General features: G+C 39.8%; 11 protein-coding genes and 2 pseudogenes across 14 annotated transcripts; 9 read left to right on the top strand and 4 right to left on the bottom strand.

Moving 5' to 3' along the window:
* Positions 1–237: 237 nt before the first annotated feature.
* On the top strand, positions 238–1,472 carry LOC120290334 (annotated as a pseudogene).
* A 16,907-nt stretch (positions 1,473–18,379) lies between these two features.
* Positions 18,380–19,861, top strand: LOC104415026 (E3 ubiquitin-protein ligase PUB22). The gene is given in 2 exon segments (XM_010026247.3): positions 18,380–19,631; positions 19,634–19,861. Coding segments are annotated over 2 exon segments (1,224 nt in total). The 5' UTR covers positions 18,380–18,514; the 3' UTR covers positions 19,741–19,861.
* A 10,129-nt stretch (positions 19,862–29,990) lies between these two features.
* On the top strand, positions 29,991–33,026 carry LOC104456118 (E3 ubiquitin-protein ligase PUB23). Its single transcript, XM_039300054.1, is given in 6 exon segments — positions 29,991–30,071; positions 30,073–30,120; positions 31,971–32,028; positions 32,031–32,570; positions 32,573–32,962; positions 32,965–33,026. Coding segments are annotated over 6 exon segments (1,179 nt in total).
* A 7,013-nt stretch (positions 33,027–40,039) lies between these two features.
* On the top strand, positions 40,040–41,657 carry LOC104415019 (annotated as a pseudogene).
* A 58-nt stretch (positions 41,658–41,715) lies between these two features.
* Positions 41,716–58,137, bottom strand: LOC104446931 (protein virilizer homolog). The gene is made up of 28 exons (XM_010060729.3): positions 57,797–58,137; positions 57,590–57,678; positions 56,027–56,150; positions 53,574–54,233; positions 53,037–53,405; positions 52,867–52,971; positions 52,530–52,709; positions 51,670–51,808; positions 51,408–51,589; positions 51,224–51,309; positions 51,090–51,138; positions 50,844–50,910; positions 50,271–50,749; positions 50,095–50,194; positions 48,980–49,113; positions 48,078–48,145; positions 47,784–48,000; positions 47,390–47,605; positions 47,093–47,245; positions 46,966–47,019; positions 46,670–46,878; positions 46,521–46,590; positions 46,028–46,347; positions 45,139–45,304; positions 43,674–45,065; positions 42,825–43,574; positions 42,663–42,734; positions 41,716–42,017 (listed from the first exon to the last, which is right to left on the bottom strand). Exons 1-28 carry the CDS (start codon positions 57,869–57,871, stop codon positions 41,997–41,999), a joined length of 6,546 nt encoding a protein of 2,181 aa, XP_010059031.2. The 5' UTR covers positions 57,872–58,137; the 3' UTR covers positions 41,716–41,996.
* Positions 58,138–71,961: 13,824 nt separating this feature from the next.
* LOC104415009 (L-type lectin-domain containing receptor kinase IX.1) lies at positions 71,962–73,911 on the top strand. The gene has a single exon (XM_010026235.2). It carries the CDS (start codon positions 71,962–71,964, stop codon positions 73,909–73,911), a length of 1,950 nt encoding a protein of 649 aa, XP_010024537.2.
* A 2,550-nt stretch (positions 73,912–76,461) lies between these two features.
* LOC104446909 (trafficking protein particle complex subunit 8) lies at positions 76,462–96,546 on the top strand. Of its 4 annotated transcripts, XR_001979848.2 has the most exons (29): positions 76,462–76,919; positions 77,072–77,166; positions 77,668–77,767; positions 79,296–79,400; positions 79,532–79,694; positions 82,164–82,284; positions 82,404–82,466; positions 82,587–82,667; positions 82,785–82,879; positions 82,975–83,125; positions 83,468–83,554; positions 85,355–85,474; positions 85,543–85,671; positions 85,745–85,842; positions 85,947–86,070; positions 87,988–88,095; positions 89,203–89,344; positions 89,440–89,550; positions 89,640–89,700; positions 89,835–89,910; positions 90,883–91,065; positions 91,377–91,487; positions 91,949–92,113; positions 92,211–92,369; positions 92,623–92,856; positions 93,724–93,891; positions 94,965–95,083; positions 95,186–95,782; positions 96,063–96,546. XR_001979848.2 is itself a non-coding variant. In XM_010060710.3 (28 exons), the coding sequence occupies exons 1-28, from the start codon at positions 76,760–76,762 to the stop codon at positions 95,724–95,726; spliced, it is 3,864 nt and encodes a 1,287-aa protein (XP_010059012.2). In that variant the 5' UTR covers positions 76,462–76,759; the 3' UTR covers positions 95,727–96,535. The 4 variants fall into 4 exon arrangements, 3 of the variants coding, with proteins under 3 accessions (XP_010059012.2, XP_010059004.2, XP_039171802.1); XM_010060710.3 differs by having other exon boundaries at positions 94,971–95,083; positions 95,186–96,535; XM_010060702.3 differs by having other exon boundaries at positions 95,186–96,535.
* A 1,305-nt stretch (positions 96,547–97,851) lies between these two features.
* On the top strand, positions 97,852–100,886 carry LOC104446898 (syntaxin-121). The gene is made up of 2 exons (XM_010060693.3): positions 97,852–98,671; positions 100,351–100,886. The coding sequence occupies exons 1-2, from the start codon at positions 98,128–98,130 to the stop codon at positions 100,710–100,712; spliced, it is 906 nt and encodes a 301-aa protein (XP_010058995.2). The 5' UTR covers positions 97,852–98,127; the 3' UTR covers positions 100,713–100,886.
* Positions 100,887–103,652: 2,766 nt separating this feature from the next.
* Positions 103,653–110,984, top strand: LOC104446887 (putative deoxyribonuclease TATDN1). Its single transcript, XM_010060686.3, has 12 exons — positions 103,653–103,743; positions 103,878–103,898; positions 104,039–104,139; positions 104,999–105,056; positions 105,239–105,282; positions 105,375–105,455; positions 105,850–105,920; positions 106,040–106,150; positions 107,316–107,398; positions 108,943–109,159; positions 110,245–110,328; positions 110,653–110,984. Exons 1-12 carry the CDS (start codon positions 103,722–103,724, stop codon positions 110,723–110,725), a joined length of 966 nt encoding a protein of 321 aa, XP_010058988.1. The 5' UTR covers positions 103,653–103,721; the 3' UTR covers positions 110,726–110,984.
* Positions 110,985–111,662: 678 nt separating this feature from the next.
* LOC104414998 (syntaxin-121) lies at positions 111,663–115,151 on the top strand. Its single transcript, XM_010026230.3, has 2 exons — positions 111,663–112,451; positions 114,553–115,151. Exons 1-2 carry the CDS (start codon positions 111,911–111,913, stop codon positions 114,720–114,722), a joined length of 711 nt encoding a protein of 236 aa, XP_010024532.2. The 5' UTR covers positions 111,663–111,910; the 3' UTR covers positions 114,723–115,151.
* Positions 115,152–116,182: 1,031 nt separating this feature from the next.
* Positions 116,183–119,301, bottom strand: LOC104446877 (33 kDa ribonucleoprotein, chloroplastic). The gene is made up of 4 exons (XM_010060678.3): positions 118,696–119,301; positions 118,454–118,555; positions 117,127–117,435; positions 116,183–116,724 (listed from the first exon to the last, which is right to left on the bottom strand). The coding sequence occupies exons 1-4, from the start codon at positions 119,155–119,157 to the stop codon at positions 116,602–116,604; spliced, it is 996 nt and encodes a 331-aa protein (XP_010058980.1). The 5' UTR covers positions 119,158–119,301; the 3' UTR covers positions 116,183–116,601.
* Positions 119,302–121,970: 2,669 nt separating this feature from the next.
* LOC104446863 (nuclear transcription factor Y subunit A-10) lies at positions 121,971–127,225 on the bottom strand. The gene is made up of 6 exons (XM_010060665.3): positions 127,060–127,225; positions 126,081–126,417; positions 124,841–124,941; positions 124,641–124,709; positions 123,386–123,523; positions 121,971–122,859 (listed from the first exon to the last, which is right to left on the bottom strand). Exons 2-6 carry the CDS (start codon positions 126,343–126,345, stop codon positions 122,455–122,457), a joined length of 978 nt encoding a protein of 325 aa, XP_010058967.1. The 5' UTR covers positions 126,346–126,417; positions 127,060–127,225; the 3' UTR covers positions 121,971–122,454.
* A 12,049-nt stretch (positions 127,226–139,274) lies between these two features.
* On the bottom strand, positions 139,275–140,648 carry LOC104414987 (MADS-box protein SVP-like). The gene has a single exon (XM_010026225.2). The coding sequence runs from the start codon at positions 140,646–140,648 to the stop codon at positions 139,275–139,277; it is 1,374 nt and encodes a 457-aa protein (XP_010024527.2).
* Positions 140,649–142,510: the final 1,862 nt, after the last annotated feature.

Here is a 142,510-nt window from a genome sequence, read left to right as displayed (position 1 = left end):
CCTCCCAACTTCATATATAAAACACTCAAAACCCGCCCAAATCATCTTCAAACCCAGCTGAACTCAACCAACTCCATCAAATCGTTCAAACCCTTCTTCTTCTTGGAGGGATTCATAAGCATTTCTCGAGCTCTTCTTCGCCCTTCGCCCTTCGCCCTTCTCAAGTCTCTCTCTCTCTCTCTCTCTCTCTCTCTCTCTCGCGGGATTAAAAGTTCTTCGTCTCTTTCGCGATCTAGTTTCAATACAGATGGAGGAAGTCGAAATTCCCTCGTTCTTCGTATGCCCGATTTCTCTCCAGCTAATGAAGGACCCCATCACGGTGCCGACTGGGATAACGTACGACCGCGAGAGCATCGAGAAGTGGTTTTTCTCCGTCAAGAAAAGCACGTGCCCCGTGACGAAGCAAGCGATTCCAGACTGCGAATTGACGCCTAACCACACGCTCCGGCGGCTCATCCAGTCATGGTGCACCCTCAATGCTGCGCACGGCATTGAAAGGATTCCGACCCCAAGATCTCCGATAAGCAAGTCCCAGATTGCTAAGCTCCTCCGTGAGGCCAAGTCCCCGGAGATGCAAAACAAGTGCCTCAAAAGACTACGGTCGATTGCCACCGAGAACGCCACTAATCGATGCTGCATGGAAGCCGCTGGTGCCGCCGACTTCTTGGCAGCACTAGTGAAAAATGAAACCTCCGCGTCCAATTGTGGCAGTTTAGAGGTCACAAGTAGACCGCTTGATGAGGCTCTGGCCTTACTATATCACCTACAACTCTCGGAAGCCAGCCTTAAGAATCTCATAAGCGACGGCGGAGTGTTTGTGGACTCGTTGACTCGAATCATGCAGAGCGGAACCTGTGACTCTAGAGCATACGCAGTCATGTTGCTAAAGTCGATGTTTGAAGTTGCTGATATTATTCAACTCTCAAGTTTGAGGATGGAATTGTTTGTCGAAGTAGTTCGACTTTTGCGTGATCAAGTCTCGCAGAAGGCAACGAAATCTGCGTTGAAACTGCTTATCCGAGCCTGCCAGATGGGTAGGAACCGAGTCAAAGCCGGGAAGCCAGCGCCGTGCCAGTCTTGATCGATCTTCTTCTGGATTCACGCAACGAATGGCAGAGCGAAATGATCCTTATGCTTTTGGACGTGCTGTGCCAATGCGCAGAGGGAAGAGCCGAATTGTTGGAGCACGGAGCGGGGATCACCATCGTGTCAAAGAAAATACTAAGGGTTTCAGAGACAGCGAGCGAGAGAGTGTCAGGATTCTCTTGTCCATCTCCAAGTTCTCGGCGACACCGAGCATCGTCCAAGAGATGTTGCAAGTAGGCGTTGCTGCGAAGTTGTGTCTAGTCCTCCAAGTTGAGGGCACAAGCAAGACCAAGGAAAAGGCGAAAGAGATTCTCAAATTGCATGCCCGTGCATGGAAGATCTCTCCATGTATTCCTGCTGAGTTCCTTTCTTTTTATCCAGCATGAGAAGAGAATCAGCTTTTCCTTTGTAAAACTTCATTTGTATAGTTCTTTAAATAGTCAATTGTACACATTGTTCATTTTACTGATGAAGAATTCGATACATGAAATTGACATGGATATACTTCTTGATGAATTGGGTGTCGAGTTTTCCAAAAAAGGGAGGGCTGCCTATGTAATAACTTTTGTGAGCCGTTGGTACTTAAATTTCGCCAGTCATGTTCAGGCATTTCTCCCATTTAGCATCAACATTTTTGCATCACAAGAAGAGGGTCGTTGTGCGTAGTCCAAGGAAAGAAACTTGCGAAAATGGGAAACGAATTAGGCGAGTCAAGGAAATGAACGAAAAATAATATCTCCCATTGATGTGGTAGTGATTTACGGCTGTTGGAAATTGTGATCCAATTTCTGACATGGAATTCTCCAGTCCAATCTAGACAACTCTAGTGGACATGAGATACAAACAATGAAAAGATAACCAACAAGTTGCCATCTTTTATGTGTTTTAGAACACTCCATCTTATGTTACTATAAAATAATAGTAACTATTTGTAGAGAAGTCTAGAGACTTCCTCCACCAACTTTGGCAGGAGCAAGTACTCCATGTTTTGGGTGGGAGCTAACCATAAAAACCACATCATGTAGTTCCCTCACCAACACCTCTTTCAACTATTGTAAAATTATTTCCAATTAATGAAACTATTTCCCATATCCCATGTTCTTTATCCTTCAATTATCCTAGTTTATCCCTTCTCCATCCACTACAAATTATATTATACACTTGCACACAACATCACTAATAAAAAACTATAACTAATATCAAAACCATGCTTCCACACGCACACATCCAAAATTTTCTAACAACGGCCATATCGAAGAAGGAAAGAGGAAAAATTGCCTCTTGTTTTGAATAAAAGTTAGGCAGCGAGATGGCAAAAAGGATTTGGTCACAAGACACGACTTTCGGCTGCAAGGAGCAAAGCAGAGAAGGATTCTTTCGTTAGAATGAATCTCCAGGCGACGCCAGCAAGCCAGAGGAGTTCCCATCAGTCCTAGTGGATTTAGGTCGCGCTTGGTCCACTCTCACCTCCGATGAGTACTGGGTCTCGTCGGTTTTTCTCCGCGAATAACTAGGAAAGCAATCTTTAGTTCTCACGTCTCCAGGCCAGTTCCCAGTGAATCATAGCACCACTGACAACTCGACAGTCTTTTTCAGCACAGTCCAACTCGCCCAACGCTTCTCCGAGCATCTCGCTATCCTGGCGAGCTGCAACAACTGGTCTCACCGCCCACATGATTGAGTTCCTTTGCTGCTCTCGGGTCGCACCTCTTCGGCTGCCACAAATTCCTCGGTGAATTCCCGCATACCATTCCACACTGGCGTGTCTTGTCCCTCCACCGTTGCTGCTCAAGCCATGCTGGAGTGTCCTTGAGAAGCTCCGTCGTTCTTCATTGCAATCACTCTTCGTCGCTGCTGTTCCTTCTTGGCCGCGTCTCTTCTCGTTGGTGGTTCACTAAGCCCGATGGCCGTACCATTCGCATTTCGTTGCTCTGGTCTTTATGCCTTAGGTTAACTCTGATCAAGACAAGGATGAGGTTTGCTCAAGTATTGTGGATAGTTAGTTCCAATGTCTGATTTAATTGCATGCTATTAGTTGATAGAACCTTAGGTTATTGTAATCTGATGCAACCAAGACATTTGTCTTTCGGACCTTTAGGCACCGAGGCCGAACCCCCAAAATTGTTTTGTGTGGCTTGCCATGGTTGATTCGCTTTAGCGGGTTATCACATGTAATTATTTCCAATCATATCATGTATCTCGTGAGTATTTTTAGAGTTTAGGGCCCATCCATAACTCCTATTTTAAGGTTTACGTGTTGGAGAAATCTTCTTGAAGTCTTTTGAAGTTGACAAAACGTTTCCATCAGTCTAGTCTGAAGGCTTGCAGACTCTGCTCTTTAAAGTCGAAGACCTCCTGGATAGCCAGACTCAAGACTCAAAGTCTATCCTCATTGACAGTCTCTAATCCGTTGAAGAAAGGTTATCCAATCGGATGTTTCGTTAAGGATTTAACCTTATCAACCGGAGAAGATCTCATGGCTGGAAAAGACATAACGGAGTCCTTTGATTGATCGAAGATTGACTCGATAATTGAAGATCTGGTGATTGCCTAAATATTATTGGAAGGTTCTACTTATGGAAACCGAGATCCGATTGTATGGGCGAACGGATTGATGGGCTATCAACACGTTCCTTTAATAGCTCGAACAATCTTCCTAATTGATTCTGTCCAACGGGTAGATTGGAGGAATTCCTTTTGTAAGTGCCAACGGTATGATGGCATAAAGGAGTATATAAGGAAGACGGTCTTAGTTGTTCAAGGCGTGCGCGATAGAAGAATTCCAAAGTCTGAAGCTCCTTTTTGTTTAGACAATTACTCTGAGTGAATACTTGTATACAAAAGAGAGTCTATATTTGTGAGAAATCTTGAGGAGGTGTGGTAGAACATCTACACTGTAGAATCAAGGCAAAGCTGTGCTGTAACTTCTCTTTTGTTCATAGTGGAATCCAGCCAATAGGCTATCAGTGAAGAAGAGTGGACGTAGGCTTGATATAAGCCGAACCACTATAAACCACGTGTTCAATTTTCTCTTCTCTCAGTCTTACTTTGATTATTGGTTGTCTCAAATCCATCAACTGTCTAGTATTGTGCAATTATCGAAGAAAAATCTTTTATATACCTATTCACCCCCTCTAGGTACTCATACTAGCAATATCAATTGGTATCGAGCACATGTACTCACTTTGTTTGAAGTGTTTTACTTGAGTTAAAGATCCATGGCTAGTATGTTGGCTCCGGGCTGGTAGAAAGGCAAAGCAATACCACACCACCCTACTTTGATGGAAAGGATTACAACATCGGAAGAACAAGATGAAAGCTTTCCTACGATCAAAGGATCCTCTGGAATGGGACGTTGTAGAAAAGGAATTACTCTACCACTACATCGAGTCTCCGAAAGAGGGAAAGAAACTGTTGAGACCAGCGGAATGACTCAGGAAGAGATAATCAAGAGACAAGCACTCGATGCAAAAGCAATTTACTCCTTATATTGTGCTTTGTCACCAACTGAATATAATAGAATATCTTCTTGTGTTACAGCAAAAGAAGTTTGGGATAGGTTGCATATCACCTATGAAGGAACAGATCGAGTGAAGGAAACAAGAATCAACATTCTTCTCGGTCAATACGAAGCCTTCAGAATGAAACCAGGAGAATCTATAACTGACATGTTTAGTCGTTTCTGAGATATTGTGAATGGTCTTGAAAATCAAGGTCAACCAATTTCGATCCCATGAAGGTAAACAAGCTACTGCGTGAACTCTCCAAGGATTGGAATCACATAAAGACTTCGATAAGAGAGACGCAAAGAATTATGCCACTATCTCGTCGACGAGCTGATTGGAACTCTTGATCTTATGAAGTGGAACGGATCAATGAAGATGAAGATCCAAAAGGTAAGAAATCCATTGCATTAAAATCAAATGATGATTTTGATGATACAGGTCTCGAAGATGATATGGACGATGAGGAGCTTGCTCTCATGATAAGAAGATTCGAGAAAACTGAATAGAAAAGGAAGAAGGTTCAACTCAAAGAAACAAAGCTTTCAAAGACAGCAGACCAAGTCATTGATGATGAGGAACCAAACAAAGATGTAGTCTGCTTTGAATGTAAGAAAAAAAAAGGGACACATCGGGACCCAACCTCTTCTAAGGAAGAAGAAAGGAAAATCTGAAAGATATCGAAAAGCTCTCAAAGCTGAAACACAGAGTGATACGAGTGTGAAGTAAGTGATAATGAATATGCCAATCTATGTCGATGGCACAATCGGACTCGGACTGGATCGGACTCGGACGGTGAATTTGAGGTCACCGTCAAGAAAAAGGTAAAGTGGTATCTTGACGGATGCTCAAGACACATGACGGGAGACTCAAATTGTTTTATAAAGCTTGCTCAAGTAAATGGTGGAAAAGTTTCATTTGGAGGAAACAGCAAAGGAAGTATTGTGGGATTTGGAACTATGAAAATTGGAAATCTCACAATAAGTAATGTTTCCTTAGTGGAAGGACTCAATTACAATCTTCTCAACATTAGTCAATTATGTGATACTAGTTTCAAGATCTTCTTTCAAGAAGGAATATGTTACGGAATCGGTAAAGACTCTACTCGATCTTTCATGGGTCGAAGACATGGAAACATCTATCTTCTGGATGTGAAACCAAATGAATCGCAATGTTTTATCTCAATTCAAGACGAAGCAAGCTTATGGCACAAAAAGCTTGGTCATGTCAACATGAAGCAATTAGCCAAAATTTCATCAAAGCAGCTTGTTCGAGGACTACCCAAATTACCTTATCAAAAGACCGATCCATGCACTCCATGTATTGCAGGAAAGCAGGTAAGAAATTCATTTAAGCCAATAAATCATGTCTCTACTAATCATGTTCTACAGTTGCTGCATATGGATCTCTTCGGACCAACCATAACACAGAGTATTGGAGGTAAGAAATATTGCCTAGTAATTGTGGACGATTACTCTCGTTTTACTTGGGTATATTTCCTTGCAAGTAAGTCAAAACCTTCTCGTATTTTGAAAAATTTGCTAAAAAGGTTCAAAATGAAAAATGATGTGTTATCTCAAGTATAAGAACAGATCATGGAGGTGAATTTGAAAATCAAGATTTTACAAAATTTTGTGATGAATCTGGCTTTAAGCATGTGTTCTCCTCTCCATATACTCCTCAGCAAAATGGAGTTGTGGAAAGAAAGAACATATCTCTTCAAGAAATGGCTAGAACTCTCTTAATTGAAAGTAAGATTTCTTCACGATTTTGGGCTGAAGGCTCATTTCAACAGCTTGCTATATTATCAATAGAGTCTTCTTAAGACCTATTCTAGAAAAACCCCTTATGAGTTATTCAAAGATAAGAAGCATATTGTTTCATACTTTCATGTATTCGGTTGCAAATGTTTTATATTGAAAAATGCAAAAGATCGAGTTGGTAAGTTTGAAGAAAGATCGGATGAAGGTATCTTCCTTGGATATTCTACATCAAGCAAAGCCTTCGAGTCTATAACAAGAAGAGCCGGTCGTGGAGGAGTCAATGAATGTCGATTTCAAGACTCAACGCAAGATGAATCAAGTCGAGACTCATCAAGAAGAGTCTGAACTTGCTCAGACCTTCCAAAGCTTACAACTCAAGAAGCATCTCGGACTGGAAAACCAGCATCGGGTTGTTCGTGAAGATCCAAACAAAGAGAGATCATCAACCCAGACAAATCAACAAATAACTGGAAGCATAAGTCCAGTCATCCCAAAGATCTTATTATCGGCGAAATTAATGAAGGAATTCGCACCATATCAAAAAGAGGAGAAGAGTCTAGTGCTGTGGCTCTCGTTTCTGAAATTGAACCAAAGAGCATAGAAGAAGCTTTATCGATGAAAGCTGGATTGAAGCTATGCAAGAAGAGCTCGAGACAGTTCAACATTAATGATGTCAGGAATTGACATCCAAACCAAAAGGTAAAACATTATTTGAGCTAAATGGGTGTTCGAAACAAGATGAATGAGAAAGGAAAAGTCATACGAAACAAAGCAAGACTCGTGGCCAAGGGATATACGCAAGAAGAAGGAATAGACTATGATGAGACTTACGCACCAGTAGCAAGGTTAGAAGCTATTCGACTATTACTTGCATTTGCTTGTTATAAGAATTTCAGGTTATTCCAAATGGACGTCAAAAGCGCCTTCCTAAATGGATTTATCCATGAGGAAGTTTATGTGGAACAACCACTAGGGTTTGAAGACCCAAAGAAGCCAGACTCAGTCTTTAGACTGAAAAAGGCTTTGTATGGTTTAAAGCAAGCACCTCGAGCTTGGTACGGCCATTAAGTAAGTTCTTAATACAAAATGGTTTTGTCAAAGGTAAAGTAGATACGGCTTTATTTATCAAAAAGGAAAACAAAAGTTTCTTACTTGTTCAAATATATGTCGATGATATTATTTTTGGATCCTCTAATGAAAATCTGTGCAAGAAATTTTCTAAGTCTATGCAGGATGAGTTTGAAATAAGTATGATGGGAGAGTTAACATTCTTTCTTGGTCTTCAAGTAAAACAATTGAAGGAATGAACTTTTATTTATCAAGAAAAATATGTTAATGATATTGTCAAAAGGTTTGGACTAGAAAAGTGCAAAAAGATCGACATACCGATGTCAAGTTCTTTGAAGATAGACAAAGATGAAGAAGGGAAGAAAGTTGATCAAAAGGCTGTACGGGAGAATCATTGGTTCACTTCTTTATCTTACTGCTTCTAGACTCCGACATTTTGTTGAGTGTTTGCATCTGTGCTAGGTTTCAATCGGATCCTAGAGAATCCCATCTCGGTGCTGCGAAACGTATCATTAAATACGTTGCTTCATCATCAAGCATCGGTCTTTGGTATCCTAAGAAGGAGACTTTAATCTTTTGGGATATTCGGACGCAGATCGGCCGGTTGCGAGTTGATAGAAAGAGCACTTCGGGAACTTGCCGTTACTTGGAAGCGGGGCAGTGTCTTGGTTTTCAAGGAAACAAAGCACTTTGTGTCTCTTTCAACAACGAAGCGAGTATGTAGCCCTTGGAAGCTGCTTTTCGCAAATTCTATGGATAAAACAACAGCTAAGAGACTTTGAAATTGAAGACTCATGCACAGAGATTAATTGCGACAACACCAGCGCTATCAACCTCACTAAAAATCAAATTCTCCACTCAAGAGCAAAGCATATAGAGATTCGACATCACTTTATTAGAGACCATGTTCAAAATGGAGATGTTTCAATTCAATTTGTTGACTCAAAGAACCAATGGCGGATATATTCACAAAGCCTTTGGAGAAAAATCAATTTAAATCTATCCGTTCTAGACTCAACATTTTGAGGTATGAAGATATCAAAGTCTAAAGACTTTCAGACTTAGACTTACAAGACTTTATCTTTAAGATAGTCTTGGTACGACCGTCAGACTGTAAGTCTTTCTCTCTTGAATCTCATCTTGAAAAGGTATGATCGTCAGACTGTGTTTAAATTGTTGCTATATTTAATTGACGTAATTATTGCATCGTTTCATTTTCAAAAGGAAGTTATTTTGAAATTGCTATTTTGCGGAAAAATACAGTTATTTTGAAAAGGCATTTTTTTTTCCTTTGTGACGTTCGTTTATCTCTCTTTTTAACCGATCGAGCACTGTCGATTCCTCTTCACTTTACTCTAAAAAACCCTAGAAAGCATCGATCCTCCATTCCCGTTTGTCTTCTTCGTTTAATCTTCAAAAAGTTGTCATCTTTCTTGGGAAAGTCAAGCAAGGAATCTTCCAAAAACTAAGAAATATGTCATCTTCAAGAAAGTCTTCGAGAATCGCAAGCGGGGACCACGGCGAATGAGTGAGGGCCTACGCACTTCAATCTTACTGAAGAAGAAGTGTCTCCAGAACAGCAACCGAGCCCACAACATTCTCAGCAGCGTCATTCTCCTCCATCTAGTCCTCGAGGCGTTGATCATCAGCAACAGGAAGAAATCATCGAGGATGCAAACCCTGTAAGAGTTCAAAAGCCCACTTATATTTACCAGCTATATCGTGCCTTAAAAGGAATTCGTACTCCTTTGAACTATATTGATGATTTTCTTAAAGACAAAGGACATGGGAACAAATATATCTTTTAACGAAAAATGGAAAGTTTGGGAATTGCTCGTAAAGGGGTGGGTGAAGAAACCCTTGCAAATATCCCAAGTGATCCTCGTGATTTGGGGGCCGAATCTGTAGATGGGAATGATGATGACAAATTGTACACGTCAATTTCAACCGAAAATGGGTGTTGCGGTTGCAAATCAAGGAAAAATGGGAGATTTGTTCGGATCGAAGGAACAAAGGGATGCGTACTCGAAATTGTCAAGCATGGGGTCATAAACCCTAGGAGTGTGGATTTTGATTTTCTGGATGCTTTGTGAATGTGAACTTGAGGGAAAAGTTCGGTTATCTTCAACTTGAAAAGTTACGCTCGACACTACGGAGGCGTATGCTGAATTAACTGCATACTTCTATTCAAATCTTAGCTTTTTGGATGCGAATAGATTCTCTTTCAGCGTTAAAGACCAGGACTATGTTGCGGATATGAATATGCTTTGGCGGATGTGTTAGGAGTTGAAAGAGGAAGATATCAACCAATCAAAGTTTCCATTGCTCGGGCCACACTGAACCCGGTGAAGGACAGGAAAACAGGATGAAAATATCACCTACTTAAGGATGAGTGCATTCAACATCTTGCTTCACAAGATTGTGATTAATAGCCTCCGACCGAAATCAACTTCCAAGACTCGATGTTTCAAGTTCGGAGGCCAGGCGATGTATGCCATCCTCTTTGGGAAAAGGTTTTCTCTCCCTCATACTTGTTATGTTTCACATGTATAGAGCAATGATGAAGGACAGAGGTCAACTCCTTATCCAAGCCTTGTTACGAAGTTATTCAAACATCTGAATATTCAGCCTCCGCAAATCTTTTGTGTTCGACCATGCGATCATATGGTGGTAGGACTGAAAATGGCGACCAAAATGCGTCTGGAAGGAACCGAGCAAGGAGTTGGAGAAATTCAAGGAGAAAACTCCTACCAAACATCATCAAATCTCTTCTGCGGCTAAAAGAAAGGGAAGGAGCCCATGGTTGCTCCATCCAAGAGAAGAAGAGCTCTCCTCGTTGAGGATGAAGATGATGAGGAAGACATCACCATCTCTGCAATGGCTTTGAAGAATTTAAGTCATCCTTCCCACGAAAGAATCGGAACAAATGACGAAAGAAGCGAGAGGAGAAGGAAGAAGAAGAAAGAGAAGCTGAAAAAGAAGCGAGAGGAGGAAAGACCTGAAGAAGAAAGAAGAGAAGAAGGAGAACTGAGGAACACTCTTCTCCACTGTAGGCATGGAAACGGGGGAGATCGGGAGAAAGGAGTGAAGTCTTCATATCCCGATGCAAGTGAAGGAGTCGATCGTTCACTGCAGACCCGGAGGATGTTTATGCCTCTCAATTTCCGGAGGAAGGTCATGAAGTATCATCGCCAAACCTGCGAAATTATCTTTGATCTACCATCGTCTGCATTTACTCCATCGAGATAGGGTCAAGCAAGTACTCGGACTGATAATACAGAGATTTTCGCGAGAATCATGGATATTCTCTTGGAGATGCGAGGTCAAATTTATGCCTTGGGATGCGAGGTTCAAAGCTTGAAGAATGAAGGTCAAGCTTCTTCCTGTTCATTGAATGATAAGATGCAAGCCCTCTCTGTTCAGAATCAGGCCAATGCCAAGAGTGAGGAGATTGCACAACTGAAGGAAGACTTTAAAAGGCTGGAAGGCATCATTCAGTCTATGGAAAATTTCCAGCTTGTCCGCGTTCCCAAGCAATCTTGACTACATCTCAACCTTTTTAATGCTGACAAAAAGGGGGAGAAATGCAAGATTTGAACAAACTTTCAATTGCTTTCAATTGTTAAACTTTGTGTTGGATTATTTTATTGTTTGAACTCTGTTTGACTTTGTTTTGTGTCTGGATGAGAACTGAACTAGACTTGGACTTGATTGCTTCTATTAACTAGTATTGATATCTTATGGATGGCTTTATCGTATACTAAACTAACCTATTTTCTGTGGTTGCAGATTCTAGTGTTATTCATTTAAGCCATTTATCTCTATAAGATATGCATATGTGTTTGAGAAATGTTTTGCAGGTCAAAGTTATCCAAATCTGCAGGAAAGTTTTGTCACCATCAAAAAGGGGAGATTGTTGGAGAAATCTTCTTAAAGTCTTTTGAAGTTGACAAACGTTTCCATCGATCTAGTCCGAAGGCTTGCGAGACTCTACTCTTTAAAGTTTGAAGACCTCCGGACAGCCCAGGACTCAAGACTCAAGTCTATCATCATTGACAGTCTCTAATCCGTTGAAGAAAGGTTATCCGTAACGGATGTTTCGTTAAGGATTTAACCTTATCAACTGGAGAAGATCTCGTGGCTGGAAAAGACATAACGGAGTCATTTGATTGATCGAAGATTGACTCGATAATTGAAGATCCGGTGATTGCCTAAATATTATTGGAAGGTTCTACTTATGGAAACCGAGATCCTGATTGTATGGGGGAACAGGATTGATGGGCTATCAACACGTTCCTTTAATAACTCGAACAATCTTCCTAATCGATTCCGTCCAACGGGTAGATTGGAGGAATTCCTTTTGTAAGTGCCAACGGGTATGATGGCATAAAGGAGTATATAAGGAAGACGGTCTTAGTTGTTCAAGGCGTGCGCGATAGAAGAATTCCAAAGTCGAAAGCTCCTTTTTGTTTAGACAATTACTACGAGCGAATACTTGTATACAAAAGAGAGTCTATATTTGTGAGAAATCTTGAGAAGGTGTGGTAGAACATCTACACTGTGGAATCAAGGCAAAGCTGTGCTGTAATTTCTCTTTTGTTCATAGTGGAATCCAGCCAATAGGCTGTCAGTGAAGAAGAGTGGACGTACGCTTGATATAAGCCGAACCACTATAAACCGCGTGTTCAATTTTCTCTTCTCTCAGTCTTACTTTGATTATCGTTTGTCTCAAATCCATCAACTGTCTAGTATTGTGCAATTACTGAAGAAAAATCTTTTATATATCTATTCACCCCCCTCTAGGTACTCATACTAGCAATATCATTACGTACTTAGGACAATGCATGTTAATCTAAAATGCATATAGATTAAGAACAATGCAGCCGAATCCCCAAAATTGTTTTGTGTGGCTTGCTATGGTTGATTCGCTTTAGCACGTTATCAGTCGTGATTATTTCCATCATAACATGTATCTCGTGAGTATCTTTAGAGTTTAGGGTGCATCTATAACTCATATTTTAGGGTTTACGTACTTAGGACAATGCATGTTAATCTAAAATGCATATAGATTAAGAATAATGCATAGCTTTTATAACAATATAATAAAAAAAAATCTCATTAGGGTTCAATCTAGATTGCATGAAGACTTAGCTTTAATTAGTCTCATATTTTATAATATACGTCATTTAGAAAATAATATATATAAGGTTAACTATTAATTGCATTACATGCATCATTCGCATTATATATAGTTCAATATATGTGGCTAGTTCATTAGGTCGCATAGAGGATCCTAAGATTTAATCTGCCGTTTTCGTAAACATAAAAAAAAAAAAAAAACAAAACAAAAAGCATTTATTATAACTTGCACAATAGGATTAGTCCATGATTAATTTTATCTCATGTCATAGCATTTACGACACATCATGTCATTATCTTTAATAATTAATTCAATAGCATTTCATATAGTTTATTCATTATAGCATAGCATACATGACATTAGGACTTTATGTTAGATCATCGGCGCATTAGGTGCATTAATGGAGTCATGTCCTTGTTGCATTTAGGGAGTTCATTTCATAAACAAGAAAGCCCAAAAACAATCAATTGACATTGCACCTAGATTACCACTTATAGCTTAGATCATGTATTAGTCACGTTCATCAAAATTTTCATGAATAAAAATGTATTCATCATTGAATGTTTGTTTCCTAAGTCTAAGTTCGCGGAATCCCTTGTCTCGATGGGTGACAAATAGAGATCCATTGCTGGTTGCTCATGTATTCCGGGTTTTTTTTAAATATTTCCAGTAATTTATTTACTGTTTTGATTATTGAATATTACTTAATTATTTGTGCATCCGTACGATCGCCCCTCATATATTAGTGACATAAAATAAAAACCGATTAAGACTTGATGTAAAACATTTTCAAATAAAAAAAAAGTACCATATTATGGTAATCAATCTCCGAATTCATAGAATTTTCACAAAAAGTAAAATGTACGCCCCCATTTTACTATAGTGTTTAATCCACCCATAACTCATATTAATTGTATGTCAAATTGAGTTATAAGTTGAGATCGATAGGACTTGGGAGAGTCAATTCTTAGCATTTTACTTAGTAATCTATAGTAATCCCTGATGGTTCACCTCTGAAATAGTTGTAAATTTCTAGCAATCCATGAACAAATAAAAAATGGAAGATGTTCCACGGCATGATTAATTATTCTTGTCCTCAATCTTAGGTACGTTAATATGAGTGATTTACACATCAAAACCCTATGTACGGTGAGATAGAAGTTTTCCTTGAACGGTTTGTGGCTGCGCCGCCACGGTTGACGGATGCGCAAGCGTCACGCATGGCCCCCGCCATGGGCCATGCACAAACTTTTCCTTTGCCTTCTCTTCTTCTATGGCCGTAGAGTCGAAGACAATAGAAGAAAATAAATACGAAATACAGCAAAGAGACAAAAAAGAAAGGAGCAAAAAGTTAAACAATACCAGCGGCTCTGACGTGTTTTCCATTTTGGATAGTTATTGCACGGTTGTTAGGATTTTGTAGTGTCGTGTTAAACGTATAAATTAAAGAAAATCTCTCGATTTTCAGAATAAAAAATAAGATGAGATTGTAGTAAGTTTGACATCCTTTACGGTGGGCACTGACAGATTTCGAATACCGCCCCTTCCTAAAATCATGTGATTTGACTTCCACGACTCTCTCTGTCACTCCAGTCTCAGTCGCTAACCCCTCTGTCCTACCTCAGCTATGACGTCTTGTCTGAACAACTTTTGATATTTTTCTCTCTTCGCACATGAATGAAGAGAAGAATGAAGGTAATTGTTAGGTCCAGATGGATCGCCTAAAAAGGGGTGAATATATGATATTGCGAAAATTAAAGAATTTAAAACAAACATTGCCCAAATATGACATCTAATGACAGAACAAGTAATGTAATTGACTCATTCGCAGGTAAAATAAAAAGAGTAAGAGATCGAAAATTACATACAAACGATTACGGTGGTCCGGCTTTTGCAATCTAACTTCTATTCTCTCGTGTTGACAGCCGATTAACTGAATTCCACTAAATGAATCTATTAAAATCAAAATCGGAATAATGAGTAGTCAAGCTCATGTGAACAAACCCTCGCACATTCCCAATCTCTAAAAGAGTATACAATATAGCTCACAGAAATGAAAAAATAAGATTGAAGATCATTCAAGACTTAGGAATTATAAACTTCATAATTTCAACTTCTTATTCATTTTCAGCATCTTGACCTTCTTATATAATCCTCATTATCCAAGGTGATCATTAGACATTTCCCTAGAGGATCGCTCAGTTAATCTACCTATTGAACTTAAACTTTGTTAGAAAATCTGATTGTAGGTTGCTAAGATTGAAGTCTCTTGTTGATTTTGCCACCCATACAACAGATGGAGTTTCCATAAGAAGAGTGCTCCAATTGGAAAGAATATTTTGCCTCTTGTAGATTGATTTATCCAAATCTTGCTATATTCCACCTTGAGAGATTTGGATTGATATACTTTCCTTCTTAAATAGATCTTTTAATTCTAGGAAGGAATCCACCAAATTTCCAGCCGTTGCACGAAGATTATTTTCCTGATCAATATCCTAGAGTATCAAATATTAAGGATATGAACTTTTGCATGACTTAGAGTTTGATTTTCTAAATTTAATGAGTAACGTCGGATAATGCTCATCAGAGTTTCTATTTGGAACTTACTATCAGAATCAAAGAATGATTAAAGAAATTTTTGTTAATCATCAACACTAATCAAGGGAGTTTTCCTCAACATAAATTACCAAAATAGTCATAAACCTATCATAATTTTTTCAATCTAGTATTAAATCTTTTGCATTTATACTAATTCAATCCATGCAATAAACTTTGACCTGTCGACCCTAACGTGTATGTTAGCGGTGCTAGTTATCTAGTCAACGCTGATGTGTCAAATTTTTTTATTTTTCCAATTTTTCAAATTTTCTTTTTTTGTTTTATCTTTTCTTCTTCCTTTGGCAACTGGCTAGAGGTTAAGGCGAGCAAGGTCAACCTTGACAGCCACTGGGGTGGCAAGGGTGAGGTCAAGCTCCCTAAATTTGAGAAGGGTGAGCTTGACCTCACATAGCGGCGGCAAGGCTCACTCTTGCCCTTGCCATCACGGCGCTAGACGAGGCTTGTCCTCACCACCCCAGCGGTCGATAAGGTTGACCTTGCCACCCTAATGGTAGGCGAGGTCAACCTTGTTGACCTAGCCTTTGATGGGTAGCCGCACTTGCCGGAGGAAGAAGAAAAAGGAAAATTAAAAAAAAAAATTAAAAAAAAAAATTGAAAAAAATGTATTAAAAAATTAACACTAGCTAACCAAAATTGGACAAATGGATTATATTGACACAAATGTAAAAGATTTAGAATTGAATTAGAAAAAAAAAAAAAAAAAAAAAAGAGGTTTATGATTGAATTGAAAAAGTCACAATATATTAAAGTCTATTTTAGTAATTTTCCCCACTTAAATGGATCGAAAGGGGTGTCTTCTTTATTGCGGAGGGAAGATGGGATGTTCACATTTTTATGAGCACCTTATATTATTCGTTGACGATGATAGTCGTTGTAAATTATATTTTTGTTAACAGTAGCATCTTATAAATGTATATTTAAGTCGGTCATTTTATATTGTACAAGCGGTTTAAAGATTCTTTAATTACAAATTTCCATCATTTGTCGTCTAACTTATAAAGTTCGAGTCCTGTTAAATAGTTGAACATGTGGATGGAACTTTGGCTGAGGACGCGGAAAAAATAAATGATGAACAAATTCATTCAAATTTACGTGTCATTTCCAAGAAATATTAAGTGGTTTCTTAGCTCATTTAAATCTTACTTGTCCGCACAGATGTAAAGTTATTTTTGCTTGATTATAATGTTTATATGCTTTATATATATATATATATAGTCTCTCTTCATCTATAAACATGAGGTTTTTTGTTGAACTTTCTAACGGGATATGAGAGCTAGATATCTAGAATTAAGGACATTTTTTGAAAACTAAAAGATTAACAATGATGGTCAACAGTCATTAAAAAAATAAAATAATGACGGTCAAAATCATGTGACCTAGTTCTCAAATGATCGACAGGTAGATAGCACGTTGGCATTCAAATTGATCAGGATAGTTTATCATTAGTATGGCAGCGTTGCACAGCATGACAAATCAGGAATAATTTTCTACAACTAAAGAGCAAGACAATTCAATTCTTTATTCTATATTCCAACTTGGTTTATCCTGGAACTTTGAGAAGATTGTTTGATCGCACCTGCATACCTTTTCCTGCTACGTACAACCATGAATATTCCAATTAAAGACTGACGATGTATCCAGTTGACTTTGGGAAGAATTACCAAAAAGTCCTAAACCTATTGCAATTGTGCCAATTCAGTCCTAAACTTTTTTTTTTTTTTTTTCCAATTTAGTCCTAAACCTTTTACTTTTGTTCCAATTTAGTCCATCCGGCCAAAATTGGTCGGCCGGTGCTGACGTGGCAGCCGGCCGGCGCCGGCGTGATTTTTTTAATAATATTTTATTTTCAACATTTTTTATTAATTTTTTTTCCTTTTTTTTTTTGCCTCCTCTTTCTTCCTCCTTCCTTGGGCTCTGGCGACCGGCCAAGCTGGCCGGTCGGCGGGTGAGGCGATCCGGCGGGCGAGCCCTGCCGGATCTCGGCAAGGAGGCCTCGCCGGGCAACGCGAGGCGAGCCCCCTCGCCGGATCGCGAGGCTCGCCTCGCCCGGCGGCGCGTCGAGCCCTCGCCGAGATCCGGCTAGGGGGCTTCGCCATCGGCCGGGAAGCGAGCTCACCTCGCGATCGCCGGGCGAGTCGAGCCCTCGCCGGATCCGGCGAGGAGGCCTCGCCGGACGCAACGGCGAGCCCCCTCGCCGAATCCCGGTGAGCGCTCGCCTCGCCCGGCGGCCGTGAGTTGAGCCCTCGCCGGATCCGGCTAGGGGCCTCGTCGTCCCTCGGCGCGAGCTCGCCTCACGATCACGGGCGAGGTGAGCCCTCGCCCCGGACATGACGGCGAGCCCCCTCGCCGGATCTCGGCGAGGCTCGCCTCGCGCGGCAAGCTCGCGCCTAGCGACGGCGGGGTGAGGCAAGCCCTCCACAGACGCGACGGCGAGGAGGGCTCACCGTCACGTCCGGTGAGGAGGGCTCGCCATCGCGTGCGGCAAGGCCTCCTCGCCCCGTCGGATCGCCTTAGTTCGGCGACCGGCCAGGCGGGTCGGTCGCCGGAGCCCAAGGAAGGAGGAGGGAGGAGGGAAAAAAATTTTAATAAAAAATTAATTAAAAAATAAAATATTATTAAAAAAAACTCGTCGGCATCGGCCCGCCACGTCGGCCACCGCTAATTTTGGCCGAATGGGTGAATCTGGAACAAAAGTAAAAGGTTTATGACTAAATTAGCCAAAAAAAAGTTTAGGCTGAATTGGCACAATTACAATAGGTTTAGGACTTTTTAGGTAATTCTCCCGTTGACTTTGCCGGAACTGAAACGTGCAATTTCTAGAGTAGAGTTAAACGGAGGAGGTCGACACCCTCGCGATGTTTTAGAGGGAGAGAGAGAGAGAGAGAGTCAAAAGGTGTCGCCAGAATAACACGTGCTCATTCATTCCTCCTTCGCCAGTCTTAGAGGACTTTTCTTTTTCTTTTTTTAGGTGGTATTGAAGCTTCAGACTATTCTATTCCGAGGAAAAAGCACGTGTTATTTTGGCGACTCCTTTTGACTATCCCTCCCTTCTCCCCCTCGTTCATGGTATGCGTGTCTCGCGTGAGCCAGGTTCGAACTTATCCGTGTTTTGACCTTCTCACTTCTGAAATTTCTCATCCACCCAAGCTCATATATAAAACCCTCAAAACCCGCACGAATCATCTTCAAACCCAGCTGAACTCAGCCAACTCCATCAAATCGTTCAAACCCTGCTTCTTCTTGGAGGGATTCATAAGCATTTCTTGAGCTCTTCCTCGGCCTTTGCCCTTTTCAAGTCTCTCTCTCTCTCTCTCTCTCTCTCTCTCTCAATACAGATGGAGGAAGTCGAAATTCCCTCGTTCTTCGTATGCCCGATTTCTCTCCAGCTCATGAAGGACCCCGTCGCGGTGCCCACCGGTATAACGTACGACCGCGAGAGCATCGAGAAGTGGTTGTTCTCCACCAAGAAAGGCACGTGCCCCGTGACCAAGCAAGCGATTCCAGACTGCGAATTGACGCCCAACCACACGCTCCGGCGGCTCATCCAGTCGTGGTGCACCCTCAATGCTGCGCACGGCATCGAAAGGATTCCGACCCCGAGACCTCCAATAAGCAAGTCCCAGATTGCTAAGCTCCTCCGTGAGGCCAAGTCCCCGGAGATGCGAAACAAGTGTCTCAAAAGACTGCGGTTGATTGCCACCGAGAACGCCACTAATCGATGCTGCATGGAAGCCGCTGGTGCCGCTGACTTCTTGGCGGCACTAGTGAAAAATGAGACCTCCGCGTTCAACTGTGGCAGTTTAGAGGTCACAAGTAGACCGCTTGATGAGGCTCTGGCCGTACTTTTTCACCTACAACTCTCTGAAGCCAGCCTTAAGAATCTCATAAGCGACGGCGGAGTGTTTGTCGACTCGTTGACTCGAATCATGCAGAGCGGAACCTGTGAGTCTAGGGTATACGCAGTCATGTTGCTAAAGTCGATGTTTGAAGTTGCTGATATTATTCATCTCTCAAGTTTGAGGATGGAATTGTTCGTCGAAGTAGTTCGCCTTTTGCGTGATCAAGTCTCGCTGAAGGCAACGAAATCTGCACTGAAATTGCTTATCCGAGCCTGCCTGGTGGGTCGGAACCGTGTCAAAGCTGTGGAAGCCTGCGCTGTGCCGGTCTTGATCGATCTTCTTCTTGATTCATGCGACAGAAGGCAGAGCGAAGTGATCCTTATACTTTTGGACGAGCTGTGCCGATGCGCAGAGGGAAGAGCCGAGTTGTTGGAGCACGAAGTGGGGATCGCCATCGTGTCGAAGAAAATACTAAGGGTTTCGGCAACAGCGAGCGAGAGATGTGTCAGGATTCTCTGGTCCATCTCCAAGTTCTCAGCAACGCCGAGCATCGTGCAAGAGATGTTGCAAGTAGGCGTTGCTGCGAAGTTGTGTCTAGTCCTCAAGTTGAGGGCACGAGCAAGACCGGAGAAAAGGCGAAAGAGATTCTCAAATTGCATGCTCGGGCATGGAAGAACTCTCCGTGTATTCCTGCTGAGTTCCTTTCTTCTTATCTAGCATGAGAAGATAATCAGCTTTTCCTTCGTAAAACTTCATTTAGACAGTTCTTTAGATAGGTCAATCATTTGTACAAAGTGTTCATTTTACTGATGAAAGTAACGATGATATATGAAATCGACATGGATATACTTCTTGATAAATTGGGTGTCGGATTTCCAAACAAGGGAAAGCTGCTTATGTCCAAAAATCGACCATGCGAATGAAAGAACGCAAATCCATTTCAAAAGCAGGAGACTTTCGACTCTTGTATATTTCTAGCGATTTAAGAAAAGACCAAAAAAGAATGCTGTTTCACGACATGGTTAATCATTCTTGTCATCTACTTTTCATACGATTGTATGAGTGATTTACATATCAAAACCGGGAGAATTGCCAAAAAAGTCTTAAAAACTTATTGCAATTATGTCAATTTAATTATAAACTTATTTTATTAGCCAAGTGAATCTTAAACCTTTTACAATTATGTGAATTCAATCTATCCGATTAAATTTGACTAGTCAGTGCTAATGTGGACATCGATTAGTGCTAGTTGTTTGACTGATGCTAACGTTGACAAATTTCTAATAATATTTTATATTTTCGAAAATTTTTATTTATTTTATTTTAATTTTTTCTCCTTCCTCTTTTGGCCTGTTGTCAAACTAAGATGACCTGATGGCCAATGGCAAGATTGCCTTGCCATCACTAGGCAAGGGCGAGCTCACCCATCCACTAGCAAGTCTCGCCAATGGTTTGGCAAACTCGACCTTGCCATTACAAGGAGTGGGCGAGCTCGCCTATCCACAGGTGAGGCTAACCTCACCCGGCGACAATGAGGCTCGCTAGGGGTTAGGTTGGCCTCACCCAGTGATGGAGAGGTGAGCCAAGCCTTGCCATTGGTTGGCAAGGTGACCTCAGTCTTATGACTGGCTAGAGGAAGAAGGGGGGAATGAGGAAAAAAAAAGAAAAAATAATATTATTAAAAAATTATCGCGTCGGCGTCGTATCGGTCTTGTCAACCTCAAATTTGAACGGATAAATTGAATTAACACAATTATAGAAAGAATATAACTTAATTGGTTAAAAAATAAGTTTGGAACTGAAATGGTATAATTGTAACATAGGTTTAGGATTTTTCCGATAATTTTTTCTATAAAGATCCTGTGAACGATGAGATAGAATTTGTCCTTGAACGCTTTGTGGCAGCGGCGTTGCGGTTGATGGATGCGCAAGCGTCACGCATGGCCCCCGCCACGCACAAACTTTTCCTTCGCCTCATCTTTTGTGGCCGTTGAGTAGAAGAACGAAGAAGAAAATAAATACCAAATACAGCTAAAGACAAAAAAAAAAAAAGAAAAAAAGAAAAATTAAACAATAACAGCGGTTTCTTTTGGATGGTTATTAGACTTAGATACGTCGAAATGGATTATTGACCAGTTTCTTCATAATATGCATAAATTGATTAGTTATATTAAGAAAATGGGTTATAAATGGATTTAAACATAATATTTATGTTAAATGAATTATAAACGAATTGACAACTTACTTAAATTCAATACATCTTATCCATTGCCCTTATTTGATTTCACGGCTATTCACTTCACACTCTTGCCTTATTTTGAGTATAAATGATCATAGACTTGGTTAAATATAAAAATATTTTAAATATACATATAAGGTCGGATATGGATTATTAAAAACGGATTCGATGGGATTAGATCGGCCATCTGCTTGACGAGTCTGACCACGCGTTAGAATTTTGTAGCATCGTGTGAACACAAAAATTAAAGAAAAATTTGTCGATTTTCAGAATATTAGCATAAGCCGTGGTTGTAATAAGTTTGACGTCCTTAACGGTGGGCACGGACTCCCTTTCGAATGCTGTCCGTTCCTAAAACCACGTGATTGGACTCCTGCGACTCTCCCTGTCACTCCAGTCTCGGTCACTGACCCTCTGTCCTACCCCAGCTGTAGCGTCTTGCCTGAACAGCTTTTGATCATCTTTTCTCTTCACACACAAATGGATCGAAAGTGGGGTCTCTTCTTTACTGCAGGGAGAACATGGGGACGTTCACATTTCATCGAGCGCGTACTATCATTGACTACGATAATTATCGTTCACTTGGTAAAAGCAGTGGTCATTATAAACTAAAATTTCTTTATACGTACCTTGAACTATTGAGGTCGTTTGAATTCATAATTAAGTCATCATCATAACTGACTGATAATCTGAAGATTGAATCACATGTTATGATTTTTATTTCACCATTCAACTTTATGTTTAAAGTCTAATTAAACGGCCACAACAAGTCGACGGAGTGTTAGCTAAGCACGGAAAAGATTAATAGAAGAGCAATTACATTAAAAGCATCGTACCCTTTGGAGGAATCCTAATAATTCTTAATCTATTTAATATTATTTGTTGCACAAACCTAAAGTTACTTTATATTAAAAACAAAGCGGTCCAGAAAAATAAAAATAAAAATAAAAATGATGCAATCTCTTGACAAGTTTTTGATGAGGATTATCTAACCCAAATTTTCATCATCTATGAAATTCATATTTTTTTAATTAAAATGTATTTTTATTCGGAAAAGTGAAGCAAGACCATTTTCTTATAGTTCCTTAACAAGGAAAAAAAAATTAGGTCTTCTTGCACCATGATTTCACTTCTTAACTTTGTCTACCGAAGTCAATCATAAAGCTAGAGGTTCTTTTATATTTTTCCTTTTTTTTGCGAATACAACAATTAGAACTCTTAAATTAATTGAGATATCTATACCTTATGCTTTTCTTATCTTTTGCCCAAGAAGAAGAAGAAGAAGAAGATTTTTAACCTTAGATGAATATTATAATGAAACTAACAGTTTCATGCAAACCTTATAGATGAAAGATCATGTTGTTGCAAAAAGTGGAAGATTATTTATGAGAAAATAATGTGTTGCCCAACCATGTGAAAGTTAAATCTCATGTTACCCAAGGTAAAATACTATGACAAAAATGAGTGAAGGAATTGTGGGAAGTAAGGCTACCTCAAGTACCTACAGAGTATTCGTATTCTTTTTGAATTTATGAAGTATATATTTAACTTATGATGTAAGTAAAGGATGTATTACATAATTGACATCTAGATATTTTGAATTTTAGGAAATTTTTTGAAGTTAATAGATTAATATGTAAGAGTTTTCCTAATGTGGACTAAATTAATTGATATTATAATTTATTGTTATTTACGGTTACCGTAAAACAGGGTTGATCTAAAGAGATATAGAAGGTTTCTTAATTAGTCTAATATGGACTGGCTAGTGTGGGCCGAGTTGAGCCTGGCCCGTAATGAGGGGGACTGACTGAAAGCTCTATAAATAGTGCTCAAGTCTCTTCTCTAATCCTAATTCTCACATGTATCATTACCTAAGGGGCGTTTACCTAACGCTAAACGTGAGGAGGGCCGCCTCATTGAGCCAGTGAAATGGAGGGCAATAGAAGAGAATGACTTGATGCGTGGATCCCCTTGATATATGTGGGTAATCCTTTTTTTGCTTCCGCTTTATGTTCGATGGATCCCAAAACAGGTGCGTTAATCTTTCTACACAATTATGCATGTTCTTGTTTTGGTTATGGAGATCTTGGGGTTGCGCAATTTGCGTCCAACATAATAATGAAGGTCAAAATCGCACAACCTAATTCTTAGACGATGGATAGGTAGATAACACGTAACGTTCATATTAATCATAATTAGTTTGTCATTAGTGGTGCCCGCACTGCATTGCATGATAAATCAAAACCATTTTCCACTACCAAAGAGCAAGACAATTCAATTCTTCATTCTATATTCCAACTTGGTTTAATAAATTGAGATATAATAACAAATTGTTGTATTCATTACTCCAAAGGATACATGAGAAGTACAAAAATTTCCATAATATAGCAAATCAAAGCTGAGCAAAACCCAAAATACAGATAAAGCCAAATCTAGAAAACAAGGAGTATCAACAAAACACCGCTAGGGAAGCATGTATTCGTTTCATAAGAATGGATTAGTCAATCAAAGTAATCAGCAACCAATCATCATATCTCGCATATCACTAATGATGAGCACTTGCTAGTAATTTCTTCTCCACTAACTATGCCTAGATTTAGTTTCCTCTATATCATCGTCGTTTAGAGACAACCAAAGCAGATTGAAGAAAAACAAATCTAACATCTAGAAGAGCAAATTTTCGAAGTTCAGCTCGACTCCAAAGCTTTTATGATCATCATTGAAACTAAAGGTAGAAAACCCATACACTAGCAGAACACAATATGACAAATCCCCAAAAACATTACCAAACTCTCAGATTTCCATCGGGAAATTCGGAGAGGAAAACTCCTAAATCTAGAGAGAAGTCAAACTGTCGCATCTAGAATTAGTTTGAAAGAAGATATCTTCCAATCTAAATTGATAGAGAAGAAAAACCAAAAAAGAACAAAAAAATTCAAACAAAATCAATAAGAGAGGGGAAACCCCACATGGTTGAAGATTGAAGAAGACGATGGCCAGAGAAGAGAGGGAGAGAAAAAGACTTCATGGCGAATTGTCATATGAAAGTTCGATAAGATCATTTCATAGCACTTTTGTGCCTTTTCTTACGACGTATTAGCCATGAATATTACTACAATCTAAGATTGACAATGTCTCTCCAATTGACATTGTCGGCACCGAAACATATGGTTGAAGATTGAAGAAGATGATGGCGAGAGAAGAGAGGGAGAGAAAAAGACTTCGTGGTGAATTGTCATCTAAAAGTTCGATAAGATCATTTCATAGCACTTTCGTGCCTTTTCTTACGACGTATTAGTCATGAATATTATTACGATTTAAGATTGACGATGTCTCTCCAGTTGACATTGTCGGCACCGAAACGTGCAATTTTTAAAGTGGACCGAAACGGGAGGAGGTCGACTTCCTCTTAATCTTGTGAGAGAGAGAGAGAGTCAAAAGGTGTCGCCAGAATAACACGTGCTATTTCCTCATAACAGTCTGAAGGTTAAGGTTGGAAAGGAAAGAGCACGTGTTATTCTGGCGACTCTCTTTTGACTCTCTCTCTCTCTCTCTCTCTCTCTCTGTCGTTCATGGTGTGTGTGTTTCGCGTGAGCCCTGTTCGAACTTTCTTATGGCAAGCTCGATCTGTAGGTTTCTAAAAAGCCAAGAACTCTTTGGCTTTGTTAATGGTGATGTTACACCACCTACTCGAATGCTGCAGAATCTAGTTGGAAATGTTGAAGCTGAGGTTGTAAATCCAGAATATACTGACTGGATAAAAACTAGGCTTAATAATTGGCTTAGAAACATCTTATGAAGTGTGGCAGACACTCTTGAATCGATTCACACAAAAATCAGCAGCAAGAGAGTTTGAATTGAGGGGGAAACTTCAAGGCTGTCAAAAACATGATCGAGATCTTCTAGTCTATCTTCGAGAATACAAGGGAATATGTGATCAGTTAAATGCTATTGGGAAACCGGTAGATGATATAACCAAGCTATTTGCTACCGGAAGGATTAGAGCTGAGTAGAAAATTTTGAACAACAATATACTTCTCTAAAACCTCAACCGGAGTATGATGAGGTAATTGCACAATTAGAAAGGTTCGAGTCAAGATTGCAGAACTACTCTAGAACACAAGTTAACCCCAATATGGCTTACTTTGGGCAAAGATATCCTCAAGCTCAGTTCAAAGAAACTACCGATAGAGGATATATTCCTCAAAATTTAAGCTTTGCTGCTCAACGAGGTAATTACAGAGGAGGCCACAGTTATGGAAGAGGACGTTCTCTTAATAACAGAGGCCGTGGATTCAGATACCCTGGAGACAACTTAGGTTACAAGTTTAGCAATGTCAGCTATATGCAAGAGAATCAGAGAACCAAACCTTATTACAGTTCTTCTGAATCTGGTTTCACTTCTGGATTTCGTCCCTATGCTGGTCCATCACAGAGATACCAAGAAATAAAATCTTATCCTTCAAATCTAACTTTTCCAAGAATGTGCAAGATGAGAAACCGATTAACAACATAAAATTAGAATGTCAAATCTGCAAGAAACCAGGCCATGATGCTTTGCACTACTGGTATAGATTTGATAATTCGTATCAAGCTGAGGAGATACCAACAGCTTTAGCAGCTATACATCTTGAGGATGCCAAAGGCAGCGAGTGGTATCCAGATACCGGTGCAACTGCACACATTACAGCCAATCCTGGTATGCTTCAAAACTCCTCTGAATACACTGGTGATGGATCACATTTGTCGATTACACATACTGGTAACACATTGTTGCATACTGAAGAAAGTTTATTGCCTCTGAATGATGTTCTAATTGTCCTTGATATAAAGAAAAATCTGTTATCAGTATCCAAATTAACAAACGATTACCCATGCTCATTTGTCTTTGACAAATTTGGTGTATATGTAAAGGACAATTGGACCAACACAACCCTGCTGCTCGGAAGGAAAACTAAAGGACTATATCAAGTGAATTTACAAAAAAACACAAGCCCTTCTAGCTCAAAGACACAGAGCAGTAGAAGAAGATACATGGCATCAAAGACTAGCACACACCAATCTGAATATCTTGAAGTATTTGCAGAATCAAAAACTCATTCAATGTAGCAATAAGATGTTGAGTGTTTGTAGTAGTTGTCAAACTGCTAAGAATGCAGCTTTACCATTTCCATCCTCTGAATCTATAACAACCATGCCCCTACAGAAAATCCACTGTGATATATGGGGGCCATCACCTGTGACTTCATTTCAAAGTTTCAAATACTATGTTCTATTTGTGGATAATTTCTCTCGATACAGCTGGATATATCCATTAAAGTTGAAGTCAGACTTCTGTAAGATCTTTGTTATGTTTCAAAAGCAAGTAGAAAACCAGTTTGAATCAAAGATCAAGGTCTTTCAGTGTGATGGAGGAGGAGAATTTATTAGCCACAGGTTTAAAGCTCATTTGCAAAACTATGGTATAAAACAAAATCTCTCTTGTCCTTATACACCAGCATTTAACGGATATCCGAGAGGAAACATCGGCATATTGTTGAATTAGGTCTTGCCATATTATATCATGGTAGAATTCCATCGAAGTGTCACCGAAGTATTGGGTTGATGCGTTTATTACAGCTAACTATGTCATCAATCTTCTTCCAACACCGAGATTGGACATGCAATCACCACATAGGAAACTATATCACCAAGAGCCAACCTATGATCACCTCAGAGTATTTGGTTGTGCTTGTTATCCATGTTTACGACCCTATGCTCAGCATAAGTTTGATCCAAGATCCCTCACCTGTGTATTCATTGGTTATAGTGATCATCATAAAGGCTACAGATGTCTTGTGCCTTCAACAGGTCAAATATATATCAGTAGAAATGTAAAGTTTGATGAGAAGTTTTTCCCTTTCACTAAGTTGTGCTTGACAAAGTATGCACCTCTTACAACATTATATCGACATGGGCGGAAGAAGTTCGCTTAACGTAATCAGCAAATAGATAAACAATCTCTAATATACTCTATAATGATTCTCATACATATAGCCTCATCTGCAACTCGATAAGAACAATAGTGTCATCAACTCTCAAAGCCCTCCACAGAACTTTATTCCTTTACCGATCAATCAAGACAGACATTTCCACAATGGATACACATGGTGCAGAAACTTCACCAAGATGCAACAAGACACGGATGGTGCTGATTCAAGACAATCCAATAATACGACCAGTGGATCTGAGCAAGTCACCTCTCATGCAACTCAAGGGATTACCTCTGATCATTCAATACAGACACGATCAAAGTCTGGAATTGTCAAACCAAATCCAAGGTATGCATGTCTTGCTGTATATAAGGTCCCTTCTGAACCAAAGACAATTAAATCTGCATTAGCACATGAAGGCTGGCATAAAGCAATGACAGAAGAAATGGAGGCATTATATCAAAATAAAACTTGGGATTTAGTTCCTCGAGCTGATCATATGAATATAATTGGCTGCAAGTGGGTCTTCAAAACAAAACTTGCATATGATGGTAGTCTTGATAGATTGAAAGCTCGCTTAGTTGCTAAGGGATTCCATCAAGAAGAAGGTATAGATTTCACTGAGACTTTTAGTCCAAGAATCAAGCATGCCACAATCGAATTGTTCTGTCTATAGCAAAATGAGACAAGGGCCTATACATCAACTTGATGTTAAAAACGCATTTTTACATGGCACTCTTAATGAAACAGTTTACATGGAACAACCTACTGGATTTCAAGATTCACAGAAACCTTATCATGTGTGTTCACTCAAGAAATCACTCTATGGTCTTCGACAAGCTCCTCGAGCATGGTTTGATAAATTGACTTTCTACTTGAATATGGATTCTTTGCGATTCGGCACGGATCCATCTCTATTCATATATCATCAACAACAAAGATACTTTTTTCGTTTTTATATGTCGATGACATTGTTTTAATCAAGTAGTTCTTTCCAAATACTTTATGTTCTTATTCAGTCTCTTAGCCTCAAATTTCACATGAAAGATCTTGGTCCTTTGCATTATTTCCTTTGGCATCGAAGTCAAACAAAATTCGGATCATTTGTTTCTATGTCAAACAAAATATGCCATGATCTTCTCACTCGAGCATACATGTCTGAAAGTAAACCAATTGCTACTCCTCTGTCCTTTTGAAGCAGATCATTATGCAACAAGACTCTGTTGCTCTGACCAATCCTACTGAATATCGTAGCTTGGTAGGTGCTCTTCAATATCTCACTTTAACGCGACCTGACATAGCCTATGCTACCAACCTATTGTGTCAGAAATTACAGACACCAACTGTGGCAGATCTTGCTCGACTTAAAAGGGTACTCAGATACATCAAAGGCACCATCAATCTTGGTTTATTCATTCACTCACAAAAGTTCTTTGCATCTATATGGTTTTTCGATGCGAGACAAGGGGTGTACAGAAACACGAAGGTCAACTACAGGATTTTGTACTTACATTGGTTCCAATCTTATCTCTTGGGGAGCCAAGAAGCAATCCACAGTCAGCAGATCCTCTACAGAAGCTGAGTACCGTGCACTTGCTTCCACTTCTCGTAACTCACTTGGATCAGCCTTTGTCTTACGAGACATAGGCTGTACTCTCCACTCTCTTACACATCTCTTTTTGTGACAATAAATCAGCTATAGCTCTCACTCGCTAATCCTATATTACATGCTCGAACAAAGCATATTGAAATTGACTTTCACTTTGTTAGAGAAAAGTCTCTTCAGATCACTCACAAGTCTGTATGTCCCAAGTAATTCCCAAATTGCTGACATTTTCACCAAATCTCTCTCACACTTTACACATCGCCAACTCCGCACCAAATTGGGACTTGGTTTTCCATCTACTCCAAATTTGAGGGGGAATGTTAAGAACATATATCACCAGAGAGCAGATGGTGCTGCTGAAACTGTTGCTGATATTAGAACAGAGGATGCTGCGAAGGCTGATAAAGCAAGAAGAGAATCAGTAGAAATGAATGGCTAAGATAAAGAGTAATGAAGTTGATGATCAACGATGGAAAAGCAGTCAAAGAGGATAAACAAGGATCGGATTCGGATTCGGATTACCTCTATGAAGATACATAAAGTCGTTGGTTAGTTATAAAGTAAAAACAGGTTAGTTGGTCTCGTTAAGTCTTCACCTTCCTTATATAGCTTCGTAATGAGAAAGAGAGGGGTAAGGAAAATAGTAATCATTCTTCTGGTTACTGCAGAAAGCTAGAGAGAAAGAGTGATGAGAGTATAGAGAGCTTTTCTTTCAATTGATGTAAAGATCTTGAAGTACATTGAGATCAAATACAGAAGAGTATATACAGAGTTTTTCATTGATCAATCTCGATTCATACATCTATACTTTCCTATTTCTGTGTTCTTCAATTCTTTCCGTAACGTGCTTCGGCATTGTTGAATCTTCTGTATGAATGCATCATCTTCACACGAACTTACCCGTGTTTTGATCTTCTCAATTCTGAAATTTCTCATCCACCCAACTTCATATATAAAACCCTTAAAACTCGCACAAATCATCTTCAAACCCAGCTGAACTCAACCAACTCCATCAAATCGTTCAAACCCTTCTTCTTCTTGGAGGGATTCATAAGCATTTTTTGAGCTCTTCTCTGGCCTTTGCCCTTTTCAAGTCTCTCTCTCTCTCGGGGTTATAAAGTCCCTCGTCTCTTTCGCAATCTAGATTCGATTCAGATGGAGGAAGTCAAAATTCCCTCGTTCTAAGTATGCCTGATTTCTTCCCAGCTCATGAAGGACCCCGTCACAGTCCCCACTCGATATAACGTAGGACCGCGAGAGCATGGAGAAGTTGTTGTTTTCCACTGTTAAAATATGTCTCGAGTTTAAACCCGAAGAAAAAGCTAAATTTTGAAAATAAAATTAATTGAAATAAAGGGAGAGGGATACACAAGTTAGTCTTCTGGTTGACGTCATATTTAGCTAAAGCCGGTCGACAAGATTTAAAATCTTGGACCGAGGCACATCTGCTCCTTGATGCAGTCGGCCAGGATGAAACGAGAAAGTCCAAAATTGAACTTGGATTGACCAAATCCTAGTTGGATTCTATTTCCTCTCTAATACAGGTGGCGTACGTATATATACATGAGATCGTGGGATTTTGGAAGAGTCTCCAAGCACTGTTGTCGATCGAAGTGCCGTGGTTTCTTTGTTTGTGAGAGATGTCCATAGGCGCTGGGTGCTTGATAGTGGATATTCATATTTCTCGTGCGGCAAAGTTTATTCGTGATTTACATCCAAGAAAAATTTGTGTTTGTAGTCATGAAATTGGAAAAATTGTCAAAAAGTCATAAATCTATTGCACTTTTGTCAATTCAGTTCTAAACCTTTTAATTTTGCCAATTAAGTCCTAAACATTTTCATTTCTTACCGATTCAATCTATCCGGCCAATTTTGGCAAGAAAATGCTGACGTGGACGCTAGCAATGCCACGTAGGACTGCCGGCACTGACGTGGATTCTTTTAATAATATTTTTTTTTTTTTTTTAAAATTTTTTTATTTTTCTTTTTTTTTTTTTTTTTTTTTTTTTTTTTGGCTTTGGCCTTTGCCGGTGGCTAGCCACCAGCCATCGGCCACAAGCAACGACCAGCCACCGGCGATGGCTAGTCGGCTAGCCTCGCCCACCATAGGTGAGGCTCGGGTGGGCGAGGACGAGCCCCGGCGAGGGGAGCCCTCGCCCAGGCCAGGGCGGCCTCGCCGGCGTCGGCCGGGCACTCCGGGCGAGGCCACCCTAGCCTGGGTGAAGGCTGGCCTCGCCGAGATCTAGCGAGGGAGCCCTCGTCGGGCTCGCCCTCGCCCAATCGAGCATCGGCCTCGCCTAGACCAGATCCGCAAGGCCGGCCCTCGCCCTGGTCGGGTGATGGTGACGACAACGACTTGCGAGAATTTGTTAGTACTTCTTTGATTGTTCTTGGCTCTCCTTTTCCCCGTCGTCTTCTTCTTCTCGTCATTCGTGATTGGCGTCGTCACAAGTCGTCGCCATCACCTAGCCGAGGGGCGAGGGTCGGCCTCGCCGACCGGGGCCCCGCCCGTGGCAAGCGAGGGTAGCCGGTTGGCTATGGCCGGTGGCTAGCCGTTGCGTGTGGCGGTGGCCAACCATGAAAAGGCCAAGAAAGCAAAAAAATAAAATAAATAAATAAATAAAATTTTAAATTTAAATTCAAAAATATTAAAATATTATTAAAAATTGTCCACGTCAACGCGACAGTCCTACGTGGCACCACCAACATCCACATCAATATTTCCAGCCAAAATTGGCCGAATGGACTTAATCGACAAGAAGTGAAAGGTTTAGAACTTAATTGACAAAATTAAAAGGTTTAGGACTGAATTGGCAAAAGTACAATTGGTTTAGGACTCTTTGGACAATTTTCCCTCATGAAATCTTGTGGTAAGATTTGTGAATCTCTTTGTGACGTTGAGAGGTTATTTTAGCGAGGAATTTTCGAGCTAAACACCGCGTGTGTTATTGAGTATAATTGAGGCTTGGGAAATACTGAGAGTGTTTGAATGATTCAAGTGTGTAATCTCTATTATGTCACTTGATTTATAGTAAACTCATTGCTACTCTCCCCATTGACTTAGGTCTTTACGATCGAACCATGTAAATCTCATGTTTGATATATTTTCAACTTTTGTCTATTTTATTGTTCGAGCTTTCCACAACATCCACCAAGAAAGGCACAGGCCCCATGACCAAGCAAGCGATTCCAGACTGCAATTGACGCCCAACCTCACGCTCCGGCGTCTCATCCAGTCGTGGTGCACCCTCAATGCTGCGCACGGCATCGAAACGATTCCGACCCCAAGACCTCCTATAAGCAAGTCCCAGATTGCTAAGCTCCTCCGCGAGGCCAAGTCCCCGGAGATGCGAAGCAAGTGTCTCAAAAGACTGCGGTCGATTGTCAAAGAGAACGCCACTAATCGATGCTGCATTGAAGCCGCTGGTGCCGCTGACTTCTTGGCGGCACTAGTGAAAAATGAAACCTCCGCGTCCAACTGTGGCAGTTTGGAGGTCACAAATGGACCGTTTGATGAGGTTCTGGCCGTACTTTATCACCTACAACTCTCTGAAACCAGCCTTAAGAATCTCATAAGCAACGGCGGAGTGTTTGTCGACTCGTTGACTCGAATCATGAGGAGCGGAACCTGTGAGTCTAGGGCATACGCAGTCATGTTGCTAAAGTCGACGTTTGAAGTTACTGATATTATTCATCTCTCAAGTTTGAGGATGGAATTGTTCGTCGAAGTAGTTCACCTTTGCGTGATCATGTCTCGCTGAAGGCAACGAAATCTGCACTGAAATTGCTCATCCGAGTCTGCCGGATGTGTCAGAACCGTCTCAAAGCTGTGGAAGCCTGTGCCGTGCCAGTCTTGATCGATCTTTTTCTCGATTCATATGACAAAAGGCAGAGCGAAATGATCCTTATACTTTTGGACGTGCTGTGCCAATGGGCAGAGGGAAGAGCTGAGTTGTTGAAGCACGGAGCGGGGATCGCCATCGTGTCGAAGAGATGTGTCAGGATTCTCTTGTCCATCTCCAAGTTCTCAGCAACGCCGAGCATCGTGCAAGAGATGTTGCAAGTAGGCGTTGCTGCGAAGTTGTGTCTAGTCCTTCAATTTGAGGGCACAAGCAAGACCAGAGAAAGGCGAAAAAGATTCTCAAATTGCATGCCCGGGCATGGAAGAACTCTCCGTGTATTTCTTGCTGAGTTCCTTTCTTCTTATCTAGCATGAGAAGAGAATCAGCTTTTCCTTTGTAAAACTTCATTTAGACAGTTCTTTAGATAGGTCAATCAATTGTACACATTGTTCATTTTTTTGATGAAGAATGCGATATATGAAATCGACATGGATATACTTTTTGAAAAATTGGGTGTCGGGTTTCCAAACAAGGGGAAGCTGCTTATGTCCAGAAATCGACCACGCGAATGAAAGAAGAACGCAAAACCATTTCAAAAGCAGGAGACTTTCGACTGTTGTAAATTTCTAGCGATTCAAGCAAAGACCCAAAAAGAATGCTGCTCCACGACATGGTTAATCATTCTTATCATCTACTTTTGGTACGATAATATGAGTGATTTACATATCAAAACTAGGAGAATTACAAAGAAAGCCCTAAATTCTTTGTAATTGCGTTAATTCAGTCGTAAACTTATTTTCTTGATCAATTGAGTCTTAATTATTTTGCATTTATATCAATTTAGCTCATTCGACCAAATTGTTTGATCAACGCTGACATTAACATTGGTTAATAACGACTATTTGACCGATGCTGACATCGACAATATTTTAATAATATATAATTTTTTTGAATTTTTTTGTTAATTTTTTTTTCCTTCCTTCTCTAGCCGATTGTTGGATTGAGGCAACCTTGCTGGCCAATGGTGAAACTCGCCTTGCCATCGCTGGGCGAATTGTCCATATGAAAGTTTGATAAGATCATTTCATTGCACTTTCATGCCTTTTCTTACGACGGATTAGCCGTGAATATTACAATTTAAGATTGACAATATCTCTCCAGTCGACTTTGTGGGCACCGAAACGTGCAATTTTTAAAGTGGACCGAAACGGAGGAGTTCGACACCCTCTTAATCTAGAGAGAGAGAGAGAGAGAGAGTCAAAAGGAGTTGCCTGAGTAGCACTTGCTCTTTCCTCGGAATAGTCCGAGATTGCATAAAGACTGGCGAAGAAGGAAAGAGCACGGGCTATTTCGACGGCTCCTTTTGACTCTCCCTCTCTCTCTCGTTCGTGGTGTGTGTGCTTCGTGTGAGCCCTGCTCGAACTTGGACCTTCTCACTTTTGAATGTCTCATCCTTTTAACTTCATATATACACCCTCAAAGCCCGCACGAATCATCTTCGAACTTGTTGGAGATGTGTCTCAGTGCTGCTGATGTTTTGTCTTTTTCTTTTTGTTTTTTTTTATTCAGTTAGGTCTATTTATTATGCAATTGGTTTGTTAGCTATTTTCTAGGAAGTGGAACAAGACGTTTGTGTGCGGTTATGTTTTGCACGTTTGTGTGCGGTTTCAAAACAGGTTCTTATTTAGCTTATACTTGACAGTTTTTTTTTTTTTTATTAACGATGTATGAAGTTCAATGTTCTACTTCATTCCTTCTCTCTCAGTGTAATAGAGAAGTTTATGTTTTTTAGTTGATTATTTCTGCAATAACAGTGGTATCAGAGCCTCTGTGGGATCTTAAGGGACTGTAAAGTGAGGGTAAGTGAGTGAAGATTGCTTCCAATCTGCAAAGAAAAAGGCTGATGGTGGTAGGATCAAGTGGATTCTCTGCAATGGCTGCTCCAGTCTTTACTAGGGAAAATTATTAAGCTTGGGCTGTCAAGATGACAGCATTCTTGGAGGGTCATGATCTATGGGAGGCTGTGGAGAATGATTATGAGGTTGCTCCACTTCCAAATAATCCGACCTTGAATCAAATAAAGTACCATAAAGAGAGAACCACAAGGAAGGCCAAGGCAAAGTCTTGCTTGTATGCTGCTGTCTCACCCCCTATTTTCACAAGGATCATGAGATGTGATTCTACAAAAGCAATATGGGATTTCTTGAAGGATGAATACGAGGGAGATGAGAAAATGAGGAGCATGAAGGTGTTGAATCTCTTGAGGGAGTTTGAGAGACAGTAGATGAAGGATTCAGAGTCAGTGAAGGAATATTCTGATAGGCTGATTGAGATAGCTGAAAAAATCAAAGTCTTAGGGACTGACTTGAAGGATGAAAGGCTGGTTCAGAAGATCCTAGTGTCTCTTCTAGAGAAGTTTGAAGCCACCATAGCTTCTCTGGAAAATACAATAAACTTAGCTGACTTAAAGCTTGCAAAATTGTTAAATGCCATGCAAGCACTGGAGCATAGAAGACTGATTAGAAGAGAAGAGCCTGTAGAGGGTGCACTGCAAGCTAGAGTGAAGTCCAATGATGGAGGCAAAGGGAAGAAATGAAATCAGTCCAAAGGAAATGCTGGTGACTCCAAGTTTGTAGCAAAAGAAGGAAATTCTAGTAGGTCTGGCAAATGGAAGAAGAACAAGAAGCCTTGTCAATATTGTGGTGGAACTAATCATCGGTCTTTTAGATGTTGGATGAAGCCTAATGCTAAGTGTAGAAGATGTCACAAGTTTGGTCACATGGAAGCGGTCTACAAAGAGAAAATTTACCAGCAAGCAGGAGAAGTACAAGTAGTAATGAATGAGACTGAGGAAGAACACTTGTTTGCAGCTTCTTATTCAGGCTCTTATGTTGAGAATGATGCATGGCTGGTGGATAGTGGTTGTACCAATCATATGACTGGCAATTTGAAGCTATTTAGGAGTCTAAACAAGTTAGTCACCTCTAGAGTCAGAATTGGCAAATGGACAATATATTAAAGTGTAAGGGAAGGGTACAGTAGCTATTGAAGGAAATCAAGAGGTGAAATTGATCAGTGATGTTCTCTTTGTGCCAAAAGTTGACCAAAATTTGTTAAGTATTGGTCAATTAGTTGAAAATGGCTATAAGGTGAAGTTTGAAGGGAATGAATGTCTTATTGATAATGCAGCTAGCAAAGAAGTGCTGAGAATGCCAATGAGGGACAAGAACTTCATGTTCAAGTCACAAGAGATGCAACAAATGGCTTTAAAGTGCGAAGAAGAAAATGCAGAGCTATGACATAAAAGGCTTGGGCATGTTCACAGAAAGAACATGTTGTTTATGCAGAGGAATAGCTTGGCAAATGACTTGCCAAGTTTGGAGGAGGAATTTTCACGGTGCAGAACTTGTCTTCTTGGCAAGCAAGCCAGATTTCCTTTCAAATGAGGAGGTTGGAGAGCATGTGAGAAGCTGCAATTAGTCCACATAGATTTATGTGGACCTATGTCTAAGCCATCTCTCAATGGTAGCAGGTATTTCATTACTTTCACTGATGACATGACTAGGATGAGTTGGATTTATTTTCTGCAAGCCAAATTTGAAGTTGCTAATGTGTTTATGAAGTTCAAAGCCTTAGTTGAGAATCAGAGTGGGAAGAAAATTAAAATGCTCAGGTCTAACAATGGTTCTGAGTATACTGCTCACAAGTTTAAGTTAAACTGTGAGCAAGCAGGCATTATGCAGTAATTCACTGCTCCCTTTCACCTCAACAGAATGGGGTCAGTGAGAGGAAAAACATAAGCATTATGGAGATAGCTAGATGTATGATGCATGAGAAGATGTTACCTAAGAGGTTCTAGGCTAAAGCAGCTAATAATGCAGTGTTCATGTTGAACAGATTACCCACAAATGCCTTAGAGAGGTCAACACCTTTTGAAGTTTGGTATGATGTTAAACCTTTTATGAAGAATTTGAAGGTTTTTTGGTGTTTGTGTTATACTCATGTTCCTCAGGTCAAGAGGGACAAGTTAGATAAAAGAGCTGAGCTTGGAATCTTCATTTGGTACAATCTCCAATCAAAGGCTTACAGGATTTTTTACCTTATGACAAGGAAGGTGTCTGTGAGCAAGGATGTTGTTTTTCTAGATAAAGATGAGTGGAATTGGATGGAAGAAAAGAATGCAGGACAACAGCAATCTACAAAACAACAACCTACAACAATTGTAGAGGTTGATGAAGTTGTGGATGGACTGGAAGATAGTATGGATGATATGTCAATATGAGGCACAAGGTCACTTGTTAAAATCTATGAAAGAAACAATGTGGCAGTGCTTGAACCATCTAACTTTGTGGAAGCTAAGGAGGATTAGAGGTGGATTGTAGCAATGCAGGAGGAGTTCGCAATGATTCAGAAAAACCACACATGGGAGCTTGTCGACAGACCACCTGATAAGAATGTAATCGGAGTTAAGTGGGTGTTCAAAACAAAACTTATTCCTGATGGTACTGTCAATAAACACAAAGCCAAATTGGTTGTGAAAGGCTATGCTCAAATATGAGGAGTAGACTATTCTGAAACATTTGCTCCTATTGCAAGACTTGATACAATCAGACTACTATTAGCCGTTGCAACAGAGAATGGGTGGTCTATATTTCAGTTAGATGTCAAGTCTACATTTCTGAATGGAGAGCTTGAGGAGGAGATTTTTGCTTAACAACCTGAAGGCTTTAGTATCAAAGGGCAAGAAGAGAAGGTATACAGATTGAGGAAAGCTCTATATGGACTGAAGCAGGCTCCAAGAGCTTGGTATGGGAAGATAGATCGATATTTACAGAATTTTCACTTTGTAAGAAACTTGAGTGAGTTCACTCTCTATGTCAAGAGGGTGAATCACAGTGTTGTAATTCTGTCACTCTATGTAGATGATTTATTGGTGACAGGGAATGATGTGGAACTAATAGAGAGGGTGAAGCAAGGTCTGTTTACAGGTTTTGAGATGTCATACTTGGGAAAGATAGCTTACTTTTTGGGTCTAGAAGTCAAACAAGCTTCACATGAGATCTTTATCTACCAGAAAAAATACATGATGGAAATTCTGAAGAAGTTTCAGATGGAAGATTGTTGAATTGTAAGCACTCCTATGGCTACTAAGGAGAAGCTGCAGAAGAATGACGGAACAGATGCAGTAGATGCTTCTATGTATTGAAGTTTGATTGGATGTTTCATGTATCTTACAGCAACTAGACCAAATATTCTATTTGATGTAAGTGTTCTATCCAGGTTCGTGAGTAGTCCTAGTCAGTTACATTTGGTTGCTGCAAAAAGAGTCTTGAGATACCTCAAAGGAACATTGTTTTTTGGTGTAAAATTTAGAAAAGGTCAGAAGTTCAAATTGCAGGGCTTTTTTTATAGTGACTAGGCTGGCTCAAAGGATGACATGAAAAGTACATATGGGTACTGCTTCACTCTTGGTTCCTCTTGTTTCTCCTGGTGTTCCAAGAAGCAAGAGATTGTAGCTCAGTCCATTGCAGAGGCTGAGTTTATAGCAGCTACTACAATTATAAATCAAGCTTTGTAGTTGAAGAAGATAATGAAGGATTTGTGGTTGAATTCTAGTGATTGCATTGAAGTTAATGTGGACAAGCAGGCTGCTTTAGCAATATCACATAATCCAATTTTCCATGGTAAAACCAAGCATTTCAAAGTCAAATTTTTCTTTCTGCGTGAGGTGCAACAAAGTGGTGAAGTTAAGTTGATCTATTGCAGATCTGAAGATCAGCTTGCAAATATATCCACAAAGCCACTTCAGTTGGAAGATTTGAGTTGTTAAGAGAGAAAATAGGAGTTTGTAGCAGCAATTGATCCAATGAGGAGTTTGTTGGAGATGTGTCTCAGTGCTGCTGATGTTCTACCGTTTTTCTTTGTTTTTTATTTATTTTATTTAGTCAAGTTTATTTATTATTCAATTGATTTGTTAGTTATTTTCTAGGAAGTGGAACGAGATGTTTGTGTGCAGTTATGTTTTGCACGTTTATGTGCGGTTTCAAAATAAGTTCTTATTTAGCTTGTACTTAACAATTTTTTTTTTTATTAACGATGTATGAAGTTCAACATGTGAATGCTAGTATGAGCACCTAAAGAATGTGAATAGGTGCGAAAACAATCTTTTGCGAAGTACAGTGTAAAACTTTACTTTTAACCTGAGTCTGTTTAACAGTAGACTTTGAAATAGAAACGAAACTCTAACAATTAAATAAAGTTACGAGTAAAGTAAAAGAGTTTAGGGAAGAGAATAAGAACACAAAATTTATAGTGGTTCAGCTTAATCCAAGCCTACGTCCACTCTCCCACATTGACAGCTCACTGGCTGGATTTCACTATGAATCAAAAGAGTTGTTACAGAATCAGGTCCTTGATTACACGGTGTAGAGACTCTGCTACACTTCCTCAAGGTCTCATAAATGTATGAACTCTTTTTTAAGTACAAGTTTACGCTCAATAATTGAATTGACAAAGAACAAGGAGTTTCAGACTTTGGAATTTATCTATCGCACACACTCTCGAATAACTAGAACATTTTCCTTATATACTCCTCAATGCATTCATAACCGTTGAGCTCTTCCAATCTACCTGTTGGATAGAATCAATTTAGGGATATCTCAAGTTATTTAACGAATATGACGACAGTCCACCAATCATGGTTACCCATACAATCATAATCTAAGTTTCCATAAGTAAAACATTCCAAGTATGCTTCGCCAATCAACGAAACTAAATTACCTGAATTAAAATCAAAATGAATAATAGATTTCGAGATGCTATATCCAGCCGAGAGATCCTCTTCAATCGATAGAATCAAATCCTTAAAGAAATACTCAACTCTAGATAAGTCTTCTTCGACGATTTAGAAATTATCAATGAGGATAGACTTTGAATCTTGAGTCTGGTGTTCCGACGATTTTCAAACTTTGACGAAAGAGTCTGCAGGTCTTCAGACTAGATTGATGGAAATATTTTGTTAACTTCAAAATAAATACGGAAGTTTTCTCCAACACAATATTCTGCTTCATTCCTTCACTGAGAACAGAGAAGTTTCTGTATTTTAGTTGATTATATCTGCAACAACAGAACCCAGCTGAACTCAACCAACTCCATCAAATCGTTCAAACCCTTACTTCTTCTTGAATGGATTCGTAAGCATTTCTTGAGCTCTTCTTTGGCCTTTGCCCTTTTGAACTCTCTCTCTCTCTCTCTCTCTCTCTCTCTCTCTCTCTCTCTCTCTCTCTCTCTCTCTCTCTCTCTCTCTCTCTCTCTCTGGGTTACAAAGTTCTTGGTTTCTTTCGTGATATATTTTCGATACAGATGGAGGAAGTCGATATTCCCTATTTTTTCTTATGCCCAATTTCTCTCCAGCTCATGAAGGACCCCATCACGGTGCCGACAGGGATAACGTACGACCGCGAGAACATCGAGAAGTGGTTGTTCTCCGCCAAGAACGGCACATGCCCCGTGACCAAGCAAGCGATTCCAGACTGCGAATTGACGCCCAACCACACGCTCCGGCAGCTCATCCAATCGTGGTGCACCCTCAATGCTGCACACGGCATCCAAAGGATTCCGACCCCAAGACCTCCGATAAGCGAGTCCCAGATTGCTAAGCTCCTCCACGAGGCCAAGTCCCCGGACATGCGAAACAAGTGTCTCAAAAGACTGCGGTCGATTGCCACCGAGAATGCCGCTAATCGATGCTGCATGGAAGCCGCTGGTGCCGCTGACTTCTTGGCGACGCTAGTGAAAAATGAAACCTCGGCGAGCTCTGCATTACTAGATGAAACATCGTCCAACTGTCGCAGTTTCGAAGTCACAACTAGACCGCTTGATGAGACTCTGGCCGTACTTTATCATCTACAACTCTGAAGCCAGCCTCAAGAATCCCATAGGCGACGACGGAGTGTTTGTCGACTCATTGACTCGAATCATGCAGAGCGGAAACTGTGACCCTAGGGCATACGCAGTAATGTTGCTAAAGTCGATGTTTCAAGTCGTTGATATTATTCAACTCTCAAGTTTGAGAATGGAATTTTTCGTTGAAGTAGTTTGCCTTTTGCGTGATCAAGTCTCGCGGAAGGCAACGAAATCTGCATTGAAACTGCTTATCCGAGCCTGCCGGATGGGTCAGAACCATGTCAAAGCTGTGGAAGCCTATGCCGTGACCGGTCTTGATCGATCTTCTTCTCGATTCATGCGACAAAAGGCAGAGCGAAATGATCCTTATACTTTTGGACGTGCTGTGCCAATGCGCAGAGGGAAGAGCCGAGTTGTTGAGGCACCGAGCGGGGATCACCATCGTGTCGAAGAGGATACTAAGGGCTTCGGAGACAGCGAGCGAAAGAGGTGTCAGGATTCTCTCGTCCATCTCCAAGTTCTTGGCAACGCCGAGCATCGTGCAAGAGATGTTGCAAGTAGGCGTTGCTGCGAAGTTGTGTCTAGTCCTCCAAGTTGAGGGCACGAGCAAGACCAGAGAAAAGGCGAAACAGACTCTCAAATTGCATGCCCGGCCATGGAAGAAACTCTCCCTTTATTCCTGCTCAGTTCCTTTCTTCGTATCCAGCATGAGAAGAAAATCAGCTTTTCCTTTGTAAAACTTCATTTAAACAGAACTGTTAAAAAAATGTCGTGCCACAACATGGTTAAACGAAAAGAGCAAGACTTGCCGTATGTAATGCTACTCATGCCATTTGCAGTAACGAACATACTATTATCGATCGTTGCCAAAATGTGAAATTAAATAAAATAAGTTCTTCAACAGAAATTTCCAAAAGAAAAAAAAAATCAATGAACGAAGGTGAAGCCAGCAAAGCTTTTGTTGGCATTAAAACTTTTACCATTCTTCCATCAAGAAATGGAAAGATGAAAAGCCGGGCCTGGTCTCTGTCAATCATTAATCAACATGCATCTAGCAAACCATTGTCTTTATCAGGAAATGGTTGCTTTGAATCAGCCCGTACAAGAATATTAGAACTCTCTGGTTCTTGTAATTCTTATCAAGTGAGTACTCAGAGAAGATCGTGATTAGCTGCATCACAGCTCCTAGGAGCGCGACTAAATTGAAATGAATCCATACAAAATAAGAAACAAGGCAAACGAGACCAAGACAAAATTGTACATATATACAAAGTGAATTTAAGTTACAAATATCAAAAACAAATAATGAACAGGCTACGCTTTGAGTACATCGCATTTGGCGATCGAACATATATAAATCATACAAATGAGGCATACAACAGGACCACCACCTTTGACAAATCCCATCTCGATGTTATAGCTGGCCCAATCTTTCCTGTTAGACAATCCAGAGAAAGGACAGACGTCAGAACAGTTCAGAAGTAACTGTGAGCCTAATTAGAAGAGGGAACAGTGAGGAAACCCTTCTTTTCCTTTTCTTTTTCCTTTTTCCGTTTTGGACATAAAAACTTGTGTTGCAACTAAACCCCAGTAAAACCAAGCATCAGGACAGGTACGGAAGCGTTGACACTGATAAAATATAAAAAAAAGAGCTTTGCCAGAGCTGGACACATTTCTACTGAATAGTAAGACAAGCATCAGTACTACCACCGTTCCACAACTTGGAAAAGGGGGAATAATGACCAAATAATCATATGATGAGTCGACGACTGACGAGAATAGAAATGAAATTATGCTCTAGAGTGGAGAATAAACATGAGGAAATGCTTGATAGCTATGGATTAGTAACACGAATACCCGATCCTGAGCCTGGGGAAAAAGAAATTCTTGATTCCAAAACTATGCCAACGTGGCACCTTGCATACATGCACTATACTCAGAAATGCTCACTTCGGCCACAGCCAATTTTTCCTCTGACCCCACTTCCCTCTTCCTAATTGGCCTCATTTTGAAGATATAAGGGGGTGGGGAAAAGTACAAATAGAGATTCTTGAACTTTAAAACTTCAAAGAGAATGAACCTGAAGCATCTGCATTAATTTTGGATGTTGTTCCAAAAGCTGACAGAGCTTGTCCCGATCACTCAGCAAGGCCTGCCACAATTAAAAAATATTAAAAAGACTAAAAGATAAACATAAGCCTACAGTGCACAAAATTCTTACTAAGAGCTTCCAGAAACCAACCTGGATGTCTTCAGGGGACTTGAAGTAATCGTATAATGATATTCCTGCATCTTGATTTTGGTTGGACGTATCACCTTGCTGATAAGAAGCCAGGAGTCGAGCATGCTCTACTTCTTGACGTGGATGACCATGGGATAATTCTTGTTGTTGTGACTGGATATAAGCATGCAAAGGAGATATTTGTGGCTGCTGCAGTGCTTGTAACTGATGACCTTGTTGTACTGGGTTTTGCAAGGATGATCCTTGCTCCGGCTGCTGCGAAGAAAAAGCAAGTGGTCTGAGGTGCTGAGGTGGCTGTGGAACCTGTGGAAGTTGTGGGGGCTGAAGGGGCTGCAATTGTGCAACAGTGTGTACTGACTGCATTGGAGATTGACTAAGAGGAAAGTTCTGCAAGATGCTAGGCTGATTCTCTCCATGCTGCTGCATTGTGTTGCTCCCATAGAAATTCATGGGAACAGATGCAGGCCTACTGAAACCCATGGGAGGCATTAGGGGAGGTGGGGGATATGAAAGTCTAGGACCCGCTGCAGAATGTTGCAGATCAGTTGAAGGCATAATAGGTGCACGGGGAAATTCTGTCATTCCAATGCTTGTCTGAACATAACCTGACGACTGTGGAGTGGAAGCTTTTATAGGTGGCATAGCATAGGGACTGGATAAAAATGGAGGTGGTGTTGGGGGAAGTGGCGGGGGAGGCCTAATGGATCCACTGGGGGAAGAACTGTATGGAGACAAGTGATCAGAATGAACCTGCAGAAGGAAAGCCGAGCAATAACATTAGAAATGATCTTCTGTGTCTTATGCTCAATAGCATGAAGAAAACGAAAGGACATTAATAAATCTGCTTACATGAAAGGCACTGGAAACTGGTGACTGCCCATCAATCATCTTGTTTGTAAATGGGGATGCTTGACTAGGAACTGAATCGGAAACCTGAGATACTACAGATGGAACTAATGATGGTGGCGGCATGGGAGGTAGCGGGGGTTGATTCTGCAAATATTTCTGGTCATAGGATCCCTGAGTTCCTGCACCATGAAGGTTTCCTGCATGATGCGGACTGTGTTTTGGGTATAATGTCTGAGGACTCATCCTAGAATCAACACGTGATTGCCCAGATGACGATGCTGATGCCATAGCATATGGCGAAACAGGAAATCCAGGATTGTTTGCTGCGGCCGCAGCATCAAACATACCAGAGCTCTTTCCTGTAATCGGATCCTTCACATCATTAATATGATCAAAGAACCTTTTATCTGAGGTCACACTTGGTTCTCGGGTCAATGGCTTCTCCAAACGTGAAACTGACATCCTCGAAGAAAACTCACTTTGGGTGTTTTCATCAGCATTGGACGCAACAGGCGTACCCATACGAGAAAATTGACTGCTTTCATGAGCATCACTTTCTGTCTCCTCAACGATTGAGTGGGGGGAACTTTGCTCGGCAGTGACAGGGGCAGATGGTTGCAGATTATGATCTGGCTGGGGGAAGGGCATCTTGTCATCAGTTTCAGATTCTTCACCATCAAACACGATATCAATACCCTGTAAATCATCATCTAAATCTGTCTTCAATTGCTTAGGTTTTTTGACCTCTTTCTCTCCATCGCTAGCAGGAGCTGCATTTTTCACTTGTGCTACTGCCTCACCAACTATTGTGGCAGAAGAACTCTGCCGTTCCCTTTGTCTAGCCATAAACTCATCTACATGGATTGAAGGAGGTCTTCCACTAGTTGATCCTACACGTGGAACTGCAATGACATCACTAACACCATCAACATTTCTCTCCCGTGCGACATAGTCATCCACATGCATAGATGGAGGCCTGCTGGTATTTGGTTTGCGCAGACGGAATGTATCTCTGCGTGTAGGACCAGCGGGAGCTACAGATTGACCTGAACCACGTGAAAATGCACCAGAGGCTGCAAGATCAGAAGGTGCATTCTCCCCTCTGGCACGCCTACCTTGGCCTTCTAGAGATGACATTTTCCTTTTTAATGGAAGAGCTGTCTTATCGGGCAAAGTTTCTGGACATTCCCAAAGGAATTTATCTCCTAGTCCTCCTAGCTGGAGTAACTCATCAGTTCTTTCAAGACAGCCATCTATAGCAGACTGCATGTCCGTAGAAACCAGATCATCATTTGACGACAAGACAGCCTCACCAAAAACTATATCAACCACATCAATGGCACCAATGGGATTCACCAATAACAGAAGCAATGATTTTACAGAGTCTGGGATCTGTTCAGTGTAATATGTCAGCAATGCCATGAAGAGAAATTGCAGAAAAATAGGCAACTTATATATCTTTTACCTGAAAAGGACCAGTCTCATGGTCATTGTTTTCGCCCATTGAACCCAACAGAGCATTTAAACCTTTACAATAATTAAGGTTTTCCTCAAAAAAACTGTCGGTCGCATTCCCATCATCTGAAAGCCCAAAAAGTAATTTCACCATACCAACCCCCTTCAGGTTCAATCTGATCAATTACCACAGAAAAGTGAGCTTATTGCTGATAATTGGCAACAAAGACATTGAAATTACAACAACAAATAGATTATCCTAAGAAGGTTATTTTACCCAAGAAATGCAACACCATCTAAGGCAGAATGAGCAAGACTCATTATCTGAAAGCTCTAATGAGTGATTGAATATTAGCTACTGAAATTAGCTTCAAAAAGCTACAGAAGACAAGTCATCTGTGTTGCTTAAGCAGTGTCTTTTTAGGAGTATAAAAGGCACCAGTATCTGTGCAAATAGTTTGATTAAGGTGACTTGGAAGTAGCTTAACAGTTTATATCACCCTCATAAAGTTTACGTAGAGGACATTGACCTACTAACAAAAAGGCACTAAGACTGACAATTTGTTATAGTCATGCGGTACTGACAATAATTCTAAGGACATGCAAATTCGCATCCTAATATGGAAGAAATACGGGGACAGACTAGACAGCCTTGAATACCATTGATAAGTGCTCAAAGATAAATCAGGGAATATCTACTTTCTGCATTCTGCCCTTTCTAACCAACTAACCACAAACTAGCACTGCAATTAGGATTCTGAATTTTACTTAATTCTCCATGCTTCAATCATAATTCCACATCCTTGCCCGCAAATTACTAATGTCACCACAACATCAATCAATATAAGTACAGCAAATCAATCCAACTAAAGGAGCTAACAATCTCCGAAGAAGCTAACCTGTTTCCATCCATGCAGAATGACAAACACCCTGACGACAATAGATCAAGGCCTTGAGTGGCGAAAGACGATGAACCATCACCAGCTTCGGAAGAACTCCACATCTTCTTCCAGCAACACAATAAAGGAGCACATTTGCTCCATCCAGATTCACTACCGTTATAAATTTGGTTAGTTCCATGTCCTCTGTCTCGCTCATGTACCACAGAACTGCTAAAGGAACCAAAAGCAGCCATCAAAGAATCACGACCTTCTTTGCAAGAACTGATTTCTTTGAAAGATCTGACACAGGCAAGCAACTCTTTTCCAACACCTAGGACCTGGAGAACATCATGATTCTCCATTAGCAACAACTAAGAAGAATAATTACAGCATGACAGCATCCTCATTGCAAAGAGATTTGTTCACATAAACGGCACAAAGAAAAATTACACAGATTTTGCATGGAATTAAGATTAGCCAATAATCTAATATGAGAGAAGTAAGAAGTCACCTGAAAAAACTTAAGAAGATAAGGTAAAATTGAAGCACACTCTCCAGTGCTAAAGTTCTCCGTATTTTTCCTAATTGGAAGCATCATGTTAGCTCCAAGCTTTGAAAAAATAACAAACATAATCAACTCAGATGATACAATCTACTCACAAATCAGCTAACCCAGCACATTGTGAAGTTGCCACGGAACTACACAACAGTGACAATGACTTAAACACAGGGAGGCACCAACTAAGCAGCGTAAATCCATCATCCACCATATTTCTACTCTCTGAAATTTTGTCTGTATCAACAGCATCTAAACACCTTTCCAGAACTTTTTTCAGCATCTGGATCATCCCCGCCTTGAGTAATAGGGCCTGAAGGGGAGAAAAAAAAATACAATAAACCTTTCTGCAGGCATCTTCTGGACAAAGATAGACAAATGAAAGGGATCAGATGGGGACCTTGGCCCGAGGATGCTCCAATAAAGAAGCAAGGAAATCGAGATATCTGTAAACCTGAAAAAGGCATATTATGTCATGCCTAGTCAACTTTACGAGAGAAGCAATAATGGTGGAAGAATATGGTCACCTTGTAATTATCTATATCCAATGGAGAAATTAAAGTGAAATGATCAAGGACCCCACTGAAGATGGGCTCAAGGAGTATGGAGGCACTTTCAACTTTCTGGCAGGCAATTCGAATTATGAAAATTCTAAGCATGTCTTGAATTACGACCAATGCCTGTCAAGAACAGTGCAATGAGATGAATTACAACATCTAATGGAGCATCCATCTAACAACAATTCTAATTCTACAAATATAACAAGAGTAACGGTCCTTTTCATTACTAGGAAATCCAATGAATATAATAAGTGAGTAACATACAGAGACTGCATAATGTTTGATCATCTGTGCAATCTGGCCAAGCTGCGGGGTTAATTGGCTGAGAACCTTCTCACGAAATTCAGGTTTCAGATACCAGTTCACCTCTTTCTCCTTTTGACGTCCTAATAATGTACCGATAGCCAACATCCTCAGGGAACTCAACACAGGCATCCCTTTCTTCCAAAGCCAGATACCTTCTTCAGGTAACAAATCATTCTAGCCACACAGAATGGATTCAAGACAAAAGTAGTCAGAACAAAGTTCAGAGGAAATGCAGCTTAAAATATTAAAATCATATACAATATATATACAAATATATATAGTGAACAAAGCACAAGTCATCTAACCACAAGCGTCCATAATATCTTCAGGTTTCAGACTTTCAATTACATACCAAAAGACACATAAAACTGCAGGTCTCCTTTGGACCCAAGGCCAGAACTGAAGTTGTTTGAACGCTTGCAAGGAGAGAGTGGAACAGGCCAGGAGCCCATCCAAACACTGGCCAATAAGCAAGAGAAGACACGATGAGATGGCAGACAGCTTCAAATCCAAGAGCAGAATCAGGGTATGAAGCAGATAGATCTGCTGCACATGCAGCTAGTCTGGGGCTGTAAAAGATCAATAACAAGCAGATAAGCACATTGGCAGTTGCTGAAGATGAAAACAATTTTAATCTGAACGTCACCTCAATTCTCGATGCAATCTCAGAAGGGCGTTCATTAGTTTTGTATTTCTGTGCTGCTCATTTGCTTCCTGTATGAAAGCAGAATGTTTCAGTTCTAGCAAAATATTGTCGCATGTTGGCCCATCAAAAAGAAAATTTGTTGCATGCTATATAAGCTCAGACTATATACTTATGCTATGATTGGAGGGAAGAAGTGAAGCAAAATGTGAAGAAATACCAATTTGACGAAACATTTCCTTTGTTTGCTAGATAAACATATGATAGACCTAGATGGAAACGGATTCAAACTGTGCACACTTAGTTGGTTTTCTCTCAAACTATAATGTATTTTCCAGTGCTAAATAGGGATCTTTCTTTTGAGTCACATGTGCACCATATTCATCATGCCGCTGTGCTAAACGATCCAAACTTCACATGTATGAATATTGACATCCAAAGACTAAGACTTGAAGCTTTCCAAACCATAATAGGACAAGATAAGTGAAATATCAAGTACTCCAAAATCCAAACTAAAAGTACCAACAACAATGCCAACCAATATTTTCCCCTGTAGGTGGATTCTCTGTGAATGTGTGTGTGCTCCAGGAAGAGGGTTTGAGGCTGAATGTCTTCCATATCCTTAATTTTAAATGAGCTAGAATTTTTCTAACCATCTCCCCCCATATTTTGATGCCTAATAGAAGCCTGCATCATATATTGGAAAACTTCTGGCCCACATTCTACTAAAAGGATGAAAAGAAAACCAGAAGACTGGAAATTGGATTTGACATTGACATTGGCTACTTTATCATTTTGGTGCCAGTGAGTTGAGACATTCCATAGAACACTTCCTTATGATGCCCATGAAGGATTTTACAGAAATGACATCCAGCAAATGCACCAGTAATTCAGATTTGACCAACCTGTAGTTTCTTCAAAAGGTTGATCAGCAGAACCAGGGCAGGAATCAAAAGATCAATCAGGCTCTGCTCCCGATTCCGTTCCAAAAGCAAATCCGATGTGGAGTTGCATTCAGTTCCATCGTCAACAAGGTAATCTGTAAAAAGCAAATCGTTCACACAGAGTGCAGGAAGAAAATCACTAAAAACAGAAGTCCAAACTCCAGGGGAGGAGGTTTTAGTGGCAGATCTCTCAAAACAACTAATGTAGCACATCCCAGTCTTGCACCATGAAGAAAAGCATAAAAGGCTATGCAACAAACTCCACACTGCAGACACAAGCATTATGAAGACATAATAGGAAAAAAGGTTTAAGAGCTGAGCAATTAGTTAATAAAATCTGAATTTTTACCCCAAGAAACAGAAAACTGCGTGTGCAAGAATTCTGATAAGGGAAGACATGCAATAAAAACGTCCAAGTTAAACACTGGAATTTGAACCTCTCTCTGATGAGATTGAGAAGATATTTAGAAGAGTTGCAATCAGAAAAATTCAGGACTGAGGCTTTGTAAAGGTATAAAAAGGATCCCACCAGTTGTGATCCATATATAAATATCAAATTTTCCCTAAGAATTACAGGAAGAAAGATAGATCGATATCTATGGCAATAACAGCAGTACAACTCCCTCATTTAAAAGTTCAAGCAAAGTCCATATAAGCTCAACAATTAACATGACAAAGAAATTTTTACATGCTAAACCCCTTAATCCATTACGTATTCCAGACAGCACAAAGCATGAGTCTCAACTGCAGGTCAATGCAACAAAGATATAAAGACCAAAAGCATTATAGTCATTAGGCAGAGGAAAGCAAACATCAAGAACAATATTAAGGTTCCACAGACTAAGCATCCAGTAAAATCAACACAATCTATAGACCAATACAAAAGCTCCACACTATATCTCTTGAAGAAGGGAGATCAAAACCAAACCTTGAAAAATTCAAAAACTCAACAAAGCCAGATCATGTACGAGAAGATAATAGTGTATTAGTTCATTAATTAAAAAACCACAATATAATTAGTGATAATTTAAGCACCATAAGAAGAAGGCATTCCACTAAGACAAGGAAAAACTCACCGTAACTGTTTGAGGACCTCTCAAGCATAAATCTACAGTTAATTAAAACAGTGTAGATAACTGTAACAGCACCTTCATCATATAGCGTTGCAGCAACAGTCTACACCAACAAGTCTAAAGTAAGCCACTAAAAAATTATTGTAAATTATATACATTTCAAGATAAAAAACACATACAGAGTTCTCAGATGTGAAAGCTAAAATCCGAAATGCTGTTGTCAGCTGAGCTACAGAAGAATCACGAAGTGCAACTCCGTCAAATGTTTTCTCAGAGATTATTTTCCCAAGATTCTCCATTACATTTATATCAGAACCACCGGAAGGATCTCCAACAGCATGTTCAACATCCATGAGATCTGAAACTAGAATACTAGTTGAAGTTAAGTGAGCATCTCCGCCAGAAGCTAACACAGCGGCATACCGTAGAAGACCAACAGCCCCATTTTTGTGATAAACTACACCAGCATCTATCCATTCCAAAAGTCGTGTGGGAGCGTCTTTTCTATTTGACCCTGGGGATGAGGAATGTAAAGCTCCATGAAGTTCAACTGCACGTTCAATCCAAGAGCCCAGAGAAGATGCTGTGGAATCAGTAACAATGATTTCAAAAATCTCTGCTGCTGAATGAAAAATCGCAACATCCAGGGGTGAAGCTCCTGAAAAGACAAAACAATCTGAGTTAGTTCCTAATTCACAGACAACCACTACTCTTTGCTAAAATATCCAAGCTTAATAATCGCAGCTCACTACCACCACTCTTTGCAGCAGGCTCTGACTCCTTGACTGAGCGCAACGCCTCAATCAATGCTGCAATAGCCTATGAAAAAGAATGATAAGTCACTGGCCAAACAAGTCAAAACAGCATAAATGCTATTTGCCAGATTGAAAGTCCAACTCTAGCAACTTGCATACAATATTGTCCTTAGTCATCTAGCAAAAGTACATCTCATTTATCCCTGAGTAAAACAGTTATGCTTTAAGCACAGTGAGACATACCTCTGGAAAAAATCCAAGAACCAACAAAGCCTGATGTCCACAGTCAGATCTGCCATCAAAAACAAGTCTTTGTCAATGCTGCTAATGCTCTAAAAGCAATCTACAGAGCACCAAAAAGGTAAAGCCAAATCCACCTAGAAAGCGCACAAAGTTCCCACAAAACCCATAAGAATTCTTCAGAGTGAGGAGTGCATGTAAGCAAATGATCAATGGCGTTAACCTACAAAAAGAGGATGTAAACAACTCGTTACCACCATGTGGAACATGGAAACAAAATGCTGGAATCACCAAAATATTCTAAAAAGAAAGTAAACTGACCACTCTCAAATGCATCTCAAGTATCATGCCTACTTCTTCTGACCCGCAGAAGAAACCTTTGGATAATAAGATGGACGCATAACGAAGTGGGAGGCAATCCTCTTTTCTGGTAGAATCGCCACCCTTCAGGCAATGGACTATTGTAGAAGAAAGTTCAGGTTGATGTGCAAGGAAAAGTAAGCCTGACATAGATAAACAAGTAAATCCCAAGAATCCCTAAATTTATAAGGGAAGAAATTGAGTCATATGTTGTTAACTATACCTGACTGGCAGAGGAGCAGAGAAAATATTATAGCACCAATTGATGACACGATCTCTACATGAAAGAACATCGCATGTCCTACTTCCAATTGTATTGATGATGACAACAAAGCAGCTGATAGAGGAAGAAGTCCTCTCTCCTGTTCACAGAATATGTGAGATACTTTCATCCATAACTTTAAGTACTAAATTGTGCATAGATTTTTATAAGGGAAAAAATATAGAGGAGCAATCCATCCCACAACAGAGTCAAATATGTGAGATACTTTCATCCATAACTTGAAGTATTAAATTGTGCATTTTTTTAATGAAGGGAAAAAATATAGAGGAGGGATGCATCCCACAACAGAATCAAAACTTCAAAGTCCACTGATGCATAGTTCAGCATAAGTGTCAGATCTCTTTAGATTTTATTCAGGAAAGGGACGACCTCTAATAACTTATGCACTCCAGCTAAACCTATGTCAGACCTTTATTTGGCCAAGTAAATTGGCAGTCATGCAGAAGTGGATCCCTGACCTCATCCAATTCCCTACCCTCACTCCAACCCCACCCCCACCTTCATGAAAAAAACAAAGAAAACACAACAGTTTTTGTGTATGGAGCCAATTCTAGTCACATAGAATTGCATGGTCTCAACTCTGAAGGTATATCGAAAAGGACTTGTTGATTGCAAGCATTAAAGGATATAGCAGTTCTGTCAAAACAGATTATTCATTTTTCAAATGAATAGCAGCAGAGAGAGATTCCCCTCCCCCCCAAAAAAAAAAAAAAAACCCTCTCTCTCTCTCTCAAACACACACACAACTTTCCCCTCATTTACTAAAGGATGAGGAAGCCAACCACAAAAGAGCAAGATACCTTGAGAATTCCCAGAAGATCTGGATCAGTATCCCAAATGGAGAGGCAACAGTTTGAAGTAATTGAGCCACTGGTCGTTTTGTAGGACAGGCATCCTTCATTTTGACCAAGAATCAGGGATCTACTTGCTTGTGCAACAGGAGAAGGATCTTCTATTTGACCATGCAAATTTATCAGCTTCTGCATTAGCAATTCTCAACAGTGTAAACCCAGAGAACAGAGTGCAAATCTATGTGAACTCTAAGTAAGGAATTAATAACATAAAAAGGTTCAGCCAACCCCAAAAAGAGACCAACAACCTTGCTACCAAAAATACACACTAAAAGTTACAACTCACCAAGAGGCTTTTCAGTTGAGATTTAGCACTCGTGAGCTGGTGCAGAGAAGCATCTGTGACCCTATCAATGGTAGAAAGACCTCTTAACACAGAGAGCACTGCACACTGCCAAGACAAACCATTAGCAAATCATACACGCAAACACAGCCATACAAAAAACAAAATCAGACCTCATATTTCGCTGCAACTTCATAAAACCTTAGGCGATAAAGAACGTAAGTTGCAAGGGAAGCAACATCATGGCGTGGTTCTTGCAATAACAATTTCAGCAGCTGAGTATAATTTTCACTGGTACCAGATGGAATGGTAACTTCTTCACGAGGCCACCAACCCAAGAAACCTTCACAACCAGCCGAGTATCGTGTTGCCTGCTGCACAACACCCAGAAATAGGAGCACAACTGTTGTTGAATGTTGTAGGTCATTGCAGAAAACTTTGACCAGTTGTTCCATGCCCCCACCATCAACAAAGTGGAAGCAACTTTCTTTGGCAGAGCAGAATAAAAGAGCCATACTCAACCACAAAATGGAATTATTTCTCTGAGAATCAAGAAGATCAAAGCAAAAGCACCAAATTAGCACTACTTTTTTAGTTTGATTGTTCCACTCATCTATCTTCCAAAAGCATAAACATTTCTGATGACGAAAAGATAAGTGAAGGGTAGAAAGTCATCAATGAATAAAAACTAAATTCTTTAGAGCAGTCACCTTTGAGAGCACAGGATGTCCAACAAATAAGGAGTCATTCTCAAAATGAAAGTATTTCCCAAACATGTCGACCAAATGCTTGAAATTAACCGAATCATTATCCATATCAAGGAAATTGGTTTCTGCAGATGACTTGGCTGAAAACTGCACTGACTCTTGTTGAAGAACTTTGTAGAGCTCAAGAAGCTCCCCTGCAGCCTCGTTAATAGCAAGTTCCAATTTCTTACCATTTTCAAATCTGCCTGATTTAAGGCATTTCTCACCAATTGCAACACCAGAGAGGTCATGAGTGGTATAAGTGGAGACAGCTGACACAATAGTACTTAGAGCTTTTTGTACTGCATCACCATGTGGCCGTAGCTCCAGAATCCTCAATATTAATCGTAGAAGCTGCTTGACCCCAAGAGACACGTCCAACACACTAACAGGTGGAGGTAATGCATTGAGAGAGCATGTGAATTCCTTACTCATGAAGTTAGTAGTGCGTAAGGGCATAGGTAAATCCTCAAGCTCTCCCTCCACTGAATTAGTGATATTTGTCAAAGAGCTATCATCAAATTCTATGTTGAACTGTCCCAGATCCTCTGCTGTGTTGCCATATATGACTAAGCTCAAACTGCGATAGCTGCCTCTTACAACAAGATGATTAGTTACAACAGCCTGCAAAAGAACAGTTTGTTAAATATATGAACAGCTACTGACTGTTTTCCACAGATGACATACTGAGCTTCCAAAGTAAAAGATAGTATCAAAGACACAAGAGGACAAGCAAAAGGAATTGTAATAGGCTTTGCGATAGGATATTGTTGAGGCAAATTGCTTTTAAGGCATGGTGATTTAAAAAAGAAAAAGGTCCTTCTGAAAGATAATTCATAGAAGTATGAAAGATTTATAGGCCTAGCCAAAAGATTTGAATGGAACTGGTGAATAAAAGGATGTGTATGATGGACCCACCACCTTTGTTAGGACAATCAAAGGGGACAAAATTCACCATTACTATAAGGTTACACCAAGGCTCTGCTCCAAATCCTTATGTTTTTGCCTTGATTATCGTTGAGCAGACAGGACATATCCAAGATGATGTCCCTTGGTGTATGCTATTTGCACATGACATAATTCTAGTAGATGAAACCCAAGTTGGGGTAAACCAGAAACTCGACCTTTGGAAAAAAGCTTTGGAATCTAAGGGTCTCCAACTCAGTTGGACGGAGGTGGCATATATGATGTATAATTTCAGTAGGGCAGAAGTTCAAATGACACTTCGATAAAAATTTGAGATATGGAAGTAACAAGGAGTGAATGTCTGCAATATTTTGGACCCAATCTATAAAAGATGGGGAAATCAATGGAGCCCATAGAGTACAAAGCAGGATGGAGGCTGAGGACATTAACCGCCCCCGTCTTCAAAGATTCCAGTAATTAGGAAGTCATATGGCCTTGGAATGAAACAGAGTATTAGTTATAGTTATTAGAGGTATAAAAGGGTAAAGTGGTATGTTAGAGGAATAAAAAGGTAAAGTGGTCTAGGGCCTCACTCACCCTAAGAGCTAGCTCAAAAGGTGAGGCTTTCCCTCACACTTATAAATCAACTACCAGTCCCTTCTAGAAGCGATTGGGTTTCAAGCCTCACCCTTTGAGCCAGCTCTTAAGGTGAGTGAGGCCCAAGACTAGAGATCCTAAGTTCAAATCTTTCAAGGCCCCATTTGCCTCCCTATTTAATATGTCCATGCTTAGTACTAGGCAAAAAAATCAAACAAAGCATGAGGGGGGTGTGATAGAATAATTAAAATATTACACCGTGCTTTCATCTAACAATTTAAGCTTTTAGAATAGATAGCAATGATCCCACAAAAATCTCACCATAGTATACTTGATTCATATTCGCCATCATTTAACAATTTAAATTTGTGGAGTAAGTAGCTGGCATTCAAATTAACTTCCATGAATAAAATGTTGAAAGCTTCTAACAATGATTTAGGCACGCCCTAATATCCAAATGTTGTAAATACAATATCTTGATAAGCATTATCCACTCTATTTTCAAGGATAATGAGAGAACAACAAACATGTCACCTATTATACACTTGCCTTGTACATGCTAGCCTCATGATAAAATTGTTTTGCAAATTCCCACTTTTAACCCCCTCACCCCCCCCAAAAAAAAAAAAAAAAAAACCACCACACACCTACAAAACCAAAAAAAACACGCTCCTTGTTAACTCCCCTCAAAACACATCCATTTGATTATCACCCACCTTATAATGGGGAAGTGCAAAAAGGAAGTTCTCAAAGTTACCTTTAACAATTCAAGCCAAAGTTTGACATATAGCTCTCAACTAAACCAACATGCACTAAATCAAAACCATCAAAGAAATTAAATGCAAAAAGTAAAAGAATGCTGACCAGTGCAACTATTACAACATGAGGATAAAGGCCTTCTAAGTCATATCTACCTCAACTTCCAGCACATTTGATGACGAATGAGAATACAGAAACGGCTGACAGAGGCGCCTAAATCTTGTCTCCCCATTACATTGAACAAATACTTCCAAAGCAAATGAAGGAGGTGAAGTAGCCCTGCAAGGAGAAGTGCCACTAGCATCAGGTTCATTAAAACGATGGGCAACAATATTGTTCAAAAGCCTGACCCAAAAGCTTAAAATATTACATGTAGAGAAACTACCACCTTGCTGATAAAGCTGAAGAGTAAACTGCTATCTAAGCACTTAATTTTAAGTTTTGAACGATTTAATTGTTGAAAATGAAAATGGAAGTTTGTTTATAATCGTTGAAAATTGAATGTGGAATGTCATTGGTTTCCTACCAATTATGGACTTGCAACTATAATTGGTAAGTTTTAGCAAAGAAATTGGTAACATTGTAATTTCCATCAATTTTTTCATTGAACAAATTAAGTTAACCACTTTCTCACTCGACATAATCAGTGAACAATTTTACTGAATTGAATTATTTATATCAAAACTAGTTAGTTTTACTAAACGTGCTTAATCTTATTGAGTGTTGTAGATTTATTAATTGAGATACAAAATAGGTCATGATAAACCCAATAAGTAAGAGAGGTTGGATAATTTAACACCCCTCTAGCAAGCAAATAGAACAAAAAATTACTTCAAGAACACATATAAGATGAACAAGACATCACACAAAAAATGAAATATTATACAAAACATGAAAAATTTGAACTTGGCTGTGATACTACATCAGAAAGGAAATTTAGCTCCAAAACCACATTAAAAAACCTATAGCAAAATCTTCAGCATATAGGCGGAGGGAGACTGTATATATAAGGCCATGATAAACTTGTAAGTAGACATTTGGGTGCACGGTAACTTATCCGACATGAGCCAACAAAGAAAACATAACGTAAGTGTCAAACATGTTCTCCAGAGAGGCTTAGCCTTTCTTATACAACCTTGTCGACAGCTACTTCATATACATGAAAATCCATATCACATCTCATCGACATTGCTTTTTGCAGTCCATTGTAGTACCTAATATTAAGGTAATCATCATTGGGCTTCTGCATTTCAGTTTACTAGATATCTTTACTCAGCTAGTATTGGTTTATCTATTGGGCCGAATGGGAAGGAACAGCGACATCGTGCTCAAAATGTCATCTTGGAAGCTTACGCTGCCAGCACCAAGGCAAGAGTTGCCAGAAGCAGATGTAAGGATTAGAAGGTATACAAGGGCAAGGAGCCCCACTTTCCAAGCTGAGATTTATAATTTCACAAATCTACTGGAAAAGCCAGATATCTGTTCGTGCCTGTCCTCCTCTCTCCTCTCACTCTCGCTACTCGTTAACGCACTTCCCATGGTTCAGGACTGTCCTTCTCTCTCTCTCTCTCTCTCTCTCTCTCTCTCATTGCATCAATTCCTCAATAGAACAGCGAATTTTCCCTCCAAGACAACGTCAACTAGGAAGACCCCCAGAGAGAAAGAGGGAAAAAAAGAAAAAAAAAAAACGACGACGAACGAAGTAGCGCAACAATTACCCAACAAGCGACACGGATTGACATGTCGAAGGCGCGCTCAGCTCCAGAAACTCGCAAGCGGCGACGACGACGGGCTCGGCAAAGACCACCTGTAAATTCCAGAGAACGACGGCGTCACACCGGGACAATTCCGGCTAACAGTAGGGGGCATTCAGTGCTCGCGCCGCTCGCGAGCGGACGGAACTCGGCGCGAATCGCGGGACTCACCTCGTCGACGTACTCGTCGAGATGGGGGTGGGCGAACGTCTGGGCGAACAGCACGCACGGCTCCGGTCGACCCATTCCTACTCTCTCATCGGGAAATCGAGCTCGAAACGAAGGGAACAGCGCTTCAACCGCTCCGTCCTCTCTCTCTCTCTCTCTCTCTCTCTCTCTCTCTCCTTTCCTGTGGAGATAATTAGGGTTTTGCGGTGGTCGGATCCGGGGAGGGCCGATTAAATAGTGGCCACTGCACCGCCGACCGACGGCGGGGACGGTCGCGGCGAAGGAAGCGAGAGAAAGAGAGGGAGGCAAAAGAAGTTTCGCACAGGAAAAGAAGAAAAGAGAAGATGTGGTAAAAGAAAAACTTTACAAAATCCGAACCGGTACTTGCCTATATGAAACCATGAATTCTTTGAAAGAAGTTTAGGCCAAATTTCGTTTTATTTTTTCGCTCTTCTGATTTTGAAATTCTGTAATTTCTCCTTTTTGTTTCGATTGAAATAGTGCGAAATTAGTAAGTTATTAATTCGTAATCCCGCCGCATATTATAAAATAAGTAACTTCGTAAAGTCTCGATTTAATATGAAGATGTTCTAGCTTTAACACAAGTTATGCCTCAAGCTTATCTGATAATAAAATTGGTCCAAGCTCAACTAAATTTGAAGTTTTCCATTAAGGCTTTGTTCATTTCACGAAAAGACATCTTCTTAGAAAATGTTTTTCAAATTTGTTTATGTTGGTTTTAAAAAATAAAAATAAACTAGTCAAGAAAAAAGTTTTCGACCATTGAAAGAAACACCGTCAACAATGAGAAAAATGTTCTCCACTTTAATTTCGATAACTTCTTCCATCTTACTTTGTTTCACCAAACTAATTATTATCTTGGTTTTACATGATCATTTTATTTTAAAAAACAATTTTTGATTATTTATCCTTCTTTTTTATTATTTTATTTCTTTATTTTCTTCTTCTTCCTTGACCTTGGCTAATTGTTGACTACGGCGATGGCCGGCGATTGGCCTATGGCAAGCTGGAGCCAAGGTTCAAGCTTGCTAAATTCTAGATTAGCGAAGGTCAAGCTTGCCCAACATCAATGAACTCGAGCCCACTAGATCTGGGCACCCAGGCAAGGTTGGAGCCTCACCGAAGGTCTCTAAACAAGAACCTCCGCTGAGGCTCAAGCCTCGCCCAATTCATTGGATGTAGTGACACCTCAGTCACGACCAACCTCGAGCAAGCTTAAGCCTTGCTAGATTTAGCCACCTGTGTTGGGAGTCGTCGGCATCGGGTGAGCTTAGCCTCACCGATCAAGCGAGGCTCTAGCTTGCTTGTGATCGAGTCGGCGGCCGTCGTCGTGGCTAGCAAACAACCAATGAAGAAGAAGAAGAAGAAGAAGAAGAAGAAGAAGAGGAGGAAAAAGAAAAAGAATAAAAATTAATTAAAAAGTCAAAATTTTAAAAATATATATAATAACAAAAATTATCAAAACGAGTGCATGGAGGAAAAAGATTTCCCTACCGAACAACAAAATATATTTTACAATTCATTTTTAAATTTTAGCCAAAACAGCAAAAAAATATAGCATTCATGAAAAATATTTTTTAGAAAACTCTTTTCCATAAATGCCATATTTTTGCGAAACAGACAAACTCTAAGGCACTGTTTGGTAACCATCTAAATAGTGCATGATTTTGATTTTTTCTTCTCAGAATCAGTTCGGGACGAGAATTGCGTTTGGTAAAATTTTTGTTCCTGGAAACAGCTTTGGACAAGAATTGAGAATAAAATAAAATAAAAAAATGTGATTCTCCATTTGAGAATCAAAAAAGAATCATAACAATGAAAGTCTCATTCTTCCCTTCCATCATCCCGCGACGCGTTCACCACCGCCCGCCGCCATTCACGCCACTGTCACCGCCGTCCGCCATTGTAGCGCGAGGCTCGCCGAGCCGGGCGAGGTCCAGCGAGCTCGTGGGGGCGGGCGAGGCCGGCCTAGCCACCCGGCGGGGCCGGGCAAGCCTCGCCCGCCTACCGGTGACGTTCACCAGCATCGTTGACCACATGAAGAAGAAGAAGAAGAAGAAGAATAGAAGAAAAGGGAAAAAAAAAGAAATGAAAAAAGTAAAAAAGTAAAAAAATTATTTAAAAATTAAAAGAAATTGATTTGGAATAGAATCAATAAGCACGATATCAAACGCAATTCTATTCCAGAATAAAAATTTTGGTTAGTTACTAAACAAGTTTTTTTTACTCAAAGTCAATTTCCGATAACAGAATAAAAAATAATCATTTCTGGTCAAAATCAGTTTTCGGGAACATAATCGTTATCAAACGCGCCCTAAATCTATCAAACTTTATTCGGAACTTTTCTTAAATCAAGTGAAGATATCATTACCTGAGCGAATATTCCACTGTTACAAATATCAATGTCTTTTTCATTTTTCCCAATTAGAGTGCCAATGGCATTATTGTACTCATATGAGTGGAGAAGAGAAATAGCGAGTTTTCAAATGGAACGCGTTGTTTGGATTTTCAGAAATCACAAAAAAAAAAATTATAATAAATTTCACGTGTCGATATTCATCGATGCATAGACTTTAAGAGATTCGAAAATGTATATGAAATTTGTAATCTTTGTATGGCATTTAGTTAACTTTCACAAACAATGAATTTAAATACACTTGTGACAAACAAACTTTTCATGTAATTAGTAATTTTTTCCATATTAAATATAAGTTTAATTGATTATAGTTAGTAACTTACATTGGAGACTTAGGCGTGTTTGGTAACCATTTTATTTTTTGGAACAAATTTTTATCATAAATGATTTTTTTTTATATTTCTGTTTCCTGGAACAAATTTTAAGAATTTGAACGTATTTGGTAATCGCTCAAAATTTTTATTCTGGAGATAAAATTGCCTTTGGCACTTTGTCATCAAAATTTCTAATCAAAACCATTTTCTTTTAATTTTTTAAATATTTTTATTACTTTTTTTCTTTTCTTTTAGCTTCTTCCTTAATTGATTGCTGGTCTTGGAATGACGGCAACCTACTAAGCGAGACCGTGTCTTGTCAGCGGAACCTCATTGATGGCTAGGCGAGTCTCACTCAACTAGGTGAGGCTCGGCGGTGGCTAGGGAGGCTCGGGAGAGGCTCACCTGGCTAGGCAAGCCTCCAACAAGCTCACTAGACCTCACCCTAGCCTGGTGAGCCTCTAATGAGTTCACCCAATCGGTTGTTGGCGATCAGCAGCAGTAGAAGAAGAAGAGAAAAGGAAGAAAAACAAGAAGGAAAGAAGAAGAGAAAAAAAATTCAACTAGCTGGATTCTAGAATTGTTCATGGGAATAAAGAATCAATTTTTTTTTATTTCTCAATTTTACTCCAAATCTATTTTCTAGAACAAATTTGTTCTCGGGAGCAAAAAATTTACTAAATGGATTTTTATTTCAAATTTATTCCCGAGAACAAAATAACAGAATCAAATACTATTGGACCAGTTGCCAAACGCGCCCTTGCTCATTGAGTAGGCCTCACGGGCTCAGGCACCCAAGTGGGCCAAACTTTTCTAAGCCTCACCCGAATCCACCAAGCCCTAAAAATTTGTGTCCGGTTAAGTGAGAAGAGTCGCCCAATTGAAAGCATGGGCCGGGATGGCCCAATCATGTCGCCACGTGCGTAGGTTCTTTTTTTAAGCTGAATGATGTCATAAAAATAGAAGATTAATTTGTGAATATAAATAAAGGCAAACTAACTATATCTAAATCTGAAGTAACATCAACCACATAAATACTTGCAACTTATAATAAAGTAAATGTTTAGAAATTTTATTTTAAAAGTACAATGCTTTTATTGCAACTATAAAGGGCAGGTTAGAAAAAAAAAATTAGATCCGCAGTGGTGTCAAAGACTTAAGCTTACTCAATTTTTGGGTAAGCCTGAGTAGGCCCCTTGAATTGTTTGAGCCATGAGAAAACAATACATGACTTATTCAAGTATGTAGTAAGAGTTTGTATCAAAAAGTGACTATTCATATATGTATAATTATTTCGATAAAAAAAAATGCGCATAATTCTATAGTGTCCTCCTCAAACTGATTTGGTGGTTCAGGAGCAGGCTAGTGTTTATGAGCACATACAACTATGAGCAAACAATTCCATATTTAGGCTATCCACCTGAGTTTTAGCTCAGCTCTTACTTAATTCACAAAGTTGACAGCAAAATAAATGCATGAGATTTACGTATATAAAGTGGATTTCATCATCGTTAAGGGCATGAGTAGTTTATCTGATATGGTCTCATCTATATAAATTTATGATTTACTTAATCATCAAACCTTATGTGGTAATTTCAACTACTTCTTTTGGGAGTTTGGCCTAAGTGGAATGTGACTGATCACTATAGATTGTATCAGAGTCTCAAGTAGATCTATGGTTGAAAATGGATTAGGCACAAACCAATCCCATGGTGGTGGAAAGCGAGCGCCAATGCAAGAGTGTTCATGCAAGATGCAATTCCTCACTTAGCTTTTAGGATGGCAGAGTGATCAAATTAATTGAATAGGAGCGTCGAGAGGCGATATTGGTCAATATTAACTAGGAAAAGTTGCTTTAATTAGGGAGCATTTGTAACATCTCAAATTGCGCTTTCTTGGGTGATTGTTAACGAAGATACAATGATTACAGCCATGTGTAGTTACTCGACTACTTTTGCACCACTTGCAACGAGCCGAATTGTCACACCTACCCCTTGCGCATGATCCATGCATGATGGTGCGTTTGGTTGGACTTTTCAGGAAAGCTTTTGGAAAAATGCGAAGGATTTTAAGTTAAAAGGATTTTTCAAAATGCAAATTGTGTTTGTTAAATTGTAATATAAAAGTCCATTATAAAATACCTTTTAGTAAAATGGCGTTTTGAGAGATTATATTTACAAAATACTTTTGTAATTAAAAAAAGAAACAATAGTCAGTAGAAAAATAAAAAAATTGGCCGGTGAGGACAAGCGGCCGTTGGCAATCGAAATCTATCGCCGACGGCCAACCTATGAGGTTGCAAGACCTCAGGCGGCCCTGAGACCATCGGCAATGGCCACTTGAGGTTGAGCGACCCTCGGGGCGCGATCAAGTGGCTGCAACCTCTGCATGTCCTCACACGACCCAGATCTGGGTCGTAGGAGGTCACGTGACCTTTCCACGTGGGTCACGTGATCGGCGACCCAGCAACCCAAATTTGGGTTTTGCCTGAAGAAACCTAGAAGTGGGTCGCGGTGAGGTCGCACAACCCAAAACTAGGTCATCAGAGGTGAGTTGTGTGACTAGCGACCCAATGACCTAGATCTAGGTATCACTCGGTGAGGTCGCACGACCTTTGGCAACCCAAATTTTGGGTTGCGGTGAGGCCACACTGGGTTGACGGAGGTCGCGCGATCTTGCCACAACCTAGATCTAGGTCCTCGAAGGTGGGTTGTGCGATCGATGACCCATATCTAGGTCAACAGAGGTCGCGCGACCGACGACCCAGATCAATGTCGACGGAGGTCACGCGACCTCGCGACGACCTAGATCTAGGTCATTGGAGGTGGGTCGCGCGATCGATGACCCAGATCTAAGTCACCGGAATGACCAGCCAACCTCAACGAGAGCCGCCTGGTCACGCGACAAATTTGGGTTGTTGCGACCGTTGTCGGGGGTCGCTTGATTGCTTGCCCTTCGTTGGCGACCACTCACAGCCATGCCAGTCCCATTCAATAGATAAGAAGAAGAAGAAGATGAACAATAGTAGGTCAGCATGCTTAAAAGGCAAAAGCTCAAGGCACCCCTGAGCTGCTTTAGGATTTCAACCTTTGGAAGGCTTGTATTGGAGAAATGGGGTTCAAAAAAAGTTTGCCAAACACACTTTATTTGGCCTAAAGAACTTTAGATGCCCAAGGGGCTTTGGGAATGCCTCTCCCAAACACACCCGATAAGGTACATAGCCACACTCGTGCCATAACAATGATTCATCCAATTTCAGACTGTGACAGTAGTCTTGCATCACCAAAAGTGATTCAATTGGATAGCAAAACAATAATGGTTTCAAACAATATATGAACAAACTTCAATCGAGTGGGCATAAAAATTAAAGCTCATGACTATAATATCTTCATGATTTAACCAATGGATATAATTAACTTGAGCATAGTGAAAATCACAAGAGAAATTCTTTGTACAAGGGAGGAAATTATTTGAAATCATCAAAGAGTGTATCATTCCTCATGTCCGGTGCTATAGATGGTCGAATCGTATAGCAACACTAGGGTAGAATTACCAAAAAGTTCTAAATCTATTGCAATTGTGCCAATTCATTTCTAATTTTTTTGGCCAATTCAATCTTAAATATTACCAATTCAGTCCATTCAACTAAATTTGGCAGACCGGCACTGATGTAAATGTTGACTGGCGCTAGCCATTCGGCGAACGCTAATGTGGTAATTTTTAATAGTATTTTATATTTTTTTCCAAATTTTTATTATTTTTATATTTTTATTTTTATTCCTTTTCTTTTTTCTCTTCTTCTTCCTCTTTGGTTTTTTCTCCGTCGTAGTAGTCAGCAAATCCACTGGATGGATTGAATTAGCATAATTACAACATGTTTAGGACTGAATTGGCCAAAAAAATGTTTAGAACTGAAATGACACAATTACAATAAGTTTAGTACTTTTTTGGTAATTCTCCCCAACATTTGCATTGTTGATGCTAATCTCTTTCCAATCTTTTTGATTTGGCTTTTTAAGTGTCATGCCAGCAAGTATGTCTACATTGAATACTATGAGTCATGTCCCGAGATTGGTCTGTGAACAGTAAACATGATGGGAGGGATTGAAACATGCAATGACGTCGAAGAGAGTGTCCATCTCTATCCATTTGGCTTTTCTATATGTCCGAACAGCCTGAATGTAACTACCCCGATTATCAGATGCCGATATTGTAGTCCCTATTGCTTGTAAAATCTAGGACAATGTCTCAGGATTCTGAAGTATCCTATGCATTCAAGTTATGAAGGTTATCAGTGTCCCATATAATCAAATCAATCCCAGTGTCCAGCGTAATCAAATCTAATGCCGCAGACTTACGCTTCTCATCGAGTGAACGTCTACACAACTTTAGCCTTTGCTTTGTGCCTTCCGTTCCTTCCCTCTGCTGAGTGTTTTTCTTTCAACATACCCCAATCCAGTGATGGAGTCTATGAAGGAGTGGAAAGGCCAAGTACAACCACGCATCGCTTACTGAAGTCGGTGGCTTGCTCTTCTTCCGGGTTGGCCGCATCGTGTACTTGAAGCACACGTGCCTGTGGGACTCCAGCACCATGCCAAGTATCTCAATGCTATCATTTCTCTATTCCTGCATATTTTCTCCCCTATGCAGTGCTGTTATACAGTCGCATCCGGTTGGTCTGTAACCTTACTTAGCCTATGACAACAAAATATCACGTTTAACCTAAGTCAAGAAGTTTCACTCATCTCTATAAATCAGCTAACCCCTTAGGACACACCTTTGCTAAGCTAATCAGCCAGTGGATTGGGGATGAAATAGCCAACTAGATGGTTTTCGCTAACAGTGCTTCACTTATGTTAAGATGATTGGTCCAGTTAAGTGGTCATGCATAGTCCATGGCGGAGGCTGCAAGCAATAAAGTCCAAGTGATTGATGGAAAATTTACAATGTTCAATTACACTTCTCAAAATCCTTGCTCCTGGCTTATAGTCCTATAGGCCACTCATAAGAATAAGATGTTCAACTCCCTAAAACATGTAATTCGAGAGACTTCAAACAGCAGTGCCTCAGGTCAATGCTTACCTTCAGAAGAATCTCACTGAGCGAGTTTCGTACCCAACCTTCCCAAGATATTTAGGGAAAAGAGCCTTGTTAGCCATTGCCTGCTGACGGCAGAAGGCATCCTTAATACGTTACTCTCATCAGACTTAGTTGGGAAGGCAGGTTGTCGGCATGTCCCTTGCCTCGCGAGCTTATTAGCAGGGCGCCGACATCCCATTCCTCACCTTTACCCTTGTCCCCAGATTTTACTATTTCATCACTTGTATACTTTGTCAATTGTCAGACCTGTCCTTGCCACTGCCCTTGCTCTTGCCCCCGTCTCCAACAAGTGTGTGATCCATCGATTACTGATTGATTCGTTCTTACCGATGAGTCCTATCTTTTGAGGCCCTATATCAGATTTCTGATTCATCTCTTCTTTTACGAAGTGGGTTCAAGAGCTCTATGTCACAGGAGACATTCTCGGCACGGCTGATAAGAGATTGCATAGGGTCTGTAGCAAAAAAAGATATAAAGTGCTTGTTGATAAGTGGGCTCGTGGTCTACTCATAATTCATAACAGACACCAAAGGTTGGAAAGGTGATTCGAGTTCTCACGTTTAAGCTCCCTTGCCAGAACTTCCAAAAGACATGCACAAAGAAGGTCATTAGGCACCTCATTCACCTTGCTTACTGTCGAGCCTATCAGGCACATCAGCTTCTTCAACAATCAGAACCACGTGAGAAGAGGGATCCTGCTTTGTTGTTTTAGCTATGATGGTTGACTTGTATTGTAAAGCACTTTTTTATTTTGTTTCAGCGGACATAGAATCAAGGACTGCCACTCGATGTTGATTTCTTCACTTTCTTGATGCTTTTGAACTTACACAGAACCTTCATTTTCTTGTTACATCTCTTGACGAAGGCAAGCCTAACTTGGAAAATTATCCACAGGGACTCTTGAACATCTTAGCAGAGGAAGGGGTGATCAAGGATAAAATGAAAGGAATGCTAACCATGGAATGTGATGAAATGAAGGGCACTGTTTTCTAGTTTTTAGTTTAACTGGGCACGTCGGCTTGTAAGTATTCCTCATTCAGTTGAAAAAATGATGCTAGGGTAATATTAGATGCCATTAGGATTGATGAAGTGGAATTAATTTGCAATGATGATGAGTACCATACTTTGAAAGGGAATATAAAGCTTAGAGGATTAAGATGAATGAACAATGACGCCATATTTAAACTCGGCGTTGAGGAATCCGTTCATGTATAGGAGAAAAAGGATTTTAGAATGGGATGAGTAACAGTACACGAGAAACCGCTGACCATGCCAGGAGTATCGATCCTGGATTTTATGTGAAGAGCTTCTTGACTCTTGCCATCTTGCTGTATTTATGGAGTTTGGCCGATTTTTATCGATAGCACATTTGGCTGTTTAATATGGAAGAAACTCTTGATACTTCTAATTTATTGACTATCTGTGTGATAAATTAGGCCGAGTACCTGGCAATGACCACAAGTCTCGATCTATATGTTTTGAAAGTTTCTCCATGGAGATACAAAGAGCCAAAAGAGAAGCCTATTTTAATCAGTCGGCAGTTTTGCCTTATTTATGCCAGGACCGTAACCTTTATATTTTGGCTTGAACAATAAAAATAGATCGAATGAACCTATGTTAAATGCAAGATCGGTTGTCCAATATATTGGCAACCAACTCCATGTGTTTGTCTCTCGAGCATTCTCAGGGACTACTAGGTCGATAGTTCCTTGGCTGCAGATTAACCCGTGCGGCACTTGGTGAACAAAATTCGCCAACCTTCTTTCTATAGTTGTTCCATTAAACAATACGGCGAATAGCTCTTTTATACGGGATTGTACCATGCCCAGCTTCACTCGGGCATTTAGTCTATCTAGTGGGATAGCAAATCTCTTTAGGTTTAACAACAAGTTTCGGCCTGCCATGGCCTCGTTAAGAGAGCGACATCAGCTCTCGACCAATTTGTGCACAGGAGGCCAACCCTGCCTTCAGAACTTCTAAGTAATATAATCCTTCTATCCTAGAATTTTTAGCACCAACTGTCCTAACGCCACTCTCACAGATCAGTTGTCCATCTCCTTTGCTTCCTCACTCTTCACTCGATAACCTCAAGCATCAAGGAGGATTCACGAATCGTGACATTTTCCCCCACTCAATTTCGCAATACCCTCATTGCGATATGTTTTGTCACTTCCTTGTGTTCCTTAACCATTGATGCGCCACTTTCAGGATCTCACATCAAATGGTCACGCTTGCCCAACAAAACAGGTTTTGCTCCATTGGTAGCCTCTTTTGATGTCAGTGGCCATTTTCGGTCACTTGCACTTTCTTCGGCAAGTGTGACATTTCTCGCCAACTACATCTTTTGGGAGCACCATTTTTGCCTACTAAGCATATTGACCTCAGCTAACTAAATGGAGGTTCTTTCCTTGTTCAAAACGTGACAGTAGACCTCCTCTTTGGATTCACCGATTGTTCCAAGAACGTTATCCACATTTAGTAAGGATTTGGTTCTCTAACTCCACCTGCTCGGTGAGGAACTAACTCTTCCTAGTGCCCTCATTGTCATCCTAGAAGCTTAGTTGAGAGCCACGCTTTGTCCGAGCGCCTTTTGCCCCGGCGATTCACTCTTCGCCTCGTAGGACCAAGTAGACTACTAGTACTTCCCAATTCAACCTAGATTGAAGTGAGGAGTCCGATTCTTTGACTCACCCACTTACTGTATGGATTCCTGCTTTGATACCATTTGTCACTAGTTTTTTGGCTACGAGTTAACCCATGTAGTGCTTGGCGAGTGGAATTTACTAGGCCAGCCTTTTTTCTATAGTTGTTCCAGTGAACAATATGACGAATAGTTCTTTTATACGAGATCGTATCATGCCTAGCTTCGCTCGGGCATCTAGTCCATCGAGTGAGATAGTAGATCTATTTAGGCTCAACAACTGGTTTTGGTTTGTCGTGGCCTCATTAGGAAAATGGCATCTACTCCCGACCAATTTGTGCACGGGAGGCCAATCTGGCATTCAGAGCTCCTAAGTAATATAATCATTCTATCTTAGAACTCCTAGTACCAACTGTCTTGACGCTACTCCCCCAAACCTGTGTTCGTCCCCTTTGCTTCCTCATTCTTCACTCGATAACCCCAAGCACTATTCACAAGTGTCACGAGAACGGAAAGATTCACGGATCATGACACTACCATCAAGGATCAGAGGACTTATTGTTACCATCCTCGGTTCAAATGAATGATGTGGTTGATCAGTTTCCAAATGTCTATAGTAATAATATGAGCACATGCAAAACCTGATTCATGCAATGATTCAAAGACGTCTATTTCTATGTGATTGGCTTCTTAAATTCTGAAATTTCATGGCCCAGACGGCCTAAATCTATAGTGCAATTGCCGTGCTCAGATTCATAAGCAGAACTTTTAACTTCTTATTCTTCTCGATGATGAATACCATGTGCCACTATGGAGGTGGGTTTGGCGGCTCCATCTCGCAGGGAACATTCTTGGCGCCGCCAATGAGAGATTGAAGATGGTTTTTCATGAAAAAGAAATGGCATTTTTGCTAATTGTGGGTTTGTGGTGTAGTCATACAGATAATAAGCAGAGGCCAAAAATAAAAGAGATAAATAAGGTCCTTAAGTTCGAAGCACCCATCAAAACTACCCGCAGACATGCATGATCAGGAGCATTTTACACTTCACCCGCCTTGCTTCACAAACGGATTGAGAATGTCATAAGCGTCTTCACTGAACAGTCGTTTGCGCAATTAAATGGGAACTGCAGGAGCTTGAGGCTTTATTTGCAGAAACTCTCTCTTTTCATCGTAGCTCAAATATGTTAATCGAGTGAATTTTGCCTGAATTTTTTTTTTTTTTTTTTTGATGTATCCCTACTACCCAATAATTTTAATGAATCGGCTTTCTAATCTTCCATATTTACTCATCCGGGACTTGGTTTTTTGTTAGTTTGACATAACAAAAGAAAGTATAGTTAGGACAACATTTGCTATTGAGATAGATGTTTTTATTCTTAAGCTGTCCTACTGCATCCTCAGAAAAATCGATCATCTCTGTCCTACAGGTCTCTATAAGCTCATTCCACGGCAATCCGGGAATCCTTCTTGTGTTCACTTAAGCGATAAGCACAAAAAACTGCGCTCAATTCTTTTGTTAAGTAATCCTGAAAATGACTGCAAGGAGTTCCAGCTTTACCTCAAAGCCGGCTTGAAACATCCATTGCCGCACTCTCTAGTAGCTCGATTTGGACGCGTGGTTTTATAGCTAAGGAGGGTCAGATTTCGGAATACTTAGATTGCATCAATGAAAATCGGAAATAAGTGCGAGTTCCTTCTTGGATAAACAATTTTATGAAGGCGGCACCTCCAGAGACAGAGCTTTTTACAAGAAAATAATGGTCCCCCCGCACTCGAATCATGTTCTCGTGCCCGAGCAATCACGCACATACACGCAGAGAGAGAGAGAGAGAGAGCTTTTTTTAAGTGCTACGGTACAGCTAAATCTTGTGCCTTTGAACAGAGTACGATGACTGTGCAAGAACTACGGTCAACTTCTTCGTTCAGGGGGGTTTAAGCCTTTCCCCCTCTCCGTTCTCTCCTTTTCGCATTTGACGGGGTTTCCTCAACCCCAGGAAACTGATCATAAGCCCTCTCATCGTTGCTTCTCATCAGACAAACAACAGTTCATAGGCATGAACGGGCAGTGCGCAATTCGCAAGTCCTCAGCTGCTACGATTTCCTCAAAGGAGACAGCGCTTTCAAGACTTTTACAAGGTCAAATGCCGGACGTGATTACCATCTATACATCATGATGTCACGCTCCTAGATGCCAAACGAGGAATATCCCTTTATCCCCTGCCGGTATTCCTTCCCTAGCAAGGCTACCATGTAGTTTAAGAGGTCCATTATACTTAAATTATCCCACTACATGACTACATCTGGTGTTCTGCTCCTCCTTTTTGGGCCAGGATTTCGTCATCAGGGTATTATAATACCGATTACTCCGTGCTTACGTGTTGTAATTTGCAAGTTGCGTTCATAGTCTCAGGCATGCACGTCTCCTCGCCTGTCCGAATCGGATTTTTTTAAATAATTGCTCATCTTTGAAGTTCAGGCACTCCGAGGTGGACGATTTCGGCATCGCGGTTTGTCTGCAGATTTCCATCTTGGCCTGCATTATAGTTCCAACCGGTATTATAGAAATAACAAAATGATAGCTTCCGTAGTGGGCATAATGCTTAAATACGCGTCCAGGTGCACTAAAAGTCCTAATACTCATTGAGAAAGTACAGGTCGATCATAAAACTTTGCAGAAGTGCAATTTCTTTTTTAAAAAAGGCTAAAATTTTATTTAAAAAACAGAACTGAAAAAAGAAAAGAAAATAGTGAATGGCAAGGCCTCATGGGAGGCTGGCCGCTAGAGGGGCCGGTGAACCTTAGTAGGCTCGAGCTCGCTAGGCTTGGGCGAGACATCCTCACCCGAGGATGGCGAGGCTCACCTACATCTAGGTGACCCCGGCCTTTGCTTGGGGCTAGCGACCCTTGCTAGGTCCAAGTGAGCACAACTCGCCTGGGATTAGCAAGTGCCGGCCATCCTTGCCCAAGCCTGACAGCCTCCATCGGCAACTCTAGTGATGGGCAGTGATGGTGGCAACACCCCACCGGTGAGGCGCTACCATTCTCCTTTTTTTTTTTTTTTTCAGTTTTCTTTTAAGATAAAATTTTAGCTCTTTTTGTTTTTTTAAATTTAATTTATATAAGATTTGAAGAAGAAGATAATTAATAATAAAAAAAAAAAGGCAACGTAGGAGAGAGATTCATTTAAAAATGTCAAGCCAGCATATTCTGTTGGACAAATTGAAATGTTAACGGAAGGACTTCGATTGTATTAATTGAACGAGTTTTAAAATTCCATTTTACATTCATAACAATTTTTAGGATTTTCATTATATTTGTCCCCGAAATATTTTAAAAGTGCCTAAACTTTAAGATGATGCCACAAATAATCAATAGGGAGATTATGAGCCAATTTCTGCATATTAAACTGCTCAATGATTCAAAGTTAAACCTTCCCTTATATAAAATTGTCCTTGTCAGCCAACAGGATACGAAATTTCCCGTAGACATGCACAACTGAGATTATCTGTCCCCGTCACCTAGATGCCGCTCCATGGACCATATCAAAGTCAACTCCTCGAATATTTGTAAAAAACTATAAATACAAAGTCAAACTTTGACACAACGTCTGCATAATAATCCACGCCTGTATCCTGTCTTTGCATCGTTCCCAGAAAATCACAACCCAAAGACTCCATGTCCATGGGTAGAATGTCAAGTTCTCATCATCCTTGCTTGAGCGAGAGCTTCTTCATACTCACTCTACTGCATCTCTTACTGCCATCCGTCTGTTCGCTTTTCTTCAACAAAACCTACTTCTATCCCAACGATGCCGACATAGCATACCAAGGAGATGCGTCGGCACCTTCAGGAGCAATCAACCTCACCAAGGTCGACCATCCGTTCCTTGTAGGCCACGCCATATACGCTCAACCTGTGCAATTGTGGAATTCGTCCACCGGCAAAGCCACGGATTTCACTACTCACTTCTCTCTTACCATCAACCCCCGTAACTCGACTTTGTTCAGCGGTGGCATTGCGTTCTTCCTTGCTCCTTTCGGTTTTCCCCTCCCGCCCAACTCGGCCGATGGGTATTTGGGACTGTTCAACACAAGCACTTTTAATACCTTGGCAACTAATAACCAGATAGTGATGGTCGAGTTCGATACATTCTCTGACAAAGGGTGGGATCCTGATGGGCAGCATGTTGGGATCAATAACAACTTGATCAGGTCTGTAACGACTTTCCCCTGGAATGCCGCCATCACCAGTGGAGAACCAGCAGATGTTTCAATAAGTTACAATGCCACCGCCAAGAATCTTAGTGTGTCCTGGACATACAAGCAAAACCGCGCCTCCACAGGATCGCTATCCTATCCAATCGATCTAACGAAAGTCCTCCCGGAGTTTGTCACAATTGGGTTTTCAGCAGCCACCGGTAATAACAGCGAGAACCACATCATCAATTCATGGGAGTTCTCCTCAAATTTGGACGGGAGGCCATTTAACGAAAGTCCTCCCGTAGTTAGTCACAAAAAAGGGCACTTTTCGACTGCAAAACTCGTAGCAGTTATTGTTGCTCCAATCTTTGTTTTGGTGCTTCTTGTTGGACTCGCCTGGTGGATCGTGAAGACGAGATTCAAAAAGGGCGATGAGCAAAGGGAAGACAGGAGGCGTGTATACGATGGTTTGGCCCTCAACATGGACATCCAAAGAGGAGCCCTGCCTAGACAGTTCTCTTATCAAATGCTGAGAACTGCAACGAACCGCTTTGCACTTGATCGTAGACTGGGCCATGGTGGATCAGGGCACGTTTATAAGGGAAACTTGGGTAATCAAGGCCAAGTTGTCGCTGTCAAGAGAATATTTGCACAGCACGAAAACTCCGAGAAACTCTTCATCAATGAAGTGAAGGTAATTAGCGGCCTGGTGCACCGGAACCTGGTGAAGTTCATCGGATGGTGTCATGAAAGAGGTGAGTTTATGCTCGTTTACGAGTACATGCCTAATGGTAGCCTCGACATGCATCTATTCGGAAATGGGAGGATGCTCCAGTGGGAAGCGAGGTACAGTATAGCCCTGGGATTGGCCTCAGCCCTTCACTATCTCCATGAAGATGCAGGCCAATGCGTGCTTCACAGGGACATCAAATCGGCTAATATCCTGTTAGACACAGACTTCAGCACCAAGCTCGGCGACTTTGGCGTTGCCAAGCTAGTGGACCCTCTATTGAGGACGCAAAAGACGGGAGTGGTCGGGACTCTAGGCTACTTAGCTCCAGAGTACTTAAATGAGGGGAGGGCAAGCAGAGAGTCCGACATGTTCAGCTTCGGGGTTGTGGCCCTGGAGATCGCTTGTGGTAGGAGGACTTATGAAGTCGAAGAGTTTCAGGTCCCGCTGATCAGATGGGTCTGGCAACTGTACCACACAGGGAGCGTGCTGAGCGCGGCGGACGAGAGACTAGAAGGACAGTTCGACCACAGGGAAATGGAGTGCTTGTTGATTGTGGGGTTGTGGTGCACACAATCTGATAAGAGAGAGAGGCCGAAGGCCAGTCAAGTGATTAAGGTTCTTCGGAACGAAGCGCCCTTGCCGGAGCTTCCTAACAACACGCAGGAACAGGAATTTTATGGTGTGCCTTTTTAAACAGTATAGGTTTGGTTCGACACCCCGAAAAAACAGTGCCACCCCCTCCCTAAGCCCATGCAGTGATGTTGCTATGTTCTTAAGAACTTGTCAATAATAGGGCAATTTCGCTTCTGTGATCCCATAAGTTTCATCTAATGTACAACCAGTCTTTTTCCGGGTACTTGATTTTCTCAATTTATTGAAGGGCATGGATTTGATCAGCTTTGGTGCTTCATCTGTTCTTGAATGACTCTGACTTTTTGCACAAGAGTTTTTTATTCCTCTTCTGGCCGTTATACTCTTTTCTTTCTGAAGCAAAACACATTTTATATATTTATGGCCTTACACCCGTTTGCAACCTACAAATGCCATGTGGCGCGGCAGACAAGTGAGATTAGATGATTTTGATCACAACGCAGACTCTTCTGAGTCTTCTCCAAAATGAACAGCATCCTTTTACATGACCTTCCATCCAAAAGTTATTACATACCATTAGAAATCCTTGATCAGAGGTGGTGAAAATGTGTAAGGCGAGATCAGTAAATTACGATAAATCTACATGCAATCAATGTCAGGTCCTGGATTGACGTATATAATCCATGAACAGACCAACAAACATCTGCTGCTAAGCTCTGCATTAGTCGTCAGCCAAGCAAATGTGTAACGCTCTTTGAATTTTATGTAACCATCCATGTAGCGGTCTTCAGGATAAGAGGGCTCGGATAAGGAGCACCTCCCAGCAAGCTTTCAGGATGGAGAACGAGCAAAAATGAACCAAATTGCAACCGAACAGGGAGAGAGCATGCCAAGGATATGTGTGCATGTGTGAAAACTGGACTTTAACTCACGGATATGCATAACAGCGAGGCTCAGTATGAGACGAGTCAAAGTGAACGATACCTCAAGTGAGTTATATCCAATGCACTGCATTTTATTCCACTTCTATCTCCCATATTATATTACATTTTCGAAGACGCAGTATGGAAAATGTGAATTGTTTTCCAACGTTGTAGCTAGTAGTGAGCAAAAGGAATCACCCTGTTCCAAATAGTTCTCGAGAGCATTAGTTTAGTTCCCGATTCCAAAAAGTGGAACCATTGATTTTCAGTTTTGGTTCTATATGTATGGAACCATCCACCCGAATCAGACTGATTTATTTATTTATTTTTTAATTTCTTACAAATCTATTAAACTAAAAAGCCCTCATGATTTCTTCCCAAGACAAACCCGTGACAAATCATAAAGAAACAAGACAATGACATTTGCTTCTCAACGGCTATGACAAAACATAAAGAAACAAGACCGTTAACGATTACTTGCTGCACTCCGCTCCTTCATTCCAATCAATGTTGCATCACTCGTAACGTCATCATCAAGCTGCATTTTTCAAAAGCAACCTTAGATCAGGGCGGCAGCCTCCTCGTATGATAAATATTAACTTGAAAGGACAGAGGGAGGAGAAGATTAAAAAAGAAACAATATCATCCATTTCGTATGCATTTGGAGAACATAAAAGAATGCTTGGGTGCAACATATTCGGTTCCATCGACTCATCTAAAAATGGAACTGGACCAGTACAATTCTAGGGGCTACCAATCTGGTTCTCGAGTCTTAGGTGGGAACCAAACCACCTAGAAACTGATCACTTCTAACTATAGCAACATTGAGAAACAAAGAGTATATGCTCACTTACTTTTGAATTGAATAATTTTACCACTAGAGTTGAGACGAATGAGAAGAAATTCTTCTTAAAAATGGCAGATCGAGAGATAGGGTCTTTGTTAGTGCAACTTTTCCTGACAAGTTATTGGTAGCCACCGGTTTCTTTGATGCAACTTTTAAAAGACTATCATTTATCACGACACGCTCAATATATCACTTGACTGATAAATTTTTCAATTATAAATATAGTCCAAACTTTCATGACATTATTTCTCATCAACTTTTGCTTAAGACCTAATACTACCTCTACTTTTTCTTTTTACTATTGTTTCATGAAAATGCAGCAATACCAAATATGAACCCCCAAAGAAAAACCAGTCAAATTTCGAGGACATCTTTAAAAAATCTGACGCATCAACTTACGCGAAAATCACTTTCATTGTGCTTGTTGACATGGAGTCAAGATGCCCGAATCAACCCCCCATGAGGACCAAAACGCAACCCGACTCTTCCACATCGCGTGAAGTTGTCCATCGAACTTCAAAAGGATAATTTATCAAATGTGATTCAATTTTCCTTTTTGACTTATGATGGTAAAGGCAAGTTCATCACATAGGTATCGCCTCTATCGTGACACACAAAAACAAATCTATTTCGCTTCGATTTCTTATCTGAGGTTGCACATCCTTGAGATGAGAGCGTGATTTTGGACATGATCAAAAGAAGCTCTTCGCAATTTTGAAAAGTTACCTTATAAAAATCGATGTCATCAGTTCCAATTACGATATTCTTGTGGGGAATGGGCTTCTTGGAGGCCCATAAAAAAGCCCACGTATCCGAGTCGGCCCACTCAGAAACTCGAACTCGAACTCGGAACTCACTCGCTCGGACTCCCTCTCTCGCTCACGCTCACGCTCACGCCTCGTCGCTCTCTTTTCCGCACTCCGAATCCTCCATCGTCCGCCATTGACTAGAGCTGGAGATCTCGGCTCCTGCACTGTCGACGCCGAAGGAGATCGAAGTGCGAAGCGATTCCCGCAGAATCACCGGCCGAGCCGAGGCGAGCCGAGCCGAGCCGAGCCGTGCCGGGACGGGACAGCGAATGCTCCGCCTCCTCCGTCGGCTCTGAGCGCGCGCCGACTCCACGCGAGATCGCCATCGCCATCGCCCCGACGGCTGGTACCGGCGGCGGAGGAGGAGCTCGATGGATCCGGCGAGGACGCCGCTCGGGAGAATGCTGCTCGACGAGATCACTCCGGTGGTCATGGTGATCCGCACGCCCCTCGTCGAGGAGGCATGCCGGAAGAACGGCCTCTCGTTCGTCGAAATGCTTAGCCCTTTCTGCAGCTTCAGCAACATTGACGGTAAAGAATTTGATCTCCTGCCGTGCCCGCCGTGCTCGGCTCCCCGTGAGCATCTGGCTTGGCTGGGGATTTTAGTGCTCTGTTTCTTAAAGTCGATGTGGTTTGGAGTTCGATGAGGCGTTGATCGAACTTGGTTCTGAGTTTGGTTGCAGTGCCCGTGCGGACGGCCAGTGATCAGCCCTACCGGATCCAGAAGTTCAAGTTGCGGCTGTTCTATGCTTCTGATGTCCGCCAGCCAGATTTGCAGGTATAATTTCAACCGAGCCATTTTTCTGTGTTGCGGCTTAAGGTTCAATGATTTGTCGAAACGAGCAGTGAGAAAGGGGCAGGTCAATATGCTCTGCGTGACACTGGTTGGCCTGGTTAGAAGTTATGAAGACTAGTTTGATTGGGGACAAACTGATTTGGAAGAAGACTGCGAGGAGGGTTAGGAGTCTGATTAATGCTAAAGATATGTTGCTTTAGCCTGAGATTCTTTTGTTAGCGCATTACAGACTGATTTTTTAACCTAAGCTTAGTTTCTAGCATCATTTCTATGGAGCACTGTTAGATTATGGTTCTTTCTGTTTGTTCTCTTTTACTTTTTTTTTAGAGTCTTCTGTCTGTCTTATCCATACTTAGCTAACAAATTGGCAGAAGGGAACTAAAAGGAATAAGAATGTTATTAATTCTTAGTTTGATAAGTGCTCAACTCTGTCATCACTTGTGATACTAAATGTGACTTTCGCCTGTTTCTGTGGTTAATTAGGTCGCAAATGAGAGATTAAAGGAGGTTATCACCCAGGCTGGGGAGAAAGATCTCTCTAATCTTTCTTCTGACTTGCCTCAAGTTGATGAGTTGCTATCTAGTAAGTTATTGCCCTTTAATAACATTCTGAAAATGCCTATGATCCTACTATCATTGGCAAGATATCTTTCTTTTAGAGTAAATTTAGTGCTTCGGCCTTCTTTATATGATTCTGTAAGTTCTGAAGCAAATCTGCATGACATATTCCCTGAACTGGCACATTTATCTAGCAAATCGGTTATTGCCCATTATAAAAGTTATCTTCCATTGCTGGGGTGCTTTGTCTCTAAAAATGCATTATTATATCCCAACTCGAGCGTTCTGCAAACTGCCTACATATTTTGCATTGAAGAACTATGGTACATTGTACCTTGTGGTAAAGTGACTATTCTAGCTCTAGTAATGACAGCCTAATAGAGTAAAAATCAAACTTTCAAACTACTGTCAATTAGGTCGCTAAAGTTGAGAACCTTAATTTTCTGGCAGATGAACTTTTGAAATTTTTAATTGAGTCATGCCATCCAATTGATCAGCCATTTTTTAAAAGTAAAGTTCTTCAAATGCCATGTTATGCATTGATTACATGCTTTGCCAGAGCCCATCTCGTGTCATTTAGCTTTCTTTTACATCTTTACCTAATGGTTGTGTAGTTGACATGACTGAGAGTGCAATGTAAATCTATTGACCTGATCAAAGTAACTTGATCAGCCAAAAGTTAAATTCCTGGGTATGTAGGTAAACTAACATGTGTTCGATCTGAAATCTTGCAATACAAAGTGTCTCAAACCCGAAATTGTGGTCGAAGTTGCTTCTGTGCTTGACATGATACTACCTTTCTCAAATAGAAAATGGGGATGTTGTCACCCACTTACAACCACAAGAATGACAGCTAAGTTCATTCACTAAATGGGATCTGTTACATGAATCTCTTAGGTATTAATTTGTTATCCATGCCAAGTTCTCTGTCATGAAAATATCCAAGACCTTCTTCAGGATGATGGACCGTGCGTACACATTCTATGGTGCATGTGCACTGTGTAATGTTACTCCTCTTATTGAGGGCTAAGACCATAGTATTCATAGTGCAGATTAACTCAAACTTCTCTCTTCTTATTTCTCAATCGAAGATCTACCAACTTTTTCCAAATACACTTTTTAAGTTCACAATCCATTATATTGTTCTCGTTTCTGATACACTAATTTTCTGCCTATGCTGGTATTGAATGTCCTAGTGCGTCGAGGAGCTTTGCCAGCCTTAATGCTGACTTACCAATTTTGCTCATAATTTTTGGTATTATTGATTTTGTCATTGCACAAAGGTATCTACTTGACCTTCCTCATCTGTGGTTTCTAGAACTCTATTGATTGCTAGAAACATTATCTCCTTGCCATGAAATTTAGCATAAGCATTTGTACTTGGATTACATGATAATTTACCAACTCTACTTGTTCTGTCCTTTTTATAGACATGACTTTGGTTTATGATGTATGGTTTTACTTTGTATACTGGTTTCAGCAGTGTTGATTTCAAGAGGTATTCATGCATTGACATAATTTAGGCGACTCTTGACAGTATCTAACTTTTGCAGGCTCAGAATCTGAGATACTGCCATCCTGGTTCGACTTCTTCAATAAACAGCTCATACGAACGATGTCTTTCTCTGATCATGAAGCATTTGATCACCCTGTGGCATGTAATTTGTTAGTGTGGTTGTAATTTTTTTGGTTCTGTTGCATGGCAGTTGCTTACTTTCATTGTGTAGTTACTATTATTGTACACTTCTCTATAGTCTTCACTTCATCTTTCCTTTGTCCTCATTTACAGGTCTTTTGGTTGTTTCCTCGAAAGACGAGCAACCGATCAACAGATTTGTAGACCTTTACCACGGTGATCAATTACCATCTCTTCTTAATGATGGTGCCATGGATCCCAAGATTTTGAAGCTCCATTTATTAGTTCACGATAATCAAGATGGTGCACCAGAAAAGTAAACTTTTTCGATCCTTTTTAAAATTTTGAAATTTTAATTTGTTAGTTCATGAGTACCAAAATGATGCATCAGACATTGTCCTATCTACTTTGATACAGTTTCACCCTTATATATCCATTTTTTAGAATCTGATTGACACAAGTTATCTTAAATATTATTAAACATGGGCAGACCATATAAATGAGTATTATCAAACTTTTACTAAGCCTTTTATGGTCTTGGATTATGCATCTGTGGCTAATCAGCTACATTTAGGGTAGTTGTCCCAATGCATGCTAGGATTAAACTTGTATTCAACTTTTCATAGCCTTGGTTTGTGTGTTTCATTGTTTTTGTTGTTTTTTAAACTTTTAAGTTGGGCTTTCTGTCATGTAGGTTGTAGCTGGTAGGCTAACTTTGTGGCAGTCACCTTGTTAAGTGCATTTGCCTACTCTTAGTCAATCAAAGAGTTCTTCATCTTTTTTTTTCCATTTTGGTTTCTTCTGATAAGCCAAATTGTTTCTGAGAATATGCATATAAGATTGTTGTTACAGACTCTAAAATGTCTTTACGCCTCCCATCAGATGGATGTAAGGTTTCATTCTGTTAAATAGTCTACTATCAACTGGCACTGTTTGGTCTGCTTTGGCTGGTTTGTCTTGTAAGGTTCACCTTGAATGATGCTTTAAGCCAGAGTCCTGCATGGCAGGTCATCATCAGCCCCAAATTAACAAGTGGCGGATTACCTGACAAGTTGATTTTTAAATTTTTTTTTTTTTGTTGGTGGCATTGCTTATGCTTTTCAATCATAATGAAAGTTTTCACGTCATAGCTTCTTTGACAAGATCATCTTTTTTTGACCCCAATGTTTTGCGTAGTGATGTTTTTATTGTCATTCTGTGCAAGGTCTGCAAGCTTGTTTGAGTCTGGTTACCTTGAAAGTTGAGCCATTTTGTTTGATTGTTTAACTAGAAGATGTCAAAGGAAAAATATAGAATAACAGAGTGTTTGAAGGTGCCTGGAAGTTGGCAAATCCTATTTTAGGCGATATTTAGAATTGCCAACTCTCTCTAGCATATATAAGTCAGTTTCTCATCCAATGTTCATGTTATAGGACATACTTTAGGTAATAATGTTATTTTAAAGGAATTACTGAGTTCAGTGCTCGTATAAACATACAAGAGAAGTATTACTTTAGTTTTGCTTGGACATGTTGATTTGAATGACTCAGCAATTCATGGTTTGTTGGTGAGGTTACTGGAAAGAAATTTTGATTATTTCTAGTTTTGTGTGTTTGGACTATTTTCTATCTTCGTTTAGCCAAAGCAAGTCAGTTTTTTTGTGTGATCAACAGTTATTGGGTCGTGTAAATGAATCCGCTTACTGGGGAAATGACTGTGATTAGACTTAATAAATTTGCTACTGTAGATGATATTGGACCTGTAGACCTGATAGCAGCCTGTCACATCCTAGATGCAAATGGGTAGGCTTGAGAAAGTGCTGTACATTGAGAAGCCTGGCCTTTGCATCTTTTGGCCATATTCGTTTTCTTTGGGACATGGGCAGTCTAGGGTAAACAAGACAGGCCCAACCTCATTGGCCTGGTTGACCCTATTTGCCCATTTGATCAGGTCTCATGGGGAGCATTAGCTGTTCATAGGTGGAGTACATAGAGTGTAAATTTAGTAAAGGAAGAGAGCTAAATGAAGCAATGGTGGAAATTGGATAAGAGAGATGGCAAAGAGTGGGTGACTCCAGTATTTTGGAGGATATATTGCACAAAGATGGTGAACTTAATGGAGAGGCCATTCCCAGGATAGGAGCACGATAAATGAGGTAGAGAAATGCATTTGATATCTTGTTCAATTGCAAGAGGCCACTTAAACTTCAGGACAAAGTTTGTAAGATAATGATAATGTCACCGAGGCATTATGGCATGGAGTATTGGGTGTTTAAGTAAAAACATGGACCTGAGAATGCATTTGTTTGAGAAAAGTTGAAACTGTAAATGAGCATAGGTGAGGAAAATTTCTGTGGCCTCAATGAGAGTAAAATCAGAGAAACTCATATGAGGTGGTTTGGACATGTTAAACACAATGCCCGAATGTTTTAGCCACAAGCTGTGTGGTTATGACATGGCAAGGAGGGCCTAAAAAATTGAGTTGATACTTTAAAGCTTTCCTCAAGTAAGCAAGATATATTACGGAAAATAGAATGAGATACCATGAAAAAGAAATCCATGTACCAACTTTATTTTGTAAAGGAAAGTTTGGTTGTAGGATAACTAGTAGTGCTTGATGTTGTTGTCGCTGTCGTCGTTTTATGTCCTTATGTTGGTGGTGAGCTTGATCTGAGCTATGGCTTCTCCTGTCGTACCTGATTTTTAGCCACTTGTATTCATGGCCTTTGCCAAAGCTTTATTACTATAACATAAGGATTTGCTTTTGTGAAACAGTATTCACTATTTAGTCATTTCTTTGTTTGCAGGGCATCAAAGTTTCTCAATGAAATGAGGAGTACTTTTGGATCAAATTCATCTCAGTTGCTTTGTATTAATTCATCTCAGGGTGGACTAGTAGAACACTTGCAAAACCCATGGGCTCCTTTTGTTAGTACTTCATCTTTGGGTCTAACTTTGAACTATGTTATCTGAATCAATTACATAAAAAAGTATTGGCTTTGTTTATTGATTAGAGGACTTAAACCCGGGTTGCTGCACTGTGACAGAAAACTGATGCTTCACCAACGGAGCGACTTGGTTGCTTTCTAAATATTGATGACTTTAATGAGGTACGGTGCTGTTTTCAAATCTTTATAAAAAAACGTCTTAATATTAGATTATTTGAAGTTTTCTGTGATGCAAACTGACTTAAGGTGTACTTTTTCAATCTCTCGGTACAAACTCCACAGATAAAAAATCTAATGCAAGATTTAGCATCTAAACACGTCATCCCTTACATGGAAGAAAAAGTACGGGTATTGAATCAACAGGTAATGTGATGCTTATTAATCTTCATAGACATTGAGGAAAAAGATTTATCCAGCATATTGGCCACTAAAGGTCTGCTCATCTCCGCTTTTTAATGAATTCATGCAAACTATGTCTAGGTTTCTGCCACAAGAAAGGGTTTCAGAAACCAAATTAAAAACCTGTGGTGGAGAAAAGGAAAAGAAGACACACCAGATGCCAGTAATGGCCCTGTGTAAGCTGTCGATATTTACTATAGCATGGAAGTGCTGTTTCTTGTATCTCTTCTGTGCAACCGAATAACTTACACCGTATTATTGGCTTATGAAGGTATACTTATAGTTCCATTGAATCACAAATTAGAGTTCTTGGTGATTATGCTTTCATGCTGCGAGATTATGAACTTGCGCTATCAAACTATCGTCTGATTTCTACGGATTACAAGCTCGACAAAGCCTGGAAACGATATGCTGGTGTGCAGGTATTGTAGCTATTTAATTTGTCAATGCAGCCAGTTGCTGTAGTACTTTGGTAGGAGCTAATTTGGGTATCTAACTGATAGAAGAAAACCCGACTTAAGAATGACATAAATAACAGCAAATTGGGAGGGGGTGTGATATCTTTTCAAATTATAGATTTTTGAAAATGTGCTATGTTCCCAGAACACAAAGTTACTATTGATTTGCTCTTATAAATCTTTACCTCTCCTGCTTCGCATATTTGGAAACCTCCTGAATATGACTTACTGCAAAGGTTACACGTCTTTCCTGCATTGGGAAGATTTTCCTGATCCAAGGCCTTAACTTTTTTCGCTTGCTTGCAGGAAATGATGGGCCTCACTTACTTTATGTTGGATCAATCAAGAAAGGAAGCAGAATACTGCATGGAAAATGCATTTAATACATATTTGGTATGAGAGTGCACTTTCTGTTCAAATATTTCCGCTGGAACTAAGTTATCTAATAGTTCCTTCTGTGGTTTTGAAATAAAAACATGTTTGTATGTCCTTTGGTCTCTATAGTTGAAGAATGTTTTAACAGTTCGTATTTCAATCATTAAAATAAATTGTCCATCTTTAAAGTTAAAAGTTCTTTATTTAGAGCAATCCTCCTTGTTCTATTTCGTCATTTAGTTGAAGATAATATGCAGAAAAGGACATGTTAGTTTCCCATTTGACATTTGGGATGGTTTATGTCAATAGTGGATCTATGTTCAAAGTGTGCCTCTACCCTTAGAAAAGTGCTTTGTTTATGGTGCTGAACTACCGGAATCCCAATAAATGTACTGTGCCCCTACCCTTAGAAAAGTGCTTTGTTTATGGTACTGAATTACCTGAATCCCAATAAATGTGCTGAGCAATTTGCTTGCATTGATTTGATCGACAGTTGTGGTAGCCTGTCAACTTTGTACTTATTCAAATGATTAGTTAATTTCTGTCAGCTTTCTTTCCTTAGATTGCAGATTTGTTGAAACCTGGTAAAGGTCAAGTTCTATCTAGCTTGTTATTGAACTTGACCTCCGCTGGAGACCATTATATGATATTTGATGGGGTAGTCAATTTTGCCCATGCGAGCCTTCTGATTTCTGCTTTAGAGAGTGATATGGCAGACATCACTAACACAACGAGGCTGGCAGATCATATTTCAACAGATGGTACTAGCTGGTGAAGTGTACCCATCTTGGTGTCATACTTAGATCAAGATCCTAGTTAGGTCCGAATTGAAGAATCCTAACTGGGTCTCATAAGTCATCTCATAAGTCAACAGAAACATATGCAAAGATATGTTGTCTACCCAGCCCCAGCACTCGATACTCCAAAAGAAGTTTTTCTCCTCTGTAAACAGGCCTGCTTCACATTAATGGTCCATTTAGAAGATTATTGCATCAACAAAATCTCTTGATAGTCACAGTAAAAAATATGAAATGAATCAGTCTGTAATTTGATTTAACAATTGGAGTTGACTAGGGTTTGCTTCATTCGATTTCATCATATGTTTTGTTTAAATTAACAATTAGATCTTCTGTAACATGGCAATGTTGATGGCGACTGCTTTGGCTGGCTTTGTCATGAACCTTTCAATTTGAGACCTTCCTCTAAAAACGGGGTGGTGTATGTTGGGATGTCATATTACATGCGATGTGTTAAACTACAATAGGAGATGAATGAGATATTTCTGGAAGGTAAAGGGTATTGGGTAAAGACTTCCTGATGGCTTGAAGAGCATAACAACAGTTGAGTTGTAGTTCTTTATATGGCTGTTTGGTCAGGATGGTATTTGCTATTGAAGTGACTCTCCTTCTAAATTTCCTGGAATGGTGGGCCGTGGCTCTTCAATGATTACATAGTCATAGGACTAAGCAATTTTCTAAGAAGATAAATATATAGGAAACATGATGTTGAGGTGGATGAACTCAACACAGAGAAATCAATCAGATATCTAATCTCCAGAGTCTTGCTAAATATATTTCCAGCCAAGCTTCTTCAATTTAGTTTTGTCATACTCATTATTAACGCATGGATTTCTGTTTGAGTCTGTATCTTGTTTACATAGCATGTCTTGGTCTTTGTCAGTTGTCCAGTTTCTTACTCTGTAGAGTGTGATCTTTCTGTGTGTACTGGGGTTGCTTGCCATTCTGATACTTTTTTTTAACTGATTGGTAGAAGTGATTAATATTGCTCTGACAAACTTGGTCGGATACCCGTGTCTAGAAAACTGGACCAACTGGACATCAAAATGCTACAAGGAGCGGGCTTTGGTGGGTAGAGATGTTGAAAACAAGAGATCAATATAAAGAGGCTGCTGGTGTATACTTCCGGATATCCGGTGAGGTAATGCAAGTTTTCTCTGGTTTGCCTTTAAAAGGATATATTCTATGGCTGACTAAGCTCTTTTGTAGGAACCTCTGCACTCTGCCGTTATGCTTGAGCAAGCATCTTATTGCTACTTGCTTTCTAAACCACCCATGTTGCGCAAGTTTGGATTTCATCTTATCCTTTCTGGAAATCAATATAAAAAAAGTGACCAGGTACACATTTATACACAAGGCATATTCTTTTCGCTGTCATCTTACTGATAAATCCCTTTGGTGTGTGTTCTAGATTAAACATGCAATTCGCACGTACCGAAGAGCAATCTCTGTTCTTAAAGGGACGACATGGAGCTATATCCAAGATCATGTTCATTTTCATATTGGGCAGTAAGTCACATGGACTCATACAAAATGTGTATGAGAAACTCAATGACGATTCATGTTTAGCGGCACAATCTGTTCATTTTCTTAATACATGGTATACACTGCAGGTGGTATTCTTTTCTTGGGCTTTATGATTCTGCCGTGTCACATCTGATGGAAATCCTTTCATGTGGTCATCAATCCAAGACAACACAAGAGTTTTTTCTTAAGACCTTTCTTCAAACTGTTCAGGTGTGTGCCTGTTGTATGCTTCCAATTAACAGAAATTAAATGGGCAACTTCATGCTCTGTCACTGGTAAAAGAAAACAAAAGGATTACCGCACAGTCTTCATCATGTTGACATTAGGCAGATTTGTTTGTTGATTCTTTCTGAAATTCTATTCATCAGTGGGATTTATTAATAGGAGATACTCCTAAGTCTTGCAGTATTGCCAAAAGTGGTCAGTCAAAGTTTTAGTTGCACAATGCACTGCACCCTTCCACCATTGAACTCCTATCTGGTAATGTCTTCCCCAGGACTTTCCGGATTTTTCTGAAAGGTCATTTTAAAACAATAGTCATAATACTGGCTAATGGCTAATGGCTAGGGGTGTGCATGGTCCGGGTGGGCGGTTCTCGACTTAGAACCGGGAATCGCCCGCTAAGAACCGGTTTTGAAAAATTGGAATCGGGAACCGCCCGCTAGTTGCATGGATCCACCCGGGAACCGGACCGGACCAGTTCTGTCCCAACCACCACCACCATCTTTGCCACTGCCTCCGCCGTCTCCCGCTCCTCCCTCAAGACTAACAATGAGGGAGGATGATGGGGATGATGAGCCATTCTTAGACTTGGAGTTCGCCCTTGTTCCCGAAAATGAGGACGATGGGGGGAGGCTTGAGGAGGGGGAGGAGGAAGAGGGGAGGTAGAAGTGAGATGAGCCCAACAACGAAGAGGACGATAGTGACAGTGAATGCGGAGGTGGCGACGAGGATGGCGACAATGTGGAGAGAGAGTTCAAGTTCGAGGGGGGAAAAGAGAATCAACTCACTATTTCGACGAGTTCGGACTAGGACTCGAAGGGAGATGAGTAGATTTGAAGGTGAATTGGAGAGGAAGAGGGAGAGGGAGCTCGGGGAGATTTTGAACTAAGAGAGACAAGATGGAGTAGGAGAATAGTGAATTGAGACAAGATGGTGATTGGAGCCCTAAATTTTAGATTTGCTAATTTTAATTTTTTTTTAATATAAAATATTAATATATTATTATAATATAACCGGTTCGGTTTGGGTGGGCGGGTGGCGGATCCGCCCATGGAACCGGGAACCGGACCGGTACCTACCGGTTCCCATAAATTGAACTGGAAACTGGACCTGTTCCCGTAAGAACCACCGGTTTCGGGCGGTTCCGGTCCGCTTCCGGGTGGTCCGGGCGGGTTCCGGTTCTTTTGCACACCCTACTAATGGCCCTTGCTCACTCAAGTATTGTTGAGGCATGTACCATCCTTTCTCACTCGTAGTACACCAGTCAACAAGTGTGCACACACAGTTCATATATGAGTATCGGGTAGAAAGTAGTGATCCAGGTCGTTTGTGAGCATTGGTCTACTCATGTATCGAATTACATCTGTACAAGCAATGTAGAAGATTGGTCATTGAGTGGGGAGGTTTAGTAGTTGCACCCTCTAAAGAACTTTCAGCATTGTCCCCTCTAGCAGGTTAAAATATACCGTTGCTTGAGTGACACCTTGCAAAAAATAAGAAAAATGCTTATTTAACTGAAAGGCCCCTAGACTAGTTGGACGCATGTGGCCATGGACAATCCATACTGGACAGTCAGGATCATGACGCATGTGGACCTAGAGCTTTGTCTACACCACAATCCAAAACAGAATTTCTCACTTCCTCTTTCTCATAAAGGTGCTTCTGATTGGAGGGCATGGCTTCTGTTTAGCATGTACAGGCAAAGAACAGTCAGCTTCCCCACCTTTCTGGCTTTGGCATGTGCCAATGTGATTGTCCAATGTGATTATTAGGCACTATATGATGTCAAGTTAAGCCTAACATATGAAGTTATTCTTTTCTGTTGTATTTCAATTAAAGTTAGGAGTAATAGTGCCATTTAGCAATTTTTCTTTGTTAATTTTTTAATATATATGAATGAAGCAGAAATCAGGAAAAGCTTGTGAAGTGATGAGATTACCGTTGCCAGTCATTAATAGCTCATCCCTGAAGGTGGTTTTTGAAGACCATCGGACATATGCTTCATCTGCTGCTGTAAGTCAGCCCCTCTTCTTTTCCTGTGTTTTCTCCTGTTGGTTTATGAAAGTGTACTATTAATACGAATAAACAAGTTGAATTTTAGTGTATTGCCAAGGGTTTGTTGATGACATGGTTGAGAGTCAAGAGCCAACATATTGTGCTTGTCATAAATTGATGCCATTGTTCCTAGGTCCTCTGTTTTCTGACTTGCTTCATGTAGCTCAAGGCTGGTGATGGCAAAATAATTATTCGTTTTAGCCTTGTATGTGTAATGGGACTAAGCTCTGTGGCCTTGCTACCTTATATTGACATCAGCTTATTGGGCATTGACATTAGAAGTCTTCATCTTCAGAAGAAATGTATCTTATGGTATAAATGCCTTGGTAGGCTTCTTTCTCCTTATGAAATACCTCGGAAGTTTTTAACAAAAGCAAAACATGGAAATAGTTATTATGAGTTTTATTGGCCGATTTGGATGGCCATCATTTTAATCTGCACATTCAATTCGTTGCATGGCATTGAAAAGATAGTGCAGGGTATACTTCCTGTACACTCTAAACTCTTGCATGATATGATTGTCCGAGCTTGAGAGAGGCAAACAATTGTATACTGCTTATAGTTGGCACAGTTTTTCAGTGTGACTGGCATATCTACGTTTTATCCCTAAGGTGCTCAATATTGTTTTCTTTTGACTGTCGGTGCATCAGAGGAGGAATCTTGTAAGGTGAGATGCAGACGAATGCACTCAAGCAAAATATGAAAGTATGCTGCTTCAGAGATGCTCTGATGCATATATGTAATTCTTACAATTGGCAAGATTTTGAGCCTTGCCAGTGTGATTATTCCTAATTTATAAGGCGCTAAATGCTGTTTTCTTTTGACTGTTGGTCCATGAGAGGGCGACAGTTGGTGTCATAACTTTTCTGTGGATTGTCTTATACCTTTCCTCAAAGTGATTTCTCAGATCTTGACCTTTTCAATTATTTTCTATTTTGTGATATCATATGAAGAACTTAACATCTGATGCCATCTTTTATTGCTTTTGAGCTCTCAAAAATTCTTGAAACATGACTTCAGTTCTATTGTTAACTTCTAGCAGATGAAACATTCTTTTGATTTCAGGCTGGTGTTAGGGAAAATATATGGCACTCTTTAGAGGAGGAGATTGTCCCATCACTGCATACTGCAAGAACTAACTGGCTGGATGAGCAATCTAACTTTATTTCAAAAAGGATTAAGGACTCAAATATCTGTATAGTAGGAGGTATGCATAGAATATTTTGCAATGTCATGTTTTTGGATAACTTTGTAAGGAATTATACTCTGAAATATCTCCTTTTTCCACTCATATGTTTGCAGAAGCAATAAAAGTAGCTATCGAATTTCAAAATCCTTTACAAATCTCTATTCCCCTATCCGATGTCTCTTTGATGTGTGAGCTTTATGTGCGGTCTGATGATGCTGACTCAGGTGAAAGTTTCTATTATTTGCAATCTCTCTCGGTTTCTAATACCGGTTTAGTTCTTGAATAACAAAGTATGTATGTCTATGCTTCGCAGAGGCAAACAGTTCGACTGCTGAACTCCAGAATGATGAAACAACTAAGTCGATTGCTGATCGGTATGAATCATGACTATGATATGCTTTCATATTATATGTGTTTGATGAATACCTCTCTATGAGGTCAATGTGTGCTTTTATTTAGTTTACTCTGTCAATTTTGGAAAGCATAAGGGCTCAATTATTTTATGCAGGTTTATGAATTCTGATGTGTCTTCATTTACTCTGTCAAATGTTGAATTCACTTTGGAAGGGGGTGGAAGAAAAATGGTAAGTAGTGCTTGGAAGTAGCCATCATATGTGTGGAGAAAGCTGCTGCTAAAAGTGTCCATAGTATTTGAAATATGTATCGGAATGCTTATTTGAATCTTATTGCATTTTTAGATATGTGGGTCATAAGATTGTCTATTCGAACACTCAGGACCATACATTGCCCACAAACATCAAGTTTTTAGCTAGCTTATAGTATGATACGGCGAGAATTGGCTTTGATATCATAGTTTCCCACAGTCATGTCCACTGCTACATTTGTTAATACATCTTTTCCATCTTGTCTTTTCTGAAATTGGCAAAAACTGGACCTGTTAATTTGGGAAAAAGAAAAAGGATGCCGTGGTAGCCTAAAAGGAACAGAGGAAAATAATTGGAAGAAACATACGTTAGTTGCTTAGCTTCGAGATATGTGAGTGATTCTAGTCATATTATAAAAGTCCAATACGTCCAATGCGGACTCGGTACATTAAGTTTATGTCAAGCTTTTCAAAGTTTCATAGTCACGAATGACATGACATGGTTGTGTATGAAAGTGTGAGTGACCACAGGCCTACCTTTGCAGCACTGAAAGTTGAAATGTCAGTCAGACAGAACTAGCCTAGGAAGAATGTTGTTGCTTCTGCACTTTCTATTGTCATCATTTGGCACATTGGATCTTTGTGGGCCCTATCGAATGACAGTTACACTCTCATTTACATCAATACATTAAAGTCCTCTAGAGCTTTTGCTTGAATTTCATTAGTATGTATTTCATTTTCCCACCTTTGTCTCAAGTACTGTTTTGTCATATTTGCTTTCTATTTTTCAATGTATAAAATGTTTAGATAGATTGGCTTCAATAATACAAAGTGGGATTCACAGACGTGTCACAATTTGCTCAATGTTTATCTACATACAAGCATTTATTTCCTCTTGGCGCAGTATACTCATCTTTCAATTGAAAGTTGTCATAACTATACTTTTTTCTAGGTGCAACTAACAGTAACTCCCAGAGTGGAAGGCACTTTGAAAATTGTGGGTGTTAAGTGGAAACTTTCCAGCTCAGTCATTGGTTTTCACAACTTTGTGACGAGTTCTGTGAAGAAGATTCAGAAAGGGAGGAAGAAAAACAAGCCATCTCCTGCCGACAACCTCAAATTTGTTGTTGTCAAGGTTCATAATGTCCCCTCACTTCCTTCCAACTATACGAAACATGAAAACGCTGTCATGACCATTTGTATCATTTTCATGGCATTTCATTTTGGGAGATTGTATGCCCCACTCAAACCTGATTGTGGGTTTATTAATACGTGATTGTGCAAGATGAGCATTTACTATTTTGCCTATGCGAGATGAGCTTTTACTATTTTGCCTATGTGAGACGAGCATTTACTATTTTGCCTATGCGAGATGAGCATTTACTATTTTGCCTATTCTAATGGCAATTCTCTTTATATTGTCATACATTATTGGTGAAAGTCCAGCCCGTTCCCAGGCTGGAGGGTTTCATCCAATCTCTTCCTGAGAAAGTTTATGCTGGAGAGCTACAGCAGTTGACTCTTGAACTGAATAACAAGTCAGACCTGTCAGTGAAGGTACAATAAGTTTGATGAAAACGGTTAGTTTTCCTGTATTATGCTTATCATGGTGCACTTCGCACTGTGTTGTGCATTTTTCTGGATGTTGGATCATGTAGCCTCATAGATTACAGCTGCCTGCGGTGCTTGAGTGTTTGTTCCTGTTGGTGTCGTGTCGTATGGTATCATAAGCTAATAGATGTGTTTAAAATAAGCAATTGGTCAGTGACATGTATTTGTTATAGTGCCTAGCAAGTGTTTTACAGAGTGACTGGCTAGTCGCAATATCAATATCATAAATTCTAAGTGTAATTAGGTAGAATATGCTAAAGTACTTTTGCCCTCTCAGAGAAGATGACGTGTGGCTTGTTCTGGGCACGGGGTAGTTTCCTTTTATCCATTAGTTTATTCACTTTATGGTTCTGTATAAATTTTACTTTTACTTCTGTCATTGTAAATGACATGATATTTATTGGCAGAATCTGAAAATGAAGATCAGTCATCCAAGATTTTTGAATATTGGGAATCAGAGGAATTTGAACATGGATTACCCTGCCTGCTTTGAGAAGAAGACAAATGGTGTTGAGCAATCCTTTCCAGAACAAACCAGTAATGTTCTGCAGAATGTTTTTTTGTTTCCAGAGGTTTGTGCAAAATGTTCCCTGATGCATATTGTTTCTGCTTTCAATTTTTTTCTGTAGGCATTTTGTGGTCTTAAGTCTTGCTTATATGTGATTTTAGGAGACGGTAGTTCAAGGAGATACTTCCTTTCTGTGGCCTCTCTGGCTCCATGCTGCAGTGCCTGGAAAAGTGTCTTTGTACATAATTCTGTATTATGAGATAGAAAATCCGGAAAGCTTCATGAAGTACCGCACTCTGCGGATGCTCTATAATTTGGAGGTAAGTTGCTGTTCTCAAATAGTTTTTGTCGTCTCATATAGCTATTGAAATATACACCATTCTTCCCTAAAAAGATCAAGAGACTACTTCATTGATTTGCTAATTGAGATGAAATTAGTATTTTTCCATGTGGCATGTGATGTTTTCGTCCCTTGTTCTTACATATCTTGGTATGAAGCTTCTCATGCCCAACATTTGTTGATTATGCAAGTGATCTTTCTTAAGGATCATCTTTTTCTTTTCTCCATTATAGATACTCCCATCGTTGGATGTTTCATTTCAAATCAGTGCCTGCCCATCTACGCTGGAGGAGTTTCTTGTGCGGATGGATGTAGCTAACAAAACTAGTTCAAAGAATTTCCAGATTGATCAATTATCATCTATTGGATATCAGTGGGAAATCTCACTGCTTCAACCAACTGATTCTTTGTATTCTTCACCTACTCTAATGTCTGGGCAAGCATTCTCATGTTATTTGATGCTTAAGGTCAGTACAAGATGCTGAGCTCTGGCTCCTACTACCGTGATGTGTTTCTGGCAATTCTTTAGCAATAGCTCTTTGGAGAATGGTATTTATATCAGTGTCTCATTGGCAATGATTTAACACAGAAACACGATGCTTGTTCGTGGATAATTGACCCTATTTGTCAAAAGGAATAAAAAAGAAAAGAAAGATAAAATGCTAAAGATCTACAAGGGCAAACAAGGGTTATGGATTCACAGAAAGTGACTGATTAAGTTATGTTTGATTGATTGGAAATTAAAGTTGTCTTTATGGGCTTGTGGAAATCAAGCTTGATATAATTGGAGAAGTGCTTTTTTAAGTGGACTAGTATGTGTTAATGGCTAATTTGCATTTTCATTCTTAATCATGAGCTTTTTGGTAGAATGTTTGCTTCTCCAATTTGTCTGGCCTTAAATTTATGTTTTATTGATTAGAAATCAGAGTTGTCTTTATGGGTTTGTGGAAATCATGCTTGATATAATTGGAGAAGCGTTTTTTTAAGTGGACTAGTATGTGTTAATGGCTAATTTGCATTTTCATGTATAATCTTGAGCATTTTGTGTACAATGTCTGCTTCTTCAATTTGTCTGGCCTCATAAAAGTAATTAATGAGTGTAGGGGTGGGAAAAGAGGAGGGAGGGAGAAAAGAGGGGAAAGAAGAAGGGGGGGGTCGTTTGAAGGGAGGGAGGAAGGCTGATCCCTGTAAAATTTGAACTTGTTAATAAGAGTTTGTTGTAGAGAGAGAGAGGATGCTGATGCCTGATTTTGTATTCCTAATTTACCTAAAATTTGAACTTGTTAATGAGAATTTGTTGTAGTTTGGTTTAGTAAATTGTCGATTGATTGCAGAAATGTAAGAGATTAGATAGCTCAGAAGGAAATGGCTCGCGCTCTCTCGCTGTAAGTGACATACAATTGAGCACTGAAGGCGCTGGTGGAATGATGTATGATATCTCTCTGTTCCCAGTGAAGGATTTCCACAATGTTGAAAGACTGCAGCATGGAGATTCACAAGAGGTAAGGGGTTCACGGACTTAGAGTTCTTGTTATTAGATCAAAGGGAGATGACTGTATGTTCCGTATGTCTTGCTTTTTCTTTTTTACTGTGTATGTGATGTTTCACTGGCAGGTAAACCTGCACCTGGAAGTTTTAAGTATTACCCATATTTTGAATTTCAATTAGGTCTCAATTTCTGTGATAGTGCATGGCTTGATGCTTATTTCTGGTTTGTTGCTCATTTTGGGAGGAAATAGTAAGAGAAAAGGAGACTTTTCGTTTCCTGAGAAGCTGAATATATACTAAATAAAATTGTACGTTTGGATGGTGCCTCATTGATGAAATTCTGTTTTCTGTTTAATTAAAAAAAGAAACTGAAAGAGAAGAACTAACTGGGAAATTGAAAAAGGAGAAGGAGAAGGAGGGGGGGAGGAGATTGGTGCGAACATGGTGAACCATGTAGGTTTTCTCCTATTATTGGGAGCATAAATTCTCTTGTTAAGTACCTTGAAGAGCAATGATGTCATTTCAAGTATACTGACTCAACTGTCCCAGTTTGTTCAAGGAGAAAAGCTGATGTGGAAAGTACTGGTCCTGTTCCCTTTTTTAAGATAAGCATTCACTCATCTGAAAGTCCTTACGAGAGGCTGAGAAGTCCATCAACAGAATAAATTGCACGGTCTGTTAACAGAGGCTTCCTCTTTTATATAGAATTAACTTTATCTTTATCAAGCAGTGAAAGGACGTTGCACTTAATGCTCAGCTTCTCCTGTCAGTAGGAGTTCTTAAAATGAAACATATGAAAAGCTGGTCCACCTCTCTTTAGATATGCCGTACTCGACAGCACATAGATTAGATAGGTTTTGCATTGGTGCTTAGTGGTATTTGTTGTTCCTTAGATTATCTGAACTTCTGCTTTGTTGCTCGTCTGTGTATGGAATGTCCTTAATACACCCTCTTCACGCTGTTCGGGTCTAAAGACACCTGATAAGCAACAAATTCAATGGATTTGATAAATCTTCTTCACCAGTGTGGTGCAGCCTCTTACAGGCTCACTGGCAGCTTTGACAGTTTTAGCACTCGCTTTGTGCAATTTCAGGGAGACTCCAAGACAGTTGATTTCGTTCTCCTTTCTCGGCCACTGAACAGGGAAACAGATGCTGGAGTTTCTGATGGGCCCTCGCTCTTTTCTCATCATGAGTGCCACTGCAGGCAAGATTCAGTCTAAGATTGACAACTTTGGTATAACATTACGAAATGATATCTGATCTCTTCCTCTTTTTATTTTAACTTCAAATTGTTGTTGGTCTTCAGTGTCATTAGCACAAGTCCGATATCATGGATAGTGGAAGGGCCCCGGCTAATCCATCACGACTTCTCTACTTCTTTCTGTGAAGTCACCTTGAAGATGACTCTATACAACTCAGCAGATGCTGCTGCATCTGTGCGCATCAATACTATGGATTCGAGCCAGAATGTTGGTGCCCAATCAAGCGATGCGAGTACACTGGCTTCTGGTAATCAAGCAGGTTGGTACAATGTATCATTGGATAGTGAACTTAAAGTCACATCTGATGTTAGTGGGATCCGAATGAAGCCACCATCCTCCGACAATGTGTCACCCTTCGTTTGGACTGGTTCAAGCTCAACAAAAGTCCGGCTTCCACCATTGTCAACGCTTGCAATTCCTCTTCAGATTTCTGTATTTTCTCCCGGGACCTACGATCTGTCAAATTATACTCTGCAGTGGAGTGTAGTGCTTTCTGACAATCAAGGAAATGATAGGGAAACACGACCATCTTCAGGAACTTGTCAAGGATATTCATATTATCTCACTGTTCTTCAGTCTACATAAGATCTTGGTTCAGGAGCTTTGGCTTATTCTGCAGGGAGCTGTCAGATTCACTTTTTGTAAGTTATGTACTTATTTTCTTGTATGATACCTTTTGCCACCAGAAGAAGCTCTATTAGCGCAGTGAAGGTAAACATGAATTCTTTCTTCGTCCATGGAGTAATAAGAACAAATACTTAAGATTTGCCTCCATCTTAGATCCTAGCACTAGCAACCGAAGCATTTATAGCAGACACAAATTGTACAAAACATATTTACTGAGACAATTTTGAAAAAAAAAAAAAGAAGGTGATGTCTCTCTTGTCGTTCTTGAATTATTTTACCCTTTAAATCAACCAGGGAACATTGAAGACACTTCCTTTGATTTAGCATTCATCATGAACTTGAAGCAACAACGAGGACACTATGGGCTACATCTGTTATTTGTATCTGCGGAAAGCTCATTCGACAAGTGCAGCAGTCATCTCCTTTGTGTAACTTCATAACGGTTATCTCTATAACAGATTACTTCCAGCAATGTGCTTTGAAGGAGAATGCATTTCGTCGAACGCTGGAAGATTGAAGTCGTATTTGTTCTTTTTTTTCTTCAACATGCATTTGTTTTGCCTTCTTATCTTTGTATATGCGGTTGTTCCTGGCACCCTCTCTGGTTTATTATATTCTCACTTGAACTTGGTTATGTCTGGGCACCTTATCGTTGTATTATTCCGATTAATGTCTTCGGAGAAAGTGCTTTCAAGTATAAGGGCCTGCACAAGACATTGCTTAGATGTGCGGTAGATATCTACAGAGAAGTGAAATCGTTTCAGTCATCTGGATTTCAGATTTTCTGGACCACATTTCTTGCATGATTCAAGTTTGCTAAGACTATTTGTCTAGAGGAGAATGGATGATTTTGAAAAGATTGGCTTAAAAATGACCATTTATATTGTTTAGACAAATACAAAAAAAAAAAAAAAAAAAAATCATCGTTTAAAAAATTAAGATATGAAATATTGTGCAACATTACTATCAATAATTTATTTTTTAATATTTTGGTAGACTATGAAAATGTTTTTCATATGTATATTCATTTTTATAAGTGACACAAGTATTTTTTAGAAAAATGTTTTCCGACTCATTTACTCTCTACGAAGGCTTCATTTGTTTCGCAGTCGATGAATGAGTTGAAAATAACTAGTAGTAATATTTAGGGTTAATATTACGAAAAATTCCAAATTAATACATGTGTGATAAATTTACTCAAATTAATTTTTTGACCAATTCAAATTGGTATATTTTATATCAAATTTATCTCAATCGATGTATAAATTTATCTTAGACTAATTTATTCAATCGGAAAAAACTCAAAAATGGTATGTGTAACAATCATACTTTTCGTTAAATTAGATTAATATCACAAAAATTACAAAAATTGTACAGCTATGACAAACGAAGAGTAAAATTTTAAATCGGTGCACTAGTCAATTATTACGTGTCATTTAATTTAATAATTTAACACTAAAATTTAACGAAAACTAACAGAGATTAAATTTATCACAATTATACTAGTTTAGGGTAAATTCGTCAAAAATATATTAGTTTAGGGTTTTTGGTGGTCAAAAAATTTATTTGAGATAAATTTATCATAAGTGTACCGGTTTGAGGTTTTTCAGGACATTAATCATTTCATAAAATAGTTGGTCAATAAAAAAAATATGTTTGTTACCAACAACTTTTTATAATTAATTATTTTTGTGAATGATAAAAGTATTTTTCATTTATTTAGTTTATAGGCGACACAAACGATTATTTTTGGTAAAATATTTTTTTAATTATTCATTTTTTGCTAAATAGACAAAGTCTTGTATTGTACACGTTTTCTTTTGAATCATTGTACGGGTTGTAATGTGAGTGAATAACACGGAGAAGGATTCTAGAAGCATTTGCTATTTTGTCAATAATCCTTCGGGCTCCTGTCGTGATAATTTACATATTAATAAAATAAATAAGAAAACTACTTGTTCAAGGCTTATACGGTCGTGAGTCTCCGAAATCTCGTTTTAAATGAACTTTTTTCGTCCGCTTTCCTGTGACGAAAGTCTCCAAGTCCTTAAATTTCATTATTCATCCGTGAAAATGGACTCGGTCCAAAGATGACTAAAGTCTTCCTCCCTTAGCCTGCCTGCCGAAGAGAAATTGACGAGGCAAGCTCGTTTGACCCCTCTCTCTCTCTCTCTCTCTCTCTCAAGCAGCCATCTGAGAAATTTCAACACGTTCATTCCTGATTTAGCTTTCCTCTCTCTTCCCCGCCACAATTAAAAGGGAGGGATAATCCTTCCCCTTGATCATCATCATCATCTTCTCATCAGGATTCAAGAATCCTTGCAACGTCAGTTTTGCATCCAAATCCGTCCTCAACAACATGAACGACCTCTTGTCCCGCTCCTTCTCTCCCTCCCGCGACAACGGCGACTTTCATGACATCGAGCTGACCGCCGGCGGCGGTGGCGCAGGTGCCAACCTCGACAAGTTCTTCGAGGATGCCGAGTCGATCAAGGACGAGCTCAAGGAGCTGGAGACCCTCCAACGGCGGCTCCAGTCCTCCCACGAGCAGAGCAAGACGCTGCACAACGCGAGGGCTGTGAAGGACCTGAGGGCCCGCATGGACTCCGATGTGGCCACGGCCCTGAAGAAGGCCAAGGTAGTGAAGGTGAGGCTCGAGGCCCTCGACCGGGCCAACACCACGAACCGGAACCTCCCCGGGTGCGGGCCAGGGTCGTCGTCGGACCGCACGAGGACATCGGTGGTGCACGGGATGAGGAAGAAGCTGAAGGACAACATGGAGGCTTTCAACAGGCTGAGGGAGAAGATATCGTCGGAGTACAAGGAGACGGTGAAGCGGAGGTACTTCACGGTCACCGGAGAGGACCCGAACGAGAGGACGGTGGATCTCCTGATTTCTACCGGTGAGTTCTTGATATTATACTAAAGAATCATTCCATGCATGCTTATCGTCTCAGGTTTGTTCTAATATTAAAACCGCTCGAATGCTTGGAATCATCTGCATCTCGATTCTCCGGCCGAGTCAATTCCTTCCATCTTTCCGTAATCCTAATTTACTATGCAACTTCTTCAAATTAGTTATTTGAGGACATGGTACATCGTTGTCACGGTCTAGGAATTCATCTGTGGAACAAAAGCGACCAGTTAGATGAAAGCTGACATTGTAGCGGCGTAGAATCGACTCGGAGAATTTATTGTTTGACTTTTTGTCATGGTGACCGTAGGGGTTAAGGGTTGTTGGAGAGTTCTAAATTACATAAGAAGTGTTGGATGGAGGACACGTGTCGTGCGAGAAATAGGATCTAATTTTGATGATGTTTGTTGTTTAGTCGAGCTGCTAGGCTCAGGGACATCTATAATCTATATGCCTAAACTACAGCTACTCATGAGAAGACATTTTGTTTCGGTGCGGCGTGTTGTTATGTTTGGTAGGATCGAGATCAAGTGAGGGTTGGTAATCACACATGCATTAGGTTCTAGACAATTATCCAAAAAATCCTAAACCTATTTTTATCAATTGAATTCTACACATTTTAACAATTTATTAAGTAAGTCTTATCCCGCCAATTTCAATCGGAAATCACTAATGTGGACGTCGATAGTGTCACGTAAGATGACCGGGGATCAATTTTTAAATTTTTTTAAAATTTGTTATTTATTTTATATTCTTTTCTTTTCTTGATTCTTTTTTTTTCTTTCTTTTCCTTTTTTCCCTAGCAAGTCTGACAAAGGCTACCGACGATTGTCGCCCACAATGAGCCAAGGCTTCGTGCCCCTCATGAGGTCTGGGCAAGCGAGGGCTTTGTGGCCCTTGCTTAGATCTAGTGAGGACAAAATGGGAGAAGGTCAACCGGCCCTTGCTTGTGATCAGCAAGGGTTGGTTAGCCACCCTCACCTTACTTGGATTTAAAAAAAAAGAAGAAGAAGAGAAAAACATAAATAAAAAAAGCAAATTTAAAAAAAAAATTAAAAAATTGTTCATGTTTATGCTAAATGCACCACGTAGGACGGTCAACATCCATAGCAATGATTTTTTTACTATAATTAGTTGGATGAACTCAATTGGTAAATTGTTAAAAAAATTTAGAACTCAATTGATAAAATTGAAAGGTGTAGAATTGAATTGATAAAAATGCGAAACATCAACTCATACAATACAATAGGCAAGTGATTTTCTGATTTCTTTCCTTCTACTCATCAGATTTTTGGCTTTGACCCATTCAAGGTGAAAAATGTGCTCGATGGGAATATGACTTTTTCCCATGATTTTCAATTGAGCATGACATTTCTGACCAAATTAATTTCCATGACACATGAGCCACGTGTAAACACAAGCACTTCTTTCTCCTCTTTCCGTGTTCCCTAGTACTTGGAGTCGCATTTCATGCCTCTCTTCCATTTGTCTCTGTATGACTGATTTCTGAGATGTTGACAATTGACAAACACAAACATCTTCAATCCATCCCGAAGTAAAAGCTCTGGACAAAGTGAAAATGAATCCTAGTGTTATTCCTCGTCCCCGTCCAATAACTTCACGATATCTTCCCTCCTCTGATCCTGGGAAAATCGGAAAATGTCGCAGGCGAGAGCGAGACATTCTTACAGAAAGCGATCCAGGAACAAGGCCGGGGCAGGGTCCTGGACACCATCCAAGAGATCCAGGAGAGGCACGACGCGGTGAAGGACATGGAGAGGAACCTCAAGGAGCTGCACCAGGTCTTCCTGGACATGGCCGTCCTGGTCCAGTCCCAGGGCGAGCAGCTGGACGACATCGAGAGCCAGGTGGCGAGGGCCAACTCGCTCGTGCAGCAGGGGACCGGCCACCTCCAGGAGGCGCGGTGGTACCAGAAGAACTCCCGCAAGTGGACTTGCTTCGGGATCACCCTCGTGCTGCTGATCATCTTGCTGGTCGTGCTCTTTGTCGTGCAGCCTTGGAAAAACTAGCAGCGCCGCCGCACGGCGCGAGGACTGACGGCGTTTGGCAGTCTTTTTTCGGAGTCTTGGTTGGACTGTTCCTAGCGTGGAGACGCGTGTGAATATAGAGTGGACCTTTTGGTTTTGAGCATACTTATTCTTTATGTATTTTCGCTAGATCAGCGAATTTCATTGATTTGAACATCTGGGTTCCATAAGTGGTTTGTTCCTAAATCATGAGGACCTCACCTATGTCTTCTACAAAATTGTCACAAGATGCACAATTTGCTAGCCTAAGGAAAGAGAGGCTGTAGATATTAAGAGTGAGCATGGTTATACGGTTGAACTTGGTATCTGAGAACCGAACCAATGGGATCAGATTAGGGACGAGGTTCCAAAAAACGAGAAATCTATTTTGATTGATAGATTTTAGGTTTTTAGTTCGAGGAACCTAGAATCGGAATTTGTAATCTAGAATCTGGAACTTGAAATAAATTTTAATGTTTTTCTTGATTTAAATGTATAATCTAAATGCACTAGTTTGAGCTTCTATTTTATGACGTAGACTTTTACTTTATTAATGTTCATATTTTCTGTATGTCTTTATGGTCAGTGAATTATAATAACAAGTAGTGATTATTAAGAGTTTTAATTCACTACAATTATTTAATTGATAATATAGATAAAATCTAAAAAATTTGGAACCGACCCTAAAACCTATGATATGGTAAGTTTCGGGTTTAAAATATGTAAGGTAGGTTTCAAATTCCAAAAAATGAGAAACCTATTATAACATGAAGGTTCTAGATTCCATGTAGAATCTGTATGGAACCTGGAACTGGAACTGCTCACCCCTAATAAATATAAGAAAGAATTGGGCATTAGATAATGATCACCCAAAACTAGCTTTAAATTTGAGGGGAAAACTATTTTTTTTGCAACATTTATATAAGTGACACATAACATGTCGATTTTGTTGGGAAAACATCCCAATGGAATTTTGATGATTCCAAAATTGTCTTTGGTACTAAAATATATGATGATAAGTATAGATGGTGTGTTAGTCTTGTAGATAACAATGTCCCTTTGTATCAACAAAGACGAGAAATTAGTCTGTCACAATTAGGAGAGCAAGCATCTACATGAGTAGTGTTTGATGGTGACTTGAAAGTACCAGAATCAAGCTAAGTGTTCTCAAAGGTCTTTGGACATTGATAAAGGTGAAAGGACCATTGATTCTCTTGTAATGTGTCATTCCACTAGTATCATCACTAAAGATCATCAACTAACTCGCCTCCAATTTGCACATGTTGATGGTGGAGTTATCATTGATGATGGTGAAGAAAAAAATGAAAAAGAAAAAAGAAAAAAAGGAAAAAAATAGAAAAAATAAAAGAAATAAAAAAATTATCCAAATTTACTGTTTCGTTTATGGCCGTTGATGGTATGGAAATAAATACTTTTTTTCTATTTCTGCCATTGTCAAACTGGGTTTTACCTCTGAATATGGCTAAAATGTTGGAAAAAACTGAAATCAAAAAGAAATCAAAAAAGCAGCTGACAGTTTTCTGCATCAGTGAGGGGGGGGACAACTGTAGCAGACTTCATTTTAAGAAACTTACTGATGTCAAGGTAAACGATTGTATGAGTAATCCCGATTCTGGCAAGGGTCTTTTCCTACTCTTAAATGGCTAGCTACGTCTTCTTTAAGGTCTTCAACAAACGAATTGAAGACCTCTATAAGAGAGGATCAACGAGCTTGGAAGAAATTGGACAAGAGACATACTGCAATTGTGCTTTACACTAGAAATATCTCTTTGTAAAGGTTTAAAATTGTAATGGCTAATTGTCAAGCCTACAAGTATAAGGGCAATCCTTGTGACCTAATAGTGTGATTTATCATATAAAATGAATAACTCTTATCAATTGTAACTTGTAGTGTTGATTAGTAGTGGATCAAAACAATATTAAGGCTATTTTTGAAGAGTTGGCATAGGCTTGGAAATAAAATCGAACCACTATAAAATGGCAGTATGATCAATCTTTATTATTTATCATTTGCTCTATCTACTCACATTATCACACTTGTTGATATATATCTCATCTCGTCGGCATGCTGATTACTTTGTTATACTCCATGAAAGTTTCTCCATATTTTCATTTAATCTATTCATCCCCTTTCTAAATTGTATTGTCAATCCCAACAAATTTTATTATTAATTGATTCTTTAAGGTACATTCAAATAAAATTTGCTTGATGGGTTACACAATATGTGCGATATCAGGCTGTGTTAGTTAAATGAAAGATTGGAAAATGTTTACTGTATGCAACATGCACTATAATTTTTCCATAAGGGACAATGCCGGAATTAGTGGCTAATGTTTAGTCTTGTCTTTAAACCTTAACATTGTCCAATTCGTTCATCGTCAATGTATCCCCTTGGCATCTAACGTGGCAACGCAATTCGACAATTGGTTCCAACTTTATTAATGTGGATGGTCAATCCTTATGCAGCCACCAGCGAGGGGAATCCTCCACACTCGGCGAAGAAGAGCAATATCGCAGCGAAGGACGACTAGCAATGCCCCACCTCCCCTTGCACGTTATGACTTTTCATTTCATTTTTCAATTAAAATTTCATTAACGGTCCGGTTATATCTGCGTCAGGTGTCAATAAAGGTGGGCTTGCAACTATGTTGAATTGCCATGTCATATATCTACCAAGCCAAATTGATGAAAAGAATGTAATCGACTCAATTAGAAGAGTGAAAGGATTGAATCGAACAAAATTAAATTTCAAAGATTGAGTTGAATTCTGATCGAATATAAAATATTAAATTTAGACGTTGCCGCTTCTCGAAATTCATAGGCATATATGCAACTGCGATATAATTATGATATAATTAACGGCTCAATTGAAAATATGCAAATAATGAACAAAATCCTTATTAGAGAAAAAACGACCGACGAAACATCAACGACTTCGCTGCTTATATCAGCGGTCGAGCGCACTGTTTCGCTTCTTCTCAGCTACGGCCATGGCGACGCTGCGGATGATAGGCAAGTCAACTGGTCTTTTTCTTTTCTTTTCTTTCCTTCCTGAAATGTCGATTTCAATTCATTCTCTTGCATTCCACCATGTCAAATGGAGACATCCTCACTCTCTTCTCGCTCTCTCTGGCCTTCAAAAACAGATATCGCCGTCAACTTCACAGGTCAGGCATTTCGTCGAACACTTGTTGGGCCGCGTCCGAAATTGCCGGCAGTCGATTCTTTCGTACCCCATTTGTGAAATTGGTTATAATTTGTTCCTGTTTCGTGATCTGAGTGAGAGAAGAAAAAAAATTCGATGCAGATGGCATGTTCAAGGGAATCTACAACGGGAAGCAATGCCATGGGCCTGATATTGCCACGGTGCTGAACAGAGCCTGGAGCGCCGGTGTTGATCGGATCGTCGTGAGTATATCGCTCGCCTTTCCTGAGATGAATTTGAATGTGTTGGCAATCGGAGTTCAATTCTGTGTGGGTACTGTCCATTAGGGTTGGTTGGGTTAGATGGAAAGTTCTTGGCAATGGTGGAGGTTATTATTGAGCCAGATTAGTCAAATTGATGTCCTCTTGGACCTCGAAGATCTAATCGGCATTGGAGTTGGGAAGGCTGTACCATCTGGAGTTTGGATAGCTCTCTCTTTTTGACATTTTGCTGGGAAAGTATCCCATTGAATAGTTGAGCAAGGAGTTTGGCAGGTGATTTCCTATGTGGTTAATGGCAAAACAAAGACCTAGTTAAGGTCATTGTTGCTTCTTCCTTGCAAGGCTACTTTCAACAAAATCTTTAGCATTGTAAACTTGTGACAACACTGTCTTCCTAAATTGCATGAAAAATAAATTGTTTAGTGCCCAGCGTAATTTTCTTTCTTCAGATAAATGACTGCCTCTTTATAAAAATGATTTAGATGCTTTCATTGGTTGGTTTGTCGTGGATGAATTTGGTGACTTCAGGTGCTCATGCTAGTTAAGAGATTGTAGGGTTGTGTTTTCTGAATGGGAAGGACTGTTCTCATTGTCCTTTTTAGGTCAGTATTGGGGTCCCGGAGAGGATTGTTCATTGGAAATAGTTTAGGTTCAAGGTCAGCGGTTTCCTACTTAACCCACACGGTTCCATGAACAGGACTTGGACTGGTTATGCTGTTATATACAGTACATAAAACGTATTAAATCACTGGCAAGATTGCTCCCTCTATAAAAAGTTCATCTTCTTTTCTATTAGATAATTAAGAAGTTACAAAATAGCTGAAACTTATTATTGTTGCAGGTGACTGGTGGGTCACTTAAAGAATCAAAGGAAGCTCTTGCAATTGCAGAAACAGATGGTCTGTGAACTTTATTGGAAAGACAAAATTTCCTTTTGTATTTAAGATATGAAAGCTCGTTATTTATACCCAAGGACTTAGAAACTTCCAACTTTGTACAGAAAGTATCTCCACCTTTTTCACCTTGTTTCTATGCTTTGATGGATGTTGGGCTTACTCATTTGATATATTAATAATGTCAGGGAGGCTTTTTTGCACTGTAGGAGTACATCCAACTAGATGCGGGGTATAATACCATCCTTTAAATTTTTATTGGTTCTTATTTCCAAAATATCTTGTTGAAAAGTTCTGATTTTAGGCATGTTGATTTCTCTTCAGGAATTTGAAGAGAGTGGAGATCCAGACAAGCATTATCAGTCTCTTCTATCGTTGGTTAGAGAAGGCATACAGAAAGGAAAAGTGAGCCCAATTTTTTTGTGATATGTCCGTAAAGCGAACCAATAATGCCTTAGCACATTTCATAACACTGGGGATACCTTGTATGAAGGCTTTTCAAATAAGCAAAAATGCAAGAATTTTCTGCATAAACATTGATACTTTTGTTTTGCTCATTGAATGGAGAACTTTGGTTATATATAGACCTGCCAACTTTGATCGGATTATAGTCAGTTGCCATGTTATGTAGTCCTCCACTTTCTACAAATACGATTCTCAAAATACTTTAAACTATTTGGTGGTATAATGACATTCTAGTGTCCTGGATATATTCATTGCTTTTCAATGTCATTATCTTGTTTATGAAGAACACTTATTGTTTCATTTTCTACTAGCTAATCTGCATGCTGGTGTATAGGTTGTAGCAATCGGTGAATGCGGATTGGACTATGACAGGCTTCACTTTTGCCCTTCTGAGATTCAAAAGAAGTATGTAGTCAGTGAGGTGAAAACTTTGTTTTGTTTTATAAGTTTTTCCCATCTCTTTATTGCAAGTGATCCCTTTAATTGATAAACTGATTCTTCTTAAACGTCTTTCTCAAAAATAGGTACTTTGAGAAGCAGTTTGAATTGGCATGTGCTACTAAGCTTCCTATGTTTCTCCATATGCGTGCAGCTGCTGATGACTTCTGTGAAATTGTGGAGAGAAACAAGGACAGGTGTGATCCTAGATGCTCAGTGAAATGGACCTGTTTGGGGATGGCTGCATGTGCCATTGGCAGTGTATTTTGTCTTCTGTTGGATACCCTTTATTCTTTCCCTTCTCAATCCCTTTATGTTCCAATGATGGGATATGCAATTCTCTTCTTTCTGTTTTTATGTCCAAATATGAAGTAGACAATAACAACTTATGAACCAGAGAAATAGCTAGTGTCCGTTACTCAATGATCGTGGACTTTGATTGACCATATCTATCTTATGATGAAATGACATATTTAATAAGAGTATGTAATCAACAATTCTTAGTGTTACTCTGAAAATTGATACATTTCTCCTCCTTACCTAGACTTGGGTAATTAGAACAAGGTAAAGATAGAAAAATGAATCGTGGGCATTTAGTCCACTCATATTTTCCTTAAGGTGTGGGTTCTTTGTTGAAGTCATTTTTTTTATTTAAGGAAATTGTGGAATCAATATTTGGAAGTTTTAGATCTGGATAATAATAGCGTGATTCCTAAGATGCAACTGCAGCTTCAGAAAACTAAATGTTTTCTTCAATTTAAGGATCAGATTCATCTGACAAGGAGATTGGAGCTTCTGCTTTTTACCATCTTTCTATAAACCCTCTCACCCCATAAAAATACAAATAAAAATTCACTTGGTCTTGATTTCACATGCTGCCACATAATTCTTCTCTTTCTTTTCTCTCATCTGAAATTTTTGAGACTGCATCAGTTATGGCAAGAGCATGCTGATATAAAGAAGAGGCTGCATCTAAAAACAGGAAAAGTTTAACTTTCATTTCATGGTTAAGGGTGGCGTACTTTTTGGCTTTGCATTTGATAGGCATGAAAGGGACATAGCCTGATGCTGTGATCTAGATTTTGAGCTCCTACTTTCGAAATACAATACCGCAATCAATGGACATTCTTTATCAGCTTGTCAATTTTTATTTTTTCTTTTGAAATTTACAGGAGAAAAACTGTTGTATATACATAAGGTTGTTTATCATCACTTCTCTTTTCTCCATGCTAAGCGAACTTATGTCATTCCTGTAAATATCTGTTTAAGGTTATTTAGTGGTGATAGGCCTGGTATCTTTTCTTTTAGTCGTCTGTTCAGAAGAATAATTTTTAATATATGATGTTTCCGTCTTCAAAGCAGTTTTACAGCTGGGGTGGCACATTCATTTACAGGGAGCGCCGAAGATCGTGATAAACTTCTTTCCTTCAGTAATATCTATTTAGGTGAATATAGTTTTTACCCCATCCTAGACTATCTTTCTCCATGAACACAACTTCCTGTGCACATCTCTATGAATATTTAGCTAATTATTTTGTTTGAGATGGATATATCTTATTATTTTGGTCAACACTTCACCAACCATGCTTTTCATGTTATGACGTAATTGGAGATGTAACAGCAAAACGAAAAAAATAAATGGGGGCTACAAATGAGAATATTTGAAGTGAGAACAGAAAAATTCTAGGGTTTAGAGAAACTAATAATATTAAGAAGAAGAAAACTAATGACAGGGGGACTTAAAGACCTACATATATTAGGGTTGCAGATTTAACATCATCTTGACTTTTTATTGGGCATAAGTAACTCCTAATCTCAGTCATAAGACTCATTAAAAATCACATGCCTATCACATGACGACTTATATACCTAATAACATAAGAAATACTAAATATAGGAAAGATAGACTTAAATTGCTAATATAGATTTATGCTCCTGCAACAATCGTGAAGATTTACTTAAGTTGCAATCATCTAAACAGATGGCACTTTGGCACTCTGGCACAAAGTAGCCTCTGAAAATGATAAGTTACCACTCTGTCTCCTTATTCAAGAAGTACGAGACGGAAACGTACGATGGACAAATATCTATGGAATGGTACGTTAAAAGCAAGGGAGATGAACATCAAATTTCGTGGACCAATAAAGTGGACAACCTTTCACTGTAATCATCTTGTCCATATATGCTGCTTGGTGGCGCTTAATGCTTCTGATGGCTTTCTGTCGTGAACATTCTACACTACACTGTGCTTTTTGATTGGACACAGTTTGGTGATACTGGTGCCTTGTCATGTATCCTGGGTGGGTGGGGTTGATGTTGATGAGAGAAAGGTCCAAGTGGAGATGTAGGTAATAGATTAGATCTCTTGCTTCTAGGACTAGGATTGCAGTGCGAGGGATATGCTTATTTCTGGTTTCTGATGTGCTTACTCGGTAGCAATGTAAAAGTTGAAAAGACTAAATTCTACAAGTCCAATTTTTTGTTGGTTACCAAATGAAGTGTGATAGGAATACTAAGTTTTTGTTGAAGGTTGAATGGCATTGGCAAAAGAAAAAGTTGTTGGTCTTTCATAGCACTCTTTTTTCCATTTCTCTCTTTAAGGTTTTTGATGGTTAAAAAGGATGTTATGTACAATCTCCATGTTGGCCCCCTTTGTAAATGGAGCAAGTCTTTACCCAATCAAATTTAAGGGAAAGTATGATTTTCAGGACTCAGGAAAACGAGTATGCAGGTAGATGCTAGATGAAGTCATGGCACATGGTCAAATATCTATAACCATTTCTGTGACAGGTTTTTGTGGGTACTTAAATAGTGCATATTAATAAAGCAACTACTCCACTTATTGGGTTTACCTCCACCAAGTGTCTTTATTGTGTTCTATGTGCTAAAACTGTCCATTAACTTTAATATGACAGCATTTCTCCTGGGAGATGTGATTTAGCAGTATTGTATTTTCTCTTCTCAATTTTGGTTTCCAATGCCTAACTAGGTGTCAATGGTTGCTCTCTGAAGACTGCTGAGAATCTTGATGTTGTTCGAGGGATTCCCATTGAAAGAATGATGATTGAGACAGATTCTCCATATTGTGAAATAAAGAGCACTCATGCTGGCATCAGCTACGTTAAGACTCTGTGGCCTTCAAAAAAGAAAGAGAAGTATGATCCGGAGAGCACTGTTAAAGGGCGGAATGAACCTTGCTTAGTTCGGTGAGTGTTTTTTGGTTTACTGTGTTGCTATATGCTATGTTAAACTTATATTGGTCATTTGTAATTTAGAGAGGGAGAAAAAGAGTGACAAAATGAAATCCCTATTATTTTCTTATGGTTGGTTGTGAGATAAATGCTCGAAGACCGACCACTGGCAGAGCACAACACTGCCAGTGCCATGTATTTTTTGGTCTGTACATCTTTGAACAATTTCTTCATAGCTAGGCTTGACAAAATGATTAGTGGAGCTTGAAAGCTTTTGTGTGCATTGAATTATGTGCTTCCTGAAAGATTCTTGTCTATAAAAGGAAGAAAGACACAATTGAAGCTGACCCAATCAATTCCTGTATGATTATTGTCTATGCAAGAAAGACTCACAAGGTCAGCTGCTGAAAATTTGTGAACTCCTAGTAATATTTGTGTGCACCTTTGGACAAATATTTCCCTTGACATATTAATTTTTATTCGACATGTGATCACTAAAACCATTCATTTTGTGGCACTTTATTGACATAACAATATTATTCTTTGAATAAGGTCACAGAGTTTCTAATGGTTTTTTTACCGTGTCTGCTGTTTGTAGACTTGATATATTGGTTCTTGCCTTTTTTCTAATGGGTAGTCATACCTTGTTGACAGATGTAGCTTCACTTTTTCTTCTCTTGTTATGCTTGTTCTACTCGAGCTATGGAGAGTTTTATCTGGTCAATTATTGTTGTGCCCCACCCTGACCCCACCCACCTCTCCTTTTCCAATTGGAGGCTGGTGCATGTTGCCTTTTAGTTAGAAATCATAGAACTGCTCATTTTAGTAGGAGTGTTCTTGCAACTGAGTAGCAATAAGTAGAAATGCAGAACAAAATAAAAAGGTCCCCTTTGATTGTACCCCCGACTAAATTCTGTTTTGAGATACGTTGTGTATCATGTGCTATGACTACTGCTTTTAGTTTCTTTTTCTTTGGTCCAGAACTATAACTTCATTGATATTTTCTTAGTTGAAGCTAAGGATATTTTCTTCATTTGCTTTACTCTCTTTTATATCTTCACAATTTTTAATAATCTGTCTCTTGTCTTACTAATTCTCAGTCAAGTTCTGGAGGTGGTTGCTGGCTGCAAAGGTATTGAGGACATAGATCAGCTGAGCAAGACATTGTATCGTAACACCTGCAGGTATCTCGGTTTGTCATTTTGAATGAAGTATATTTCGTTCTGGCTTATTCAATATGCTTCAATGAAAGTCCCTGCTTTCTAGTTTGGTTGATCGTCAACTCTCTTTTTCCCCCTCTTCTGAGAACGAAATTCATTCCATACTGCCTCCATTCAAAATCTTTTTAAAAGTGGACGTCCACTAGTTCTGACTATAGGACTTGGAGTTGCATTGTGGAAGCTCACACCCTGTAGCTACCTATTCTTGATACTGAACTGTGTTGTATCTTGTCCAGAACAGTTTCATCTTCTAAATTTTCATGAAATTTGCCTGTGCAATTCCTGCAGAGTTTTCTTTCCTCAAGATCCAGACACCACAGCAGATGCTCTTCTTACTGGCAATTTGGAACCTGCTGAATGACCTCAAACATAGATTCGTTGAAGTCTGGCAATTTTCTCCCAATACAGTGAACATTGCTGCTTCAACGTGATGTCTGAATATATCCATTCAAGAAATGCATGTCAGTGCTGTCGAAAGCCTTCATGTTGGATTAGTTGTAATCACTCACACCTTTAAAACTGAATCTGATGAGTTCTCTCTCCGCATATGATTCAATTTAGTTATATTCGACGGCACCGGAACAATATATTGCAATGATGAAACAGAGGTTTGAACCGTAGTTAAGTTCTTCCTCTATTGCTCAATTTTGGGACGTTAAATTCTCAGAACGTCTGTTTCTGTTTTGGTCCCGATTTGCTAATCTGAGTTAAGAGAATGGATCCGATCAAACAAAGAGAAAAGAAGGGAAGACTGACCGGATGAATAGCTAATATTCTTTGTCTAGGTGTCTGTGTCTTAATAGAAAAATGGACAAAAATGTCTGAAATTTTGGTTTCTACTTAGATGCTTCGGCAATAGAAGGTGTTGACGACTTTTCAAGCAAAAATGGTTGTTTTTGATTTGATGATCCGTGTTCAAACCGGATATTGACTTCACGTTTACACGGTAGATCAATCACCTAAAACAAACTATTTTCCTAGAAGACCTATCACGGGCATCGTCTCTAACTCAAGACGGTAACATTAGTTACGTGGACTGATGCTCCAACTCTAGGCATTAACGATGGATATGGCATATTGGCATGTGAGAACAGAGTGCAACGGTGCAGCAAAACATATATTTACATGGTGCGGGACAACATCCAAGGTGCCATCCATTAAGACAAGTATTCGGTTGAATTTTCTGTCTCAGAACGCGTATTGACTTGTTGAGAACGATCAGCGAATACTTCCATGTGACTTTTCCCTTAGACTGACGAAGAGAAGTTGACGAGGCAAGCTCATTTGACAATCTCTCTCTCAAGCAGCCGTGTGAGAAGAAATCAACTCGTTTCTCTCTCTTCCTCGAAACCATTTCGTCCAATATTCACAATATATTTTCTCTCATGCAACGCCCTTCTCAACACGTTCATTCCGGATTACACTTCCCCTCTCTTCCCTTCCACGAGCAAAAGACGGGAGAATCCTTCACTTAATCATCGTCATCTATCGCAATTCGTAAGTATTTGCAGCATAAATTTTTGAAACCAAATCTGTCTGTTGCACCATGAGCGGCCTCTTGTCTGGCTCCTACTCTCGCCTCCGCAATGGTGACGACAGCCACGCCTTTGAGCTGAGCTCTGATGGCGGTGGTGCCGGCGTCAGCCTCGACAAGTTCTTCGAGGATGCTGAGTCGATCAAGGACGAGCTCAAGGAGCTGGGGAGCCTCCAGCGGAGGCTCCAATCCTGTCACGAGCATATTAAGACGCTGCAGAACGCCAGGGCCGTGAAGGACCTGAGGGCCTGGATGGAATGGGACGTGGAGGAGGCCCTGAAGAAGGCGAATGCGGTGAAGAAGAGGCTCGAGGCCCTCGAGCGGGCCGACGCCGCGAACCCAAACCTTCCCGGGTGTGGGGCGGGGTCGTCATTGGACCAGACAAGGACGTCGGTGGTAGACGGGCTGAGGAAGACGTTGAAGGACAACATGGAGGGATTCAACAAGCTGAGGGAGAAGCTATCGTCAGAGTACGAGGAGACGGTGCAGCCGAGGTATTTCGCGGTAACCGTAGAGAATCCGGAGGAGATGACTGTGGATCTGATTTCTACTGGTGAGTTTTGTTCTTACATAAAGAATTATTTCATGCATGGCGATAATCTATGTGCTCGTAGTCTCACATTTTTATAATTTGGGAAAAGATCACCAAAAATCCCAAATTTTACCCAAAGTAACAAATTTACCCTAATTTTTTTTTTTTGTGACGTGAAAAACCCATAACTTTTTAAATTGTGACATATGTACCCTATCAAAGACATTTTTATCTTCTTTTTATTTATTTTTTTTTTTATGTTTTTCCTTTTTCCTTTTTTTTTTTTTTTTTCTTCTTCCCTCCGCCGGCCATGGCGGAGGGAAGCCGGCGTCCGGCGAGGGCTGCCCTCGCCAGCGTCGGGCGACCCCTCGCCGGCAAGGGCCGGCAAGGGATACCCTCGACTCGGGCGAGGGCCTCCCTCGCCCTTGTGAGGGCCATCCATGCCGGTGAGGGCCTAGTGGCGAGGGATGCCCTCCCGGATCTGGCGAGGGAGGCCCTCGCCTGACGCCAACAAGGGCTGCCCTCGCTCGACGCCGGCGAGGGCAACCCTAGCTAGCCCAAGTGGGGGGACCCTCGCCCGATGTTGGCGAGGGCAGCCCTCGCCAGACGCCGACTTCCCTCCACCATGGTAGGCAGAGGGAAGAAGAAGAAAAAAATATTTAAAAAGTAAAAATATCAAAATACCCTTTAGATTAGGGTAAATGTGTCACACAATAGAAGTTCAGGGTTTTTTGTGTCACAAATTTTTTTTTTTAGTAAATGTGTCATGGTTGGCAAAGTTAAGGTTTTTCACATCACAAAAAAAAAAAAAAAAAAAGCTTAGATAAATCTGTCACTTTGAGCAAAATTTAGGTTTTTCGTGATTTCTTCCCTTACAATTTTACCTTTTTAGTTAGCATCTAGATGATGGTTAGCTGAACATGATTACCGTAGGAGATTTATTAGAGTTTGTTGAGAGTCTTAAAATAAGTAGTACATAAAATGGCCGGCGGAGGACATGTGTCGCGTACATGTAAAATAGGTTCTAATTTTAATCATGTTTATTGTTTTTTGTCTAGTTGCTAAACTTGCTATATCTATGTGCTCAAGAAAATTATCAAAAAAGTCCAAAACAACCTATTGCAATTGTGCTAATCATTCATAGACTTTTTTATTTAACCAATTTAATCCTAAACCATTTGGTAATTGGCTGATTCAGTACGTCCGTCCAATTTTACCTAGAAATCGCTAACTTGGACGTCAACCATCTTATTTGGCAACATCGATGTTGACGTGAACAATTTTTTTTATAATGTATGAATTTTATTTATTATATTTTTCTTTTTCTTTTTTTTTTTTTCATTGTAGCTTTGTTAGTGGATGGGTTGGCAAGGGTCAAGCCTCGTTGGGCACGAGCGAGGCCTAAATTCACCGAATCTGACAAGGTTGTGTCTAGCCCCAACCCTAGAGAAGCTCGAGGCCTCACCAGAGGCCGTGAGGGCAGCCTTGCCCATGAGGGTGACCCTCGCCAAAGGCCCTTGGCGACCACTTAAGCCTTGCTAGTGGTTACACAAGTCACAACTTAGTTGCCGAGGTCAAACCTCACCAACTAGATCCAGTGAAGCCAAGCCTCACCAACCTAGCCTCCAGCGATGTTTACCCCACCTAGCAACAATGAGGTCGAGCCTTGCTAGCCTAGCCGTGGTGAGCTGACCTTGCCCAACAACAAGAAGTGTCTTCGACATCTTTGCTGGCCACAATGAAAAAATAGAAAATAAAAAATTACTAAAATCGTCCACGTCAATGATTTTTAACTAAATTGGTAAATTATCAAAATAGTTAGGATTAAATTGATCAAATTAAAAAAAAAATATGATTGAGTTGACAGAATTGCAATAAATTTATGAATTGTTTAGTAATTGCCCGCCTCTATTTGCATCTTTGTTTCTTCAGCATAGGCATAAACAAGAGAAAACTAGTAATGATGTCTAACCTACAGTTAAGAGGCCTATACTAGGAAAGAGAACAACCATCCCCCACCTACACATCCTAAATATGAATCTAGCATGGAATTCTTCGTCCCGCTCGAATAACTTCATGATCTTTTCACTCTTCTGATCCCGAAAGACCGTAAATGCCACAGGCGAGATCGAGACGTTCTTACGTAAAGCGATCCAGGAACAACGCCGATCGGAGAAGGACATGGAGAGGAACCGCAAGAAATCCCTCCGCCAGCTCTTACTGGCCTCTATTTTCTTGATACTCCTCGTGGTGCTGATTACTCTCTCAGTCGTTAAACCTTGGATTTACTAGGCGGCGCCGCCACACGAGGGCCGCGGCATTTGGTGTCTCTCTCTCGGAGTCTTGTTCTGAATGTTCCTGGGGTGGATGTTGCTTTTGGTTTCGAACATAGTTATGCTTTATTGATGTTTTCTAGGTCAATGAATTTTATTGATTAGTTCATCTATGTTACATAAGGTGGTGAGTTCCTAAATCATGAGGAGGAACTTTGTCTTCTCAATATAATTGTCACAAGATGCACATATGCCTAAAAAATTTATTGTATTTGCCTCGCTAGAAGACTTGGCATTAGATAACTAGAAATCTTTTTGTGTAATACTCGTATCAAATGACATGTGATACGAGTTTCAATGTTGCCGTTGATTGGTTTCTTCAGTGGACATCAAAACACTACGGCTTTTCCACAAAGGACAAAGTCAAAATTTGTCTATGGACTATCGACTGATGTTTGGTTTGGTCTTTAAACCTTAGCATTTTCTTAGATTCAATCATTGTTGTCTTGTAATCGAACGTTGTTCATCACTCTAGTTAATTTGATCATGTTGGCATACGATGTAGCAATGCAATTTAAACACGGGTTTTGCTTATGTGGCAATTTCTGGATAACCATATGTCAACGAAATTCAAAAATGGAAAAGAAAAGACGGAAAAACTAGGGGGTGTCTCCAACGAGGGCAGTCGATCCTTGTGCAGCCTTTGGCCAGGGCAGTCACCACAGTTGGTGGTAAATCCAAATCCGAGCTAGGCAAGTAGGTCATTAGTGTGAAGGACGAATAGCAACGCCCCACCTCTTCCATGTGTCGATTTTTTCATTTCATACTTTCTAACATCATATATCAACCGGACCAAATTAATGAAAAGGATGAAATTGATTCGATTGGAAGAACAAAAGAACCACATTGAACAAAATTAAACTACAAGAATCAAGTTAAACATTGATCAAATGAAAAATTATTAATTTAGACATTGTTGCTTCTCGCAATATTGACCCAAAGCAATTTTGAAGTTGAGCATTTGCAGTAGTATTCTCTTTTATCAGTAAGCTTGGTTGTATGTGATCACTAACAATCTTTCGAAGATTGAACTGCAGCATCAGCTTATGCCCTGATGACAGCATTCGCCGGTGGGGACCAACCCGTGAATTGAGAATTGAGTTTGGAAGAAACGCTCCTGTGCTGGAGACATGGCGGTGAATTCATTGAAGGTCGCCTGAATTCCCTCGACTTCCGGTTTAACAGAGTGTCAAGTCCATCGCAAGACCACGGCAGATCAATCACCCAAAACAAACTATTTTCCAAGCAGAACTATCATGGGCATCGTCCCTAACTTCAGACAGATAAAACCAGTAATAGGGACTGATGCTCCATCTTTAGACATTATTGGAGAAAACATGCGAGAACAATGGATATGGCACTACGGCATGTGAGAAAAGAGGGCGACAGCGTGGCAAAACTCTAAGGAAGTCGTGGACATCCAAGCCTCCAAATGCACATCTTTCTCTCTTAAAATAAATAGATTCGGTTGAAGTTTCATTCTCAAAACTAAGTGTTCAACTGTTGAGAACAATTAGTCAATACTTTCATTTAACTGCTCAACACCAAAACTATGCAGGACCGCTCACAATCCGGCAACATCATAGCAGACTATCCGCGCATATAACTATAGTGTACGTACATCCAAAAATCAAGTAATCTCTAGGGCCACCGAGCTTTATATTCACCATCATCTTTGAATGCCCCGGCACAGAGAACTTGAGTTTGGCAAAGTGGCTGAGTTGTAGAGTTACAGGGCTAAGCATTAGACAAGGATCTCCACAGTCCTCTCCTCCAATTCCTCTCGTGCTGCCTCAGTACTCTACAGGTATTTGGAAGCCAAAACTTGTCAAATTTGCTCAGCTGCTGATGCTGGAAAGCAATTCGCTGCTGTCGAGATTGTTTGCAGCATTTCTGTTCAGAGAAGCAGGAGATGCTCTGTCCGCTGCCAAATTTAATCGTAAGGGCCGCCCTTCCACCTCCTGATTCCCATTGTAGCCAAGACAAAACAAAAAGAAACACGGCTAGTCAGCAAATATTTAAGGACTAATGCTTGGTCCTTAAACATGAAATGTTGAGAAGTAGCATTTACCACACTAAAGTTTATTTTTTCCAACAAGAAAAGAACAATCATATGGTGTCACTGTTCTTTAGCAAACGCTTGCCAAAGTAACTTATGCAGTTATGTTATATTAAGGTAAATGGTTGCAATAGGCATATGAACAAGCTAACACTAGTGCATGTTCTCATACGAATGCCCTATCACTGCTAAATTGCTAAAAAATTAAGTGTCAAACCAAACGCAAATTGGCACCATAATAGGGTACAAACTGTAGCAATCCCTAACAAGAATGTGGATTTTCAGTCAGTTCAATGCGTCTTACCACTCCGTTCATGGCATCCAAAGCCGACTCCACAGCCTCTGCAGATTCAAAGGAGATAAATCCAAATCCTCGGGATTTTCCAGAATTGCGGTCATATATAACCTTTGCACTCAACAGGCCTGGCTGGTTGGCGAATGCATCTCTGAGACCTTCGGAAGTGAGGCCCCACCCAAGGTTTCCTGCATAGAGTTTGTGGGGGCTATCCACAAAGCCGCGGTTGCTATTTCTGATCCTCGGCCCCATTACTTCCCTTTCACCTCCTTTTGGCACTTCAGGGAAGTTTACCTTGACTGTTCTGCCGCCAACTTGCTGTATGAACATGACGAAAAAGAAACTAACATTAATTTTCTTCGTCTAGCAAACTAGCCCACACATCATTTCAGTGCCGCAGATAATCAACAATATATGAAAGAAGAAGAAAGAAGCAAGCATTGAACCCCACAACACACTACCCCCAGAGCAAAAGCAATTCTCCAATAGATGCATACATTGAAGCAGCCTTCACCATCTCTATCACAAAGATTACTTCGGAAATGCTCAATAAACAATTAATACAGGTTAGTTGTCAATGCTAATAATAGTTGGGAAAGGGTGAGCATTTAGCAATAAAACACCAAACAACACATGAATTTACACTATGCTCGGCGCATTCAATTCCCAAATTTACAAAGCCTCATAAAAGTCACCACCAATACAAAAATGGATCAGTCAGCGTAGACTGTTTTAATATCCAACAAGTCCTATGTCCAAATTAACACACCAATCACTGCTGCAAGCAACTTCTAACAATTATGGTTGCATTGATAAAACAATCAGGTTATTTCATCTAAAGCAAAAACAGTCTATATTGGGCCATTATTGATGGAAAAGTTATCTTATTCAGCTACAGCAGACTATCTACCAGAGCAGGCTCCAATTCTTCATGAAGCAGCTCACATTGGCTAGTGTTCAACAGAATGCAAGATAATTTTTATGTTTTTTAAAATACGGAACCATATGAATAACGGAGAAACTCCATGAAAGAAAAATTAATGATTCATATAAATCACTTAACGGGAAATGTCCCGAATAAATCCAACGAGTGACTAATAAGCCTGTTATACAGAAAAAAGTAGCTATCATGCCTTTTTCTGACGAATCATATAGTCCTACGATTTCATCGACCGATAAGCTTATCAAAAAAATAGTAGTTACTATTGAAACGATCGAAACGACACGTGTGACGGGGCCACAAACAGGGCAACATCTATTTCACAGTTAAGGCCACAATTCAATTCATGCATCAAGAACCACTTTGATGGTCATGTATTTGGGTGGGAATGCTTACAGATCCATCGAACATCCGAATAGCCTCCTGAGCTTCTTCCACACTCCCCATGGTAACAAACGCGAAGCCCCTGCTCCTATCCGTCACTCGATCATAAACAACCTGAAACGACCCAACCATGACCACCAAAAAAAAAGTCAATTTTCAAGAACCTAGTAACCAAAAGTCTTCAAAACATAAGAAAAAAAAAATTGCAAACAACAAAGAGCCGAAATGCAACACGAAAGAAGAAGGCGACGAACCTCCACGTTTATCACCCGCCCGGCCTCCTCAAAGACCTCAGCCAACTGGGAAGAATTCATGGAATAAGGCAAGTTCCCAACGTACAACCTCCCACCCGAAGAACCCGAGACTCTCTTCTCCTCCCCGATCTCCTCTCCCTCCCCCTCCTCCTCTTCTTCGCCCGCGCTCTCGAGCAGCTCCTCCGCCTCTTCTGGGTCCTCTTCCTCCGACCCGGCGGCGCCGTCTTCGGCTTCGAACCCGTCGAACGCGGCCGAAAGAAGGGGTTGGCGAGGGAGTTTCGCAGAGCCGAAAACAGGGGCCGAGGATTTGAGGGCGAGGAGGAGGCAGAGGGCGGGGGGCTTTGGCGGGAAGTGGGAGGGAAGCGAGGCGCGGGGAGGGGCGAGGAAGAGAGCAGAGGAGGGGGCCTTGTGGCCGAGCGACGGAGGAGCAGCCGCGGCCATGGACAGCGACGAGGTCGACATGGAAACGGAGGAATTCGGAGGAAGAAGAAGAAGGAGAAGAAGATGATGATCGACGAATTCTGGGTAAATGGCAGAGATAAGATTATCCCCTGCTGTCTTCGTTTATGCTCTGTAGCGAGAGCGACACTGATGGATAAGGTTTGCCCTCTCTCTCTCTCTCTCTCTCTCTCTAAAAATGATATTCCCATTTTCCTACTAATTGATCAATTCAAGAAAGTTTAGGTTGATCAAATTGACTGATGGCATTGATTTTATTTTCCTTTCTTTTTTTCTTGCCCGTTTTGTAGAATTGAAATGAAAGGCTGAAAGTTTAAAAGTAACAAATCTAGATTGTTGATGATTTCTTTTTCTTTTTCTTTTTTTTTCTTTTCCTGCTTTTGGTCATTTAATTGTTGATGACTTCTAGGCCCAGGATAGAATCAAAAGGTTGTTTAATGATAACTGGAAATTAAATTAACATTATTAATCCCTCGCCAAACATTTAAAAAGAGACTAATGCCACAGAAACAAAATCCTAAAATGATATGTTTATGCTACTTCTACCCAAACTAATTTGTGTTATTAAAACTCCTAAACCGATATAGTTGTGCCGCATTTACCTTAAACTAGGATGAGCATGATTTTAAAGTAGAATTAGGAACTTGAAAACCAATCCATTTTTAGGTTATGGAATATTCAGGATAGGTTTCGGGTTAAAAGAAAATTGGAAAATCTATTGTAATTGGTAGATTCTAGGTTTCAAGTGGAGCCAAGAACTTAGAACTTGGAACCTAAAATAAGTCTTTTGTTTTATATTTTTGTGCGATCCCACAATATTCTATGACATCCAATTATGAGTGCGTAATCTAAAATCACTAATCTAAATTTCTATTTCCGACATATCCATGATTAATACTTTTACTTTATTAATATTTCATAAACTTCGTGTCTAAATATGCAATCGTTTAATTAAGAGAACAAGTAAAAATTAAGTAGACCCTGAAATTTGTAATAACATAAGTTATAGGTTATTGGATATATAGGGTACGTTTCAAGTTTCAAAAATTAAGAAACTATTCCAACGAATAGGTTAACCACTAACCCTTAACCCAAATTAATTTTTTAGAGAAAATTTCAAATAAGAACCTAAAGTAAACCGTATTTCAAATAAGGGTTAGAAGTTGACATTATTTCAAATAAGGGTTTGATGTGAATTTTATTTCAAATAAAAATTTGGAGTGATCATATCAATTTCAAATAATGCCTCAATGCATTATTTGATAAGGGCAATTTTGTCTTTTAGTTTTTTGCTGTATTTTTTTTTTCCAAAAAACAAACTAAAAAGAAAAAGAAAAAAAAAAAGAACAAAGACAGGAGGGAGGGCTCTCTCTCGCCTGTGGCTGCCGTCTCTTTGTTGGTGGGGTGGCGGCAATGGCCGGCAAGGTCTCTAGCACCTGGACGAGGGTCATTGGTAGATTGTATCAATATATTTGGCAAAATTCAAATTATCATCAATTATATTTTATTAAATGAATTAAGTAATCTTCCCCTTAATTATCAGATGAAGTTGATTTTTTTTTAATTGAATTATTTCAGTCTATCCTATTTAAGCTTATCATGCAATCTCATTAAGTGCCGATAGTCTCTCTCTCACTCGAAGTTGGTTGAGAGCCGGAAGAGGAGCGAGGCCAAGGATGGAAGAAAAAAAAATCATTAAACATTTTTATATAGTTCAACGACTAAATTGAATACGTATCAAATATCCAAGAATATTATTTCGCATTGAGTTAAAATTCGGAGATCATATTAAATAAATTTAAAATTCAAACATTATATTACACATTAGATCAAAATTCACGAACCATTTGTATCATTTAGCCTCAAGAATTTTACAAACTCAAAGTTGCTTCACAAGACATTCCCCAAACATGCCCCTTAAATCTAAAGTTCAGATATTGAAATGCAAATAAGAACTTCACATACTAATGATGCAAAACTAAAGTTCAGACGTGATTAACGTGTTGCCTAAATTTGGCCGAGAAGAGCTTGTTACCAACTTTCAAATTAATTTGATAGGGTGTCAACGCAACAGATAGCTTTAGCAAAGTAGTTGGTACCATTAATGATTGTTGCAGCTTTAGCAAAGTAGTTGGTACCATTAATGATTGTTTTTCCTCATTAAACTGTTTCATTCATCTATTAGGACACTGAGTGAGACTCTTGCCGGATTTGATCTTTTTTCAAGTACATTTTTCAGTCCAGCTTATTCTCAAGATCCGTTGAGGTCACTTAACGAGTTATCAGGTAAGCATTCCTTAATTCTCACCCATCGACCACTTAAACATGACACGCTATCAAGATCAACTCCAGACCCTGCTGTTACTTCATATGTTACCGGACGACGGACACACTCGACCTGAATGTCGCTATGCTCACTCATGATTCATAAGAACATTAGGAATCCCCCAATGCTCGCAGACGAAAAGCTGATAAAGACAGCCGTCGATCACCGATGCCCTTTGCGCGAGAAGAATGATCTGAACACATTACTAGACACTAACAGTGATCCCACTTAGCCTGAGTAGCTAGCGCCTTGGCCGGTTCTTCTCAATGCAGATGAAACATAAGCAAGTCTAGGAACGTCTTATGACGTAGATTATTGCAGCAACAGTCCTGCATACTCTCACCCGTCGACTTGGGACACTAATTGTCAGGATCAGGCATGTCACGTGCCATCGCAGCTGGCGGCTCGGTCTGAGTCCAATTGACATGGCATCATAATGTTTGAACTAAGTAAAGCTTTAAGGATAGAAAGAAGCGTTTTCGCAGTCACGGACAATACTAATGACGGTGAGACACTAAACAAACTTTAAAGTTACAATACATCACTTCATATAGTTCATCACTTCAAATAGTTCAAAATCCACTCAGAAAGCATCAAGGACTTCGACACCAACAAACTGTAAGTATTAACAAGACATTAACAAACACAAACCCAGTCTTCCATTCTCTTAGTAGTTCCATGGGCATGGAATAGTGAACAAACCCACGTTATTCTAAGTTCTTAGTCATGTTCTTTAGAAGATGCATTAAGGATTAGCCACCTTCAGCCAACCACTACACCAGAGTGACTAGGCAATAACTAACTTAATGCACCCATGAGCCAAGAATGATTTGCCTATCGCATCGCAACCAAAAGGTCGGAGGAGAATCCTGAGCCAAAGACCCCACTGCAATAGCCATTACAGGAACGGCAGTGGGACCTACTTGGTTGTCAGAGGGAAATGAGGTCGGGCATCGACCCCACTTCCCTCGCTTTCAGACATTGAGGTTGCGGCGATTGTCCACTGCCGCGACCCACTTGCTGGGCATGACAATGCTATGCGAGGTATCGTTCATGCTGGTGAAAGAGTAGGATGGTCCAAGTTGATTGATCGGAAAACGACCAAGTCCTTCCCTCGAGTACATGCTAGTGACTTCTGACCCAGAGAGATTCCCAGCACTGCCGTTAGCTTCTTTTGGCAAGCTCGGTGTTGTGCCACTCTCGGATTGTGAGAGATCAGAACTCTGAGAACCAGTTGGCTGGGGAAATTCTCCGCCACTGTCTTTCTTTGCTTCAGCTCCTCCCTCTTCATTGCTCGAGTTTCTCACATTCAAGAAACGGCCCCCGCAACCCCTTGGTCGGCGCATAGCATGGAGATGACGTGATTCATGCATGTACGGCTGTCAAATGAAACACCACAGAACACTAATTTAGAAAACTTTGGAGTGATATTCTTCAAGTTTGACAAAGGAAAATTTTGGTCAAAGGAATGGCTGAAACAGAACTAAAAGAAAAAAAATTAACTTCTTAAGATACTATATTGAGGAATGCAACTGATTGACAATCAACTTAAAACACATAAGCCGCACCAACAAAACTGGTCAGCACCAGGCCTTGGTAAAAACCATGGATCGTAAAAGAATATACCCTTTCAAGTTGAAGTGCTAAAATGATCAAACTCGACTGAGGGATGGAAATCGTCTTCTAATAAATGCCAAAGAGTTTTACCCCACTTTTAAGATTTAATTTAAGCAAGTCAACTGCAGGAAATGGGCATGAAACAGCATTGCAGTTACATCTGATTTTTTTAGTTTTGCATTCTCCATAGTTGACAAGTTCAACATCCATCATGCAGAGGTGCCTTTTGTCTTACAGAAAACGTGAATGACAATTATTACAGGGAGCAATTGATGTGAAAGATCATACCTTACGTCTAGTTACTTTATTCTCGAGCACGGCTTTTGCACGAAATTTGCGGCGCCTAATGATCGCATGGTACTGTTTGGCATTTACAAATATGGGTCCATCATCTGTCGACAAGTTCAGAGGAAGCATCATCCGGCCCTGAAAGTATTGAAAAAACATGCAAAGAGGAATGGGATCAAATAATCTGACTTAATATGGCTTCTAGTAAGTTTTCGCCGGGCGATGATGAATATGATGACATCATTTGAACGAAGTATTTCCAGTGATGCCTGGCGAAGATGAATATGATGACATCATTTGAACGAAGTAATTCCAGTGATGGATAAGGCCAGAGGTGCTAAAAGTAAAGTTTTAACCTGCAAAAACCATGCATTTTAAAAGAAGAACGATTTGCACATTTACTTAGACAATACACTGTGCAATTTATGATAGTTGTCATACTTGAAGATATTGGGTATGCAAAGGTGAAAAAGTAATCAAGTTAACTCTTGTACGTATATACACACAGCTATAATTAGTCAAGTTCATTAAAGAAGAAGATTTCCAACATGGAAAATGGACAAGCAAGCTTCTTGAACTAGGAATAAGGAGGAAAAAAATCCAGAAAAGTATTCAAGCAGTTGTTTCATGAGAAGCTTCAGCTTGGAAAAACTGTTTACTGAAGTACTGTCATGAGAGAATGAAGATAAGTATATATAGTTCAAACTATGGTATGCGATAACATTCTCTTATTAAGGACATGAGAGGTGATTGATGGCTAGTATCATTAAAGATGTTTGTTTATGACCAACAACAGTGAGGGCTCCGATGGCACTACAATTGACTGGATGTCAAAATGGTAGTAGATAGCAGTAACTACTCATTTGCGATGGCCATTACTGCATCTGGCAGTGAATTTAATTGGCCACAAGATAAATCATGGCTTACTGCCAACCGACCGGATTAGTGACTTATTTAGATGAGGCTGCTGCTTTCCCATCCAGCCTTAGTTTCTATCATGATATCTTAAAAGGGCGTATGTTGGCGGTTTCAGATAAAAGATGATTCTTAAAAACATGATCATTATTAAATCTAAGCCAGTTAAACATTTAAAGTTCGTAATACACTGATATGCCTCTTTACACCAAACAGAAGACAGAGATAAAAATTTTGGTGGTAAACTGTCTGATAAACAGTCACAGGACTGCCGCTCAGGCCCCTCACTGCACTAAAAGGTATTGACTAATGTAGATAGAAGGAACAAAGAACTACAAACCGATATTTGCGACCCAAAAGGTGAGAATACGCCATAACACTGCTCTCCATATGGATATTTTGCACATATCTGCATTTATGATCCAAGCACACAATACGCGTCACTGCCATTAGCACACATTTCAGCTACAGAATCGAAATAGCTAACATTACCAACATTGAAGTAGACTGTAGCAACAATTGGTTGAGATGAACACTTACCATCTGCTGACCATACCCTAGATCAACCCGAGCACAGTATTCTGGCAGAGGGGAGATGGGTAGTTGAGACTTCTGGGTATTTGCAGAATTTTTGTAGTCGCCTGGATAAGGTAAAAAAATCATCAAATCCATGGTCACCAAAAAGAAGAAAATTACAAGAGTGACTACCGACATTGCTACAATTGATTAGACTCTGCAGAAGGGGAAAATGAGGATTTTCTCGGGAGCATATGAAAGTTTATTAGAAAAAGTGCAACAACTTCATGAAATGGCCCTAGTTGGTGACAAAATGTTTACGTACTCATTCATCACATAGGCCTTCCTTACCTCACACAACACTACAAGGGAGATTGGGGAGGAAACACAAAGAACGAGAAAAGGTATGTGGCCATGTCTGCTGCATCCTAAGTTATTAGTACATGTTCAACTACTATCTGGCCAGTTTTCAATTGAGGACACTTTTATATTTGCATTGTGTTATCCACACAGGTTGGCTCAGTGCAACAAGCCTAGATATACATTGTGACTATAGGTCTATGCCGTGACGAAGCTTCAATTATTTCAAACCTAAAGCCTCATTGCCACGAGCTCCAAAAGTCAACCTCCACACCTTAAGTTCCGTGATGCAAGATTAAGGTCTTAGCAGATACATCGATTTGCATGAAGTGAGACACTAGAACCATGAGATTTAAATTTCTTATGAATTATACAATCGATGAGAAAACAAGTGTAGACATCAATTGGATCATGTGTGCCCACATAGGACCCACATGAAAGCATTATAAAACATTCTTCCCCAGAGATTGTAGAAATTTTAATAGAGCTTTGTCTTTGCTAATGTATGCAGGACAACAGACAGAGTCCTATTAAACCCATCCCTCATCTTCATCTTGTCGACCAGTTCATCAAGTAATTCATCTGTAATATCTGGGAAAGCTCTCAATTCTAAACGGTCGAGAATATCCCCATAATGGTCTCTCTCCTTCGAAATGAAGTGTTCTTTGGTTTTCTCTATTGAAGGTCTTACTTTTCCCTTTAATTCGGTAAAGGCAAACAAGAGAAGGCCAAAGCACCAAAGAAAGAGTCAAAGAAATACAGCAACTGCACGAGAACAAAGCAACGAGTAGAATTCCCTTACTTTAGAACAGGACAAGAAGCATCGAGAGCAAAGATATTCCCCACATAAAATTACAGTTAAGAACGCACTGCTAAGCCCGAAGATGCAAAAACTGGCAATCACCTGAAAAGATGGTGAACTGGGTCAGGCTTCCCTTATCTGCACCTTGTTCCGTACCCCGTCCAGCCTGTTTGGCCGGCGTGAGGTGGTCACCGCAGCTAGGGTTATCAACAGGCGACGAATTCGACTGGCCCAACGAATCCCCATGAAACGATTGACTCCCGAAGGCGGCCCACCAAGGTGCTGCCGACGGAGCCGAGGACAACTGTGATGTGGGATTATGGAGCATTCCCTCATGTTCCTTGAGATATAATGCTTGCATAGCCATGATGACACCCTCCCAAGTGATCCTAAATACGGGTTTTTCGATTCTCAAAGCCGAATTTCTTCAAGCTACAGCCTGCAAGTTAAAAAGATCGATAGAAATGTTCCAGTGCAATGATGCCAATTCAAAGATGATTCTTCCAAAAGACCTCCAAGGCCTTGATCTGACTCAATCCGACTCTTCATTCAAATTTGCAAAAGAGAACATAAGGAAAGCCAGCAGCGCAAGAAGCAAGTGGCCAGTCCTCAGAGTACTCGCCGCAATACACAAAAAGATTGAAAATTTGCAAGGACGGGCCTACTGGAAGCAACAGTAGATCATCTTGACTGGACAAAACACACAGGGGAAGAGGCGCAAAGAGAGAAAGCAAAGGCGAGGGTAGCGACTCCACACTCAAATCTCAAATGGGTCGTCGTCAGATCAGGAGCCGAAGCTGATCATGCAGAGAGAAAGATCAAAGATAGGAGCTGAGGAAACCCCCCAACAAAAAAAGAGTCACTGTTGTAAGTGCTGAGAAGAAAAAAAAAAGAACCAGGGGGGACCAATTCTGCCCCGGCCCCGCACATTAGCTGGGAATTAGGCGATGGAAGAAGCAGAGAACCCCCACAGAGCAGGCCGGAGCTATGCAGAGTCAAGAAATCGAAAGAAACCAACGACTGATAAAAAAGCTGACACAGCTCAATATCAAGAAAACCCAGGAATAGAGAAAGAGCTCACGCATATATAAGCGAAGAGGGCGTAAAGGACGGGGGACGGAGCAGCTTCTTTCAAGCCGAGAAACCCCATTTCCTCGGAGCCATGTCGGTACTATTTCAAGCAAGAACAGAGAGAGGGAAGACAAGGAGGAGAGAGAGAGAAGGAGGAGGAAAGACGAACGAGAGCAGCGCTTGATAAATGCGTACAAAGGCAATGCCAACTCCGACGCTGGCCAATCACCTTCGCTTTCCATGTTTTTTTTTTCCTCCCTTTTTTGCCCCCACTTCCTCACCCCAAAAAAAAAAAAAAAAAGATATCCATGTCATGTCAACTTACCCAAAATTTCTTCGTCGAAAATATCGAATTACATGGATCAACCTAGTTCACGAGCGTCTCCAATTGATTAAATATAAAATTTTAAAATATGAAGTATTGCTTCTTTTTTTCTAACATGCCTAATTATTATTTATGTGGGATTTGCCAACAAAATACCTCTTCAATGAAAATCACTTTGTTACGAAATTTTTTCTATTTACATCTCTCTAAGTTGAAAAAATTATACAACTAAATATAGCAGACTGGTTGTAAATCCTTCTCCAGTCGTAACTCATTATTGTGATCAATACACAATATTACGCTAATTCATCGGCTTATGTTGTCGTATGCAAAATCAAGAGGTGAAAAAAAGAGATATTTTTGTTTTAGGTGCATGTGAGTCCATTGTATTTCAGCCCTTAAATTAAACGTGTCTCATGTAGACAATATTAAGGAATTAAGTATGTGGGGCTGATATGAATTGAGATTGTTTAAGAGTTTTTTTATAAAAAAAAAAAAAGGAAAAAAAAAAAGAAAGGGGAGAAAAAAAGGAAAAGAAAGGAAATTCGAGTTCCTTTCTCCAAGTCTCAATCTTCAATTGTAATCCAAGATTGTGGCCACCAGCCACAATCTACGTGCTTAGGTTTTTAACAGAGGATGTAGAAATGCTTTTTCCCGACATAGCAAATCACCCAGGACAGTGACAATTTCCTTGCCATTTATGCGCTCGTTTTGATGGATTGAAATCTCTCCATGTGTTATTTTGCGCCCGACACACACGCAACAAGGAAAACAGAAGGAAAAAACAGCAAAATTTCCTGTAAGGGTATGATTGGGAGCATGTTTCCTATATATACGACCGGGATGTTACTATACCATCATGTGGCTGCATTTAAATAAGATGTAAGTTGTTGAAATCATGAAATGCTACCGTCATAAGATGCTTGTTAAATACCTCATTAGGCTGTGTTTACGTTACTATGCACAATAAATGTCTGTCGATAGATCACTTACTTTTGACCTACTTCGAAGTCCTCTCTCATTTATGACTCAATATTCATTGCTAGATTGAAATGGTACCTTATCAAAAGATATGTGCGTGGCACCAAGGCCACCCCGCTTTGTGGGAATTTATGGTTTTGGTCACATACGTAGTTCCGACATCTCCATATGTGGTTAGTCTTCACATTCATCAGAGTGATCGCAATGGTGCTTTAGTTTGGAGGTCAAAGTGGTGGCGTGTGGCAAACGAGGTGGAGGAGCGCACACACGAGCAATGGGTAAAGAGACGAGAGAGTCAAAAGAGAGAGAAGCGGCATGTTAACTACAAGCGCCACAGATGTGACGTATGACTCATAATTTAGAAAATTTTGTCATTCCAACTCCTCAATGTCCATATAGAGCCAAAATAAATGTGGATTCACTGTCATCCGAGAGACATATGCACGATAAATTCAAAAGATAATTTTCATAAAAGTTTAGTCAATCCTACTCCAATTTGGTACCACAAGACAAACTCCTCCAATCTTGACTCGAAGGAGATCAATTATGGCAAAAGTTAGGAACTTTTCCTTCCATCGAAGTTTTCAAGAATTGGGTTCCTAGAATTTATAACCGCTAATCGTACAAAAGATGGTCCGAAGCCAAAAGTGGCAATCCGCTTCTTCCTGGCTTGTCATCTGTACTTCAGATTTTGGAAACCCCCGATCGAGTGGCGAGGACAATGCCAAAGCTCCTTCGCCTTTGCTGCGGTACATCGAACCATATGTGGGTTGCCAATTGATTTCCCTTTTCCTTTTCCTTTTCGCCTCTCCTTATAAGGAAGATGGGGTTTGCTTTTTACACCGCCTTTTTCGTGGTTTGTCTCTTTATATCGTATTGCATTTTGGTTGGCGTGAGATCACGCCCACTAGAAGTGGGAGTGGCTGCTGAGAAAGGACACTAAACTGAAAAAAGAAACACGGTGGAAAATAAAGAAAAATTGCTAATCGAGATCATCATTATCTCCTTTGCCTTTTAATGCTTGCGAAGCCCACTTTTTATCCACTATCAGTGAGACCCCTAACTTTCTCCATTAGTCCTTACAGGGGTGCTACGCGGCGCAGACTTATTTGGGAATGCGATGGACTTCTTTAGATTTGAGCATATAAATCAGTGTTTATGAAAATTATTGGATAAAATAAACCCATAACTATGTGCTCTTAGAAAAAGATATATATAAAAGAGAGACCAGAGATGAGATGAAGGAGTGTTAAATAGAGCATCTAGTTTTAATGAGACTTAACCGGCTGTTTATATTTCACAACAACTTTGTAATAATAAGAGATTTGTAATTCGGAACTATCTCAAGGAAGATACTAAGAGTGCACTTGATTCAACATTTGCAAAGCCCTTAGGCAAATGCACATGACTTTTAACAAAAAAATTTGGAAAGTTTTGGGAAAATGCAATTGCATTTTCTAAAACCTTTAACCTAAGGCAAGTCCGGAGATGCTTTGAATAATGCATCTTTGAAATGTAGATACATTTTTTTCTTCAAACTTTGCTCTCGCTTAATTTTCATAATTTTGGAAATGTCATCACCTCATGCAATCTCACCATCTCGCTGCCGGCAAGCCACTCCTAAGGACACTTGGCCAACAACTAGACCTAGCTAGCAACGGCTAAGTTCCGTTGGCAAATAATTTCAGAGTTTTTAATAAATAAATAAAAAGATTAACAAATATCATTTACAAAGTATAATTTTTATCAAAAGAAATTTAATTCAAAATTCATTTTCAATATATTTTTTAAATGATTTTTTTTTTTTTTTTTCAAATACTGCTTGCATTTCAAAAATCCCTTTAGCCAAAAGTTTGTATATTCTCTCGAAGGCTATCCCAAAACTGAGTCAAAAACACCCTAACTCTATTGCCCTGGACCACTGACCATTTTCGGTGGATATTCAGTGAATATTCATCAAGCTTTCAAGATCCAAGTGTAAAGATTACCATCGACCGTTGACCCAAAATAATCTCTGGTCATGGGTTGTTTAATGATAAGCTAAGTCAACGGTTTTGCCCCCATTGGAGCCAGCTTGTAAATCAAAATGAATGCATTATCCCCCCAACAATTGAGTCCCTTAAAACAGCGATTTTGTAGGCCGTGAGATAAGGGTTTTCGTAGCTTTACTTAGCAGGAACGCTTGAATGACATCACTAAGCAATTCCATTTACGTTTCAACGGCTAATAATTGTAGATCCCAAAAGGGCACAGACTCAAATCATGGCCACCAAAAGAAAGATTTTCAAAGTGAAAATGCCAGGAAGGGAAGAGGGACCACAACAATTTAACCTGTCGAGCCTTTGGATTTATTATCATCAGATATTGATGCAAATTTGTTTTTTAACGTATGGTCATTGTCATGAGGTAGGTCTAAGGATCGGTCCAAAAGAAGATTCTTTGAAGGTGTGATTTTAGCGTCGCCTTTGAGGAGGGGGAGGGGAGGTATCCAGGTTTGGAAAGAGCGAGGTTGTTATCGAACACTAAGCAAGTTCAAAAACCTCAAATGGCATTTCCCAGATCGATTTCAAGACAACATATGAGGTTTCAGAAATAGATCTCAACAGGAAACTAAGGGCATTTTCTGCTCGGCCATCTTCCAATAGATACCCTCAAGCTTTGTTCGAGTAAAGATATAGCAATACGTGACGTTAATTAATCACCCTTTAGTTGTTGATTATGTAGCATTAATAATGTGGTTCGACGATCATGAATCTTCATCTTCACACATAACTGATGTCGTTTTCTTTAGCTTTATATCTTTGATTGGCCTATTACGTAACAGCTTAAATTAAAAAGAAACGAGATAAATGCCCGTTCCGACGAATTATCCCACTAGATATCAGCAGTCGAAAGGAAAGCACTTTGACCGGAAGAGAAGCACGGAAGAGACCCGATCAGTAGGCGTTAAGCAAAGGATAACTCTCCTTGGAAGCATCTAAGGAACCCTAAACCCTGACATGGTCCCATGAGGCTTCCCCGATTCTTTGCAGGTTGAGAAAAAGAGTTGGACATTTTAACAAGGACTGTTCATCAGTCAACAATGACATTTCCTGCCCATCTTTTGGCCCACGTCATTTGTTTCTTCGGTCCTAATGATTGCCCTCCCTCTCTCACCTAGGTAGGTACGCATAACGCATTACCAATTATTGGGCCAATGTCCGAGAAAATCAAGAACATAGATAAACTGAAACCTAGTAAGTTTGAAAACCTCCGGCGTCTCCGGTTTTTCCAAGGACATCGTTCGGCAGATCATGCAGAGTCAAGGACGGAAGGAGAAAAATTGATGTTGATAACCCTCACAGCCACAAGAAACTTGTAGGCCAGGGCATATTAAAACGCCAGCGTACACATCGCAATGACAAGAGCATCAATCGTGACTGTTAACCAACTCATGTACTAGGGAGTCCACTCGCGGGCCTTCCCAATTGTTATTGCCTTCAGGGCAGAAGGGAAAATTAATCACATCGGCAGTTTGATGATGCGTGTTAGAGAATGCTTTCAAACAGAATAAGCACTTTCTACAAAGTTTTCAATAAATTCTTGAAAACGCAAAACATCAACGTCAGGCTATAAAACATATTATGCACGGTATTCTAATAGCTTTACATTTCAAGAGGTCGACAAAGACCTCTCGAGATATTCGAATTGTCTGATTCAAACACTTAGGGGTGAGAGAACGAAGTGTATATTCGTACAAGAAGAGAATTAATCCCGTCGCCTCGTAGTTGAGATTACTGTGCCCCTCGGTCCGTGGACACATCCTCGAGGAGGCGAGGTCTTCCTCTCGTTTCCGGTTTCCACCGCCGTCGGTCGTCGAGAGGCGTTGAGGACCATGCACACCAACTTTCTCTCCTCCTCTTTAAGCAAGATGAGGTGGTCCAGCACCCCTTCCCTAGTCCCTGGCCCAATAGGGGAAAGGAAAACGCCTTCTTGATTCACCCCCCTTGTATAATCAATTCCTCCATGTTCTAGAGACAGCACATCCGGGGCTCATCTTTTAGCCCTAGTTGATTTTACTTTAGATTAAACTATTCATGATGTGAGTATCAATAAAGGCTCCTCAGACACTAGGCACGACCTTATGGGGTGTGACATGCGCCACGTGTAAGGCAGGAGATGAGGAGTTGGTGCCTCGTTGGCACGCATAAGATGTGGCCAATTGGAGGGCCGTCGTTAAAGATCCGCGGTATTAGTGGGGCGTATCGAGAAATTATTATTTGGACCTGAATTTGGAAGATTATGAAATATTATAAACTTTATGAGTTTCACTGGTATCTCATTATATTATTACCCAAATTAAATTCTATATGTATACATGTATTAGATTCACTGAATATGTTCCTTCTCGAGCACAAGAGCGAATTAAAATTGCACGTGCAGACAAAAAATGTTCATGGCATTTAGAGTTTGCAATCCGCGTCAGATGGAAAAATGTTGTTTCTTTTTGCGCTTGTGTAACTTTGGCAAAACCCCACTAATAGGCCTCCAATGGATATGGAGAGAGAGAGAAGGATGCAGCTCACACAGCACCTAATAGGTCTCTGAGATCCTTGTTCTATTCTTCTCAGATTCTCTTTTGTTTCCACTTGCAATAGTCAATGCAATATCAATATGGAAATTTCTCGTCCGGTTCAAATCAGGTCATGATGATCAAAGGAGTCACTCTCATTGAATTCATGAAATGAAATCACACCGTCAATGATTTTATTGATCTGATTCATCACTGAATTGGAGTGTAGGCAAGAAAAATTACGATTGACAGGCAAGTTATTAGGATAACTCCATAATGTCACAAGATAAACATCCATTCTATTAATGTGCAAATGAATATAGAAAAAAAACCCCCACATGGTCTATTTCAGCAAAAAGAGTGAAATGTACATAAATGGGTTATCATCTTCGAGGTAAAATGCATATGTTTGGCATCTGTCATGCCAAGAAATTTGTATTAAGAGAAGAAGAAAAGCAGTAATTAACTATGTTTGTCAGAAATTAATAGCTTGTGGGAAATATTATAGAACGGTGTCCTCAGGACTTAATAAAATATGGAATGACCTCCAACGAAAATTCATTCCTTCTCAACAAGACCCGTTATTGGATTCCACTTAGTCTAACGTGCACGCACGAATTCATATGGATATCACGAACAGTTTGCACTTAAAAACTGTCGATTCCGCTTAATTTTGCTACTAGACTGGCTACATGGCATTGTAAATTTCGCTTTTTGGTGTTGATGATAAAGTGAGCGACACGTGTAGATTTAAGGAAATTCCATGCTGTAAGAATTCGAAGGACAACTTTCTCGACCATCGAAGGACGGAAACCGCCGTCGAGTTCCACCGTGTAATCTTGGTTAAGCAGAAGCTTATGAGGCTAATTATGATCCCTGCATCGATCTCTGCCACGTGAGATATGGTAATCTCATGATCTGCATTAAACAATGTCATTATGGACGTGCTCGAATATCAATGCTAATATAATTGAAAACCCATTTGGAAAAAAAAAAGTTGAACCGGCAAGGGGTTCATCATCTAGTCGAAATTACCGGTCAAATTACTTAAATATGGGAAGAATGACGCATGCTTATTATTAATGTGGAAATACTTAAAGTTTTGTACTTAGGTACGATGTATCTGAAGCTTTTCACTGAGGATTTCATGAATAGCATTTTTTTTTTAATCATATCGCAATACACATATCTCGTTTCTTTAGCTTTAATAGAAAAAAGTTACGCAAAAGTAATATGAGGTTGGATCTGCTAGGATGGCCACTAATGAGCAACTGCTTAGCGTCGCCCTAGGGTTTCGTCCTTATCGGGGTAGTGGTGATTGATTAGATCTTGCCATCTAGGAGGTTAATTTAATCTTAAAAAATCCTTAATTAATCTTCTCCCCCACTCCCTTTTTTTTTTAATGATTCTTATTTTTAAATATGCGAGGTTCTTTTTATGATGGCCGAACCAACGAGAAAGTGGGGGTCGTGGAGCTCCTTAATTATAGATTAAGTATTATTATAATCGTTAATGACAAAGTTAATGTTCTTGGTATATAATATGGTTGGTCAGACAAATGACATCTCATCGTATATGTTAATTGAGGTCATCCAATATGTCATTAATCTTAAATTCCAGTTTATACTTTATTATTGATAATCTACCTCATTATTCTACAATATTGCTCACAATTTCCAATTTTAAATTTGGAGCATTTTATTAGCTAAGAAAGTTTGGATATTGAAATATTTTCCCTCCTCATTTCACATTTAGTCAATAATTCCTTTGTATTAATTAATAATTCAATAATTTCATAACAATTAGGGTGACATATTTCCAATTAATAACATGTAGACATATCATAATGGGTCATAGACCTATTCTTAACCTATATATGATGGACTAAGTTGTTACAAGACGTAATTATATTTTTTATAATGGGTCATAAATTGGCTTAAAATAGTTAAATCCAAAATAATATAACTGTTAAATGAATTCACAACTTCTTTAGACTCAACCTCTTATGAGTCTCTTTACATTCTATTGCCTTCACTTGATCTCATGCCTACTAACTCATCGCTCTCATCTTAATTTGGGAATAAATTGGAATAGTTTTATTCTTAGAACAACCTTAGCTAAGAAAGTTCGAATATTGAAATATTTTCCCTCTTCATTTCACATTTAGTCAATAATTCCTTTGTATTAATTAATAATTCAATAATTTCATAACAATTAAGATGACATCTTTTCAATCAATAACATTAGACCTATAATGATGGGTCATAGGCCTATCTCTTTATATATGATAGACTAAGTTGTTATCAGAGTTAGTTTAATATACTAAATGGGTCATAAATGGGCTTAGAATAATTAAATCCAAAATAGTATGAATGTTAAAAGAATTTACAACTTATTTAGGCTCAATCCCTTATGATTCTCTTTGCACTCCATCATTTTCACTCAATCTCATATCTACTTACCCATCATTCTCACCTCTGTTTAGATATAATTTTCTATAACTTAAGTTAAACATGGATTGAGTTTCAGTAAGAGTTGGGTATAGTTAAGTAGGATATAGATAATCAGATTTGTATTGCATGAAAATTAATAAATTTTGGTTGGATCATTTTCGATGTGTACAATAGGTTCTAGTAACATGTCATTCATCTTGAGAAGCACCCCCAAATCTCTAATCTCTATGCACACGATGCCTCAAAGTACGCGACTCTCATTTTGGCAGATCCGAACTCGCAAGCAAGTTGATGAACGCGTGTCCTAAAGCCTCTCCCTTGCCTCCCCATTTCTAATTGAAGAAACCAACATGGAAAAGCAGCTTGGCCTTCCAAAGGTACGGACGCCCACTATTATCTATATAATTTTCCTGAGAATATCCAAGATTCGTGGGGGGAAGTACAGCTGCGCATGATGCACGAGATGGTTTTAATTCTTGTTTTTTCCAACTTGCAATTTAATTTCGACATAATAGTCAGCTTCAAATGAAGCTTTGTAAATGTTATGGTTTGAATCACAAGCCCAAGCCCCGGGGTGTGCTGCAAAGGTGGTCTTGTTCCTCGATCCTTGGTGTTTGAGGGCGAGAATTTAAAGGGAAATGAGTACTCTACATCCTTTAAAAAATAATCCACCCCAAAAAAAAAAAAAAATTGATTTGATGCGTTTGAACCACGATCTAATTTAGAAATTACATGGTGCATGTCAGTTGATGTGACTATATTATTTTTTTATGCCAAGTCATTTCTAAATGCATTGTGCACGCAAAATATAATTTTTTGACTAAATTCGTATAAAGCATCCGTATATTTTTGGAATATCTTTTGATTCAATGATTTTTGCTGCTGGTGTATGATTTCCCTTTGTTATTTATCTATTAAGATCAATCATTTAAAGTAGGGTGTCAAATTTTGAGAATTGACAATGACGCTAGCTAGAGCATTGACTTGATGTAGACTTTCGCCGGCAGCGACCTCTAACGCTACTGTAATTAATAAATATGAAGTAAAACTCAAGCTCTTTGTTGATGAAGCCGAAATGTCCACATATTAACAAATTTCATACCGTGAGGGAAAAACACACACAAAAAAAAAAAAAACAACAGATGCTTGGTTTTTTTTTTAACTTGTAACTCTCGAAAATCAAGCAAGTTTATTGCCTTTGTACCCTTGAATTTTGACTTAATTGCTTTGGCATCTATGTCAAAATGAAAAAATGACATAAGTGATCTCTAATTTTTTGTCTAATATGCGATATCGTCCAAGAACTTTTAGTTTGTCCAATATGACCCTAAAATAATGATAAATATTTAGTTTAGTCGCTGATTTATAGAAAATATTCAATGCTACCCTTCCGTTATTATAAGTTAATGAGATTTGTTGATGTAGATTTGAATCGTTAGGTTTGAATGGTGGATAACAAAAGAAAGTTACACTTATAATAATCTATATCATCAAATAATAATGGACATATTAACTCGCTTTTAAAAAAAAAAATAAGTTAGAATATATAAAAATCAATATTATCAAATAACATGTAATTTGTTGTTTGAGCATGCAAAAGGATTACATTAAACATTTATCAATAATTCAAGGAATATATTGAACATGTTAAAAATTCATCAACAACATTATATATTTAGCCAAAGTTTGTGGAGCATTTTTGTCATTTCCCCTTCGTTTTTCTATTAATTAATTCTTTGTTCATTAGCTTCGCATTAAGAGAGATGACATCCCCGACTCGAAGCAAACATATGGTAATGCGAGTTATTAAGGCGGTCATTATAATTTTAGCATTTTTTAAATTTCGAGTGGTTTTGTCGTTGATGGTAATGTTGAAACTAATTTCAGGGCTTAGGGCCCTTAACCAATGTAAGCAGGCCTTCATGAGCTTCGTAGGCCATGGAGATTAGTGGGGTTCAATAGCAAATGTGCTTGTCTCCTTAACCTATCAATGCATTTCTAGCACATGTAAATTAGGAAGAAGTTGTTGAGTGGCGTTTTTAATTGAATATATTTCTATTACACGTTTTTTTTTCTTTGTTTATTCCAAAGAGAAATATATTCTTCACGAATTGAAATTGTACTTTCATAATGAAGATACTACACTATTGGATCTTATTGTTGCCCACAATTTATTCATTATAAACGGCGATGGCTGAAGATACTGCACAGCAAAGTTCTTATTTTTCTATAAATAAGTATAATTATTCTTCAAATGGTCTTTAATTATCTCTTTATGCGTGCAGTGCTTCTTCAATCTTGCACTTAGAAAATTTTATTAAGCAATTAGTATGTAAAATCACTAAGATGGCCGAGCCTAATACTTGTATTGAATCTCAATCACGAAAACTTCATAATTTAAATGCAAAATTTCACTTGTTTCACGACCTTTTTTATTTCGATAGAATGTGTAAGAATGATAATAAAAAGGACATCTATAGGTAAAACTCGCACATGCTCGAGCCACGTGGCACGATGCATGTGCGAGATTTTAACACAAATTTTGCGTAACATTCTTCTAACCATTTATCCTCAAGCTATATTTTTTGTGACCCTTGACCTTCTAAACCTAACCCTAAAGTTAATGGGCTTGCCATATTGACTATAGAAATAATGCAAATTTAGCAAAAAGAAGCAAGACAAACATGGAATCGAACATCCATGTAAATTTTCAAAAATGTTCAAGTGACTTATACTATACTGTCCATAAAGGAAAGAAAAAACAAACAGATAAGATGACAAAAGGCTGAAATTGGTCATCCGACTCTCTAGAGCATTGCTGGCCTTGATTGGAAATATATCCACGAAAAATCTAATATGGCAAGTGGCTCAAAGTCTTTGAGATTATCTTACTAAGTATACTGTCCCACATAAAGTAAAGCTCCATCTTTAAACGGTAGATTATCTTAAACGTATATAGTTTTGTCGGAAACCTAATCAACGTGATGATATCCCAAAGACAGCTAAGACTCAAATGGAAGGAGACTCGGATTTTTTTTCTCGATTTGTCTCCCCGAGAGGGCATCGCTTTGGACAGGCTAGACACAGCTCAAAGGCTAATGGTATACTAATGTGGAAATTTTGTTAGGACTAGCCGTAGAACTTTCCATATACAGCAACCAGATATCAGAAGCATTTCGACAGTGATGGATTTGTGTTTGGCGTGGAAATCTTTGCCATGGATCTAGTCATGAAGAGAATGCTCGAGGGTGATGATTGAAGATGGGTTTTTTCGTTAAAGTCATATTTTAACTCGTGCTCACTTCTCGTGAAATTTAGAGTTACACAAACTCCTATAACATCAAGCGACATACGTGGTCTTTGCAACGATGAATTCACTAGCATAATTAATTCTTGGAGTCAATACTACAGAGAGTAACAGCACGAAAGTTCTCCAGAATTTGCGAACTGACTCGAAGAATGAAAAAAGCGTAAGTTCTATTAGATGGAATAGTAACAATTAGATCATCTTATCACGATTCGATATCGAGTTATTGTATCCTACACATCCAGAGATAAACTGCACCGGCACTGTCCTATAATCTGCGTTGAAGTAGATGGATGATGATGATTCGAAGGTGGATCCTCCGCTAAAGGACCAGTACTCTTGCAAGGTGGGAGAATGATTATATTGAAGCTGATAAAGTCGATTAACTCTCAATAGCCCAAGTTCAACAAATCAGATAAGAAAAAAACAAGAGAACATCACCGAAACCCTCCATCAGGCAAAATTCTAGCCTAGACAATGTTCCTATGAATCAAGCACGTCAATGTCTGGAGATACAAGAGATTCGTCTGAACTGAGTCTAACTAAGAATTTCCCTTATTATTCAAAACAAAAGATAATGCCATCTAAATCAGGCAAAACTTAGGGGCTAGTTGCTGCCACCGCTTCTACCAGCATCAGCTCCAGCGTTGTCAGGAGGCATCCATAACTCGTTTCCGGTATTTCCTGGGGGCATTACCACCCCATATCCCCCATGGCCTCCTCCTTGAGAACGAGCAGCGGCGTTTCCTTGATTCACACCAAACCCATACTCGGCACTGCTGGTGTTAGCATTTCCAGGAGGGGGTACCAACATGGGTACACCGGCCACCATATGATTCCTCTGATACACTCCCATCCCAGAAGCACCACCCGTTGCTACAGGCAGCGACATCCCCTGGCCACTATTCATGCCTCCAGGATTCTCCTGCGGTTGCATTGCAGCATTTATGATGTTGGTGTTGCTTCTGTATACACCTCCATAAGGGAACACTGGACCATATCCACTGCTGCTTCTGCCAACCTCCCATTGATAGGGAGGCCCCATTGCATATCCATATGCACCCCCAATACCGCTACCAGGAGCGAACCGTACAGGAAGTCCGCCACTCATGTCCCCAACATATCCTTGGTATGGCATCATAGGATAATTGTCCCCACCATAGATAGGGCCTCCACCATGCCCTTGGTTGCCACTTCCGACTCCAACATTCCCTTGTGGCAAGTTTATGGCAACGTCATGGCTAGATGTACCAGCACCACCGGTTGAATATGCCAAAGGATATGAGGTTTCTCTTTTGCTGGAGCTGCTGCCAGCAGCATGACCACTTTGCTTCATCATATCCGAGAACCAATCATCCCATGAAGAAGCATCGCCACCCCCGCCACTGCCATCGCCACCAACATTGCCGATGTTGGCTCTTGGGGTTGTTTCCTCCTCCTCCTCCTTGTCTGCCGGGCCTTCGACTGCCAATGGAGCACCTCCTGATTGGGGTGCACTATCCCTTCGCTCGATATACTCAATCCTTCTTTCGATTTCTACAATTTTCTCTTCCACATAGGAGAGCAATTTTTTCAACTCATCCAAGGCAAGTGCACTCGTGGTCTTCTCGTACAGATAAAGTTGCTGCATGAGATAGTGATTCTCCAAGTCTTTATTCTTCCGATCAAGCTTTTTGTGCTGCTCGGTGAGCTTGTGGTTCCTCTCCCTGAGGTACGTCTCTTGATTCACCATCTTCCTGCTTCTCTCAATTTCAGGGATGCTCAGGTAACGCGTAAGGAGGTCTTCCACCTCAACTGGAGATGTCGGCCAAGTGGCAGGCTCATTCTCATCTGGAGACCAGACAATTGCACACGTTTCCACACCGCATAGAATGCTTAATTCTCTCGCTTTTTTCAACAAACCTTGCCTCCTTTTCTTGAGGCTAGATTTTCTGGCACTTTCATTTTCAATGTAAGCAAGCTTTACCTTCTTTCTTGCCATGCTTAGTGACTTTGACTTTCTGGACTCTCTCTCTCTCTCTCTCTCACTCACATGATCTGAGACATAAGTAGGGCAAGAACATTTATAGGGAGGTGGTCAAGAAGTTCAACAGGGATTCTTCAACTTTCAGGCAACTAATTAACGTCTCTTTCCCAACTTGATTAAGTTTCAGGGATATGAGTAGGAGAATCCAAATTCATTACCAAATCGACTGTATTTTCCGGTCAAACCTGCATTACAAAGCCTTCCTGTTTGAAGACTAATGATCGGAGGTATAAAAGGGTACCATATTTAGAGAAGTTTTCCTTAAATATTTCATGTCATAACTCGATGTGCAATTTAGATTAATCAATTGCTCATAACGACTATGTTGAAATCATCAAGTTACACATTACCAATTTATCGATCGTTGACCGTCAACTGGTAATTATTGTTTTCTTGGCAACGGGTCGCTTTTCTTCCATGGTTCCCTGCATTCGGCCCCAGATCTTCGAAGAGATAAGAGTGTCCTTAGATATTCATATTCCAGCGCATATGCACTAATTATTTTTCTATTTTTAAGATGAAATTTGGACTTTCATATAGTAACAAATCGAACTAAGAAATTTAGTGCGTTAGTGAATGCTTCTTGGAAAATAATTTCAAAATTCATCGAGTTCTTGCCTTGAACGTTGGCCAGCTCATTTTCCTTTTCTTGCCTCAACTACTATTCGAGGTTATATAAGCTTTATATAAACCAATATGCAAAATACGTTTAGATTTATGCCAAAATTACAGTCTTATGGAATTTTAATTTCTCGTCACCCTCATATTAGCTTTTCATACAATTAGGTTAATACCTCTGAGAAAGAAAGGTTAAGCTATGTAAAAGAAATTGAAGTCACGTGAGCACGGATGGATCTAGAAATAGTTTCTTTTGACAGTGATTTAGGATGTGTTTGGTAACATTTCTGTTAAAAATTGTTTCAGGGAACAGAAATAGAAAAAAACTATTTTTGTTTCGAGAAACAATTTTTGAATAGAAAAATGTGTTTAGTAATTGTACAAAATTTATGTTCTTGGAATAGAAAAAGAATAGAAACATGTTTAGTAAACTTGTATAATTTTTTTTGTTTATTTTAATTTTTTAATATTTTTATTTTATTTTTCATTTTTTCTCTTTTCTTCCTTTTGGCCGATCATCGACCTCGGCCATGGCCGGCGACCAACCAACGAGGGCCGATGGCCTTGCGCAGCCACAATGAGGCTCGCCGAGGGCTGGTGACACTCCGACAAGGTCGTCAGCCCTCGACGGTCGGTCGTCGGCCATGGCCGAGGCTAGCGACCGGCCAAAGAAAAAGAAGAAGAAAAGAAAGAAAAAAATAAGAAAGAGAAAAATTGTTTCTTGAAGTGTTCGGGAACAAGAAGCAATTTTTTCTTGTTTATTGTTTCTGTTCCAAATTTGTTCCCTGGAACAAAAATGTAAGGGCGTGCATGGAAACGTTTCTAAGAAACGTGCGTTTCTGTTCTTTTTTTTTTTTTGTTTTTTTGTTTCGGAACGAAATAAGAACAAAAAAGAAACAACAATTTGTTGTTTCTTGCTCCAAAACATTTCTTGAAGAAACATTTCTCTTCTCTCTCTTCTTCTTCTCTTCTTCTTTTCTTCTTTTTTTTTCTTCTTTCGCCGGTCGCCGGCCTCGGCCATGGCGGCGACCGCCGTCGAGGCTCGGGCTCACCTGATCCGGGGCGAGGCTCCGCCGAAAAAATAAAAAATAAAAAAAATAAAATAAAAATGTTTAAAAAATTAAAAGAAACAAAAAAAGAATAAAATTTACCAAACGTGTTTCTATTCATTTTTTATTCCCCGACCAAACGTTAGCAAA

Source organism: Eucalyptus grandis, chromosome 1, assembly GCF_016545825.1.
Source record: "Eucalyptus grandis isolate ANBG69807.140 chromosome 1, ASM1654582v1, whole genome shotgun sequence".
NCBI lineage: Eukaryota > Viridiplantae > Streptophyta > Magnoliopsida > Myrtales > Myrtaceae > Eucalyptus > Eucalyptus grandis.
Note: the sequence above shows the minus strand (reverse complement) of the source record. Positions and strands in the feature narration are given on the sequence as shown.

Bases quoted from the DNA above. Each gene is read 5' to 3' on its own strand.
- LOC104446931 (XM_010060729.3), bottom strand. From the start codon at position 57,871: ATGGGTCGACCGGAGCCGTGCGTGCTGTTCGCCCAGACGTTCGCCCAC. The intron at 50,195-50,270 runs GTATGTGTTTTT...TTGTTGGTGTAG, and splicing joins CTTTCACATCTGAGAACTCT to ACTGTTGCTGCAACGCTATA. The intron at 48,001-48,077 runs GTGACGTTCAGA...GATCTTTTACAG, and splicing joins AGATTGCATCGAGAATTGAG to CCCCAGACTAGCTGCATGTG.
- LOC104415009 (XM_010026235.2), top strand. From the start codon at position 71,962: ATGTCCATGGGTAGAATGTCAAGTTCTCATCATCCTTGCTTGAGCGAG.
- LOC104446909 (XM_010060702.3), top strand. From the start codon at position 76,760: ATGGATCCGGCGAGGACGCCGCTCGGGAGAATGCTGCTCGACGAGATC. The intron at 82,285-82,403 runs GTTAGTACTTCA...GCACTGTGACAG, and splicing joins AAAACCCATGGGCTCCTTTT to AAAACTGATGCTTCACCAAC. The intron at 85,475-85,542 runs GTAATGCAAGTT...GCTCTTTTGTAG, and splicing joins ACTTCCGGATATCCGGTGAG to GAACCTCTGCACTCTGCCGT.
- LOC104446898 (XM_010060693.3), top strand. From the start codon at position 98,128: ATGAACGACCTCTTGTCCCGCTCCTTCTCTCCCTCCCGCGACAACGGC. The intron at 98,672-100,350 runs GTGAGTTCTTGA...AAAATGTCGCAG, and splicing joins GGATCTCCTGATTTCTACCG to GCGAGAGCGAGACATTCTTA.
- LOC104446887 (XM_010060686.3), top strand. From the start codon at position 103,722: ATGGCGACGCTGCGGATGATAG. The intron at 104,140-104,998 runs GTGAGTATATCG...TTATTGTTGCAG, and splicing joins CCGGTGTTGATCGGATCGTC to GTGACTGGTGGGTCACTTAA. The intron at 109,160-110,244 runs GTGAGTGTTTTT...ACTAATTCTCAG, and splicing joins AATGAACCTTGCTTAGTTCG to TCAAGTTCTGGAGGTGGTTG.
- LOC104414998 (XM_010026230.3), top strand. From the start codon at position 111,911: ATGAGCGGCCTCTTGTCTGGCTCCTACTCTCGCCTCCGCAATGGTGAC. The intron at 112,452-114,552 runs GTGAGTTTTGTT...TAAATGCCACAG, and splicing joins TGTGGATCTGATTTCTACTG to GCGAGATCGAGACGTTCTTA.
- LOC104446877 (XM_010060678.3), bottom strand. From the start codon at position 119,157: ATGTCGACCTCGTCGCTGTCCATGGCCGCGGCTGCTCCTCCGTCGCTC. The intron at 117,436-118,453 runs GTAAGCATTCCC...ATGTTCATACAG, and splicing joins TTCGGATGTTCGATGGATCT to CAAGTTGGCGGCAGAACAGT. The intron at 116,725-117,126 runs GTAAGACGCATT...AATGGGAATCAG, and splicing joins TGGATGCCATGAACGGAGTG to GAGGTGGAAGGGCGGCCCTT.
- LOC104446863 (XM_010060665.3), bottom strand. From the start codon at position 126,345: ATGGCTATGCAAGCATTATATCTCAAGGAACATGAGGGAATGCTCCAT. The intron at 124,942-126,080 runs GTGATTGCCAGT...TACCTTATCCAG, and splicing joins CCAGTTCACCATCTTTTCAG to GCGACTACAAAAATTCTGCA. The intron at 123,524-124,640 runs GTTTGTAGTTCT...CAATACTTTCAG, and splicing joins CTTTTGGGTCGCAAATATCG to GGCCGGATGATGCTTCCTCT.
- LOC104414987 (XM_010026225.2), bottom strand. From the start codon at position 140,648: ATGGCAAGAAAGAAGGTAAAGCTTGCTTACATTGAAAATGAAAGTGCC.